The sequence below is a fragment of the Oryctolagus cuniculus genome, chromosome 10, assembly GCF_051225735.1.
Source record: "Oryctolagus cuniculus isolate XC-2025 breed Fujian yellow rabbit chromosome 10, ASM5122573v1, whole genome shotgun sequence".
NCBI lineage: Eukaryota > Metazoa > Chordata > Mammalia > Lagomorpha > Leporidae > Oryctolagus > Oryctolagus cuniculus.
Window position 1 is genome coordinate 21,943,977 of NC_142876.1, and position 115,726 is coordinate 22,059,702.

At 41.6% G+C, this 115,726-nt stretch overlaps 1 protein-coding gene across 9 annotated transcripts; it reads left to right on the forward strand.

The window, feature by feature from the left end:
- Positions 1-22,920: 22,920 nt before the first annotated feature.
- Positions 22,921-76,749, forward strand: LOC149123708 (uncharacterized). 9 transcript variants are annotated; one of them, XR_016213982.1, is made up of 6 exons: positions 22,938-23,180; positions 23,464-23,644; positions 24,068-25,659; positions 25,892-25,979; positions 60,126-60,225; positions 76,525-76,749. XR_016213982.1 is itself a non-coding variant. In XM_089305097.1 (5 exons), the coding sequence occupies exons 2-5, from the start codon at positions 23,496-23,498 to the stop codon at positions 76,566-76,568; spliced, it is 381 nt and encodes a 126-aa protein (XP_089161223.1). In that variant the 5' UTR covers positions 22,937-23,180; positions 23,446-23,495; the 3' UTR covers positions 76,569-76,749. The 9 variants fall into 9 exon arrangements, 3 of the variants coding, with proteins under 3 accessions (XP_089161224.1, XP_089161223.1, XP_089161222.1); XR_016213978.1 differs by having other exon boundaries at positions 22,941-23,180; positions 24,035-25,659; XR_016213980.1 differs by having other exon boundaries at positions 22,941-23,180; positions 24,035-25,536.
- The last annotated feature ends 38,977 nt before the right edge of the window (positions 76,750-115,726 follow it).

A 115,726-nucleotide genomic window follows, 5' to 3' on the forward strand; every position in this document is an offset into this window, starting at 1 on the left:
AAAGAAACCTGTTTGAATGATTACAGCCTTCAAACTTATCTTTTCAAAAGACCTGTATTTCTCTTTGTGCTCATCCTAACTTGGGCTACTGTAACAAGGGACCATTGACTGGGTTGCTTAAACAGCAGAAATTTGTATTCTCACGGTTCTGGAACTAAATGTCCCCAGGGAAAGTGCAGCAGGGTTGGCTGTGGGCGAAGGCCACTCTCCAGGCGGCAACATCAAGTCCTGTGGGATTAAGGCCTTTATGATTTGATTTGTCTAACTGCACCTCCTAAAGCTCTTATCTCTTGATACTGTCACGCTGCAGGATAGGGCTTCAGCATGCGAATTTTGGGGAATTACAACTCAGTCACAAGAGTGTCCTTGTACAGATTAAACATTGTTTGTTTTAATAGGAATTATATTTTGAATTAATCTTTTTTAGAATTTTGAGATAGAGATTTATAAAATGTAGTAAGCAATAATACAGACACAAATTCAACAACATATCCGGTTTCCCACAATGGTAACACCTTGTAAGACTGTGGTTAGAATGTCACAGCCTAGATATTGATATTGAGAGAGTTGAGATACAGAATATTCTAGACACACCCACTCCTTCTACCTGCAGGTTCTCCACAGTTTGTTAAACCACAGCTTGTACCATCCATTGGCTGGACATCTGGCTGTTTCTAGACTTTGGTCATTATTAATACGGCTGGTATACACATTCATGTATGGGTTTTTGTGTGAACCTGTTTTCATGTCTCTGGATAAATGCCTAGGACTATCATTGCTGGGTTGTATAATAGTTTCATGTTTAGTTGTAAAAGAAGCTGCCAGACTGTTTTCCAAAGTTCCAAACTGTTTCCATGTTACATCCCCACCAGCAGCATAAGAGTAATCTGCTTTCTCCACACCCCTTCAGCATTTGATGATGTCACTATTGTGTGTGTGTTTAAGATTTATTCATTTACTTGAAAAGCAGTTACAGAGAGGCATAACAGAGAGAGAGAGAGAGAGAGAGAGAGAGAGAGAGAGAGAGAGAGAGGTCTTCCATTCACTGGTTCACCCCCCAGATGGCTGCAATGGCCAGAGCTGTGCCTATCCAAAGCCAGGAGCCAGGTACTTCTTCTGGGTCTCCCATGCGGGTGCAGGGGCCCAAGGACTTGGGCCACTTTCTACTGTTTTCCCAGACCACAGCAGAGAGCTGGATTGGAAGCAGAGCAGCCAGGACTCACACCAGCACCCATAAGGGATGCCAGCACTGCAGGTGGTGGCTTAACCTGCTATGCCACAGCACCAGCCCCCATTTTGTGTTTTAGACATTCTGATGTGTGTCATGATATTTCATCATAAATTGAGTTTGCGTTTCCCTAATAGCTAATGATTGCAAACAATTTTTCCTGTGCTTATTTGAACATATATAAATACATATTTTAAAATATCTGATTGTATCTGGGGAAAAGGTATTTAATTACTTTATTTAATGTTTATTTCATACAGTTGCTTCCGTGTCTCCAGCCTTGAGCTGCGCGGTTAAGTCGAGGCAGCTCAGCAGAGTCCCAACACACTGGACAAGGAAAAGAAGTAGAGATGTTATTTTTGAGCTGGATGTCATTTCTTGCTAAATGAATAAAAAAAAGCTGTTTTATGTAAGCGTCAGTGTAACACAGTATAACAATAATACAAATCATTGTTTTATATCCCCTCATAGGTCCCGTTCTTTACCTCACATAATGTTAGGAGTTTTTGTAGCCATCTTAAAGACGGTGTTATCTTTGGCAGAAGCATGGTGGCTTGGCGCAGGAAGCAGGCAGTAACAATGATATCAGTTCCTTTTCCTCTATTTTTTCTTCTCCTGGAACACCATGTTACCTAGAATACATGAGAATCTGGCAGCGGTCTGCATTTTCTTCCCCTGTATTCCTTTCACACCATCTGTTTGGGTGTGCTAGAATCCACTGGAATGTCTTTACAAGGTGTCAAAACTCCGGGAACTCCACTCTGTTTGGCAGCAGAGCGAGAAAGGATGAAGTGATCATGGGAGTCGCATGGAAGAGGGAATCCGGGGGAGTGTCTGTCACCATTACCAAAGAGACAATTTACAGCGTGGTGGAGGCCAGGGTGAGCGTTGCCTCTCGCAGAATCTATTTCGGATCGAAGTCTCAGGATCCGACGCGAGGCTCCCTCGCTCCTCCGTGGAGCGCCGCGTGACGCCGCGAGCCGGTTCCGAGCCGCTCCCGCGCGCGGCGCCCCGAGGGAAGAGCGCGCGAGCCGTCCCCAGGGTCGGCGCGAGTTCACTCGTGGGACGGGTTCGAGTTCCAGTTAGTCGCTAGGGCATCATAGCGGCAGAATTTTAACTTTGCTTATTAGAAATAGAGAACAAAAACCAAGTGAAAATCAGTCTTTCTAACTCCCAAGACTTGTTTATAAACTGTATCATGTGGAAATCCAACTTGGAAAGAATTCTAGTTTGACTTTAAACTGTTCACAAGCTCACGAAATAACATGGTTCTTGGATTCATTAACTCTTATTTATAAACTTAAGGCTGTTTTGGAACAGGAAGCATAACATTTACTAAAAAGAACATTGAAATGTATTTGTCTTTTTAATTAAAAAAATACTAAGAAATGAAGTCTGCAAAACACAAAATCTTAATATTGCAGTAGGATTTTCCCTCATTAAAAATATATATCAAACCATTGTCTGATTGAAACTAAACACAGTTAAACATATATAGATATAAATTATATAATTTACATTTATTATACTTAATCCAGGTACACATGCAAACACATTTGTATATATAAATTATGTATGAAATACTCATAGCTAAAATTTATGTGGCTATATTTGAAACTGTGACATCAGAGATAGGCTTAAAACATGTTTAATTACATTACCAGCGTGTATAATCAGAGTTAGAACTACTGATAGATTTTGCTGACAAGAATTATGGAAAGTAGCAGCTAATTCAGGATTGTTCTATTACAGATATTACAGGGGAAGCAAGTCTGGAAAGTAGATTTAGACTCTATCTACTTTTATGCAGGGGAAAAAACATATTTCTTTTTTTCTTTCAAATTTCTTTCTCTTTTTAGTGCAACCTTTATTTTGATGAGCAAACTCCTGATACCAAAGGAAGGTCCGTCAAGGAAGCGGAAACATCGAACTTCACAAGGGGAAAAAGCTAAGCCGTGTCTTTTCTCTTTCCCCTATTAAAAAATAACATTTTCATAGCTAGCTTATATTTTGGCACACAAAGAACTCTCCCAGTTTCTTTCCTTTTTGTTCTGTAAGTTAGTTGACAGGACCTCCAGGTACAAGAAATGTTTTCAATAAAATATATTCCCTCACACAGTGTGGAGCGGGAGGTAGCTGTGCAACAATAAAGAGAAAGCATATTTCTTAGGCAATCTGGGCAAGGAAATTCTAGAATAAGACAGGAGTCATCATTTTTTAATAACTTCCTGTGATTTCTATCTTAAGTTCATGGAACAACTCCATTATAGGTTGAATATAAAAATGTATAATGGGAAATGTACAATATGTTAGTACCAAGTTTACTGTTTCTTGTCTTTGGAGGGTGTTTCATAAAAATATGGTATGATTCCATTGATATGGGAACATGATGAAAAGTGTTTTGAGCAGAGTAATAAAAAGAAACTTGCACTTTAAAATGCTACAGGTTCCTGTGGGCAATGCTTTTAAGACTCTGAAATATCTATGTTCACATTTCCTTTGAGCGGTCCTTTTGAAGGACTGAAGGGTAGCTTTTTAAAACATAGGTGCCTTAAGTGTTCTATTAAAAGGTTTATTTTGCTCATAGCTTGGAAATAGTTCCCAGTGAAAATGGGCGGTTTCAGGCCACCACAGCAAAAGTCATCTTTGAGTTGCAGTCTTTCAGACGCCTCCAAACCACACACCCTTGCTGAAATAAGTTTACCTTTTGGAATGCATGCTCACACTAAAAAGTGAGTAGGCACAGTCTTTGAAATGATTCTTAGGAACCTGACTTCATATCCGCCCACTAATAAAGTCCTGTGTTGGCAGCTTTGAAAAGTGTTCCAAATGACATTGGTAAAGACTTTAAAAAGGTGCTGATTCGCTCAAGGCCATTTGTATCTTCTAAGTTCTTGCCTTAATAGGCTGTTCACACTTTGCTTCTATAACCAGGGTTTCCAGAATAGGAGGAATCCCAAGGCTGAGCACTGACTCGACTCCTTGTGGATCTGCATCTGTCCAGGTTCTCCATCACAGAATTCAGGACCGAGGTTTGTCCTTTTGAAGTTATTAGGTGTTCACCTTGGCCCTGAGACAGTGCCCTGAGTGTTTATGGAACGTCTCTGATCCTGATAGGTTAGCTGGCCAGCCCGACTTGATTAAACAAGCAATTGGGTTTTGGAGTCTAGGTACTCCAAACCTGCATTTCTAGAGTTCAGGCTGGGTTTCGGTTTGCCTTGGGAAACTTCCATTTGGAATCTGATCATGTTTTGGGTTTTTCTCTAGGTTAGCCCTTCAAGAGCAGGGGAAAACTAGTATCAAAAGCCTAGGTAGGTTGATATTTGAGTTCAGAATCAGTGGTGGCAGTGAGACGTGACCCTTTTGAAAGTCGTTGCTGAATTATTTTCCCCTCTTAAAAACCTTGGGGTTTCTTTCTAAATAATTACTCAAAGGTGGATAATGTCATCAAATAATTAACATGTTGTAAACAGAAATATCAGGTGGACAGAATGAAGGAGAACAGATGGCCCGAGACTGCTTCTAAGCATAACTCCAAAGGCTGGGGTCCAGGAGGGGCTCAAGGGAAGAGTCTCAGCTGCCACACGCACAACACAGCTCATTCAGTCATTCTTCATTCATTCATTCAACCTACATTTAAAGAGCTCTTCCTCTTCCACAGGTCCTTGTGTCCGCTCTGGAAACTCAGTAGTGAACAAGAACAATGAGAACTGACAAAAGTCCCTGCCCCATTGACACATTACTTAACAGTCAGAAAGGCGGTTTAAAATAGCAATATATTTTATTTTAGTATTAATATGTGAGAATGTTGCTGAATCTAAAAAGGAAAAAATTTAAAAATAAAGACTAACTCTCTGCTTTCAAAAAGGAATAGACTTTAAAATAGATAAGGACTGCATGTAAGAAATTTTTTTAAAAAAATTGAAAAAGCTACTTCTAAATAACTTAGTGACCAAACTCTCAGGTGGATTGTAAACTCTGTTTAAATAAACAGGGAGGTTAAAATTCTTTTAAATGGTATTGGCAATTTTTGTCTAGTGAGGTTTTTTTTCTTTTTGAGAGTCTCATGAACTGGTCAAAATTAAATGTAGTTATTCCATATTTGAATAAATAGATTGTAAATTGAGCAATGATTTTTAAGTGGAAAATAGAGCAAAGGAAATGAGGAACTAGTTTAGAAATGTCATAGATATGATTTGAACTTTATGATCTCATAATGTTTCTATTTTGTTATTTTAAAATAAAGAGATGAATAGCAGGTTAAACTCTTCATCTTTGATACAAACTAAATATGTAATATAGATAAAGGAGGGAGCTAAAAGAACGTGCAACTCTACGTATGAAATGTGTGTGCCTTATGTAACCTGAGTTCCATGAGGCGCAGATTTTGCTCACTTTGGCTCCCTTTTCCCGATTAACCTCTGGCAATCTCAGCGAGTCTTCCTGCTGTGCAGTTCTGCTTTAAATAATACAGTGCACGGTCTCTGTGAGCTTAGGGTTTCTATCACTGGAGAAGTGCTGAAAATACCAGCTTGTTTTTCATGTGTAGAATACAGAGCAACAATCTCTTTCCTCAATGAAGTTTAGACCATTGCATAGAATAATACATGAATGAGGGAATAAATGAATGATGAGTGATGCTGGACAGAGTCTTGCTTCATGTCCTTGCAAGTGTACCACTCAGGTCCCTTCCATTCCCCACTAATTCAATTGAGCTACTCACAACGATAAGCAGGAGGGAATCCTGCCACATAGGAATCCACAGGCTAAGGTGGGGATCCCAGTTAACCACACCACAGTGAAACAAGTGAGTATTGACTGGGGATTGGTTCCAGAACCCCTCATGGGTAACCAAACCCACAAAGGTTCAAGTCCCTTAATATAATATGCTGTAGCATCTCAAGTAATCGATGCACATCCTTCCATATACTTTAATCAGGTCTAGATTACTTATAATACCCAGTGCAATGTAATATATTGTCATTGTATTGTATTACATTATATATTGTATTGTTTCGGGAATAATGACAAGAAAAAAGTTTGTGCATGTTTAGTATAGAAGCAGATTTTCCCACTTTTTAATTTTTAAGGAATCTGTTAACATATTACATTCTCAGGGCCACAGAATATACAGATACCATTTTTTTCCTGCATATTTTTGACCCGTGATCAATGAATTAGCCAGTGCCGACCTTGCAGATCTGGAGATCCGACTGTGCTACACTTGAGGAATGCAGGGACTGAGGAGCTGAGAATGGCGTCTGAGTGTCTGCTTGGGAATGAGAGGCTGGGAGGTAGGAGATGCTGTGCAGAGAAGCTAACACTGGAGACTTGTGGACACTGTGAGCAGGAGTTTTGCAGGGGAATGAGAAGTCCTGCAGGCAGAGAGAGTATCATCTGCAGAGCCCAAGAGGCAGAAGCGAGCCTTGGGAGGGAACAGCAGGCTCTTCTGACGCTTTCCACTTATTTGCAGGGATCCAGATTTCCATTTGACATCCATTTGGTGTCCTTCTCCTTCTGCCTAAAGGCCTTTCTTTAACTTCCATGAAATGCGGGGATGCTTGTGATGAATTCTCTCAGCTTTAGTTTGTTTTGTCTTTATTTCACCTTATTTTTGAAGCACATATTTTGGGGGTATTGACAGTTTCTTTTTTCTTTCTTCCAGTAATTTAAATATATTATAAAATTGCCTTCTAGCTTGTGTAGATTTTGGTGGGAACCAGTTGTAATTCTCATTTTTACTTCTATGGATGTATTGTGTCTTTTAAATTTTTATTTGGCTGATTTAAACATTTTTTAACCTGCTTTTTTGTTTTTAATTTGTTTTGCTGTTTGTAATTGGGTTTCTTCATGTTTGTTCTATTTGGGGTTTTGTTGGGCTTCTTGGATCTGGGAGTTTATGCTTTTCACCAAGTTTGGAAAAGTTGTGTCCATGATTTCCACAAGTAATTTTTACCCTTCTGCATCCACTTCCCTGGAACTTTAAGAATGTTGGGCTGTCTGAAATTTCCCCATAGGTCAGTGATCCTTAGTTGGTTATTTTTTGATCTCTCTGATCTTCTTCTTGGAGATTTTTCTCTTGCTGTATTTGGCTTACTGATGACTTCTTCAGTGCTTTCTAGCTTAGTATATATATTTTTCAAAATTTCAGATATTGCAGTTTTATTGCATGTCTAAAAGTTTGTTTGACTCCAGCACTCTGGCCTCAGAATCAGCCCTTAAGGCATGCGGATCTGGCTGAAAAGCCCATAAGAGTATTTTAGGCATGGAAAGTCAAGACACTATGGCAAAAAAAACAAAAACAAAAAACAACAAAAAAACCACACACACCTAAATGAAAGATCTCCGAGAGTGAGATCCCAGTGGAAAGAACAGGTCTTCAAAGAAGGAGGTACCTTTCTCTGAAGGGAGGAGAGAACTTCCACTTTGACCATGGCCTTGTCTAAATATGATCAGAGTTGGTGAACTCAAAAGGCTTCCATAGCCTAGGCAACTCATGACAAGAGCCTAGGGTGATTACTGAGGCCATAAACAAGAGTGTCAGTTTGTTAAGTCAACAACAGGAGTCACTGTGCACTTACTCCTCATGTAGGCCTCTGTCCTTAATGTGCTGTACATTGTGATTTAATGCTATAACTAGTACTCAAACAGTATTTTTCACTCTATGTTTCTATGTGGGTGCAAACTGTTGAAATCTTTACTTAATGTATGCTAAACTGATCTTCTGTATATAAAGAGAATTGAAAATGAATCTTGATGTGAATGGAAGGGGAGAGGGAGCGGGAAAGGGGAGGGTTGCAGGTGGAAGGGACGTTATGGGGGGGGGAAGCCATTGTAATCCATAAGCTGTACTTTGGAAATTTATATTCATTAAATAAAAGTTAAAAAAAAGTTTGTTTGACTCTTTTTCTGTGTTGAATTTCTTTTGTATGCATATTTTCTCCACTTTCTTAAACATTGCAGCAGATTTGTGATGGCTGTTTTAATATGCCCATCATCAATACATTATCTCTGTCATTTCTTTCTCTATTTCTGTTGCTTTGTTTTCCTCCTGGATAGGGACCATCTTTTCCCACTTCTTGCATTCCTGGTAATTTTTGATTGAATGATGTCCATTGTAAATTTTACATTGCTGGATTCTGGGTTTTGATGTATTTCTTTAAATGTGTTGGGCTTGATTCTCTTATGTAGTTAAGTTATTAGAATCTATCTGGTCCTTTCAAGGATTGTTTTTGTTAGGTCCAAAACTGCCTTTGGTCTGAGATAAATTAGCTCTATTACTAAGGCCACTCTCTTGTGGGGACCTTATCTTGTGTCCTGTGTTTTTACACAACATTTCTGTTTTGATGGATGCACAAACGGTTTCTACCTTTGATGAGCTTCAGGAGTTCTTCCACCTGTTGCTTTGCAGTGTTTCTGTCACTGGTGTTGTGGGGGATCCTCGCATGCACACGCCACCCAGGCGATGCCTTTGCAGACTTTTGGAGCATGCTGTGTCTCTGTGGCTCTCTTCTCTATGATGCTGCTCTGTAAATTCTATGGGTCTTGGCCTCCCTGAACTCTGATCTTTGTCTCTACCATTTAGTAAAGATGCTGGATCTCTATTGCATTCCCCTTTTCTGTCCAGCAGCCATGGAAACTGTCCCGAGGCAATACGCTGGGACTACTGAAGAGCTCATTTAGTTTGCTTACCTTCATGAATTGCATGTTACTCAATGTCTGAAAACAGTTGTTTTATGTGTTTATATTTTTTGGTTTCTCCTAAGTTTTTCTAAGGCAGGAAGTTAAATCCAATCTCAGATACTCCATGTGGCTTGGAAACACTGTGTTTCTTAAGAGACTGTTGTGGAAAATTTCAAATACACACACCTAGGCAGCATGATACAAAGGATCTACATGTACCCATCCTTGAGGCTCAACAATTACCAACTAATGCCCAATCTTCTTTCACCTACACAACCTCCTGCTTTGCATAAGGAAGATATTTGAATTTATTTGAAGCAAATCTCATATATTTATAACTTCATTTATCAATATTTCTGCATTCATTTCTAAAAAGTAAGGGCTCTTTTGTAAAGCTTAACTGTACCAGCATTATTGTATTTATAAAAGTTCAGAAAAATTCCTTACTACTGTCAGCTACCTAGAAAATGTAAAATTCCGTGCATTTCCGGAGGAGGAGGTGCTTGAGTGACATCCTGGAGAAGGATCATGTGTGAACTTGAATCTCCCTCTCTACTTAGAAAATTCTTCTCAAATCTAGTCTTCTATCAGCAAGTAAATACCCAGTGTCTCCACCAACACACATTTCCCGCTTTGTCCTTCCCAGTCATACTCATGAACCTCTCCCCTTCCAGGCCCCTCGGAGCCCCAGGATTCTAGGCACTTCCTGCAGATCACTACAGATGCTCCTTGACTTACAATAGGATTACCTTCCAATAAACTCATCACACCCTGGAAAGACTGTAAATCAAAACCCAATAAACCTATCACAGGATGGAAAGGTCATAAATCAAAAGTGCACTTCATCCATGTAACTAACTGATCCAGCATCATGGTTTAGCAACAGAGCACCCTGGCGTATCAGTGGTTTCCCCTTGAGCTCCTGGAGCTGACTTCGAGCTGGAGCCCAGTATCAAGAGAGAGGACCAGGCTGTGGATTGCAAGCCTGGTTTCTAATGAATGCACATCACTTTTTGTAAAACTGAAAAATCTTAAGTCAAACCATCACCTGTATCTTTCAGGACAAAAAGAGCATGTGTATCTTTAAGTTTCACCTGTATTTTTAAGGATAAAAAAAGCATCTTAAAGTCCCTTGACGTGATACAAAGAGAGTTACGGGTAAATTTAGATACCAAATGCGATGCTCACTGTATCTCATGATTCAGAGTGGTTTGAAAGCATATAGTGATGTCTCTATGATCTCATGAAGGTTGTGCTATAATTGCTTTGATTCACCTATAATCACGACATTTAATTTACTTTGAAATTTCAAATTGCTCACAGGAAGTCATGAGACATTCATGTGTGTCAAAAACAGCCATGCGTTTAAAAGGTTTGAACAATACTGATGAATATCAAGCAGGATCCTACTTTTCTAACCTAATTAGCATGACTGGCCTTACAGAGATGCTGTCAGGGGACAGAAGGCGGTCCCTGTCTCTGTCTCTGACCCACTCCTAAATTCCCTACCTTTTTTTTTTGTTGTTGCTTGAAACATTCTACATTGGGAGAAAGACCTCAGGTAGAGAGATACCTTACTGATATTTGATTCACCTATCACTTAATCCACTCATTTAAACTGTATAGTTAGTGGCTTTTAGTATATTTTCAGATATGTGTAATCATCACTATGGTAAATTCTGGACCATTTTCATCACCTTGGAAGAAACTCTGCTCCTCTGAACAGTCACTCCCTATTTGTCTTCAGCCCGCCCAACCCTCCCAGCCCTAGGCGAAAGCTAATCTGCTTGCTGTCCCTATAGATTTGCCAGTTCTGTATATTTCATATAAATGGACTCCTACAACATGTGGTCATGTGATGGGCAAGATAAGTGATTTGAAGTGATTTAAATTCTTACTGAGGAGGAAAAACTACCTTATCTCTGTAAGTAGGCTTTCGGTAGGGGGAAGAAGAGACCCTTTTGGTATCAGGGAGCCGATGGGAAGAGGACAAACAGAATGAGCAGAGGGGTGGTCCTCCCTGCACAGGTTGGCTGGGGCAGAGCCTGACTGTCAGCATTAAGTGCCAAAGTGCCAAGATGATAACTCAACTGTTGGCAGAGAGAGAGAAGGACGTAGTCAAACAACGCTATGTATGGATGCAGGTAGGCCCTGCGTACTATCTGTCACATTCATAAATACTGGAAGTGAGCTTATAATTAGAACTCACTTAGCTGACAGCTCACCTTGGTTTCTCACCGCGCTGCTTACAGGACTGAAGTGCCTCTTTGCTCCGCCGCTGCTGTAACGCACAGTGCTAGAACAGTGTGGCCGAGGCTATTTGCCCCATCAGGCCAGGTAACGGGCACCGGGCTGTCATTTTCATCATGAGGAAATAGGTCTTTTGGTGTAATTTTCCTCCAGTAATTAGTCTCTCTGTGATTTTTAGACTTTGTGTCATGTTGTGAATGCAACATGTTCGACAGCCTTCCTGCCGAGGAAATATCTTCTATGATGGGTAAGCAAATATCATCTTTCATTAAAAACATCAGAAAAATTTCACGTGAAACTTCTGAACAGCCAGGGGGAGGAAAACTCCCAATGACAACAAAAAGCCCACTCCTGCCAAAATCCACGCGAGAGCAACTTACAGCGCCGTGTGAGAGGAGCCTCACTAGCGCTTCTTCTAGCCCATTGGCTACGCGTCTGCTCATCTCAGGAGACCATTGCTTTCTACTCACCCAATGGTATGGTTTACCTTAGAAAGGTTAATAGGGTGGACTAAGTGATACGGTTCAAATTAAAACACTTTCCCAGGCTGGGAGTTTTGTAAATCGGGCTTTTACTCCACCAATTTCTTTATTTTTCTACATAGAAGTGTGCCCGTTAGCAAGCTATCTCAATCCTTTGTAGAATGAAGTAGTAAAAACAATCTGCCATTTTTTTTGGTGCATAAACAGAGCCTTCATAAAAGAAGGTTTTCCTTGTGAAGTAAACATGATTTTTTTAAAGATTTACTTTATTTATTTGAAAGGCAAAGTTACAGAGGCAGAGAGAGAGAAAGAGAAAGACAGAATGAGAGAGAGAGAGAGAGAGAGGCTTTCCATCTGCTGCTTCACTCCCCAGATGGCCACAATGGCTGGAGCTGAGCTGATCTGAGGCCAGGAACCAGAAGCTTCTTCTGGGTTTCCCATGTGTGTATAGGCGCCCAAGGATTTGGGCCATCTTCCACTGCTTTCCCAGACCACAGCAGAGAGGTGCATCAGAACTGGAGCAGCTGCGACTCAAACTGGCGCCGATATGGGATGCCAGCACTGCAGGTGGTGGCTTTACCTGCTACGCCACAGTGCCAGCCCCTAGAGATGATATCTGAAAGAAAATTGAATCTGAAATTCTTAGGGCTAGAACTCCTCTAATTGCCGCACCCCCATCTTCCCAGCCAAAAAAAAAAATCTTCTACCATAAATGCAGTTGTTTAATTAAGATTGGGCCATAAAAGGACTGTGGAATGATTTAGAATTGTCAGACATTACTCGTCTGAATATAAAACGGTATGCCTGCTTTGGATGTATTTGGCAGTATCTAATAATGTCAAACATATACCCACCCGGTGACCTAGAAATTCCACTCTTAGAAATATACACAACAGAGGCCGGCGCCGCAGCTCATAGGCTAATCCTCCGTCTGCGGCGCCGGCATCCAGGGTTCTAGTCCCCGTTGGGGCGCCGGTTCTGTCCCGGTTGCTCCTATTCCTGTCCAGCTCTCTAATGCGGCCTGGGAGTACAGTGGAGGATGGCCCAAGTTCTTGGGCCCTGCACCCACATGGCAGACCAGGAGAAACACCTGGCTCCTGGCTTTGGATCAGCGTGGTGCGCCGGCCACAGCGGCCATTGTGGGGTGAACCAACAGCAAAGGAAGACCTTTCTCTCTCTCTCTCTCTCTCACTGTCTAACTCTGCCTATCCAAAAAAAAAAAAAAAGAAATATACACAACAGAAACAAATATATAACAACACAAACCATGCGTAAGAACATTCTTTGCAGCTTTGTTCACAACAGCAAAAAATTGGAAGCAAATCAAATATCTACAAACAGGAGAATGAATGAATAAATTGTAGTATTCACACAACGGAATATTACACAGCACTAAAAAAATTGCTGGCACATACAACAATAGAAATGAATATGACATTATTTTGTGCAAAACAAATCCAGAAATAAATGAGTTCATAATGTATAGTTAAATTTGGATAATCATGAATAGGCAAAAGTTACCAATGATAACAGGATTCAGTATGCTGGTTATCTAACAGGAAATAGAGTGACTAAGTAAGGACACATGGGGGCTGCTGCTGTGGTGCAGTGATGCAGCGGGTTAAAGCCCTGTCCTGAAATGCCACATCCCATATGGGTGCTGGTTCTAATCCCAGCTGCTCCTCTTTCAATTCAGCTACCTGCTATGGTCTGGGAAAGCAGTAGAGGATGGCCCAAGTCCTTGGGCCCCTGCATCCACGTGGGAGATCCCCAGTGGAAGCTCCTGGCTCCTGGCTTTGTATTGGTGCAGCTCCAGCTGTTGCAGCCATCTGGGGAGTGAACCAGCGGATGGAAGACCTCTCTCTGTTACTCTTTCAAATAAATAACATAAATCTTTGAAAAAAAAAAGAAAGGACATGTGACAGCTTCTGGGGGGCTGGAGTCATTCTATATGTTGATTTTCATTTGGTGGTGACTGAAGTGTATTAATATGTGTATTCATTCTAAGTCTGCATCTTTTGATCGATATATATATATATATAAATATATATATATATATACAGCCTCAATAAAAAAGTAGATATTACAAAATAATGGACTCTGAGAGATCTGAGAGCTGTGATGTCTGGCAAGAATGTTCTATTTGGATTAGTTCTTTTGGCTATGCAATTCAGCCAAAGTGAGTTACTGCTAGGTCCCTTTTTGTAGAGTTGAGTAGAGCTCACCCTACAGAGACAGGAAGGAAATAGGGAATTCTTCATCCAACCCACTAGCCGCCAACTGTATTTGTGGTTACACTGGATGGTCACTACATTTAATAGAGCACCTATCTAAAAAAGCAGGTTTGTTCTGTAGGTTGCCCTGAGAGACAAGTTTGCATTGACCTTTGACCCCTCTTTGTGCTTTCACTGTGTTTCTAGGCACAAACATTGGGGGATGAGCTCTGTAAATCTATTGGATGTCTAGGCCAGGGACTTCAGAGTGAATTTCTCCATCTTGGTGAGGTATTGGAAGGAGAGATGCAGATGTCATCTGGGTTGACAGGATAGAAAAATCAGAAGACGATGGTAAGTGAAGAGAGAGGAGGCAGGCAAACACCTTGGTGAAGAGGCAGCTATTGAGAGAATGCAGAGTGTGAAGAGGAGCCAGGAATACCAAAGGTAGAAATCTGCTTTCCCTGGCAGCCATTCTGAGTCCTGGTGCACACCCTTCAAGTCTCTGGTTTTGCATCTCTTTCTGTTTCCTCTGTTCAGAGACCTCAGCTCTGTTGATGTCCATCTTCTGCTGACATCACCCACATCCAAACCTTCCACCCTGTCCTTAATTCCAGACTCCAGTCCTAGGCCTCATTCTCTTGCTTATTCTGCATGCTGTCAGTATGGAAGGTGCTAGAAGGCCCTGAGCTAGATAGGGTCAAGGATGTTGGATTATTGCAGCACAAAAAAGAGCTTTCTTATGGAAAGCCAAAGATTGGAGATGCAATAAAAGAAGAATATCTGAGAAGAATTTGGAGGAGCTTCACTTTGGGAAGGGGGAAGAGAGGAGAAATGGCAAATATGGATACACTTGTACAGATAAGCTGTTTCCATCTATTTTCACCTACCTGAAACAACACGAGCACTTACTTGGCTATTGCTATTTGCCTAGCACTGTGCTGTGTGCATATCAATGCCATCTCATTTAATGCTTGTAACAACCCTACAAGGAAGATGCTGTTATTATCCTCACTTTTCAGATGGTGGAAATTAGAGCATAGAACTGTTAAGTAATTTACTTAAGACCTCACAGCTGAGGACCCAGGGTGTTGATACAGTGTTCTTGGTTACAGATTTCATGCTCTTACTGCTAGCCTGCAGTGCTGCTTTCTGGACACACACGCATCTGTTTGCACAACCTTCCTGAGGACTTCCTTAGCCTCACTGTCTGCCCGGACTGGACCTGTATCTGTGGCCCCAGGATGCTTTATTTCATTCTCAGTGTTTTCAGCTGGGAATACTATTCCACGGAGAGGACCCAACAGGGTCAAACAATTGGAGATGAGAAGATGATTGTGTTTAGTCTGTTCTGATTGCAGTAGGAAGAAATAGGATTGAAGATGAGAAAGGTTAGTCGAGGGCGGAGCTCGGATGTCCCTGAATTCGTGAATGAGGAGTTGAAATGCAATTTAATGGGCAGTACAGAGCTGCAGAAGACTTTTGATGAGAACTGAGCTTCTGGAGATGAACCTGACCACCAGTGTGGTCAGGGTGCAGCAGGAGGCTAGGGAGAGGCTTTGACAACAGTTTGAGTGAAGCAAATTAGCCTGGTAGGATAAGCATGGAGAACAGGCAAGAGAGAATGGGAGCTGGGGGAGAAACTGCTGCTCCCAGAGGCCCAGGTGGAAAAGGGACTTAGTCTTTTTTTTTTTTTTTTAAGATTTACTTATTTATTTGAAAGAGTTACACACAGAGGTAAAGAGAGGGAGGGAGAGAGGGAGGGAAAGAGGGAGGGAAGAGGGAGGGAGAGAGAGGTCTTCCATCCATGGCTCAATTTCCAATTGGCTGCAACAATGGAGCTGCGCTGACCTGAAACCAGGAGCCAGGAGCTTCTTCCAGGTGTACCACACAGGTGCAGGGGCCCAAGGACTTGAGCCATCTTCTACTGCTTTCCCAGGCCATAGCAGAGAGCTGGATCGGAAATGGAACAGCCAGGACTCGAACCAGCACCCATATGGGGTGCCGGCACTGCAGGCAGTGGCTTTACCCACTACACCACAGCGCCAGCCAAAGGACTTGGTCTTTAAGAGGGCTAGTGGCAAAGAATACCTTGTTCAGGTAGCACTTAATCAAATCTAGATTCTCCAGCTGAGCTTTCAAAGGCCCCTGGTAAACGATGCCAACCTCTCTGTTTTCTTCTCCCTGCTTCCCATCTATCACCCTCCTCTATGGGTGGGCCAATCTCACTGGTCCACAAACTTAACTATGATTGAGGTGTCACGGATACTTGCCCTGACTTTTAGGGTGGTCTCCATTTCCTCCATCTATTCCAGATGAATTTTAAGCTTCATCTTTCCACAGACACTGTGCCTGTTATTGTTTTTACTTACTCCCCTCTCTTCTGAAACCCCTTGAGCATTCTAGAGAATTCCACTTCCACATGGTTTAGCTGGCCTCGGTTTTCATGAGCACACGGGAGAACTGTCGGTGACCACCGTAACTCTTGCTCCTTTGCTGTCTCCCACAAGGCCTGGTCTGACCTGAAGCACAGGTACACTTCAGACCTAATGGCTGCAGTGATGTGGTAAAGATTAGATAGACAATCTTAAGTTCATGAGCTGGATGCCCCACCTAGTTCACCTTGTGTTGTCATGTTCATCCACCTGTCAATCAGGGAACCCCGCCCAGGAAGTACCTCCTCCTACCTGGGACATGGGGGTGGTACCATGTAAACACTTCGGTTTTTACTGAGCACATAAAAAGCTAGGAAGTGTGAACGCTCACTGGCTCTCCACGTGGACTCAGGGCGAGCAGAGCAGGGTATGATAATTCCCTTTCTTTGGCCCCATTCTCTCTCTCTCTCTCTCTTTTTTTTTTTTTTGGACAGGCAGAGTGGACAGTGAGGGAGAGAGACAGAGAGAAAGGTCTTCCTTTGCCATTGGTTCACCCTCTAATGGCCGCCACGGCTGGCGCGCTGCAGCTGGCGCACCGTGCTGATCCGATGGCAGGAGCCAGGTGCTTCTCCTGGTCTCCCATGGGGTGCAGGGCCCAAGGACTCCACTGCACTCCTGGGCCACAGCAGAGAGCTGGCCTGGAAGAGGGGCAACCGGGACAGAATCCGGCGCCCTGACCAGGCGGAGGATTAGCCAAGTGAGCTGCGGTGCCAGCCCCATTCTCTCTTAATAAAACCCTGATGGGTCTGTTTATTTTTCTCACGTTGTAAATAAAGTTTATGCCGTGTGTGACAGAATTCATCTCTAAGTGTGTTTAGAATTCTTCTATAAGTAAAAGGCAAGAACCTGGAAAATGCACTTAGGCCTAATACCCAGCCCGTAACATTTGGCGCAGCCAGCCACGAGACAGATTCGTTTGCAAGCACAGCAGTGTGATTTGCTGAGCAGACACGCGGCTTTTTACCACAGCAAATGCGCAGATTCGGTTTTCAGAGTTTCAAGCGGTTGCGGTTTCAATTTCGGTTTTGGTTTCAGAAGTGGCAGAGCACTGGAAGCTCCTGCCTTGGATATGGGCAGTTTCCAAAGCTAAAATGTAAATTTTAATGTCTTTTTTATTCCTAATCTTGGTAGCTTCGGGTGAGCAAATGCTAACACAAAACGCTAATGGAATTGGAGAGAAAAAACATGAAAAGGGTCCACTTTACAAGTGTTTGCTGATATTTAAATTCTTCCAAGTTGTGATGTGGTTTTAAGAATAGTGTATGTAGTTGGAAAAGCTAAAACTTAAGCCTTTAAGTCGTGTGGAAGGATGTCACGGTTATGAACAATGTGTTTGCCTCAGGTTTTGGTTTTAAAGTTAGGAATGCTAGAGCGACTTTTCATTTGCCAGTTTTGGGTGGTGCAAACTGGATAAGACTACTTCCAATGCCTGGTAGACACATGGTCTCAGGAAGTGAGAGACCAAACATGGTGGAGGATCTACTTCCTGTGACGCAGTGTGGGACTTCCACCCCAAGATAGCAGTTCCCAGTAAAACATGTGGTTGCCAAGTGGGCAGACACCAGGAGGACTTCTGTCCTTACCGGAAGATGGGCAACAGAGTCCATCCCCAAGATGGCAGCCCCTGTGACTGGCCACATGGTGCACTCCTGGTTATCAGAGCGACTTTTATTTATTTATTTTTTAAATTTTAGTCTGTTTTTTTCTAGGCTATGTGTGGTGGTAGAATTCATGTAATGGGATTCCTGGTCTTTTTTTCCTTTTTTCTCCATTTCATGGCTTTGCTCTGGTCCCCTTATCCTTTTGGCTTTGTGCCGGCTCCCTTATCCTGTTGGCTTCGTGCCAGAATCTGTGGGTCTCCTGGGGTTCCATTCCCCAGGCATGGCAGTGGCCTCCTGGAGTTCAGTGTCCCAGGCATGGGGGCCTTCTGAGATCTCATCTTGGACCAGACGGTGTTTTCTTTTTACTTCATTTTGTGTACAAATGTAGACTCTAAGGTGTCAAAATTCTAGCTAATACAATATATCAATGTCACATGCTTAAGGTTAATTAAGCTCCAGAAGAGCTGTGTCTGTTTTTATCTTCTCAGGTCCTCCAAAGAAACTAAAGCTGTGTAGTTCTGCACACATTCCTAGAGGCTTACTTCTAAGGGTACAGTTCAAAAACTTGTCATGGGATCCCAAATCCCCATGAGCTGGATGGTAAAAGCAGCATTTTATGTGTTTAGTGATAATATAGATAGGATTAAGTGTTGAGTCATAATATAGACAGGATTGAAGAGGAGAGAATTCTCCCACAGCAGAAGTAGTCCATACAGCAGACTCATAGAATAGCAATGCTGTAGTAACACTCAGTGACCTCAGAATTAGCCCATAAGGCACCCTTGTCTGGCTGAAAAGCCCACAAAAGCATTTTAGGCATGGAAAGCAAGGCCACTGGTACAAAAAGTGTCCCTACATGAAGGACTTCTGTGAGTGAGACCCCAGTGGAAATAAGTGGTCATCACAGAAGGATGTACTCATCTCTGAAGGGAGGAGAGGACTTCCACTTTGTTTGTGACATTGTCTAAATACTTATGGAGTTTGTGGATGCAAAAGTCTTCCATAGCCTAGGAGGCTCATGTCAAGAGCCTCGGTGATCACTGACATCAAACATAAGAGTTTTAATTGTTAAGTTAACAACAGGAGTAACTGTACTAACTTTCCGTGCTGGACCTCTGTCCTCAAAGAGTTGTATTATTAGAATTAATGGTAAACCTTGGTCTCAAAGATTTACTTCATTTTAGTGTGTTCAGTAGAGGATATTCTTATGTCTTATAAGTTTGAGTTATGTCTAAGTTTCAAACTCCATTGCTTATAAGGTTTGTTATTATCCTTAGGTGCTTCTTTAAAGTAAATTAAGTTTCTCAAACATGGACTCTTGGTTCTGTGTCATTCTCTCTATAATACTTGCCTGTTTTAAGGTCAAATGGCAAATACAGAATGGTTAAAGGCCCCAAGGCCATTAAGGCAGCTGTTCTAATGCATCCTATTGTGTGCTAAACCTTTGCCTAAGGGGTACTTTATTCTACATCCCATTAAACCCAGAATCTGGAAAAGTGAGGATACAGTTTCCCCAGTGAAAGCTCTGGTTTCTAAACATGAGGCAGATTACCTGGGATATATGCTAACCCCAGGAAAGTGTGCTCTTTCAGTCAAGAGAAAGGAAGCTATTCTATGTATAGGATCACCGCAGACAAAAAAGCAGCGGATGACATTTCTGGGAAGGCAGGATAATGTAGAGGATGGATTCCAGGATTGGGATTAATAGCCAAGCCTTTGTATAAAGCTTTAAAAGGAGAGCTACAAAAGGCATTCCAAAGGATTAAAGAGCTTTTAACGGAAGCTCCAGCATTAGGAATCCCTAACCTGAGCAAGCCATTCACCTTGTTCATAGCAGACAAGCAGGAGGTTGCTCTAGGAGTACTGACTCAGAAGTTGGTTCCACTTCCACGACCAGTGGCCTATTTTCCTAAACAGCTAGATTCGGTGGCTATAGGTTGGCCTGTATGCCTAGGGACTGTTGCTGCTATAGCACTCTTGGTGGAGGAAGCCACCAAGCTGACTTTAGGCCTGCCACTTGAAGTTCGAACTCCACACTAGGTATAAGGGGTCTTAGAAATTAAAGGACATCAATGGCTAACAGGAGGGTGTCTCACAAAATATCAGGCTCTATTGTTGGACTCTCCTGATATCACTCTTAAAGTGTGCCAAGTCTTCAACCCAGCAACTTTGTTGCCACCTGAGAGTGTTGGAGAGTTATCTTACTCTTGTGTAGAAATGATAGAAAAGGTGTATTCCAGTAGACCTGACCTATGAGATGAGCCTCTGGAGAATCCAGCTGTTGAGTGGTTTACTGATGGCAGTAGTTACATGAAGGAAGGAGTTAGAAAGGCAGGTTATGCCACAGTGGATCTTACTCAGGTAATAGAAGTCAGGTTTTGCCAGGAGATCTCAGAAACGTGGCCTAAACTACTGCCTGTTGCCCTTCTCAGGATGAGAATAGCACCTAAAACTTATGGGATGCTGTATGGAAGGCCCTTCCTCATCTTTGACATCCTCTTTCATTCAGAGGTTCAAGATTAGATAAAGTATATTATCAACTTAAGCCAGGTACAAAAGGCTTTGATAGAGTATGATAATAAAGGCCAGGTCCTCAGACTCATGAGCAGCCAATTTCCCCAGGAGATTGACTCTTACTAAAAACTTGGAACGAAGGATCCCCTTCAGACCAGTTGCAGTAGAAATGGAAGGTACCTTACCAGGTGCTACTGAGCACACCTATCTCAGTGAAACTACCAGGCGTCCCAAGCTGGGTACATTTTCAAGGATTAAACTTCTACCTCTTGAGAGAATGATCCTGCGGGGGAAGCAGGACACACAGCAGACTCATAGAATGGCAAATGCCCAAAACAGCATTCCTGCCTCAGAATCAACCCTTGGGACATTCGGATCTGACTAAGAGGTCCATGAGAGTCTCGCAGGCATGGAAAGCCATGACACGGTGGCAAAAAACAATCTAAATGAAGGATCCTGGTAAACAACACCCCAGCAGAAGAATCAGGCCAAAAAGGAGAGAGGAACCATTCTCTGAAGGGAAGAAGGAACCTCCACTGTGATATGGCCTTGACTAAACAAATTCAGAGTTGGTGAACTCAAGGGGCTTCCATAGCCTAGACAGCTCATAGCAAGAGTCTCGGGTGATTGCTGAAATCATAAATAAGAGTGCCAATTGTTAAATCATCAACAGGAGTCACTGGGTTCATGCTCCCCACGCAGGATCTCTGTCCTTAATATGTTTAACTATGAAACTCAAAAACAACACTACTAGTCGAACAATACCCTATACCGGGTTCGGTTGTGTGAGTGCAGCCTGTTGAAATCCCTGCTTAGTATATACTAAGTTGATCTTCAGTATATGAAGGTAATTGAAAATGAAATGTGATGAAGGGTGGGGTGGGAGAGGGTGTGGGTGAGGGGAGGGCCATGGGAGGGAGGGAGAGAGGGAAGTCGGTGGGGGGGAAGCCACAACAATACAAAAGATGCATTTTATATTCTACTTAAAACTATTGGTTGAACTCTGTAATTAATACACAATTACTCTTAGGTGTTTAATTAATGCTATAACTAGTACTCAAATAGTATTTTACACTTTGTGTTTCTGTGTGGGAGCAAAATGTGGAAATCTTTACTTAACATACGCTAAATTGATCTGTATATAAAGATAATTGAAAATTAATCGTGATGTGAATGGAAGGGGAGAGGGAGTGGGAGAGGGGAGCGTTGTGGGTGGGAGGGAAGTTACGGGGGGGAGGAAGCTATTGTAATCCATAAGCTGTACTTTGGAAATTTATGTTCATTAAAAAAAAAAAATTCTACCTCTTGAGTCTTCACAGGTGTTTATTACTGTGAGCCAATCAAAGATCTTAAATACCTCTTCAAAAATCAAAAAGAAACCAACAACTTCTAAATATAATGATGACCATATTGGGGACCCAGCCATTGGCAGTGACTCAAAATTCTCCAGCTCATGAAACGGAGTCATTATATGAGATAGGAAGGGATTTTTGAACCCAAGACAGGCAGGTAAGTATCTATAGAAGGTGTGATGAGGCTACCTTAAGAATAAGGGTCATAAATCTCTGAGGTGGGGGATGATGTGGTAAAGATTAGATAATTTTAAGTTCATAAGCTAGAAGCTACACCTAGTTCACATTGTTTTGTCATGTTCATCTACCTGTCAATCAGAGGACCCCTCCCCAGGAAGTACCTCCTCTTACCTAGGACATGGGGGTGGTACCACATAAACACTTCCATTTTTTTCTTAGCGCATAAGAAGCTAGGAAGAGTGGACACACTCTCTCTCACCTCCACATGGTCTCAGGATGAGAAAAGTAGGGCATGAGAATTCCTTTCTTTGGCCCCAATCTCCCTTAATAAAGCCCTGATGGACCTGTGTATTTTTCTCACATTGTAAATAAAGTTTATCATACTGTATGGCATATTTGGGCTTGTATTTAGAATTCTTCTCTAAGTAAAAGGTAAGAAGCTGGAAAATGAATTTAGGCCCAATACCCAGCCTATAATAGTAAGAGGTTATAAGTAGAGAAATTCCAAACATGAAGTTTCACTATGCTGAAATTCATTTTGCCTTACAGTTTAGTTTTCAATTAAATGCCTCTGTTTTGAAGGGAGGGGTTATAAAAAGTGAGGCAAGTTGACGGGAGGTGTGGCAGCGTCAAAGGAGAATCACTGTGCGTGTGCCTGCTTTGCCATACTCTGCTCTTCCTTGCTTCTGCAAACTCTTGACCACATTTGCTCTAGAAGATTAAATGCTTTCTTCATTGGCTCTGGAAAGGAAAAATCAGTGAATATTCAGAACCAAAGAGAGGAACAGAATTTTATGCATCCGTCTGACCAAGCCACTGATGCCCATTAAAAAAGGTATGACCTTTACAGGTCGTGGAATATCTAATACCCATAACTGGCACAAACATGTGTGCTCTGTCTTCTATCAGGTCTAACTTCCACAGCACCTGTCTCCCATAAGGCACAGCATAGGTGCTAGTTCAGTGCTTCTAGAATGATAGCACTTGGTGCTTTTTACTTAGCGAGTAGTTACATAGTGCTCATTACACATTAAAAAACACCAGTTCCTTCAATTCTTGCAACAACTCTAGTGAATGCTATTATGATCATCCGCTGTGGTTTAATGTGGGATAGCTGGGACATAGAGACGTAGGTCACATGGCCAGTGGGTAGAGGGGCAGGATTTAAACCCAGACATTCAGCCCCTACAGATTCTTCTCTTAACTTCCTTCCTCTGCTGTTTTAGTCATTATGTGTACCAGGTAAGTTTGTGCTACTTTGGAATAGGGGTAATACTGAGGCCACAAGGTCGCTGGGTGGGGCAGAATCAGAGTTGAGGGGAAGAGAAGGGAAAAGATGGGCAAAGTGGCAGAAAGAGGAGAGTTTGAAAGCCAAGGCTTCTGCCGTTATTTCACACCTTACCCACTTGGGCTTGGCTGCGTGGTGGTGCTAACTTTTAATTGAGAAATCCTCAAAGCCAACCCCAGATATTAAAAAGTAGCAATTAGATGTTATTGTCCTCGGCAGTTCATCATCTGTGCTCAGTGACAGGAAGGAACAGATGCTGCGTGGAGATCATGCTGTCACGGACGTGGCGGAGCAGTTTGGACTTGATGGATGTCACTCCCTTGCTGCTTCTCCAGGCACACAACGTGGGACGCGGCAGGGACGGGGAGATCCCTCGTCGTTTGCCTCTTCAATCTAGACGTCGGGCACTTTCTGGGAGGTTAGCTGTCTTGGATGGAACCCGCTCCTGGGGGATACTCAATCGGGGGGATGCTTTTGGGGTCGATTTTTGGTCAAAATTAGCTCTACAATTTTGGAAGCACAGCAGTATTTCTAATATAATGAAACCATGCAGTCCATTGCTGTTTTTCTGTGAGATGCTTGTTTGATGAAAACACATTGCACACCTGAATCCCTCAGAGCCAAATACAGGCAGTTGCAAAGGAGAAAATAGCCCTAAGTAGCCTTCCTGGGAGGAGGTGGAGGCTGGCGGACTTCACAGAGCTGCTCTGGATTCAGGACGTTGGGTTGGCATAATCGCTGGGAACGAAAATGACTTCCTCTGGTCGAAGGGCGTCTAACGTTCTCTCTGCCCCTCTTCTTTTCCCAGAGAGGCTGACAGTACTTTATGCTCCTCCCATAGGAGCTCTGATGCTTCAGGACCTCACAGCTTCAGGAGTCCCTGCCTTTAGCGTGAAAATCGGCTGGGAGGCCTATGTGTAGCCTACAACAGCTGGCTTGTTGCCACACTGCCATCACTACTACTGAATCCTAACAAGAAATTATGAAAATGGCCCCGTCAAGTTACACTGAAAGGCTGCCTCTGTTATATGCATGAGCAACTCGAGATGTAGCCAGGGCTGTTCTCGGACTCTGGCTATCTGAAGTGATGTGGGAGTTGAAGAACCACAGGCGGAGAATGAGAGCTCCCTGGAGAAGCAAGATGGCTTTTACCTCCGTGCTCCGTGTGGTGACTTACTACGCAGAGAGGGAGGCAGATCTGAGGGAAACGAGGAGAGCACCAGAAAACTCATCTTGCCTGATCTGCTCTGCCCTCAGCAGACTTCCTGTCCATGCCATAGAAAATCTCCATGTGGGAGTGGGGGAGGGGGGGTTGTCTGCAGAGTGTGACTGACCTGGCTTAGGAAGGCTGTAAGTAGCAATCCTGGTGGTCTGCCTGGCTGAAACAGCCTGTTTAACACTGAGAAGAAACTGCCCCATGTTCCTTATGAGATGCCCACGGCTGACTCTGAGCTGAGCTGATAAGTTCTTTGGGCCTCCCCCCTGGCTGTCCCTGTATTTCAAGATGGTCCTGTCCGCCCATCTCCATTCCGTCTCCTAGGTAGATCCCACCTGCAGATCCCCTGCCTGCCCCTGCCCATTCCGGGGGCCAGCTGTGCTCATTGGGAGCAATTGGAATTCATCATGGGGGTGGCTCACCATTCTCCTGGGCTAATTGGTGACTCTTTTATCTAAACTTTAGAATCTGTGCTGGCTGTCACACTTACCCACCACCTCCTTGGGGCAAGATTTCTGTAGCTCTACTATCTAAACCTCTTAAAGCCCACAGAATAAGGGCAGCTCCCTGATTCCTCACTGTGAAGCTCGCCAGTCACCAGCACCTTGTATTGCTTGATCCCTTGTACTCCGCTTGCCTATCTATTACAGTGTTTCTCAGCTGTTCCTCTAACTTTCTAGCGCTGGGCATAGGGATTTACATTTTTAGGGCTTCCTTTTTTTTTTTTTTTAATAGTATTTGAAAGAGTGGGAGGGAGAAAAAGATCCTCCATCTGCTGGTTCACTCTCCAGATGGCCACAAGGAGCCAGGAGCTTTATCTGGGTCTCCTACATGGGTGGCAGGGGCCCACATGCTTAGGCATCTTCCCAGGCCATCAGCAGATGTCAGTGTCACACACGGTGGGTTTACCTGCTATGCTACAATGCTGGTCCATAGTGCTTGTGTTTGAGACCCTGATAAGCAGGCGCAAGAATCACCTGGAGGCCTTATTAAACCACAGGTGTCTGGGGCCCATTGCCAGAATTTCTGATTCAGTGGATCTGGTGTGAGGCCTGCGAATTTGTATATCTACTAAATTCCAAGTGAGGGTGATGGTAGGTTTGGGGACTACACTTTGAGCATTGCCGGTCTAGACCACTACTTCTCAAGTTTTCTTCCCAATGGGAATTGCTCTCCGTAGAGAGCCTCGTCTTTCTAGCCCTGACCCTGCCCAGGAGGTATGACAAGTGCACGCTCATGATCCTTCCAGGCTAGACTCTGACTGTTGTGTGATGAGCTGTATCAGCTCCGAACGTCCCAGTTCTGTGACAGCATCCGGGGCTTCAGAATAAAAACAAGGGATGCTGTGGACCTCAGGAGCTAAAGGGTTATCAAGATGGCCACAAGAGCATGGGCCTTTTTAAATTTAAAAGCTGGTCATCTTGATGTTTCTGGCTTTTATTTCCTCAGGTGGAGGAGGAAGCCAAGAAGCCGGCTTTGTTTGAGGACCTGGTGCTCAACATCAAACCTGACTGCCGGAGGTGACCATGGACACCAGGTCTGTTTCCTCTGCCTGTGGGCCGCTCTCAGTCCCAGTCGGGTCCCTCTGTACAAATAGGTATGTTTCTGGGTGTTGGTGTGATGCTCGATCTAGTGGAAAAAAAAAACTTGTTTATCAAGATGCAGGGATTTAAAAACGATGTTTTAAACTGTGATAAGATGCATATAAACTTTACCATCTTCACCTCATTTTTAAGTGGTATGGCATATTCATACCACCATCTAACTCTCACCCCCATTGCTCTCCAAGAACTTTTTATCATCCTCATCTGAAGCTTTATGCCCAGCTGTTGGCTCTTTCCATCTACTTTCCAGCTTGATTTGACCACTGTAGTTCCTTCCTATAACAGCAGTATTTGTCCCCTGATGGGTTTCTTGCACTTAGGTTAATGTCCTCAAGTTTCCTCCATGTTATAACTTGTGTCAGAATTTCCTTCCATTTTAAGGGAACAATAGTTTTCCACAGTCTCACTGCCCAGATAATTCTTGATAGGAATAAAATGTAAGGCACAGAGCTAGGAAATTCAAGTTGTAGTAAAAGGTCCCTCTCTTCAAAGGTAAACATTTAGAATAACATCCTGTGTATCCTTGCAGAGAAATATGCAAATATGTCTCCCTTGCAGAAAAACATGCAAATGTGTCTGGCTTTGTGTGTGTGTGCCTGTGCATACACTCAGATATTCAGATGTGTGTGTATTTTTTACATTAAAGGGATACATGCTTTTATTTTTGTCTTCAACTAATTTATTTTGTCTTCAACTGATGGTATATATCACATCAGAATAATTACTGTGTTAAAATTTCCACTGTTTTCATTGAATAGAAGAATCATGCTTCTGATATCATTTGCTTTTTAAATGAATTTTAAGATTTTTGAACAGGAAAGGAATGTCTATATCATGAATAGAGAAAAAAAATCCAAGTGGTGGTTGAAGAATGAGAAACAAAAAAATACTGGAAGAGTAGAAATGCCTGAGAAAAGTGAAAAATGTAGAATTAAAGTAGCGAGTATGTCTGAGGGGCACTTTGCTCTCACTTCTGGTTGTAGATATGTTGGGTCCTGTGAGAAAATGAATGCAAAGCTACCAGAGGGGTTGAACCAGGCTCAGAACAGCCAGAGGGGAGACTCTTGCTGGCAGCCTCTGATATTCACCAGGCTTGAGAAGTACAGAGGGAAGAGAGGCCATCGGGGCCACAGTTGAGTTTGGCAGGCAGGGATCAGGACGCCTGGGAGCATCCTGTCGGAGGAAGGGGACAGGGAGGTGGTATGCATCTGGAGGTCATGGATGAGCGTGGCTGCGGAGTTCAGGGGAGGAGAAAGATTTCCTCACCGATGGTAGCTTTAAGGAAAGGAATAAGAAATAAGGTTTATAGCTCAGAAGTGGCAATTTTTTAAAAAAGGATTTCTTTATTTGAGAGGCCAAGTTACAAGGAGAGGTCTTCCATTCACTGGTTCACTCCCCAGAAGGCTGCGATGGCCGGAGCTGGGTCCATCTGAAGCCAGGAGCTAGAAGTTTCTTCAAGGTCTCCCATGTGAGTGCAGGTAGCCAAGTGCGTGGGCCATCTTCTGCTGCTTTCCCAGGCCATAGCAGGGAGCTGGATTGGAAGAGGAACAGCTGAGACATGAACTGGTGCCCTTGTGGGATGCTGGTGCTTCAGGTGGAGGCTTAACCTACTATACCACAGTGCTGGTTCCACAGAGGCAGCAACTTAATTTTGTATTAGTCCATGGTATTTAGGTTAATATTGATACCAGAGTGTGTGGGTATACTCATGTTGGGCGTGACAACATTTTACTTAAAAAATGCAAAGATTGTCACAGAGCCAATTTCGAATTGCCTCTTTCTTCCAACATAATGCTAGGTATCTTACATGGGACACTCTGCTCATCAACTGTCCTGTGAAGTCGTTCTTGCTCTCATTAGAGATGAAGAAACTTAGGCCCTGAGGAGTTATTCCTGGACTAGGCCTTGAACCCAAGCCTGTTTACCTGCAAAACTGAGGTTCCTTCCTTCTACGCTGGAATATTCTGAGATTTTTGAATAGGGGGGCACTTCAAGAAGTTCATGGAAAATGGAATTAAAAGATAAGTATCTTTGGATGCAAAAAAGCTTTGAAATTTTATTTATGAGGAATCTTTAAAAGGTTCATGGAGAATGAGCATTATGACAAAACTGTGCAGGGATTTCAAAGACTTCTTGTTCTCAAGTAAAAATTTTTAAAGACTTACTTATTTGAAAGGCATGGTTAGAGAGAGTGAGATCTTCCATCTATTACTGTACTTCCCTAATGGCCTCCAATGGCCGAGGATGGGGCAGGCTGAAGTCAGGAGCCTGGAACTCCGTCCAGGTCTCCCACACAGGTGGTGGGGCCCAAGCATTTGAACCATCTTTCGCTGCTTTTTCCAGGCACGTTACTAGGGATGGGCTACTTTAACCGGTATTCATACCGAATGCTGGCATTGCAGATGACCGCTTAATCCACTGCACCACACTACCAGCCCCTAAAATTTTATTCCATTATATACAAACTTCTTGAAATACCTTCAAATGGGTGGAATATTATGCAGGGCCAAGGCTGAACATCTACAGGAGTGTAGAGAAAATGGTTTGGTGTGTGTCCAATGAGTATGCACTGAGTGGGCGACTGAGAGGAGAGAGCACACTGAGTTGCTGAGAAGCCAAAGTAGAGCCAGCTTTTGAGTGTGGAGGTTTGCTTTTAGAGAGCTATATCCAGTGTGGTAGGGGTGATGTCAGGAAAATTTATCAGACTGCAGGGGGATGGGGAGGATGCATCTAACAGGATCAGATCTGAAAAACAGAAGGGCAGAGGTTGGCCAAAACATGTGTAGGAAAAGGAAGCTACTATGAGAAAAGGGAAAGGGAAGAGAAGGCTCTCGGGATCTCACAGGGTGTGGAGGCAGGATATTGAGACTCCAGAAATAACACTGTCAAGAAAAGCAAATGTTTAGTCCGTGGGAGAAGAGACCGAGCAGCAGAGGAGAGGTTGCTGGGCATAACCACGCCGTTGGGACAGAACTCGTGACTGTAGGAGAATGAAGTTACGTGGCCAGTGGGGACCCAGCCTGTTTTTTTTATGAACGAGGTTCTGACTCCCCCTGCAACTCTGTCCACACCTCATGGCATGTGGGCAATCTTGAGAGTGATGAAGGAGAGCTAAACTGTTTGAAGTTCAACAAAATCGCTTCCATATGGAAAAGTTAAAGAATTATTTAAATAGAATAAATGACATTAGAAGGGAAATTTTGACACCTGCTTTTAGGTACAAGAAGGCATATGGAATTAAGAGTGCTGACAGGATTGGCTGTCTCCATGAAGGAGACCCTAGAGAGAAAGGGCTATGCTTCACTTGATGGCACAAAAGGGGATTCCTCTCAGGGACCTGTTCATATATGAAAGGAAGTTCCAGAAACTCCTTGCATAGAGAAGGTTACGGCATCAGCTATCCCGACAGGAGATGATTTATGCTCTCTGGATCCTTTAGAGACATCTTTTAAATTCTTAACTTTTTATTTCAGGTTTTGGCCAGGTTGGGAAGGTGAGAGAAACCTATGCAGCTATATTTAGAAAGAAGGATTTGGAGCTAACAAGTTCCGCTCACTAAGAATTGATAATTATCTGATATCTTCAAGGGAAGGCTGTTAGTGCAGGGCCTCTTTGGGGGAGAGTTCGCATGAACATAAATTGTTAATTATTTACTTATTTAATTGAAAAAAATTTCCTGTCCCCCGGTTTACTTCCCAATTGTGATAGCTGAGGCAAAGGCAGGATTGTACCAGGCCAAAGCTAGGAGCTGGAAATTCAATCCAGGTTTTCCTCATAGGTGGCAGGGACCCTAGTACTCGAAGTGTCACCTACTGTCTCCCAGGGTGCATCTTAGCAGGAAGCTGGAATGGAGCCAGGACTCAAACTTGGGTGCTCATTTAGGATGTCTCAAGCGGTGACCTAATTACTGAGTCCAATGGCCACACCTGAGCGTTGGCTTTTCATGTGTGCCAAATAGAACTTATTTTTTAAATACTTATTTGAAAGAGTGAGTTTGAGATCAAGATCAATCTTCCATCTGCTAGTTCATTCCTCAAATGTCTGCAACAGAAAGGTCTGGGCCAGGCCAAACCAGAAGCCAGGAACTCCATAGAAGGGGCCCATGCACATGGACCATCTCCCTCTGGCCTCCTTGTGTGCTTTAGCAGGGGGCTGGAATGAAAGTGGAGCACTGGGAGTCAAGCTGGCACTCCCATCTGAGATGCTGATGTCGCAAGAGGTAGCTTAGCGTGTTATGCCACAACCCCAGGGCAGAGTTTGCTATTCCGAACCAAACCTACAGAGTCCTTGAGGGTCACCTTCAACTCCCCCATAGTATTTCTCATGGTGACCATTTTCTAGAAGATCGATTTTACAAGCAGAAAATAATCATGATTGAGTCAACACTTCAGGGAAAATCACACGTGTGTGTTCAAATGTTTTTTTTTTTAATCTTACATTTTTTATAATTTAAAAAGCAAAGTTTATTTTTCCCATCCATTCTGTGAGTGTTACATATTCCTTAAAATCCAATCCATGGGAGCCAGCACTATGGTGCAGTGGCTTAATCCACCACTTGAATTGATGGGATCCTGTATCAGAGCATCAGTACCAGCGCCAGCTGCTCTGCTTCCAATCCAACTCCCTGCCAATGAACCTGGGAAAGCAGTGGGGGAGGGTTCAAGTGCTTGGGACCCTGCCTCCCACATGGGAGACCTGGATGAAGTTCTAGGCTGCTGGCTTTGGCCTGGCCCAACCTGGGCTTGTGACCATTTGGAGTGAACCAGCAGATGAAAGTTCTGTATGTCTGCCTGTCTCTCTCTCTCTCTCTCTGCCTTTGAAATAACCAGAATGTAGCTTTTAAAAAAATCCATGAGAGATCCCCTGTCTGGCAGCTAGGATAATGATTAACTTTAGGGGATTTTGTTACTGGGAGGGCCTGAAGGGAGGTGTAGTTTCTATCTGAGTAATGAGCACTTGAGTAAAATTCATGTAAATATCCCTTGAGCTGAATACCCAAGAGTTGTGTCCAACATGTAAATTATACCACATGAAAAGTAAGTAACGCTACTTCTCACACACTACTTGAAAAATACAAGATCATTAATAAATTAGAGAAAACTACCCAGCCTGGTTGAACTTTTACTTTTAGTATTGGTTTTTCACCATCTGTCCTTTATAATTTGAGATTATAATCCCACATTGAGATTACATCCCTTCCCCTCAAGTACTTAACCCACACATTTGTCATGTATTATAAACTCCTGGAGGATGTCACCCCCACCCGATACTAGAGCTGATTGAGGATGCTCACAGTACTGGGCATGCCGTGACCAAGATGGTACCCGAATGTTGTACCCAGCACAACCTGGGTCGAGCCTCTGTGTGAGGGCCTAGAGATTTGAGTGAAAGTATGCAAAAGTGATGTTCCTGATGGCTTTATCCCGAGAAGTGGCAGTTCATTTGGGGGTGATAGTGTGTCTAAAAGATCTGATAAGCAAAGCAAAAGGGATCTTTCCAAGAGATGCTTGTGGTGTAGCTAAATCTGGAGTGTATGTAGCAGACACAAACGTGGATCTTTACTCAGAGCTTCCCTACTGATAAATACCCTGACCCACCTATAATCCATTTATTTCCTAGTCCCTCTGGGAGGCTGGGAAAGGCCTGGGTAGCTAGAGCCCCTGGGCCACAGCAGATGCCCCTGTTTGTCCCAATTACCCTTCTCAGAGAATCATAGGGTGAAAGTGGTTGGAAGTTCAGCCCCATGTGGCAAACCATCTTGCTTTCCAAACCTTTGTCTGCAGCCTGAGTTTGAACATACGCTATTTGAGCCCATCCTTTTATTTATTTTTTTTTTTAAGATTTATTTATTTGAAAGTCAGAGTTACATACACACACACACACACACACAGAGAGAGAGAGAGAGAGAGAGAGTGTGTGTGTGTGTGTGTGTGTCAGTCTTCCATCCGCTGGTTCACTCCCCAATTGACTGCAACAGCTGGAGCTGCGCTGATCCAAAGCCAGGAGCCAGGAGCTTCCTCTGGGTCTCCCACACGGGTGCAGGGGCCCAAGGACTTGGGCCATCTTCTACTGCTTTCCCAGGACACAGCAGGGAGCTGGATTGGAAGTGGAGCAGCTGGATCTTGAACCGGTGCCCATATAAGAATGAGATGCCGGCACTGCAGGTGGTTGCTTTACTGTTATGCCACTGCACCAGCCCCTGAGCCCATACTTTAAACAAAAGACATATGCTGTTCCACATTTCTGCTGGAAATTTGTAACAGTTGAGTAATGAAGAATTTCTCTTAGGATATGTATTCTGTGCAGCGTTTAAGACTCTGTGGGAGGTCTGCCTCCCAAATCCGTGTCTGGGCTTGAGTCGCAGCTCCACTGACCACTTGGGCTTCCTGCTAATGCATGTTCTGAGATGTAGCAGTGATGGCTCAAGTACTTAGGTCTCTGCCAACCACAATGGAGACCTGGATTGCATTCCTAGCTTCTGGTTTCGACCTGGCCTAGCACTGGCTATTGCGAGCATTTTGGGAGTGAACCAGCTGATGGGAAATTCTCTCTCTCTCTCTCTCTAAAAGGAAAATAAATAAAATAAATTTTTTTCCATCGCATCTCAATTTGTCCTGGAAAGAACCTATAAGATATATGGTAGTATTTTTTTTTTTTTTGTAACAGAGTTGATAGTTTGCCCAAGGTCATGTAGTTAATAGTAGAGTTGGTTCAAACAGATTTTTTTCTATGTCTGATTTTCCTACTATTTATTTTTTAAACTCCTCTCCTTATTAACAGCTGAAATCCTCCCCCCACTATGTTTTATAGAACTGTAGTTAAGATATTTATAGAACTATAGTAAGGTAAACCTGAAGCACTGTGGTTGAAAAGGGCATAGGGACCCAGAATTCTTCATCACAGCCCTCCTCTTGTTGTCTTTGGCATCTGAGTCACCTCTGTGGAACTTGGAACTCAAGGGGACCCAGCTTGAAAATGCTGTCCTCTACAAAGCTGCTTCGGCAAGGTCAGGTGTGGTCCTCCTTGATTTAAAAGCAGGAATCCAGCTGTTTCCTACCGTGTCTACATCGGTTGGGGCTTCTAAAATGGAATGTTTCAGGCTGGGTAAGGCATAGCAACAGAAATCTGTGCTTCTAGTTGTAGAGGCTGGAAGTCCTAGGCCAAGGCACCGCAGGGTCGGAGTCTGGTGGGGCCTGCTCTTTGCAGAAGCTGCCATTTGTCTGAGTCCCCACATGGTAGGAGGGACAAACCAGCCCCTCCCTTTTATAAGGGAATGAATCCCATTCATGAGGTGGGAACTTCACGATCTAACCACCTGCCAAAGGTCCTTTCACCTTGGATATCAAGTTTCATGTGACTTTTGTAGGAAGACACCAAAATTTCTACCGTAGCAAACCACTAGCTTTCAGTTTTTTGGGTTTTAATTTTTCTTTTTCAACTTGTCAGTGGTAGTATGTATTTTCTTAAGGGAAGATGGTTATATTTATCTGACCTCCTGATGCTGTCTTTAGGTTCTATTGTACTAAACTACAATATAAAATTTTTCTATCAGCAACTGGGTATAAAAAATCATAATCACCAACTTTTACCCTCATAACTCCTTGGATATTGTTTTATTTTTTCCACTTAGTGTTGCAAGTCAGTTAAGTCGCTACAATTTTTGTGCTTTTAGCCATGTTTTCCTGCCTATATCTTGAAAGAATACCTTTATTAAAATAACTACAAGATTAAATATGATAACGTTTTCATGAATTTACTTATGATATGGTGACTTCTAATATTCAAGCTTTTTTTCTTTGTCAAGTTTTCTGTAACTCTATCGTCCTTTATTTCTTTGGTTTCAAGAGCTATAGTCTTTCCTGTGAGGATTTTTAACTATGAAAGACTAAAATATCATACCTATCATTTTTTTCCTCATAATTTTCATCTCTATGCAATTGTACTCTTAATTCCAGGAGAGTACATCAAAATGTGTCCTCCACATTATTCACCTGGTGTTCTGAAGTTTTAAATCTCTTTATTAGTTCCAGCAGGTATTTTCACATTGCTATTGAATTTTAAATTTTTATTGCAATCCTCATTGCCTTACCTAAGTTGATCTTTATCTTATTCTAATTATTTTAATAATTTTAGTACTTTTTATGACTTTTTTTCCTATCCAAGGTCCTATCTTTTAGCATTTTCTTAAGGGCAAAAATCTATGAAGTTTCTCTGACTACAGTGGTTAAATATTCCATTATTGTGCTCTATTTAGACATCAGAACAGCCGGTGGAGTAAGTTGACTAAAATCAGAAACACACAAAAAACAAGTGTTCATCAGACAGCGTTGGTTAAATAGAACAGGGAAATAATATACAGCTACAAGGAAATACTTTATTTTTAAAAGATTTGTTTTATTTATTTGAAAGACAGAGTTAGAGAGGTAGAGACAGAGAGGTCTTCCATTTGCTGGTTTACTCCCCAGATGGCTGCAACGGCCAGAGCTGCGTCGATCTGAAGCCAGGAGCCAGGAACTTCTTCTGGGTCTCCCCTGTAGGCGCAGAGGCCTGAGGACGTGGACCATCTTCTACTGCTCTCTCAGGCCACAGCAGAGAGCTGGATCGGAAGAGGAGCAGCTGGAACTAGAACCAGCACCCATATGGGATGCCGGCGCTTCAGGCCAGGACTTTAACCCACTGCACCACAGCGCTGCCCTTTTGCTATTTAATATATTGAAAACGTTTAGTAAATGGCAGCTATTAATATTTATCTTCACATGACATGTAATCTCATTTAACAGCTTAAGACATGATCATTCCTGGCTTATAAATGAGGTTTGAGAAGTTAAATGATTTTATGTTCATGCCGCTGATATTGGAGTTAAGTCCTCTTTTTTCTTGTCGCCTAAGGAGATCAGCTGAGACCCAGGAGTCATTTGGAGGTGATGTAGTTTTATGTCCTCTTGTTCTAGATGAAGAAACTAGAACAGGAAGAGGCTTGTTAAAGTTTTATAACTAATTAGTGGCAGTGTCTGGGCCAGAACTTGCCCATAGGTAAAGTTTGTTTTCCTATTTGCGGCAGTCTCCTGCAGATAACCCTAGGCTGTTTGACTTCATTCATTCACTCAGACTCCATGCCCCACCACGGGCTGATGTGGGTTTGTGTGCACCTATCCCTTCCTTTGGGAAGCCATCCTGCCCCTAGTCCATGTGTTCGGCAAAGCTGTCAGTCATAGGTGGGCACACCTGGCTGCACATAGGGCTTATATAGGGCAGAGATACCAGAAAGTGTGTTTTCTTTGCTGTGACCTAGGTTAATAGGGGGTAGGACTCGATTAATAGTAACCTGAGCTGTGACAACTGTGTTTAAAGTGAAGCACGTGTTCATTAGACAGTACTGAGAGTGGGGAACTGTAAAACGGCAAAAGCACTTGCTGTTCCTTCTCTGTCTTTCCTTGAGCCCTAAGTTGTTCCCATTTTTGCCAGAAAAGGTGAGGGGAATATTGTAAATACCTAGTGCGTGTGGGCAGAGGCCTCTGTCTTTGAATTAAAGTTGTTTCTAACTGACTCGATTAAAGCTGTGGTAGAAGCCTTCCCGAGGTCAGAACAGGGGAGGATCCTGTCCTGGGAACGGAATGCAGCTGTTAATCTGCTTGCCTGTGAACGCTTCAGCTGTGGTCCCTGCCTGCTTATGTGCAACCTCTTCAGGTGCTGCTTGTTAGTAGTAGTGATGTCAACCCCTTCCAGACAAGTACCGCTCAGTATGTGTGTGGAGAACAATATCACCTATGTACCCACGCGCAGTATGTATCCGTTCCTGTGGCCTCCATGTAACGCTGGATATCCAATCCAGTGTATGCATGTAACCATATAAGGAAGACAAAGAGGCCGAAACCATATATAAGGGCAGATCCTTCTTTGTTCAGGGCTCAGGCTTTTGGATAAATTCCACCTGGGCCTTATGCTTGCAAAATAACTACTTCCTATTAAAAGGCCTTGGTGTCATGTCTTGCTACATGAATCCTACTACATGTACACCTTTGGAATATGAGGGTACTTAAACACTCTGTAGAAAATGGAATTAAAAGATAGGTTTATTTTGGTATAAGTATTTTTGAAATCCATGCAGTGTTTTCAAAATCCACATTTTCTACCAACTGACTTAAAACTACTTTGCACCAAATCAACTGTTCCTCTTACTTCAAATTTTCATAGAAAATGGAAGTAAGTATTCTACCTGATTAAAAGGTTGAGGCTGGAGTTGAGAGTCCTCATAAGAATACTCCTTTTCCCCATGCTTCCATACCCTACTTTATGTTGACATAAGCACCCACATGTTCTGTGAATTATAACATTTATGCCATTTGTTTTCCTGAGTCCTTAAATGTACTTTAAGCTACAAAGTGCAAAAATACTTTAGAAATAGAAGGAAAAAGAAGAATCATCAAATCCAGAAATGTACTCCACACAGACTTAAAATCTAAGATTTTAATGCAGACAAGGAAAGTCCAATTCTACGTGTGAAATAGCTTCTGAAACCGGAGCCACCTTTTGTGGAGCCCTGGCGATCTGGGAAGGAAGCTAGAAGAGGTACACGCAGGTGAGGACTCTACTCCCTCCCAGTCTGAGGAGCTTCTCACTGAGGGAGAGGCAGATGCCTGAAGGGCTTGTCCTTTTGTGTCGTCAAAGTCACGCTGCTGGAGCTGCCGGCAAGTTTAGTCACTTGGACCCCTGGGGGTGAGGGGTCGGAGCACGTGGTGGCTTCTGTGAAATTATTCTGAGATCACCATCAGCAATCATGGCATGAGGGGGAGGCGGTGGAGGAGGCAGAGGGGGAAATTGGTGGCTTTATCGTTCACTGCCCTGCTTCCCGCTGCTGGGAAACGGGGTGCCTGAGGGCCTGGAGACCCAAATAGAGCCTCAGCAGTGACTCAGAGCGCTCCTTGCCCTTGCTGTGACAGCTTAATTTGTCTGCTCAAGGGTTGGTGCCCAGCCCTCTGTGAGTGCGAGTTACACCCCTTAGTAGATGCAGCCAAAGCCCCTCAAAGTCCACTTTACCTTGCCAAGGAATCCATGGTGACTGCCTCTCCCTGGCTGTCCTTCCTCTCTTTTGTTGTGTGTTTTCCAAGCTATAACATACCAGGTATCATAGGCTGAACTGAGTTTTTCCCAAATTCATATTGAAGTCCTAACCTCCAGTGCAGTATGAGTTTGTCTGGAGATGGGGGTTTCAGAGAGGTAACCAAGTTTATAGGGTGAATGCTTGGTGTCCTAACTTAGGAGATCACGTGCAGGTGCAGGGAAAAGACTGCCACCTACCAGCCAAGGGGAGAGGTCTCAGAAACAACTACCTGCTTGACACTTTGATCTTGGGATCTTCCAGCCTTCTGAGCTTTGAGGATCTAAATTTCTGTTATTGAAGCTTCCCAGCCTGTGGGGCTTTGTTATGATGAACTGTTAGTAGACCAGGATTGTGTTTTATGTCCTCCCATCCGTGCTGACCATGGCCTTGGTGGAGTGAATGGCAGACACAGAGGCCTCCCTACCATGTAGCATCCTTTGGCACGGCCGCTCCTCACTTGGAGCCTATAGATTTCCAAGTGCCAGGCGACAACGTTATTATTTTTTTCACATTAAAAACGTCAAGCTGATCAAAGAAACAAACACTTTTAATGAAACATATGTGGGACACTTAGAAGGAGAAGATTTATAATGTGTCTGCTGTGAAACCAGAAGGCTTATGGAAAGTGTGAAGTAGGAGGAGAGAGATAACGGGCTCTTATGCCAGAGGAGACATGGCCTAAAATATTAAACAGAAGGAAAAATAATTCCCTTCCATAAAATCACAATTCATTTCCGTATTTCACATAAATCACTAATACACACATTGGGTGTTTTCATCGAGCCGCACTCGGTTCTTTCCACACCCATCACAATAATGTGCACTTTGATCTGGGGAAGGAAATTAAACTCAGACAGAGAGATATAAAATTGTCAGGATTGCTCTGAAACCAACCTCTAAGAACATGCCCCTATGCCTTACTAGGATTTTGAGGAGTAATAAAAATGTGGGTGTATTTGTCTAGTTCTCAAAACTAGACAGTATCTTTGTGATTTTTAGATCTAAAACGTCCATGAAAAAATGGATGCTAATGTGGGAGATGATGAGTGGTTTCACTTAGGGATGATGGTGCCACCAACACTGCGCTGGAATGATCATACATTTCAAATGGCATGGGAGCTGGCTTTTAATATATATTGTGAGTAGGTATTAAGATTTTTGCAAAAGCATGCAAACCATGGATGGGCTTGTGTATGGTTTTTAGGGAGGATAGTGCATTCATTTGCTATGGTATACAGTATTCCTCTTGTGATATTTACAAGATATCTTCCCTTAAAGTCAGTTTGGCAATATTCACAAGCCTGTTATCTATACTCTTAACAAATCTAGACTTTTGTTTTCCTGTCCTATTGGCCATCCCCAGCTTTGGCTGGACATGCGGTGGTGAAGGCAGGCAAGACTCCCCCGACTGGCTCTCCTGTCTGGTCTCCGGGATCCATTTCATGTGGCTGCCCAGGAAGGGGATCTATGGCCATCTCCATGAAGAGGGTTTCCATTTTCTTCCAGAAGGATTAAGGTCCGCAGGAAGGAGAGCCCTGAGCATTGATTCAGGGATGAAGTGAGTGTGGGTGTATGTAGAGAATGAGATTGGAGCAGGAGGAGGATTTGGGGTGATTTCTCTCTGGGTGCCCAGGTAGAAGGAGCCTGGAGGAGGATACTGGGTCAGCCTGGCTAGCAGCCCTTTGAAGGAATGGCCCCAGAAACGGTGACCTCTGCCTGCACCAGCCAAGTCAACTTCTCTGTCTTCACCTCTTTATTTTTCTGATACTGTCCAAATCGGTTGTTGCCCACATATGGGCTTTTGTGTCTCAGAGTCTTGGAGGCACTTCTAAAAAGCTGCGAGGATGTGAAGGCGCCAAGTGTGGCTCTTAATGGAGATGGCTCTTTTGACCTGGATACAGGTTTGTCCTTAGCAAATATGTGCAGATTATCTGTGGGGTGAAGTTAATACAATTTCTTGCAAAGTATTGCTAAATTCAGGAACACAGTTTTGTTCCTTATCTATTTTCTCAGATCTATAGGCAAAGACACTAAAAACCTTATTTGAAAGTCTGCATGTTTTTTCCTCTTTTTTAAATGTCAAAACAGTTGTTTCCATGGAAGAGTTCAAGGTCCTTCATATGCCCCTCTGTACTCATTAATCATGGTTGTGTGATTATGGCCCCAAACCCAACTAGCCTCTGGTTCCTGTTTAATGAAAGATATACTGCACTGAATAATTAAGGAAGTGGTTTTATTCAGGCTATTGCAAAATGGAGACTGTTCATGAATGGTGACCATTTAAGAAGAGAACAAGAGGGAAGTAAAGAAGGAAGTCATTGTGAGTGATGCTGATGAATCTTCTCCAGAAGAGGAACAAGGTGCTCCTTTGCATTTAGCTCTGTCCAGAAGTAGAACAGTACATGGACGGGGGATTTGTTTTTATTTACTTGAAAGAACTAGAGAGAAAGAGAAAGAGAGAATGAGATCTTCTATCCTCTGGTTCACTACCCTGATGGCCACAATGGCCAGGGCTGAGCTAGGCTGAAACCAGGAGCTTCTTCCAGGTCTCCCACATGGGTGCAGGGGCCCAACCACTTGGCCCATCGTCTACTACTTTTCCCAGGCCATTACCAGGGTGCTGGATCAGAAGTGGAGTAGCTGAGACACAAACCAGTATCTGTATGGGATGCCAATGTTGCAGGTAGTGGCTTTTGCTTCTGTGCCACAATGCCAGCCCCTGGGAGAGGGGATTTCTTAACTATTCCCATTTTCAGTACAAGATTGAAGAAAGTTTAGTGCTGTTACCAGCAATGTGACAAGTTGGGCTTTCTCAACTATTCTGGAAGAATCTGTCTTTGATCCACTTGCTGAGTCTTGATCACAAGATTTGGGTGTACAAGGAATAACTATTTTTTGTAATTGAACTAAGTTCTCAATTCCCCCTACTCACCGATGCTGGAAAACTATTTCCATGTCAACTTAATCACTTTAGGATGTTGGTCACCCAAGTGTTCACACTCCTTCAATTCAGAGCCATGTCTCCCTTTCTTCTTCTCTTCTCCCTGAGTGTTCACCAAAGCACCTGGGGGTTAGGTGCTGTTTTGGCATCAGGGCAAGGAGTTCCTATTGTCTTGGATCTCTCCTCTCTGTATTCATTCCTGAAGGCTCTCAGGGGCCCTTCTCTCTGTCTGGGCAGGTCCCCTTTATCATTGTTCTCTGGCACGCAAGGGGTCTACAGGCCCAAGGACACACTCTCAGCACCTACATGCCTTTTGAGTGCAGCAGGGAAGAACTTGGGTTCTGTGAACAGAGATCCAATGTAACCTTGGGAGCTACCTCTATGAAACAACATACTGTTTTTTTTTTTTTTTTTCTGTGTTGAATATACTATTGAGTATATTTTCTGGTTGAGAAGAACTCCCATTTTTTTCCTTGTTATTTTTAACTTTTATTTAATATACATTCCAAAGTACAGCTTATGGATTACAGTGGCTTCCCCCCCCCCCATAACTTCCCTCCCACCCGCAACCCTCCCATCTCCCACTCCCTCTCCCATTCCATTTGCATCAAGATTCATTTTCAATTATCTTTATATACAGAAGATCAATTGGTATATATTAAGTAAAGATTTCAACAGTTTGCACCCACACAGAACATAAAGTGTTAAATACTGTTTGAGTACTACTTATAGCATTAATTCACATTGTACAACACATTAAGGACAGAGATCCTACATGAGAAGTAAGTGCACAGTGACTCCTGTTGTTGATTTAACAAATTGACATATGTTCTCCCTGATTGGTGACAATTAACCGAGCACCAAAAAGGAAACCTGATGAAGTGAAATGGACACTATGAGAAACAGTGACTTGATCAGCCCTTGTCCAGACTGTTGGTGAACAACTTAATACTTTATCCCTTTTAGTATTTGTTCTGTTCTACTTAATACTATTGTAAGAACTTCCATTTTTAAAATTTTTAGTTTTTTGAAATAGAGGGAGAGACAGATCTTCCATCCACTAGTTCACTCCTCAAATAGCCATGATGGCCAGGGCTGGACCAGGCCTGAACCAGGAAACTCATCTGGGTTTCCCACAGGGGTGGCAGGGGCCCAAACACTTGGGCCATCTTCTACTTTTCTCAGGTCCTTATCAGGGAGCTGGATTGGAAGTGGAGCAGCTGGGATATGAACCAGTGCCCATATGGGATGCTGGTTAGCAGGCAGCAATTTTACCCACAATGCCAGCCCCAAGAACTTCTATTTTGAGTTGGCATCAATGAATGTTCCATACCTTACTTTACACATTCATGCTCATGACTGGCAGAACATTCTACAGGCCAACATCTGGTTCTATATAGTTAAAACCCTTCTCCACTTTCCTTGTTGTTCTGGTTCTTGGTGCTATAGGTTATGTTCATATGATATTGCAATTTGAGGCGGAGAGCTTTATGCTATGACTCTGGGTGATCTGGCACAGTGGATGCTGGGAGGGTTTTTGGTACAACTTTGTGTACTTAAAAGGTTAGTAAGAACAATTATACACTGAAATGACTGGGAACCTTGAAAATACTCATATCAAGCTAAACTCCAATATGAATGTATTTTCAATTTCATTTACCCTTAGCTGTAACCAGAATATACCAAATGGCTACTCCAATACCGTCTGACACAAAAGGGAGTGTGATAGAGGGAAAAGCTCATAGGAAAAGAGATCATACTCTTCACCAGTTGTGTTATTGTAGTGTTATGAACTTTATAAAAATTAGGACCATGTGAACACATGATCAGGATTTTTCCTGGAGCTTCGTTAGGGGACATGCAAATGAGCCTTGACACTTAAACTTTTTGTGTCTGAGGAACTTCTGTTCCTCAGGCTTCACAAGTGGTAGAAAACTTGGGTATCGCCCTAAATCGTCTCTGTAGACACGTCCCACTACCACTCCACCTGGACTTGCAAAGCCTGAGTTCAATCCCAACTTTTCCACTTCTGATCCATTTTATTGTTGATGCACACCTTGGGAGACAGCAGGTGATGGCTTGAATACTTGGATTCCTGCCACTCATGTGGGAGAGCTGGATTGAGCTTTTGACTTAGGTTTGGCCCAGCCCAGGCTGTTGTGGGTATTTGGGTAGCGAACCAGGAATTCTCTTCATTTTAATGAACAAGTCTTATAAAAAAAAATCGGAGCTTCTTGCTTGATGAACATGTTGATGTGCCAGATTAGGAATGTGCTCTGATTTCATGGAGTAAAGGGTACAAAAGTTCTGCATGTGAGACCCTCCCAAATCTTGCCCTATTCGTCTCTACATTTGGCTAATCCTTACTTGCAATCTTTTAATAAAATTAACTGTTGGAGCCTGGGTTAAGCAGTTGCCTGCAATGCCAGCATCTCATATGAATGCCAGTTCAAGTCCTGGCTGTTCCATCTCTGACCCAGATCCCTACTGATGTGTCTGGGAAAGCAGCAGAGGATGGCTCAAGTCCTTGGGCCTTGGGCCCTTGTGTGCAGGCTGGGAGACCTGGATAGAGTTCCAGGCTCTTGACACCAGCATGATCCAGCTCTGGTCATTGCAGTCATTTGGGGAGTGATCTAGCAGATGGAAAATTCATTCTCTCTCTCTCTCTCTCTCTCTCTCTCTCTCTGTGTGTGTGTGTGTGTGTTTGTGTGTTCCTTTCTCTAACTCTGCCTTTAAAACAAATCTTAAAACTATGTTTAGTGCTTCCTGAGTTCCATCACTGTTGCAAATGAATGAACATGAGTGGAGTCCTGGAAACTCCTTAGATTTACAGCCAGGCTTTCTGAAATGCAGGTGGACTGGGCACCCCTGAACTTGTGGCTGCCATAAGAAGTGAGTGTAATCTGGCTGGGGATCGTGCCTTCAAACCTGTGGAGTTTGATGCTAACTCAAGGTGCTTAGCAGCAGAATTGAATTGTGTTAAAATACTTGCAGAAGGATAAGGTGGCAGGCAGATTTGAAACTCCAAAGCAATCATTCCATAAATTGACCCAACCTGGAAAAACTAATGCCTATAAAGTAGTAGTATCCTCATTATTTATTGCTATATAACAAGCTGCATCAAAACTCCTAATTTCAGATTTTGTGAATTGGGAATTGAGAGATGGCCCTTGCCCCTTCCATGATGCCTAGGTCTGGGGTGTCTGGGGTGATTTGAAAGGGTCCAGGTAGCACGGATTCAGGAGACATGGTTGGAGGACCACTTTCAGGATGGCTTCTTTAATCACTTGTCTGGTGTTTGGGCTTGGGTGCTGACCAGCACATCTAAATGTAGCCCTTATAGTTTAGAAGGCCTAGGGAAGTTGAACTTTTTTTTTTTTTTTAAGATTTATTTATTTATTTGAAAGAGTTACATAGAGAAGGAGAGGTAGAGAGAGAGAGGTGTCTTCCATCCACTGGTTACTCTCCAGTTGGCTGCAACAGCCGGAGCTGTGCTGATCTGAAGCCAGGAGCTTCTTCTGGGTCTTCTACGCGGATGCAGGGACCCAAGAACTTGGCCCATCTTCTGCTTTCCCAGGCCACAGCAGAGAGCTGGATCGGAAGTGGAACAGCTGGGACTTGACTGGGAAGTTGAACTTCTTACATACCGGCTTCAGTGTTCCAAGTGTGAAGGTTCCAGTGAACCCAGTGAAAGCTGCCTCCCAGCTCAGAGCATTCCTTCTGTCATAATCTACTGAGTAACATGTGAGCCCACCTGACTCAATGGGGAGGGGCATGGAGCTTACTGCCTCAACGTGGGCATTTCAAATAATTAGATGCTGTGTTTTAAACATGTCCTAGAGAGCTGGGCATTTGCCTTAGCACCTAATCTTCTGATTGTGGTAAAACATCCCATATTGGGGTACCTGGATTTAAGTCCTAGCGCTGCTCACGATTCCAGCTTTCTGCTAATGGAAAAATTATTTGGCAACATATGGTGGCTCAAGTACTTGGGTCTTTGCCACCCTTGCAAGACCCAGATTGAGTTCCTGGCTCCTGGCTTTAGCCTGGCCCAATTCTGGCTGTTGTGGGCATTTGGGGAGTAAATCAGTGGATGTGAGTTCTTTCTGCTTCTGCTTCTTTAATTAATTAATTAATCCACCTTAGACAGTGCCCAGCGGGTTATTGACATGGCAGCATTTGATGCATATCAGTTTAGTCAGACAGCATCATAGCTTCAGATGGCGCAGGCTCAATGGCAGACAACCATACCATTAATGCAAAGGTGCTATATCTGAAAACATCTGAAGTAACCCACTTCGCAATGTAATCAGCTACTGTAGTGCATTGTGACCGCGTTTCTGTAGCTCCTTCATGACTGTAGTTTTTCTCAGAGCAGGACCTGCTTCACTAATACCCATTGTCCTAGAGATGGGCATAGGGTTTGGGACATGCTGGAGTGTTTCACAAAGTTCATGGGGAAAATGGAATTAAAAGGTTTATTTATTCTGGTGCAAAAATTTTGAAATTTTGGAGTTAGCACATGAGGAATCTTCAGAACTTTCACAGAAATACGTATTATGAAAACTTCATGGATTAAATTTTTTTTTAAAACCAAAAAGTTCTTTTACTTTCATTTTCTATGAACTTTTTGAAGTCTTCTTGTGGTGTGTAGAATAGATATCTTGGATTTCACTAAGAGTTATTTGTGGACCAGCATATGATCTGTCCTGGAGAATGTTCCATGTATACTTCTGCTATTGTTGGGTAGAATGTTCTGTGCATATCCATGTCTGTTGGGTGCAGTTGGCCTATAGAGTTTCAAGTCTTCATTGATAATTTGTTTATCCTATCTAAACTTGAAAGTGGGGTTTTGTAGTCCCCTATCATTGCCAAAGGTTGATTTCTGTCTTCAGATCTATCAGTATGTGTTTTGAGCTCCTATGTTTGGTTCATATAGGTTAGCAATTGTTTTATCTTCTTGATGAATAGACCCTTTATCATTATAGAATGTCCTTGTCTGTTTCTTGTAACGGTTTTGGTGTAGCAACTTCTACTTTTGGTTATCATTTCATAGGACATCTTTTTACATTATTTTACTTCGAACCTACAGAAGGCCTTATATCTAAAGTGAGTTCTGGGAGATATTATGTAATAGGATTATCCTGGGCCTTTTTATAATGTCATTTTTAAATATGAGAAAGGAGCCGGCGCCGCGGCTCACTAGGCTAATCCTCTGCCTAGCGGCGCCGGCACACCGGGTTCTAGTCCCGGTCGGGGCGCCGGATTCTGTCCCGGTTGCCCCTCTTCCAGGCCAGCCCTCTGCTGTGGCCCGGGAGTGCAGTGGAGGATGGCCCAGGTGCTTGGGCCCTGGACCCCATGGGAGACCAGGAAAAGCACCTGGCTTCTGGCTCCTGCCATCGGATCAGCGCGGTGTGCCGGCCGCAGCGCGCCGGCCGCGGCGGCCATTGGAGGGTGAACCAACGGCAAAAGGAAGACCTTTCTGTCTGTCTCTCTCTCTCTCACTGTCCACTCTGCCTGTCAAAAAAAAAAAAATAATGTGAGAAAGGAAACCCAGAATATTATGGTAATTTGTCCAAGTAGCAATGAGTGATACAGTAATTTCTTGAAGAAACTTGAAAACTGAATCCTAAAATATAGGTGAAGGGGGATGTTAGGAAGGACATTTCTGGAAGACAGAAAGCAAGAGCAAAGGCCCAGAGGTATGAAAAACGTGTGTGTGTGTGTGTGTGTGTGTGTGTGTGTTAGTGCTGTAGAAGTAGATACTTTGGCATTCTGATGGGTAAAAGGTCAGGTCATGAAACCAGAGGGATGAACAGGGCCCAGATCAGCAAGAGCTTAAATGCTACACTAAGGAGCTTAGATTTTATCCTGTGCTTGATTGGCAGCACTTTTAAGTAAGAGACAAAAGCTCAGATTCACATTTGATAGCTTTATGTATTGCACTATGGAGAATGAAGTCAGGGAGCATAAGATGAGAGGGGCATATGATTAAGAACTCCTATAATAACATGGAGAGAGATGATGAGATCTTGAAATAGGGCTGCTATGGTCTTGCCTCAAGAGTTCCTAATCACGAGGCTGGATTTAGACATTGAAGATCACCCATCTTATGAAACCAAAGATAAAGACATTAGCAAACTATACATATGCTTTTGTTATTTGAAAGGCAGAGTTAGAGAGAGGGAGAGACAGATCTTCCATCTATTGGTTCACTCCCCAAATGGCTGCAAATGCTAGAACTCGGCTGGTCAGTAGACAAGAGCCTCCTCCAGGTCTCCCATGTGGGTGGCATGGTCCCAAGGATTTGAGCCATCTTCCGCTTTCCCAGGCGTGTTATCAGGGAGCTGGATTGGAAGTGGATCAGCTGGGGCACAAACCGATACCCATAGAGGATGCCAGTGTCACAGGTGGTGGCTTTATCTGCTATGCCACAATGCCAGCCCCAATACCAAACTATAAAGCACAAAGCTTTACATGCATGCTGAATTTAAAGCTATCTTTTCAGATTTTGTATTACAAAATCCCAGTTAAATTTTTCTCCTTTTATGCTTGACGGTAATTCAATAGTAGTACTCTTCACAGGAGTGTGCCCTTCACTGCACATCAGCAGTGATCTGGTTGCAGTGACAGGTTAGAGTTAACTTTGTTGGCATCAATGACAATGGGTACAATATTATTACACTCATCCTCCCGATTATGGAGTACATTGCTACGAGGTAGGTCTAAGACACAGATCAAGAATTTGAATCCTGATTGTCTGATTTTATTATTATTTTTTTTATTTAATAAATGTGAATTTACAAAGTACAACTTTTGTATTGTTGTGGCTTCCCCCCTCAACCTCCCTCCCTCCCGAGGTCCTCCCCTCTCCCACTCCCTCTCCCATCCCACCCCTCATCGAGTTTCATTTTCAATTACCTTCATATACAGAAGATCAACTTAGTATACACTAAGCAAAGATTTCAACAGGCTGCACTCACACAACCGCACAAGGTATAGGGTATTGTTCAACTAGTAGTGTTGTTTTTAAGTTTCATAGTAAAACACATTAAGGACAGAGATCCTACGTGGGGAGCCTGTACCCAGTGACTCCCGTTGTAGATTTAACAATTGGCACTCTTATTTATGGCGTCAGCAAACGCCTGAGGCCTTGCCATGAGCTGTCTAGGCTATGGAAGCCCCTTGAGTTCACCAACTTTGAACTTGTTTAGTCAAGGCCATATCACAGTGGAGGTTCCTTCCTCCCTTCAGAGAAAGGCACCTCCCTCCTTGATGGCCTGTTCCTTCTGCTGGGTCTTGTTCACCAGGATCTTTCATTTAGATTGTTTTTGCCACTGTGTCATGGCTTTCCATGCCTATGAGACTCTCATGGGCCTTTTAGCCAGATCCGAAGCCCCAAGGATTGACTCTGAGGCCAGAGTGCTGTTTGGGGCATTTGCCATTCTAAGAGTCTGCTGTGTGTCCTGCTTCCCCCGCAGGATCATTCTCTCCCTTTTAATTCTATCCTTCATTATTTGCTTACACTGGTCTTATTTGTGAAATCTCTTTGACACTTACCCTATCTTTTTGATCGGTTATGTACTTATGCTTATCACTTTACCAAGTGTGCTGGCATTGGTACCTGCCTCCTTGGTAAGACTGAGTCGAAATCCCCTGGCACATTTCTAGTTCCACCATTGGAAGTAAGTCCGAGTGAGCATGTGCCGACCTAAATATCTCCGCTCTCTCTTATTCCCACTCCTATATTTAACAGAGATCACTTTTCTGTTAATTTTAAATGCCTAAGAATGATTGTGTATTGATTACAGAGTTCAACCAGTGGTATTAAGTAGAACAAACAGAGCAACAACAACAACAAAAATACTGAAAGGAATAAAATAGTAAGTTGTTCCTCAACAGTCATAAAAATTATACATATTGTGTACTAAGTGATACATGTATAAATTGTACACTGTCTAATCAGGGTAAGATATACCTATCTCTTCAAACATAACATTCCTATCTTTTAAAATCCTATCTTTTAAACTTTTTAAATGGAGAAATATATAGTATGCTAATATTATCTATAGTCTCCCTCATGTGTAATAGAAACTCATAACTTCTTATTCCTATCTAGCTATTACCTGGTATGCAGTAATTGATCTTTTCTCCATTTCTCCTTCCCCCTATCCTCCCTAGTCTCTGGTTAACCACCTTTCTATTTTTGACTTCTAGAAATCATCTTTTTTTTCTTTTTCAGATTTCATATGTAAGTATGATTGGGTGATACTTGTCTTTCTGTGCTTGGCATAATGACCTCCAGTTACATTAATTATGTTGCAAATGACAAGATTTCATCTTCATTATGGCTGAGTAGAATTCCATTGAATATGCATACCATGTTTTCTTTACCCATTCATCAGTGAATAGAATTTAGGTTGCTGCCTTTTCTTGCCTATTGTGAATAATGTTGCAATAAACATGGGAGTGCAGTTGTCTTTATAAGCTGATTTACCTTCCCTTGGACATTTACCCTGTGGTGGGGTTGCTGGGTCATATGGTAGTTCTATTTTCTGTTTATGAGGAAGCTCCATACTGTTTTCCACAATGTCCTTCCTAATTCATATTCTCACCAGCCGTGTGAGAGGATTTCCTTTTCTCCACACATCCTTACCCACATTTGTTATCTTTTGTCTTTTGATAACTGTCAATCTAACTGGAGTGAAGTATCATCTCATTGTGGCTTTCCTTTTAATTGCCCTGATGATTGGTGACATTGAGCATTTTCCCACATACCTGTGGAACATTTGCATGTCTTTCTTTGAGAAATGTCTGTCTACATCACCCGTTTTCTGACTGGATTATCATTAGTCACTGTTTGAGTTCCTTATATTCTGATTATTAACTCCTTGCTGATGTATAGTTTGCAGATACTTTTGCTCACTCTGTTGGCTTTGTTTTCACTTTGTTGACTGTTTCCTTTGCTTTGTAGAAGCTCTTTAGTTTGATGAATTCCCATATGTCTGTTTTCACTTTGTTTCCTGTGCCTGTAGGATTTGATCCAAAAAATCCTTCCCCATTCCAGTGACCTGGAAGTGTTTCTCTTATATTTTCTGCTAGTGGTTTCGAAGTTTCCAGTCTTACATTTAGATATTTGATCTATTTTAAGTTTGTTTTTTGTTCATGATGAGAGACAAGAGCCTAGTTTCACTTTTCTGCATGTGGATATTCAATTACCTGGTTCCATTTATTTAAAAGGCTCTTTTTTCCAAGGTGTGTTCTTAGCACCATTGTCAAATATTAGTTGACTGTAGATGCATGGGTTTACTTTGAGGATCTGTGTTTATGCCAATACCATGCTGTTTTAGATACTGTAGCTTTATAAAAAATTTTTAAATTTTAACTTTTAATTAGTTTTTAACAGATTCAGTGTGATTCATAGATACACTTCTAAGAAGATAATGATATTCCTCCCTCTTTTTCTCCCACCTTCTTTCTTCCTTTTTTTTTTTTTTAGTTTTTGAGAAAACACATTTAAAATTATATTACAATAACAAGGCTTAATACTTCACCAAATAAGAAGTTTAATAAGTAAAAAACAAAAATACCATAGTTTAGTGGGAATATGACAACAGCTGTAAACAATAATTGAATGGATAAAATGAGCATTTAACCAATATACAGGAAATTTTTTAAACAAATTATTTATTTGAAAGACAGAGTTACAGAGAGAGAGAGAGGTCTTCCATCTGCTGATTCATTTCCCCAGATGGCCGCAATGGCTGGAGCTGCGCTGATCCGAAGCCAGGAGCCAGGAGCTTCTTCTGGGTCTCCCACATGGGTATAAGGGCCCAAGGACTTGGGCCATCTTCTGCTTTCCCAGGCCATAGCAGAGAGATGGATCGGAAGAGGAGCAGCCAGGATTAGAACCGGCAACCATATGGGATGCCGGCGCTTCAGGCCAGGGTGTTAACCCGCTGCACCGTGGCGCCGGCCCCATGTACAGTAAGTTTTAAAGTAATCACAGATCATCAAAACTATAGTAGTATAACATTCTTAACCATTGATTTGACAAAGGTATAAAACAAAGTTTTAAAAAACTGTATTTGCAATAATACTGAAACATACAGACATTTCTTTTTTTGTTTTTTTGAAATTTTAGATCCCATATATAAGGGAGAACATGTGATATTTGTCTTTCTGGGTGTGGCTTTTTCACTCAGCATGATGTCCTCCAGTTGCATCCATTTCGCTGCAAATGATAGAATTTCATTTTTTTATATAGCTGAATAATATTCCATTGTATGTGTGTGTGTGTGTCTTGATGTTTTCTTTCAATGTTTGATAATTTTTATTGTAGAGATCTTTCACTCATTTGGTTAAATTTATTCCTAAATACTTGATTTTTTTTGTGTGTGGCTATCATGAGTGGAGTTTCGTTCTTGTTTTCTTTTTCTGTGAGTTAATCATGAGCATATAAAAAAACTACTGTTTTTTGTATGTTTATTTTTTTAACTTTTATTTAATGAATATAAATTTCCAAAGTACAGCTTATGGATTACAATGGCTTCCCCCCCAATAACGTCCCTCCCACCCGCAACCCTCCCCTTTCCCACTCCCTCGCCCCTTCCATTCACATCAAGATTCATTTTCGATTCTCTTTATATACAGAAGATCAGTTTAGCATACATTAAGTAAAGATTTCAACAGTTTGCTCCCACACAGAAACATAAAGTGAAAAATACTGTTTGAGTACTAGTTATAGCATTAAATCTCAATGTACAGCACACTAAGGACAAAGATCCTATATGAGGAGTAAGTGTACAGTGACTCCTGTTGTTGACTTAACAAATTGACACTCTTGTTTATGGCATCAGTAATCACCCTAGGCTCTTGTCATGAGCTGCCAAGGCTATGGAAGCCCCCTGAGTTCACTGACTCTGATCATATTTAGACAAGGCCATGGTCAAAGTGGAAGTTCTCTCCTTCCTTCAGAGAAAGGTACCTCCTTCTTTGATGGCCCATTCTTTCCACTGGGATCTCACTCGCGGAGATCTTTCATTTAGTTTTTTTTTTTTTTTTCCCCAGAGTGTCTTGGCTTTCCATGTCTGAAATACTCTCATGGGCTTTTCAGCCGGATCCGCATGCCTTAAGGGCTGATTCTGAGGCCAGAGTGCTGTTTAGGACATCTGCCATTCTATGGGTCTGCTGTGTATCTCACTTCCCATGTTGGATCGTTCTCTCCCTTTTTGATTCTATCAGCTAGTATTTGCAGACACTATTCTTGTTTATATGATCCCTTTGGTTCTTAGTCCTATCATTATGATCAATTGTGAACAGAAATTGATCACTGGGACTAGTGAGATGGCATTGGTACATGCCACCAGCAACTTTACTGAATTAGTTTAGCAATTCTAATAGATTTTTGTTGAAGTGTTAAGGTTTTTTCATGTACAATGTTATGGCATCTGCAGACATGGATAATTTGACTTTATCTTTTCCAATTTCAATGCCCTTTATGTCTTCCTCCTCAATTTCTCTCACTAAAATACCATTATATTTAATAAGAGTGGTGAAAGTGGACATCCTTGTCGTGTTCCAGATCTGAGGGGAAACGCTTTTGATTTTCCCCCATTCAGTATGGTATTTATTGGCTCTTGGTTTGTGATATCTCCTTTACAAATTTGAGAGATATTCCTTCTATACCTAACTTATGGAGGGTTTTTTTTTTTTTAATCATGAAGGGGTGTTGAATTTTATCAAATACTTTGCATCTATGGAGATGACCATATGGTTTTTGTTCTTCATTCTATTGATGTGATTTATGACATTTATTGATTTGTGAATGTTGAACCACCCTTGCATCTCTGGGATAAATCCCACTTGATAGTGATGTGTGACCTTTTTGATGTAGATTTGTATTCGATTTGCTGGTATTTTGCTGAGAATCATTGCATCTATGTTCATCAAAGATACAGGTCTGTTTTCTTTTTGTGTCATGTCTTAGTTTGATTTTGGTATCAAAGTAATGCTGGCTTCATAAAAAGTTTAGCAGATTTCTATCCTGTTCAATATTTTAGAACAGTTTCAAGAGTTTTGGAATTACTTTCTCTTTGAATATTTTGTAGAGTTCAGTAATAAAGCCATAAATCAGGTCCCGGACTTTTCCTTGATGGAAGACTTTTGATCACTGCTTCAATCTCATTGCTTGCTATGGGTCTGCTTAGACCAGCTGTATCTTCTTGATTCATTCCTGGTAGGTTATATGAATCCAGGAATTTATACATTTCTTCAAGGTTTTCCAGTTTACTAGCATATAGTTCTTTGTAGTAGTTTCTTATGATCCTTTGTATTTCAGTTGTGTCAGGTATAAATGTTTCCTTTTTCATCTCTAATTTTATTTGTTGAGTTCTTTCTCTTTTTTTCTTCATTAATTCTGGCTAGAGGTTTATTTGGCTTATCTTCTGAGAAAAACAACTTTTTGTTAATCTTTTGTGTGTTGTTTTGTTGTTGTTGTTTCAATTTCATTTATTTCTCGTGCTGATTTTGGGTTTGGTTTGTTCTTGTAACTGTAAGTCTTCAAGACGATGAAAATTACAAAACCTTAAAGAAATAGGATACCAAAAAATGGAAAAATCTTCCATGCTCATGGATTGGAAGAATCAATATCATCAAAATGTCCATTCTCCCAAAAGCAATTTATACATTCAATGCAATACCAATCAAGACACTGAAGACCTTCTTCTCAGATCTGGAAAAAATGATGCTGAAATTCATATGGAGGCAAAAGAGACCTCGAAAAGCTAAAGCAATCTTGTACAACAAAAACAAAGCTGGGGCATCACAATACCAGATTTCAGGACATACTACAGGGCAGTTGTAATCAAAACAGCATGGTACTGGTACAGAAACAGATGGATAGACCAATGGAACAGAACTGAAACACCAGAAATCAATCCAAACATCTACAGCCAACTCATATTTGATCAAGGATCCAAAACCAACCCCTGGACTAAGGACAGTCTATTCAATAAATGGTGCTGGGAAAATTGGATTTCCACATGCAGAATCATGAAGCAAGACCCCTACCTGTCACCTTACACAAAAATTCACTCAACATGGATTAAAGACTTAAATCTATGACCCGACACCATCAAATTATCAGAGAGCATTGGAGAAACCCTGCAAGATATAGGTACTGGCAAAGACTTCTTGGAAAAGACCCGGGAGGCACAGGCAGTCAAAGCCAAAATTAACATTTGGGATTGCATCAAATTGAGAAGTTTCTGTACTGCAAAAGAAACAGGAAAGTGAAGAGGCAACCAACAGAATGGGAAAAAATATTTGCAAACTATGCAACAGATAAAGGGTTGATAACCAGAATCTACAAAGAAATCAAGAAACTCCACAGAAACAAAACAAACAACACTTAAGAGATGGGCCAAGGACCTCAATAGACATTTTTCAAAAGAGGAAATCCAAATGGCCAACAGACACATGAAAAAAGGTTCAAGATCACTAGCAATCAGGGAAATTCAAATCAAAACCACAATGAGGTTTCACCTCACCCCAGTTAGAATGGCTCACATACAGAAATCTACCAACAACAGATGCTGGCGAGGATGTGGGGAAAAAGGGACACTAACCCACTGTTGGTGGGAATGCAAACTGGTTAGCCACTATGGAAGTCAGTCTGGAGATTCCTCAGAAACCTGAATATATCCCTACCATACAACCCAGCTATACCACTCCTTGGAATTTACCCGAAGGAAATTAAATTGGCAAACAAACAAGCTGTCTGCACATTAATGTTTATTGCAGCTCAATTCACAAGAGGTAAGACCTAGAACCAACCCAAATGCCCATCAACAGTAGACTGGATAAAGAAATTATGAGACAGGTACTCTATAGAATACTATAGAGCAGTCAAAAACAATGAAATCCGGTCATTTGCAACAAGATGGAGGAATCTGGAAAACATTATGCTGAGTGAATTAAGCCATTCCCAAAGGGACAAATATCATATGTTCTCCCTGATCGGCGACAACTAACTGAGCACCAAAGGGGAAACCTGTTGAAGTGAAAGGACACTATGAGAAACAGTGTCTTGATCAGCTCTTGTCCTGACTGTTGATGTACAATGTAATACTTTATCCATTTTAGTTTTTTTTTTTTTGTTCTAGTACTATTGGTTGAACTCTGTAATTAACACACAATTATTTTTAGGTGTTTAAGTTTTAACTGAAAAGTGATCCCTGTTAAATATAAGAGTGGGAATAAGAGACGGAGGAGATGTACAATTTGGGATATGCTCAATCGGAATTGCCCCAAATGGTGGAGTTAGAAATGTGCCAGGGGATCCCAATACAATCCCATCAAGGTGGCATGTACCAATGCCATCTCACTAGTCCAAGTGATCAATTTCAGTTCATAATTGATTACACTGATAGGTCTAAGAGTAAAAGGGATCACACAAACAAGACTAGTGGCTGCTAATACTAACTGATAGAATCAAAAAGGGAGAGAATGATCCATCATGGGGAGCGGGATACACAGCAGACTCATAGAATGGCAGATGTCCTAAATAGCACTCTGGCCTCAGAATCAGCCCTTATGGCATTCGGATATGGCTGAAGAGTCCATGAGAGTATTTTAGGCATGGAAAGCCAAGACACTCTGGAGAAAAAAAAAAAGAAGACCTAAATGAAAGATCTCTGTGAGTGAGATCCCAGTGGAAAGAACAGGGCCATCAAAGAAAGAGTACCTTTCTCTGAAGGGAGGAGAGAAGTTCCACATTGACTATGACCCTGTTGGAATAAGATCAAAGTTGACAAACTCAAAAGGCTTCCATAGCCTTGGCAACTCATGACAAGAGCCTAGGGAGATTACTGATGCCATAAACAAGAGTGTCAAATTGTTAAGTCAACAACAGGAGTCACTGTGTACTTACTTCTCATGTAGGATCTGTCCTTAATGTGTTGTCCAATGTGAAGTAATGCTATAACTAGTACTGAAACAGTATTTTATACTTTGTGTTTCTGTGTGGGTGCAAACTGATGAAATCTTTACTTTATGTACAGAAGATCTATTCAGTATATATTAAGATAATTGAAAATGAAAATTGATGTGAATGGAATGGGAGAGGGAGTGGGAGATGGGAGGGGTGCGAGTGGTAGGGAAATTATGGGGTGGAAGCTATTGTAATCTATAAACTGTACTTTGGAAATTTATATTTACTAAATAAAATTTTTTTTTCAAATAATGCATCATTATATCTTTAATTTGAGACTTTTTTTAAATGTAAGAACGTAATGCTATAAACTTCCCTGTTAATACTCCTTTTGCTGTATCCCACAGGTTTTGATATGTTGCGTTTTCATTTTCATTTATTTCACAAAAGTTTTTGATTTTCTCCAGTGACCGATTGATCATTCAGTAGCATGTTTAATTTTCAAGCATTTAGGAGTGTTCTACTGTTCTTTTTGATCTCTAGTTTTATTCTTTTTTGGTCTGAGAAGCTGCATGGTATAATTTCAGTCTTTTTAAATTTGCTGAGACCAGATTTGTGGCCCAATATGTGGTCTACTCTAGAAAATGTTTACTGTGCTGATGAGAATGTGTACCCTGTAGCTGTTGAGTGAAATGTCCTGTAAATGTCTGTTAGGTCCATTTGCTCAATAGTATGTTTCAACTCCTATGTATCTTTATTGATTTTTCTTTTGTATAAACAATCATTCCATTAATGAGAGTGAAATGTTGAAGTCACCCACTATTATTGCATTGGAGTCTATCTCTCCCTTTAAGTCTAACAGTATTTTCTGTATATATCTGGGTGTTCTTGTGTTGAGTATATATATATTTGATATCTTCTTGTTGAATAAAACCTTTTATAAAAATATAATGTTCTTTATCTCTTTTTACAGTTTTTGACTTAAAGCCCATTTTATCTGATTTTGGGATAGCTACACCTGCTTGGTTTTTGTTCCCATTTCCTTGGTGTATCTTTTACCAACCTTGACTTTCAGACTGTGTATCTTTTTGAAGTGAGTTTCTTTTAGGCAGCATATAGTGAGATTATGTATTTTTATGCATTCAGCAAACCTAAGTCTTTTGGAAACCTGTCTTTTGGTTGTTGAATTTAATCCATTTACATTCAAGATTAGTATTGATAGATAAGAACCAAGACCTATCATTTTGTTGATTGGATAATGATTATATCTGCTCTGTTAGTGAATTTTATGGTGTCATGTGTTTTCATGATGTTTACTTCTAATGCAGGATGTTCTTCAGAATTTTTGTAAGGCTTATGTGTTGGTGAATTCTATTTTTGCTTACCTGGAATATACTTTGTTTTTCCTTTACATTTTTGTTGTTAAAGAATTTACTTATTTGAGAGAGAGTTGAAGACAAAGAGAAGTAGAGACAGAAAGAAAGGTCTTCTATCCACTGGTTCACTCCCCAAATGGCTGTAACAGCCAAAGCTGGGCCAATCTGAAGCCAGGACCCTCTTCTAGGTGTCCCACATGGGTGCAGGGTCCAAGCACTTGGGCCATCTTCCACTGCTTTCCCAGTCCATAGCAGGGAGCTGGATCAGAAGAGGAGCAGCCAGGACTTGAACTGGTGCCCAATATGGGATGCTGGCACTGCAAGTGGAGTCTTAGCCCACTACGCCACAGTGCTGGCCCCTATCCTTCACGTTAAAAAAAATTCAAAGCCAGAGTTTCAGAGAGAGGGAGAGAGACAGAGACCTTGACCCATTGATTCACTCCCCAAACAGCTGCAATGGCCAGGGCTGGGCTACACTGATGCTAGGAGCCAGGAACTTCTTCCAGGTCTATCACATGGTGTACTCCACTGCTTTCCTAGGTGCATTAGCAGGGAACTGGATTGGAAGTGGAGCAGCTGGGACTTGAACAGTGCCTAGATGGTATGCCTGCATTGCTATTGGTAGCATTACTCACTTCACGTCAACACTATTCTTTGTCCTTCAATTTTAAAGGGTATTTTGCTGTATATAATATTCTTGTTTGAAAGTTTTGTTTCTTTTACAACCTTGAATATATCATCCCATTCTCTTCTGGCCTGTAGAATTTTTCTGAGAATTCTGATGTTAATCTAATTGGTTTTCTTTTATATGTAACTTGATATTTTTATATGTAAGTAACTTGATATGTAACTGTCTTTAGGATTCTTTCCTTGTCTTAACTTATGACAATCTGATGACAATAAGCCTTAGAGAAGATCTTTTTTTGGTTGAATCGGCTTAGGTTTCTTTGAGCTTCTTCTATCTAGATGTTCATGTCTCCTTAAAGACCTGGAAAATTTTCAACTATTGTTTCATTTAGCAGGTTCTCAATGCCTTTTTCCTTTTCTCCTTTAGGGATGCCTATAACATGAATATTTGTTTTTTTAATGGTATTCCTTATTTCATGTAGACTTTCTTCATTCTTTTAAATTTTCTTTTTATTTTTGTCTGATTTGGTTATTTCAAAATTCTTGTCCCTCAAGGTCAGAAAGTCTGTCCTCTACTTGGTCTATTTTTTTTAATTTTTAATTTTTTATTTTTTTGACAGGCAGAGTGGACAGTGAGAGAGAGAGACAGAGAAAGGTCTTCCTTTTGCTGTTGGTTCACCCTCCAATGGCCGCCACGACTGGCGCGCTGCGGCCGGTGCACCGCGCTGATCGGATGGCAGGAACCAGGTACTTATCCTGGTCTCCCATGGGGTGCAGGGCCCAAGTACTTGGACCATCCTCCACTGCACTCCCTGGCCACAGCAGAGAGCTGGCCTGGAAGAGGGGCAACCGGGACAGAATCCGGCGCCCCGACCGGGACTAGGACCCGGTGTGCCGGCGCCACAAGGCGGAGGATTAACCTAGTGAGCCGTGGTGCCAGCCTACTTGGTCTATTTTGCTATTAAAGCTCTCAACCTTATCTTTTGTTTCACTAATTAATGATCTCATCTTTAAAATTTGTTTTGTTATTCTTAAAGAATGCTGTCTCCTTAGTAATGTTTTCACTCATTGATTTCCTCATGTCTTTATCTGTGTTCTCTAGCATCTCATTGAGTTTCCTTACAATCATTATCTTGGATTCTATATCTGTCATCTCATAGATTTCCTTCAGTTCAGGGTCTAGTTCTGGAGGAATGTTGTGTTTTTTCTTTTTGGAGGCATGATGTTACCTTGCTGCTTCCTGTCTCCTTTGTCCTATGGTGATGTCTGCCCATCTGGTATATTTGCCCCTTCTTTATGGAGCAGGTTTTATTATAAAAGAGTTTATGGTTTAGCTGGAATGCAGGATATCACTTGGTTTCTTGCTTTGGTTTTGATTCTAGGTGAGCCCAGGAGTGTAGTGTCTGATTTGTTTCATCTTAACCGGTGTCATCTGTGTCTATAACACGGTAGACTTGTCTGCTGCAGCTTGTAGGAATAGCAGTGTAGCTTTGAGAAGAATAAGGGTTTTCTTGGGTACGTATCTTGTCCACACAGAGTTCAGAATCAGTCTCCCTGGTGAATGTTCTTAGTGCTGAGGGAGATAAGAGTGGCTGCTCCCTTGCAAGCTTGGGTGATGCCAGGGCTTGTGGCACTAACCGCTGTGGCTCTAGGACTGTGTGAGCCTTTCTCAGGTCCTTCTTGGAGAGTCGAACTGGTACTGTGGCTTATAATACCAGTAACCTTGTCCTAAAACTAGGGGATGTGGCCTGGACCCTATTCCAGTCCTACAGGGTGACTATAAGGTATACAGGTATGCTCTGGAGAGTATGAGTCCAGAGAGATGGAATGCAAGTAGGTTCTTCCCTATGTCCGCCAGGTAGATTTCGCTGGCACTGAGAATTTTAGAATGAATTGTTACAGTCCTGGTTTTGCAGGGTTTAGTGGGGTCATTACTCGGACCTCCAAGTGTGGGAGCAGATATTTTTATGAGCTGCTTCTGGTGTTAGCCCCCAGAAGCTAAGGTGAATCCCCCTTGCTCGCATGGAGTGCCTGAATGTAGCTCTGGAGCTAATGCCCAAAGTCCCATAGTTGCAGGATGCAGGCAGTCTATCCTTTGTCCCACACATTGCCCCAGCTCTGACTATGAGGCCAGTAGGAGAACAGAAGCACAAGGCACAACTTTTCACTGCCATATATGACTCTGTATGCACGTTGGGGAGGTAGGAAAGGAAAGCTATGTGGCTTCCCTGCTCCAAGCCCTGCAGCTGTTCAGACCCCAGTCCGCTCTCTAGGCTGAATTAAAAGTCAGTGTGTGACCGTGGAATTCTCTCTCAGCTAAAACTGAGTGGCGGGGTTCACAGTGATTTCTTCCTACCTTGACACAGTGGTGGCTCACAACTGGCAAGTGGCTGTGCCACATGGCTGGCGCAGTGTCTGTCTTCTTGCCTCTCATCCCACGGAGTCTTCATTTTTATTTATTTTTTTCACTTCTTGGAAAATTTCCATCAGTCAAATTCCTGGTAACGTAGTCCTTCCTTTGTTCTTTACATGTCCCGGAGCAGCTTACGTTAGTGTGATTACACCCTAATCAGCCACCTTGTATCTTCTATAGTACATCTTACAGTTGAGTAGTGTAATGCCTCTTGCTCTTTTTTTTTTCTTCTTCTTGAGATTGCTTGCCTATTTGGTGTCTTCTTTGCTTTCATACAAATTTAAGATCGCTTTTTCTAGTTCCATAAGAATGTCACTTGAATTTTATTATGGGTTATATTGAATCTGAAAATCACTTTTGGAAGTATATATGCTGGCCAAGAAGCTTGGTGGCTCCAGGGTTGGTTCTGTGAAACCAGATTGGCTTTCCTGGGACTTTTCCTCACTGTCCAAGATGACTGTGTGGAAGAATTGTAGGCAGACATATAAGATAAATTGATTAGGTTTGTGAGCTAGAAGCCCATGCCTTCACCATGCCGTCTGTGTGACTTCATGTCCCTACCTGACCACACCTGTGTGCCCACTCGCCAATCAGGCTAATTAACCAACTCCCCTTTGGAAGTTGATTAAAAGCCTTAACTACGCTGGGCCCGGCCCTATTTTAGCCTTTTGCCCTCTTTACCATTGCAGACCCTCGCTATCCTGAGCCTCCGGAGTCATGGCCTTTGGGCCACCTGCCTCATGCTTCCTGGCCTACGTGCTCCTCCACATGGCTGGCTCCTGATACGCGGTATGAACTCAGATTTCCCTTTCTTTCTTTCAGTCCTCACTTCCCTGTGCATTTCTCTCACTGAAAAAAAAAGCTTAAAAACTTATCATGCTGACTTGTTTATTTGTGCTAATATTCAGAATTACTCTCTGAATATGAGCCAAGAGCCCACAGGCTTATTAATATTGCAAATTTATTAATACGCATCCAGTAACAGAAGTGGCCTCCGCTTTGTTGAACTTTTTGTTTGTTTGACAAACTCTAAAAGACTCTAGCACCACAAATCTCAGATTCTATTGGCTAGAACTGGGTTGCATGTTTGTATGTCAGCAGCAAGGAATCCTAGGAAAGTCAACATATGTCATTTGTAGTTTCTATCATGTGGAGGTTGGTTCTGCCCAAAATGGAGGGGAAGGAGCAGTGGCTTTTGAGTAGGCACCAATGGTATGTGTGATACAAAAGTAGTTCAGAGGATTATGAAAATCCAATGGATTTAGTTATCTGTGTAAGTTAATTTTTAGGCTTTTCAGATGTTTATGTAGTGGTTACTATATACCAGGTACCATTTAACATCAACCCGTTTACTCATGACTCCATGAGGGAGGAACTATTATGATCTCTATTCTACAGGTGAGGAAACCAATGCACTGAGAGATTAAAATGACTAAGGACTCACAATGGTGGAGTCAGGTTTCAAACCTGGCTCCAGAGCCCGTGTCTCAGGCCCTATATCACAGGGTCTTCCCTGACGTGTTCTAAAGCCTCGTGCGGTGTAGTTCCCTGGGAATGCTGGTTTCTCCTCTGCCCTCTGACTCTGCCATGGAAGCACATGGACATTGGCAGAAGGGGTGGTAGGAAACCCAGCATACAGCACTTCAAATGCCTCCCTTCTCCTGCCCAATCCATTTTCCTGTGTTCCCTTATCCTGCTCGGGTGGATTATTTTTAGTTTCCTAAAAAACCTGGTGAAATCTACAGAGGGACTTCAAGCAGTTCATGAAAAATGGAATTTAAAATATTTGTTTTGGTACAAAAACATTTTTATATCCAAACATAGTGGTTTTTTTTTTTTTTTTTTTTTTTTTTTTTTTTTTACAATGTGCATTATCCATCAACTTCTTGGGGAAAAAACCCTCATTCTAAAATTTCCTTCTCTATTTATTGATTTCTAGATATATATGAGAGGCAGGCTTTTGGTGTAGTAGTTATCCAAGTGCCTGGGTTCAAGTCCGGGCTGTGCTCTCTACGCCACTTTCCTACTACTGTGCATGCTGAAAGGCAGCAGGTGCTGACTAAAGCAGCTGGCTCCCCACCACCCATATGGGATATGTGGGTTGAGTTTCTGGCTCCTGGCTTTGGCACAGCTCAGCCCTGGCTGTTGTGGCATTAGGGGAGTGAATAAGCATATGGGAGCTGTCTGTCTGCCTTTCAAATAAATACAATTTTAAAAAGATGTATAGAAAAAGGATTTTTTTCCACTCCTAATTTTTGAAAGGCCAGACCAGTGGAGAATATTTTCTGTTTCAAGGATGGATTGAAAGGGGCTTCTGGGGAGACCAACAAGTTGTCACAGAGCCTTCTCTGTTCCTGAAAGGAGGTGACTCAGGGCATAGCAAGAAGTCTAGCATGACATTGCCTTATGCTGAGGCCACTTTCAGGTAGAATATTCTGGGTGTATTGTTACTCAGTCAGACTTGGATGGCACTCAAGCAGGGTGGGCCCTGTAATAATTCCTGCTGCGGAGCTCACACAATGACAGAGGTGGCAGGCGGCATGGCTTTGGAGAATCCCCTTGTCTAAGGACATGGAGGAAGTGAGCCAAGCATTTGTGACACAAACCAGTCACTCAGGGAGAAACAGGAAAGGACTATCACCAGTTTCCTATCTTGGGACATTGAAAACAAAAACAAGGCCATGTGTCCACACAATGGAAGAAAAGGGGCCCCGGACAGGGAGGAAGCAAGGAGCCAATATAGCTCCACCGACGGAGGGCCAGAAAAAACATCCTCATGAGTCTAACAATCAAACACGAGTAACAGATGAGTTCATTGAGCCCCAAATGGGGGCAAACAGAGAAGCATTAGCCAGCTAATTTAAAATTAAGGAGCACATTTCTCATCTTCCTGTGGTGGAATGTTCCAGAACAGAGCCTCATAGAGTAGTGCTGGCCCCCTAAAGCAGGGGTTTCCTGTAGAGACGAAGCAGCTGCACCTTTGATGACTCCTTGGATATTAGCAAAACACTGGCTAAATATAGATAAGCATCAACAAGGCATAAATAAGGGAACAGGAGTGGGAAACACCATTCAAAAGGTGAGTGGGCATGAACAATGACATCTTCTTCTGCCAAGACAATTATCACGTGCGGTATTGAAGCATTAATCACTGAGTCATTTAAAACTCCAACTGCCAAATAAGAATAAAAGTCTCATGCAGGAGACTGTCACATATCGGGGTGCTGGAAGCTGACGACTATACAGTGTCATTTCCAGCGCTCTATTCCATGGAGTGGAAAGAAAACGTGGCATTGGCAGGAACTTTGAGGATGTTTTAGTGGCCAGGTGGCAAAGAGTTGCTCAGGCTGCCAGTCTTGTGTTTTACCTACATCCTTTCTCTCCTTATTAAAGCTTTCTTTGCTGTAAGGGAAGTGGTAAGAATGTTTATTTTGGGGCTGGCATTGTGGCATAGTGGAGTCAGCTGCTACCTATGATGCTGGCATTCCATACAGGTGCCAGTTTGAGTCCTGGCTGCTCTATTTCCCATCCAGCTCCCTGCTAATGTGCCTTGGAAAGCAGTGGAAGATGGCCCAAGTGCTTGGGCTCCTGAACCCATATGGGAGACCTGGATGAAGTTCCTGGCTTTATTCTGCCCTAGCCCTGGTTGCTGTGGCCATTTGGGGAGTGAACCAGTGGATGGAAAATTTCTATCTGTATCTCCCTCTGTCTCTGTAACTCTACCTTTCAAATAAGTAAGTAAAATAAAGCTTTAAAACAACACTTCTTTTCCATCATGGGTGAGAGTTGCTCTCTAGCTCATGGGGATAGATTGGATCACATCAATCTGGACCAAGCTAGGTCAGATAAATGTCATCTCAGAGCAAAGCCAAACATGTGCCCATCAATTTCTGCTCTTCCCTTCTGTCCAGATTAAACTCATTTAAACTTGAAACAGACTGCACTTAAGTTCTGTGCATATTGGTATTAGGCATGGTTCTACCTATCATACATCAAACCAGGTAAGTGTGGCTCCCCTTCTAGTGCTTCTTAGACTAGGAAGCTTGGCTGTGAGCAGGTGGAAAACTGTAGGAATCACTTTCACAAGTTTCAGTAGTTCCTGCTAACCACAGAAAGCATCTCAACTCAGTATTCCAAGCGAAACATTTTGGTGCCCAACATGGCAAATACAACACATAATACCTAAATTGCAACCTATCAGATAGTCCTTAAACACTCAAAGGATGCGTAGAAACAAATTACTCTTTTAAAACCTTACATAAAATACATATTTACATCATTTGGCAAATCCTCAATCTATTGCTGTATGTCATTCACGTTACTGAGTAAGTTAAGCCGGGGTGCTAATCCACAGATAAGGGAAATCCATAAATTTATTTTTTGCTCTATGGGGATTTTGCAAGTCCTGGTGATTCATGAATTAGTAATCATTCATTTAAACTGCTTTATACACATCATATCTTTTGTGCAAGACTCCCTGGCCACAGGTAGATCCTTATGGGGATTTGTGTCTACCAGTGAGCCACCCAATCTCCGGTCAATCCTGGTGTTTGTGGAATGAATTGCACACATTGGAATGTGATGCAAGGCGCCAAGGAGTTGTGGAGGTTTTGCTGTTTGAACTTCACAATTATTCATCATATATAGGTGTGCAGAGATAGCCCCACAGGAGGTAAGATCAGTTCAAAGTTGTGGCTATTGATTTTCTGAGTCTTTAAAGGAAGAGTGTGTAGTAGACTTCTGTTTCATTTTTCCTGCTTTCAGCAATGAAGCACTGTGGTCCTCAGAGCATGTGAGTGAGTGACTGTTGTGATCTCTGGTCTCATTCTCTTTGCTGGCAGAGTGGCAGAGCTTCATGGCATAGGCAAAGGCTCTCACTACCTGTGTGTATGTCTCTTTCCTTCTCTAGATTATTTTTGCTTTGTTTTGATTTGAGTGGCAGAGAAAGAGATACATATACAAAGTGAGTTCCTGTCCTCTGGTTAACTCCCCAAATGCCCACAATGGTCAGGGCTGGGTCAAGCCAAAGCTGGCAGCCAGTTTCTCAATCTAGGTCTTCTACACAGGTGGCACAAACCCAATTACTTGAGCCATTACCTGTTGCCTCCCAAGTGTGCGTTAGCAGGGAGCTGGAATCAGGAGCACAGCCAGGACTTGAACCCAAGCCTGCCAATAGGGAATGCTGTTGCCCTAACTGGTGTCTTAGCTACTATGCCAAATGTCCACCCCTGTATGTCTCTCTTGAATCAATATTTTGAGCTGTGCCTAGTACTTAATAGTTGTGCTTGATGAATTTCTGTCTGAGAGATTGACCGTGTATAAAGCTGCAGGCTGTTTCTAATGGATCCACTTTTCCTCCTCCTTGGGTCCTTTGCTGACTACAAGGGTGGCTGTCAGGTGCAGGCTGTTGCAGTCATTTCTGCTCTCTAGGGAATGCGTGATCTCTCTGTGTTCTGAGACCTTTGCCTTTTTCTCCCCTTTTATTGATGGGGATCTCTGTGGAAACTTGATGTTATATCCCAAAGAAACTAGGGAACCAACTTTAAGTTAACCGTCATTTTGTGTTTTACTAAGAAAGAAAATTCTGTCAAACTCTGTCACACCATAGATTGGAAATGCTTCCTGATTTCGGAGATGTGAAAATAGCTACAGAATGTGCATTTAAGATGTGAAGAAATGCATAGCCATCATTTTCTTGGGACCGCATAAGGAAGTTTGGGGTCTAACAAGCATTGACTACACACACACACACACGTACATACACACACAAGGTAAAGTTGCCTCCCAACTAAAAACTCCATTCAACGAGCCTCTGTGAGGTTTATTTAATTGGGACTTCAGGACATGATTCTTTGGGGACATTTTTCAAATGCCGCCTACCAAGTGGTTATTAAAATGGAAGTGATCAGACCAGCAAGCAAACCATCAGATTTCTGTGTTTTCTCAATCTGTGACATGGCAAAAGATAGAGATCACAACAGCAAGAACAATACAACCACTGTATCAAGGATAAGCACAGGTGCTAGGGGCTTTAGCTACTTTCAGAATGTTGGAGAATAACGGACATTGACTTCCTATGTAAGACAAACTAGAGTAAGATGGGCTAGGGAGAGTGGTGCTGAGTGCTTGATGTGTGAGCTCAAAATCAAAGGTATAAAGTTTGTTTTAAAACTTATCAAATATATAATGACTACATCATCTACATACAACTTCAAGATGAATAATAAAATGACAACAGTTGGAAAAGAACAGAACTGATACTTCTGAAGGCTTATTCATGAGATCCTCAAATTTTATTCCCCCTTTCCCCAAGAGATGTTCACTGTCCTGAATTTGTTAATTGCTTATCTTCTTTGTGAAGATATTCCTAAATAATCTATTACCTAGTTTTACCTGTTTTAGAACTTTCAGTAAATAGTTATAATGTCTGTATTTTTTTCAAGCTTGCCTTTTTATTTCTTCAGTATTATACATTGTAGATTGAGCCATGTTCACATGTAGCCATATTGCAATCCATTGTAAATTATGCCTATATCATAATTCATTCACCTGTTGATGAATGTTGGCTTGTTTTGCTTTGAAAAACAGTGCTGCTGTGAATATTCTTACATATATTGCCTGGCAAGCATATACATAACTTTTTCTTAGGTGTGTGTGTGTGTGTGTGTGTGCGTGCATGCTTCAAAACACTTGCTAAAAATTAATGTTTATTTTGATGCAAAATATTTTGAAATTCATACATATGAGGGGCCATCAGAAATGTCCATCAGCTGATGACTGGATAAAGAAAATATGGTATATATGCACAATGAAATACTACTCTTCCATAAAAAAGAAATTCTGTTTTTTCGTAACAAAATGGATGCAACTGGAGACCATTATGCTTACTGAAATGTCGGTTCCAAAAAGACAAATATAATATGTTCTCTTTGATAAATGATTATTTTTGTATTCTATATTAACTATGCATATGAATGAAAATGATGTGATTTGATTATTTTTAGCCCTTGTCTATACTCCTGTGGGGCAGTGGTCTTTCTACTTTTTACTTATTGAACATTATGGTTAGTGATGTATTAAACCTGTGATTATAAAGTAAATTGAAGTTATGATATTGCATAAATTGAAGGAAAAAGGAAGGAGAGGGGATTGAGGGAGGAGAAAAATGTAGTTATCTTAGAATTGTATCTATCAAATACTTGAAATTTGTTCTCTTTAAAATCTTTTAAAACTGAAGCCGGCGCCGTGGCTCAATAGGCTAATCCTCCACCTTGCGGCGCCGGCACACCGGGTTCTAGTCCCCGTCGGGGCGCCGGATTCTGTCCCGGTTGCCCCTCTTCCAGGCCAGCTCTCTGCTATGGCCAGGGAGTGCAGTGGAGGATGGCCCAGGTGCTTGGGCCCTGCACCCCATGGGAGACCAGGAAAAGCACCTGGATCCTGGCTCCTGCCATCGGATCAGCGCGGTGCGCCGGCTGCAGCGGCGGCCATTGGAGGGTGAACCAACGGCAAAGGAAGACCTTTCTCTCTCTGTCTCTCTCTCTCACTGTCCACTCTGCCTGTCAAAAAAAAAAAAAAAAACTTTTAAAACTGGAAAAAAGGAAAATGTATCTTAGGGAAAACTGTGCATGAGCTACAAAATTTCTTGTACCCAAAATTTTAATTCATTTTCACATTTTTTTGAAGTACCCTTATTATATTTATATGCCAGTTACGACAAGGATACATTCTGAACAAGGTGTTAGGTGATTTCTTGATTGCGTATGTATTTAAACAAATATAGGTGGTACAGGTGAATCACTGGATGTTGCCTTTTTTTTTTTTTGATTGGCAGAGTTAGGCAGTGAGAGAGAGACAGAGAGAGACAGAAAGAAAGGTCTTCCTTCCGTTAGTTCACACCCCAAATGGCCACTATAGCCAGCGTGCTGCGGCGATCCGAAGCCAGGAGCCAGGTGCTTCCTCCTGGTCTCGCATGTGGGTGCAGGGCCCAAGCACTTAGGCCATCCTCCACTGCCTTCCCGGGCCACAGCAGAGAGCTGGACTGGAAGAGGAGCAACTGGGACTAGAACCGGTGCCCATATGGGATGCCGACGCCGCAGGCAGAGGATTAGCCTAGTGAGCTGCGGTGCCAGCGTGGATGTTGCCTTTTAATGCAATCAAAAGATAACATGGGCAAGCACAAGACATATGAGCTTGCTGCTATAACATGTAACAGGTGTAACACAGCATAACATTTTAAAGTAATCTTTTTTCCATGAGTAGGATCACACTCTAAAATAATAGAAAGTATAGTATGGTAAAAGCAGAAGCTGGTATGTAGCATAGTTATTCATTTTCAAGTATTATCTACTATATATAATCTTACATGCCATACCTTTTTAAAACAATTTTTATTAATTTTAAAGGTAGAAAAAGAAAATGAGATCTCTTATCTGTTGCTTCATTTCCCAGATGTCTACAACAGCCAGGGCTGAGCCAGGTCAAATCTAAGGAGCCTGAGACCCAATGTAGCTCTCCCATGTGGTGGCAGGGACCTAGGTACTTGAGCTATTACCTGCTGCTTCCAAGGCACACATTAACAGGAAGCTGGAATTGGGAGTAGAGCTGGGACTCAAACCCAGGCACTTTTTTTTTTTTTTAAGATTTATTTATTTGACTTGAAAGTCAGAGTTACATAGAGAGGCGGAGAGGGAGTGGGAGGGAGATCTTCCATCCACTGGTTCACTCCCCAGTTGGCTGCAACAGCTGGAACTGCGCCGATCCAAAGCCAGGAGCCAGGAGCAGCTTCTGGGTCTCCTACGCGGGTGCAGGGGCCCAAGGAGTTGGGCCATCTTCTACTGCTTTCCCAGGCCATAGCAGAGAGCTGGATCGGAAGTGGAGCAGCTGGATCTTGAACCGGTGCCCATATGGGATGCCAGCACTGCAGGCGAAGGCTTTACCGACCATGCCACAGTGCCAGCCCCACCCAGGCACTTTTGATATGAGATGTGAGTGTCTCAAGTAGCACCTTCATTCCATGGCAAACACCTGCCCCCATGTGCCATACTCTGTATGACTCACAGCACAGTAGGTTTGTTTATATGATCATCACCATAGACGTGAATACTGCATTATGCTATGATGTGACAATCGCTACAATGTCATTAGGTGAGGAAGTATAAAATTTTAGCTCCTTAATAGTTTAATGGTATTCCTCATTGGCTAAAATGTCCTTATGCAGAGTGTAACTGTCTATATCTGGGAGCAGCAGTATATCTGGAAGTGTGTGGGGTGTGCACATGTTCAATTTTACTAGGTTATGCTCAAGGGCACACCAAAGTGGGTGTGACCATCTTGCTCCCACAGCAGTGTAAGGGAGCACCCATTATTTCATGTGCTCACTTGAAGTCTCACTAACACTTGGTATTGTCAGACTTGTATGTGTTTTTCTCACCTCCTAGGATGCACGGTATCTCACAATCGTCTCATTGTGCATTTCCCTGCTCATCAAAGACCATCTCCCGACATGTTTCAGGGACATTCATCCTCTCTCTTCTCTCAAATGTGTTTCCAACGACTTTTGCCCATGGGTTGCCTCCCTCTGGGTTCTTTTTACCCCTACTGTTTTCTGGATATTAACCTTTTGTTAACTATAGGTCTTGCAGATGTCTTTTCCCCTTTTGGGTTTTGTCTCTTTCTGGATGCTCTACTGAATGTAGATTATGTGGTTGAATCTATCCTATTTTTTCTCACTGTTTCTTCTTTTTGTGATTTAAGAATCCTTTTTAATCCTGAGGTCACAAAGAATGTTTTCCTGAAAATTATAAAGTCTGTCTTTCGTACGTCATTGATTCATCTGGAATTGATTTTAGTGAGGAGGGAATCATTTTGTTTTCTCTTTGCTCCTTTGCTTCCGTTCTGTTCTGTTCCTTTCCACTTTCTGCTTGCTGTTAGTCTTGTCTCCAAGAACTACTGTTGAATGGTGAATCTTTCCTTTTCCACATGTTTACAATGTTTTAAAAAAATCCCTAGAAAAATATGCATTCTGAAAAATGATTTTAAATATTTTTTGCACCAAAATAAACTTGTGCTGACTTATAAACTCTTTGAACAGGATCTAGTTTGACCACTAAGAAGGATAACTATCAGATTGAAAAAGGCCCTTCTCAGAGCAACATAAAGTCTTGTCACATTGAAGCTAGAATAAGCATTACATTTATGGTGAAGTTAAGATGGAAGAATAGTAAAATCACTCATACTTTATGAAAAATTTATGGAGACAATGCCCCTAATAAACCAGCCATTTGCAAATGGACAACTTATTTTAAGAGAAAAAATGCTGCTTGCGACATGCATCCAATATGAGTGTGGATTCGTCCTGGCCACTTCATATCCAATCCAGCTCCCTGCTAATGGCCTGGGGAAAGCAGCAGAAGATGGCTCAAGTGTTTGGGGACCCTGCCACCATGATGCTGCTGGCTTTGGCCTGTCCCAGCACTGGTGTTGTGGCCATCTGTGGAATGAGCCAGATGGGAGGTCTCGGTCTCTGTCTTCTTCTGTCTTTCCCTCTCTTTCAGTAACTCTAACTTTTAAAATAAATTTGGGACTGGCGCTGTGGTGCAGTGGGTTAACGCCCTGGCCTGAAGCACCGGCATCCCATATGGATGCTGGTTCTGGTACCAGCTGCTCCTCTTTCTATCCAACTCTCTACTATGGCCTGGGAAAGCAGTGGAGGATGGCCCAAGTCCTTGAGAACCTGCACCTGCGTGAACCATCAGATGGAAGATCTCTCTCTACCTCTCCTCTCTCTGTGTAACTCTGAGTTTCAAATAAATAAATTTTTAAGTAAATAAATTTAAAAACAATTAAAAGAAATGAGATGATACTGTTATGGGTGAAAGGGTGAAACAGTGGTGAGAAAGTTTACCTTGGTCCTTTGTTTCCTTTGTCTCATATGGAAGAAGAATTTCCATGTAAACAAAGCAGGAAGAAAAGCAAGACTTGTTTAAGACAGAAACAACCTGCCAAAAGTGGCCAGGAGTGGGGCTCCAAGAGAGGCAAGATCTACAGGGACTGCTGGTGGTGGGTTTTTAAGCCAATTTTGGGGAAAAAAACCTGACACTCAGCTAACAGTTACAAGGCAGTGACAAAAGCCATCCAAAGACTGGAGATTTGTAATCTTGTTTGCCCTGTCTGGTTTGTTCCTGATAAAAGGGTGGACTCAACACTCTCTTGCTAATTTCATGATAAGACTGGAAGCTCCCAAGGAGTGGGGGCAGGCACTTTTATTTTGTTAAAGGCAGCTTTTGGGGAGAGACAAGCAGTGGTGTTTTGCACTTTGATCTCGCTAAAGATAACTTTTAGGGGAAGTTTCCTTTTCCTCATTTTCTACCAGGACCAACCTGTCTGCCTATTTATTAACCCGTCTGACCCCTCACAATGTTAAAGGTGAAGCCCACAGAGGCAGACCATCCACATCCATCTTTAAAGGAAAATTTGTTCATACCCTAATTGAAGAAGACTGACAGCTGACAGCAGAATCACTCTCACCATAACCACTTCAATTGGTTCAGCTTGCATAGTTCTGAATGAAAAATTAAGGCAGAGCAAGCTTCCTATTAAATGGGGGCAAAATTGCTGCATCCAGATCAGTAGCAGACAAGAGTTGATCTTTGGATGGAAATTGCAAACAAGTGGGATGAAGATGTGGCTATATTCCTCTAAAAAATTATAATAAGAGATGAAGCACAGTTTTACAAGTATGATCCTGAAGCCATGATGCAATCAAACCAATGGCTACTGAGACATGGAAGTGGTTCAAAGCAAATGAAGGCTGGTCTAGGGTAGGCATGACAGTAGTCTTTTGGGATGCTTGAAAGCAGATAATATGTCTTAGGCAGAGGATTTCGAGAAAGTCAGCTAGAGCTTCTGGAGTAAAATGCCCAGGAAATCTTCACCAGGGAGTTTTCCACATGACAGTGCTGATGCTCTCTCCTCTCATCAAACACCAGCAGCTTTGCAAGTGTTCTCAAGGGAAATTCTTAGACATTCACCTACCATACTGCTTTGGCTCCTTATGACTTCTTCTTGCTTCTTAATAATAAAATATCTTTAGAGGGCACCAGCTTTTCTTCAGTTAAAAATGTAAAAAAGACTGCATTGATGTGGCCAAATTTCCAGGACCCTCAATTCTTTAGGGATAAACTCAGTGGCTGCCATCATCACTAAGAAGTGTCTTCAACTTGATGGTGCTTGTGTTGAGAAATAATGTTTACTTTTTAAAATTATCTTTTAATGCCATTTTCCAAAATCTTTTGAAGTCCTCCTATGTGTATGTGTGTATATGTATGTGTGTCTATGTTTGTCTATATATATGTACATATATATATATATAAAATTTTCTCAGGTCTCTTTGATTCTGTTTCCATAGGCTATTTGTCCCTATGCTAATGTCTCTGTCTTATTTAGTATGATTTCATAAATAGTCTTCCATCTGGTAGAGTTCATTATAGTTTTTTCAAGTCTGACCAGGATCTGAATAGGTCAAGACCAGATTGGTCACGGGGAAGATTTTGTTTGAGTGTAAAAAGAAAACAACCCTCAGGAATGCTAAGTCTAGAATGTGCTGACATTGTTGCAGTCTAAGAAAATGAACGAAAAAAACACTTTGCTTCAACAGACCTATTTGAGCCAGCCGTACGTTGTTTCTTTGCAAATACACAACAGTAAGCTAGGATATTCTTTGCTGAAGACTAGTGATGATCTATTTTTATCTTTGCAGAGGTGTGAGATACATTTGGGTTTTCTTCTTACAGAAACTAGAAATGAAGCAGTTGAAATGTAAAGTGTTGATGATGTACACATTTCTACTTTCATAGACTTACTCACAAGGACTTTGATTTCGATTTCCTCTTCCATTTATTCAACTTTCTCATCTAGGCGAGAAAGTTCCGCCTTTAGAGGCAGCTAGCTCTAGCTCACCCAAGTTGATCCCATTTTATTTTAATGAAAAAAAAAATAATGGAACGGAAAAAGAGTTCTTCTTTGGTTCTCCCTAAGATGCCTTCTTTAGAGTTATCTAAAGTTTATCAGCAAAATAACTTTGACTAAGTTAAATGGCGATGTGTCACACACCCAAAACGTGTGAAGCAATTTGAAAAAATATTTTAAATATGCCATGGATTTGTAAATTAATGCAGGGCTCACTGTGCTTGAATTTCCATTTCTAAACTGCTTCATTTGCATGCAAAGAGTGGGCAATTTTTGTGTGTGTGAAAATTTAGCCTTAAGAAATGAAAATCAAAAACTCAGCAACTTGAAAAGAGCTGTTAGGCATAGAAATTGTTTAATCGGTTTCCAGCAGGGCCAATGGTGTTGGCATTTTGAAATACCAGATTGGATTGGCATCCTAGAAAAAAAAAATCCTCAGCTCAGAAAAAGTCGCCTAAAAAAGCCACCATCTACAAAGTGGTGAAAGAAGATAGCCGAGATATGACAAATGCCAATGAAACAAGTTCTGCGATCTAGAGAGAGCCTGAAGTGTGAAATGAACAAATGTTAAATGTGATAAAATTTCTGTCAGTGCTACCCCAATCATCTTCCCTGACAAATACAATGCTTGATCAAAAAATCAGGTGCTTTTGTCAATGATTCTTCTTCGTGATGTTTTTAGAGGTCCCAACACACTATGGGTGCATCTTAAGTGCAAGGTGCTCACTTTAGAATGTACTAAAAAGGGAACTAATAATTCCCACTCTAACAAGGTTGAGATCCCCAACTTAGATTTGCATTGTGGAGTTTTTAAAATGCAAGTTTAAAATAAGATTTCATTTGAACACAGCTTTATATTGTGTGGTACTTTTGTAGTTCAGATTTCGAAAATGAGACCAGAATACTGTATTTTATTAGACACGATACTTCTTTATCTACAATATCCAAAATGAAAAGCACAAGGTTACATTTGCCTATAATGATGGTGAAAATGATAATAACCAATAATAAATCGTATTGATTGATTTATTATACATTTATTGGGTTCTTTGTGTTGAGCACCATCCTAGCTACTAGAAATGCAGAAATTGGTAAGATACAAACTCTTTATCTTTGGGAAGCTTTGGGTTCTTTCTAGAGGGTTTTAGTACACAAATTGCCTCAACAGTTATCCAGTTTTCTCTCCAAAGGCTCACTGAACACAGAAGGCTCAGATAACAAGGCAGTCCATTTGGTCCTTTCTATTTTCTGTTTAGTTCAAGTTCATAGAGGTGTGACTAGTTCAAGGAATGATATTATTGTCTTACCATATTTGTCCTAGAAGCTTTGTTCACACCATTCTATCTCCCCAGAGAAGAGCAGAGAAAATAGGACACTGACAGTTCCGGTCCTTTTCCTGGGATGGGATTGGAATTCTTGAGTAAGAGCAAAAGGATATCATAACTTCTTCATGCTGGGATCACTTCCATTTATGTGGTTATTGAGAATGAACAAACCACATAGCCCAGCCTTTTCACATGTAAGTCCTAAGTTCTCAACCCAACACTGGGCATGCATTACTGTTTGTTGATTGAACAATTGACAGCTCAGGGTTGATAGGCATGTGAGGTAGAGGATCTTAGAAAGGATTTCTGTGTGATAAAATACTTATAGTATAGTTTTAAAATGAGATAGAATCAAATAGCAAGTATTAATGTATGCTTACCATGCATGTTTTCAAAACTAGTAGATCCTAGAATATGCTTATAGGGAGGTATATGAAAAAATTTATAGGCTGAGGAAATACTACAGGGCTGGGACCCCTGGTAGCATCTCAGACAGGGCCTTTGCTCTTCGTCCTCCTGTGGCTGAGCTGCAGACTGAGGTGCAAATGAAGTATATATGGCTCAGGCTGAACTTGAAGGGCCAAGACTTGTGTTCTGATGGGATATTGATGAACTTGCCATTGAATACTGATTAATCTTATAGCTTACTAACCCATTGTGGATATAAGACAGTTCTATATAAGCACATATATTGAATATGTGTCCCTACATTTAAATATCATCCTCAACGAGTAAGATTTATTTCCTCCACCTAGTACTTATTTTACAGAGGAGTGGGGCTGGACACAAGGTTGGGCTGCTACCCTCCAATGACACATCTCCAAACTAACAGCTCCTGTCTGTTATGAAGCCTTCTGGCTTTCAGGAACAGAAAATCTGATTAATGGTGGTGTAGGCAATAGATATTCCTGAAAATAAGAGAAAAATGGAGGTAAATACCTTTACATTGGTGCAATGGTTTAGCAATGTTCTCCAACACCCAAGAGATAGGATTTTCCTGACAGTCTTGCTCCTCCATTCTCAGTATTTTTTGTTTTGTTTTGGACCTTATAGTTGGCACCTCATATTTGTAATATGGTTGCCTCAGCTGCAGACATCACATGCATGTACCAGTATCCTCAACAGAAAGTGAAGGGCCAGTATCTTCCCATACTCTTCTTTTTCTTTTAACTTTTATTTAATAAATATAAATTTCCAAAGTACAGCTTATGGATTACAGTGTTTCCCCCCATAACTTCCCTCCCACCCACAGCCCTCCCATCTCCTCCCTCTCCCATTCTATTCATCGATTCATTTTCAATTATCTTTATATACAGAAGATCAATTTACTATATATTAAGATTTCAACAGTTTGCACCCATAAGAAACACAAAGTGTAAAGTACTGTTTGAGTACTAGTTATAGCATTAATTCACATTGGACAACACATTAAGGACAGAGATCCTACATGGGGAGTAAGTGCACAGTGACTCCTATTGTTGACTTAACAGATTGACACTCTTGTTTATGGCATCAGTAATCACCCTAGGCTCTTGTCATGAGTTGCCAAGGCTATGGAAACCTTCTGAGTTCGCCAACTCCCATCTTATTTAGACAAGGTCATAGTCAAAGTGGAAGTTCTCTCCTCCCTCCAGAGAAAGGTACCTCCTTCTTTGATGGCCCATTCTTTCCACTGGGATTTCACTTGCAGAGATCTTTCATATAGGTTTTTCTTTCTTTTTCTTTTCTTTTTTGCCAGAGTGTCTTGGCTTTCCATGCCTAAAATACTCTCATGGGCTCTTCAGCCAGATCTGAATGCCTTAAGGGCTGATTCTGAGGCCAGAGTGCTATTTAGGACATTTGCCATTCTATGAGTCTGATGTGCCCATACTCTTCTTAAACAGTAAGGAAAGCCTTGAGAACTCTTTTACTTCTCATCAGCTAGAATGGGTCACATACTCTCCCTACCCAGCCACTGGTCTGGGTAATGGGATTAGCATGAACTTTTCAATCATCGTTTGTTATGTATTTCCTGGCACTGGGGAGAAGCCAACCTCCTCTGAAATCCGGGAGTGCCTGCTGGCTACCTGAACTCATCAATTCTGTCATCAGGGAAAACAGCTGCGGGAAGACGGTCTGTCCGGAGCCTTGAGATGTGCTAGCGTTGGCACTAAGGAGCTGAGGGAAGAACTAGGTGGAGGAAGACTAAGGTACTGGGTTAGATCATGGGCTATGAAGACAAGAGATCCCAGTCTGAATTTTAGATTTATTACTTAGCAGCCAGAGAGACTTGGGCAAGTCTCATAGCTCCCTGCTTCATAGAATTATCTGTTATGGCACATACTTCACAGGGTCATTAAGAGTTAAGTGAGATAAGATGGGCAAGACCTTAGCACAGAACTGTGTGTGATAATGGGTTAATAAGCAGGGACTCCTTTATAATTATAGCATTGGAGGAACAAAGTTGGGGGGTACCCTGCTGTCATCTCTAGATGAGGCTTTGGGGCTCATTTTTGGAAAGGGCACTGTTCTAAGAGGAGGCCAGGGATGTGACCCTGGCTGTGCCTTTAGCTGGTGTTTGTGATTAAGTCATTTTCCTTTTTCTGGGCCTCAGTTTCTTGTCTCCAGGACAAGCCACGTCTCCAGACATCCAGCTCTGCCAACTCTGCTTTAACAGTGGATTTCTGGTAATGAACAATTAGTGACATAGATCCTGGGGGGCAGGGTCTTCAGGTGTCAGTGTCACCATAGGCACTGCAAAACTGGTTTCATCCTGTGCTTTCACTAAGGAGCAGTGTTAACTGTTGTCTCTTTGCAGGTGGGCCTAGTGTAGAGCTTTATGCCCTCGGAAAACTCCACTAGAGGAAGTTTGATGCTGCTTCGCTGATAGAATGGCCAGTGACCCCATCTAGAGATGCCCTTGGCGTCGGAAATCCCAGTAATTCTCTGTCCTGCTCCCTGGCAAACTTGACCTTATGTTTGGAGCTCAGTAGGGTATTTGGGAACATCCTGAGTTAACTTTGTACTTAATCATGCATTTGTCTGTTTTTATCAGAACTAATATTTTACCAATAACTAAATTAGAAGTTGAGATTGCTATAAGAATATACACTGTTAGAACAATGAAGAACACAGACTAAAAATAAAGGCAAAACCATAAACATGCTCTTTTCTCTTTGGAAATCAAAAACACACCAATGATCTTATGACAAAGGAAGAATAATGAAAGGACCAAAAATTTTCTTCCCACCTAATAGTGGGAAGGTAGTTATGTGGAACTGGATGGGGAACAGTTGCATCCCAAACAATAAACTTGTCCTAAAAGACTTGATTATTAGTTCCACTTTAAAAAAGCAACATCAACAAGGACAAATGTAAAACTGATGTGAGGAGATTTAAAAAAGCTGCAACCTATGAAAACTAAGTAGGCATTTGCAAAATACTGTTCCCATCAACAGAACTGTTTCCTTCAGAAAAACTGTTGTGTGCATCTCATACTCTGTCCTGGCACAGCCTGGAAGTTGTCTTTCTTCCTGTGGGACACAGAGCTGTTCAAACGCTTTAGGAAATCTGTTATGCCTTAGAAAATTCGGAGTGTCATCGTGGAATAATCAGTCTCAAATTCAGTGTTAGAACTTTTCCAAGGCCGGTTGTGCTCAAGGGGAATTTGGAGCTAGTAGCAAAAGGCTTGCTGGTCCATTCTGAGATAAGGTGGACTTGAAGTGCTGAGAGCACATTAGAAGGCTGAGGCCCATAGCTCCCAGCAGCCCCTGCAGTGGCTCACACTGTTGGAACTCTGGGTGTGCCATGCACTTGGACTTGAGTATGGCCGAGGACAAGGGGAAAATATTAACCTGTGCTGAGTTACTTTAATTTGTCTCACAGTGATTTAACCTGGGGCCTAGATGTCTTAAACTATATGTGCACAGACACAAACAAGTCAGAGTTTTAGGAAGTAAAATGATGTGCATTCTGAAAGATATTCTTCTGTGTTGTATATCTTACAGGAGAAAAGGAATCCAGAAGAGAGAGACTGAAAGTATTTTAACAGCTGGAAGTGTGTGTGTGTGTGTGTGTGTGTGCACACACACCTATACAGCTTGAATTTTTTTCATTGTTTTTTTTTTTTTTTAATTTTATTTAAGGTTTACCAATTTTATATATTTCATGTATACAGATTTAGGAACATAGTGATACTTCCCAGCCTATTCTCCCTCCCACTCATGCTCCCACCCTTCCTCTTCTAGTCCTTCTCAATTTTTACAATGATCTACATTCACTTTACTTTATACTCATACAATTAACTCTATACTAAGTAAAGAGTTCAACAAATGGTAAGAATGAAAAAATACTGCTTAGTGGTATAAACTATCATCGAAGCTCAAAATGTCAATTTCACTCTTATACATTACATTTTTGTACTCTTAGTTACCACAGGTCAGGAAAAACATATGGTATTTATCTTCTTAGGACTGGTTTATTTCACTAAGTATAATGGTTTCCAGTTGCATCCATTTTGTTGCAAAAGACAGGATTTCATTCTTTTTTATTGCTGAGTAGTATTCCATAGTGTATATATATTTATACCATAATTTCTTTATACAGTCAGAGGATGGACATCTGAGTTGATTCCATATCTTAGCTATTGTGAGTTGAGCTGCTATAAACATGGAGGTACAGAGAACTCTTTCATATGCTGATTATGTTTCCCTTGGGTAAATTCCCAGGAGTGGGATTCACAGCCTGGACTTTAACTCCCCTGTATGCTTATTGGCTGAGAGTGATTTTTATGAGCTTGCCCCTTTTCTGTACTCTGTTCTCCCACCTTGCTCTCCGTTGGGCCCTGGCCTTCACTTTGGAATGAACTTTAGAAAATTTTTATGCTAATATCTAAGGAGAGACACTTGGGTTTGCTGGTATGAAATGAATCCTTAGAGCCTGTAGCGAATTAGAGTTGGGAGAAAAAGTAGGAGCAACTTCACATAGGAAAAAAAGTGTTCTCATGGTAATAGACAAATAAATAAACAAGGGACCCAGGAGCAGGCCAAGAGCACTAGGGAAGATAGGCAGGGCACAATCTGGCCACAGCTCCATAAGAGAAAAGGAACTGAGGGGAGAAGAAAGAAAAAGCATTGGAATGGTGGAGGTGTGTGCAGCTGGCTTCTTAGCATTTGGAAGTTGATCACAGAAATTTGGAGCTGGACGGGAGCTTAATGACCACCCGGCCCAAGCTCTTCCTGTGGCAGATGAGGAAACAAGGTTGAGTGCTTTGCCTAAGGTCCCTGATAAGCCACAAGAAGGGCTGAGCTTAGGACTCCCCCACTCTCAGGCTGGGGTCTCCCTACTTAGAGAAGTGACCTGCTGGCTTAGAGACTTGCACTTTCCTGTTAGAAATTGTCCTAGGAAATGATAAGGGAAATATGGGTAACCAGATTTTAAAAGTCACAGAAAAAGTAACAAAGGAATAAAAGCAACGATTTTGACACGAAGCAAGGCTTTCTTAACGCTGGCTGTACTCTGGAAGCTGCCTAGAAAGTTTATGAAGAATGACCTTCCACACTAGAGTCATTTAGCCAGAACTGGGGTGAGTGAATCTCTGACCCCAATAATCCCGCAAGATTTTAATGTGCAATCAGAACTGGCATTCACAACCTGAAACTGAATCTTGCTGTTGCTTACCTTCTCTAAGCCTTGTATTCCTCACTTGTGAAATGGAGGTGATGAAACCTGCCTTCCAAGGTTGCTGTGAGCTTAGATGCGTGGTACAAAGCATGTACTGTCAGTAAATGTTCCCTTTATGAGGACATGTATAGCATTATGATTAGAAAGCTAGTTTTTATAAGTTATTATTGAGTTTTCTTTCACAGCATGTTCCTAGCTTCCTGGACACATTCCTACTTAAAATTCCAGAATCATTCCCAATCTTTAAAATAAAGTGATGGGGGTCTGGTAGTGTGGCATAGTGTGTAAAGCCACCACCTGCAGTGCCAGTATCCCATATGGGCGCCAGTTGAAGCTCCAGCTGCTCCACTTCGTATCTGGCTCACTGGTATGGCCTGGGAAAGCAGTAGAAGATGATTCAAGTCCTTGGACCCCTACACCCATGTGGGAGACCTGGAAGAAGCTCCTGGTTTCTGATTGGCCCAGCTCTGGCCACTGCGGCCATTTGGGGGAGTGAACCAGCAGATGGAAGATGTCTCTCTCTGCATCTGCCTCTCTGTAACTCTGCATTTCCAATAAATAAATAAATCTTTTAAAAAAATAAAGTGATGGGGAAGAACATATAGGCACAGAGAAAGTGATACTCCACTGAGAATGCTGCTGCTTCAGGAATCCTGGTGGATTGCCTGGAGAAGGTGAACTTCTGTCTGCTGTTAGGGGATAGTGCACGGTTTCCTAGCATATGATGACCTGGTGGATGACACATGAATACAGACAGCCCTTGGTATCTGTGTCAGTAAGTCTTTCATCACTCTAAATACCTACCCCACACAGGCTACTCATTAAGGAAGGTTTATTTTAGCCCATGATTTTGCAAGTTCCCCATCCAATATCAGTTGCCTCCATTGGTTTGCTGTCTGGTGGTGGTGGATTTGCTAGTGGAGCCCTGTGGCAGCACAGATGGAGTGTGTGGGTCTCTGTGTGTCTCTTATAAAGCCACCCTGATTTAATCATGACTCTACCCTAACAAACTCATCCAGCTGCTTCCCAAAGGCTCCACCCTCAGATGCCCTTACTGGATAAATTTTCTACCCTCTCAGTACCATTAGATTTTAGGGACCATCCTTTCAGGACCTGGCCTTTAGGGGCCACCCAGCTAATATCCAAACCCTAGTAATGGATGCTTGGGTTACTTATATACATCGTGTATATGTGCATATAATCTACATACGTCCTCCCACATACAATAATTGGTCTTATTGATTAGAAGGGCAGAGAAGCAAGAGATCTGCTGGCTCATTCTTCAGATGCTTCAACAGCTGGGTCTGGCCCAGGTTGAAGCTGAAAGCTGATAACTAGATCTGGGACTTCTATGTGGGTGGCGGGGGCCCCGGTCTTTAAGCCATCACCTGCTGCCTCCCAGGGAGGTATTAGCAGGAAGCTGGAATTGGGAGCCCGCCCACTTTTTGCATGCTTTAAGTCATCTCTGTATGATTTATAATATCTAGTACAATGTCAATACTATGTAAGCAGCTGCACTGTGTTAGGGAAAATAAGAAAAATGTCTGTGCATGTTCAATACAGACATAATCTTTTTTCAGGAATTTTCCATCAGCAGTTGGTTGAGTTTGTGAATGCAGAACCTGTGGCTGTGACACTGAGTCATGGATTGATGTAACAACTGTCCCTCAATTTTCATTCAGTGCTGCTTCTGGTATCATGGGTATTTCATTTCTTAATATCACTACAGATGGTTTGCTAAAGTTCATGGAAAATACGTATTATGAAAAAAAAACCAGAATGGATCTCAAATTTTGTATGAAAACAGGTATCTTTTTTTTTTTTTTTTGACAGGCAGAGTGGACAGTGAGAGAGAGAGAGACAGAGAGAAAGGTCTTCCTTTGCCGTTGGTTCACCCTCCAATGGCCGCTGCGGCCGGCGCACTGCGGCTGGTGCATTGTGCTGATCCAAAGGCAGGAGCCAGGTACTTATCCTGGTCTCCCATGGGGTGCAGGGCCCAAGCACCTGGGCCATCCTCCACTGCCTTCCCTGGCCACAGCAGAGAGCTGGCCTGGGAGAGGGGCAACCGGGACAGAATCCGGCGCCCTAACCGGGACTAGAACCCGGTGTGCCGGTGCCGCAAGGCAGAGGATTAGCCTAGTGAGCCGCAGCGCCTGCCGAAAACAGGTATCTTTCAATTTCACATGCCACAGTTTTTTTGAAGTACCTTAGCATCTAATCAGAAGTGGTGTCAGAGTTGTCTTTAGAATTTAACATTGTTTTGCTTTCATTCTGTTTATGGTTGCCTTTTATTTATGGCCAAGAATACTGGGAAAAAATGTGCTGACTTAAGAAAACTCTGAAGTTGGCAATGTAGGAGTGGTAAAATTGAGAGGGCAAAATTCAGAATAATGGAAGCTCCCTGGGTTTTAGATTCCTGGGTTCCCATCTTGGCTCACTTATGAGAGTTTGAGCTCGGGTAGCAAGATACCCTTTCTGAGCCTGTTTTCTCAACTGTAAATGAAAATATCAGACAGTGCTGAAGACTGATTCAGACTTTTTTTTTTTTGACAGGTAGAGTTATAGGCAGTGAGAGAGACAGAGAGAAAGGTCTTCCTTCCGTTGGTTCACCCCCCAAATGGCCGCTACAGCCGGGGATTACACGGATCCGAAGCCAGGAACCAGGTACTTCTTCCTGGTCTCCCATGCGGGTACAGGGAACCAAGGACTTGGGCCATCCTCCACTGCTCTCCTGGACCACAGCAGAGAGCTGGACTGGAAGAGGAGCAACCGGGACTAGAACTGGTGCCCATTTGTGATGCCGGCACTGCAGGTGGAGGATTACATCTCTTGTGTTCAAACTCATGAGTTTAGCCTTTTATGGATAGTCTCATGCATCAAAGATAGAGACTCCATCAAGCAAATAAATGGTAAAGAAATTGAGATCTTCTTACTAGAATAACTCATAGGTTAGAGGTTCTTAAGTCCTTCGCTGGGCGTCATGTTCTTCCAGGGGAGTTTTCTGTTCTGGCTGATCACTTCCATTCATTAAAGACCATTGTGATTTAGGTGATTGTATACATTCAGGTGTGATGCCCAAGCCAGGTATGTTTTTGTCTTTTTTTTGTGTGTGTGTGAATTTCTCAGATAATTAGATCTGTGGATTATTGCTAGCCCAGCATCTTTCCCTCCTTTAAGCACTCTTGGGAAATCTGGGAATGCAGGATAGATTCTTCCACTGCAGAGTGGTAGTAAAACATTCACTTGTGTAAAACAATACTAATTTGGTGGTTTGGATATAAAGTTGGCAGTGGTGCTCTGCCTGTTGCCAGATTCTTAACCAAGTAAGACTTATCCATGACACAGAGACACTGGTGTGAAGGGGCTGCTGTACCAAGGCAAAAAGGGGAGTAAGGGAGGGTTTCTGTCATTCTCTGAGGTTGGTGGCTGCTAGGAAGGGCAGAGGCTGGGATGAGGCAAGCGAAGCACTCAGGGTATAAATCCAAGGAGAGACAGGCTTTTCCTAGTGCTTCCCCAAGTGCTGGTCCTCTGAAATCTGTTCCTGGACAGCTGAGATTGTTCTCAACACGCTCTGGGAGAAGAGAATGGATTTCTTACATCGAATCACTGTCCTTCTCTCCCTCCACTCCATGTCTTCACCACTAGGTTGCATGGTCCTTTCTGTCTTCAGGCATGGCCTCTCCTACCAATTCCAAGTCTGCTTTTCTAGAGGCCAGTCCTGTAGCACCTCTGTTTTGCTGTGGTTTTCTGTTGCCTGTTCCCTGGGATGAGCACAAACTCTGGAAATTGGGTTATTGAGATTCAAATCGGATGAGCATTGTTTCCGTGCCTCTTGTGTCCCAGGCAGTGTTTTACTTAATCATTTCCAAAATTATTGTACCTACCTCAGCAAAGAGGAAACTGAGGTTCAGAATAAGACCTAGTTTACCCTTAGGTGATTATGGGCTTATGAAAGTAGCATAAACCAAATCTGCTGGAAGTTCTCTGGAGTTTTCCAAAAGGAGAAATATTGGGATTTCCAGGAGGTCAAAGTATTTGAAATGGATTTGTAGCATCTGTTGTTTAGGTTTGGGGAAATTCTGCCTGGTAAGCCCTGTGACTCTTTTAGGTACACATGGTTTGGAAGAAAGTACATGACTGAAGCTTGGATGAGAGTTGATTCTGAGAGAGGGGTTCCATGGGCCATGGCACTGAAGCAGTCCCATAAGGAGAGGATCCTTGGGTCTAGAATTAAAAGTGGATCATGAATCTTGTTCAGTGAGATGTCCTAGGAATGCTGGGTGGCTGTGGGTGTGAGAGTGAATTGTTTGGAAGCATATAGAAGTGTGTTAGCAATTAATTAGTTTTCTCATTTGAAAATATTTAGTGAGCCTATACTCATTGAAAAGTAGGTTACTCTCGGCACTGTGAGTACAGAGGCAACCAGCTGACAAGAGCTTGGCTTTCCTGGAGCTATTGTGGAGATCATCCCAACCTCTCAAGGTTGAGAGAAGGAGGGATGATCAAGGAGACCAGGAAGGAATGACCGGAGAAGTGGCAGGGAAATTAGGAGGGGGATGCTTTGGGGGGAACCCAGAGAAGGGAGTGTTTCCAGGATATGGGATAGAGGCCAATACCCTTGCCTAAGAAGAGGTTCTGTTGAAAAACCTCTGCATACCCCATCAACTCAGTGTCTCCTCTTTACCTTTTCTCCAGAGACTTGAACACCATTCACACCTCTGTCGGGCAACGAATGCACCCAGTAATAAGAACACATACACACATGGATGCATATGCTGGCAATGACACTGAGCCCTTGTGGCCTCCTTCTTAGTGACTTGTGTTCTGCTTTAACATGAAGCACATGGAGATGGATTCATATCCCAGGTTGTGCCAGATCTGAGATGTCACACAAGAACCCGCAGTGCTGTGAATGGAGCAGCAGATTCCTGGATTCATGTATGTGCCCACCAAGATTGACCAGATAGCAGTCTGTCCACCAAGAGAAGCCCAAGTGGCAGCAGCACAGCCAGTGGCAGGGCATTTAGGAAACATGCCTTGGAAACCAAGTCCCCTTTGTGCAGTCATGACAAGACCACAATATCTACCCACTTGCTCCCAAGGATAATTACAAGGAAACTGTATAATCTCAGGAACTTACAAAGGGCTTCTTGTCTTAATGTAATCTTGGTGATTTCGTCTGAGCCTAGGGTGTGGACAGCTCAGATGAAGAGTCCTCAAATCCTTGTCCAGCTTACTGAATCTGTCTCCTTTCTAAAGTGGGGCCATGGAAACTGGCACCTCCATAGTAGGTGCCTGTCTCCTGCCTTAAATGACTTGCATCCCAGCAATCTTAGAAATGAAAAATTAGGACTTTAAATAATGAAATCATGAGAAGCTCTTTTTTGTTTTTCCTTTTATATTTTAGACCTTTTCAGATCTTCTGTTACAGCCATGGGGTACATTTTCAATTAGAAAATTAGATTTAAATTTCCTTAAGTCAGATACAGTGGGTTTCTGAATGTTCCCTGGGTGATAAGATTGGCCATGTAGGGTTTGCTTGACCAATGGGATTGGCTGGCTGCTTTGAGCTTCCTACAGAAGAATCATGGAATATTTGAACAGAGGCCATGGAGAGAACACCTAGTCAACCCCCCTAGCCACCAACCAGTTTGCAATGGGTGAAACTGCGCCAAACAGAAGCCAGGAGCTTCTTCTGGGTCTCCTATGTGGGTACAAGGGCCCAAGCACTTGGGCCATCTTCTACAGCTTTCCCAGGCCATAGCAGAGAGCTGGATTGGAAGTGGAACAGCTGGGACTCGAACTAGCACCCATATGGGATGCTGGTACTGCAGAAGGCAGCTTTACCTGCTATTCCACAGCACCAGCCCCAAGGTAATTATTATTATTACATGGTAGTATTTACACTTGTATTTAGATATCTATAATTTTTTACAGTTATTTCTTGAATGTGGATAGTGAAAAGTAACAGATTAATTAACTTTTTAAAAGTGTTTTCCAGAGTGAAAGAAAGGCTGCTTACTAAGCTTCCAATAATTCTTGTAGGTTGTTAGTTTAGATGTAGTTTTCTAAAGCAACAGCCCTGAGACAGTGTAGCTGCTGTTGCCAGTATTATTGCTGTGCTGTCCTTGAATGGATATATATGGAGAGAGATTGGAGGGGCCCATGAACCAGTTGCCACTGACACTGCTAACTTCTAAAGGAAACATCCTCCTGTAGAAAGTCACTAGGGGCCGGTGCCACGGCTCACTAGGCTAATCCTCTGCCTTGTGGCGCCGGCATACTGGGTTCTAGTACCGGTTGGGGCACCGGATTCTGTCCCGGTTGCCCCTCTTCCAGACCAGCTCTCTGCTGTGGCCAGGGAGTGTAGTGGAGGATGGCCCAAGTGCTTGGGCCCTGCACCCCATGGGAGACCAGGATAAGTACCTGGCTCCTGCCATCGGATCAGCGTGGTGTGCCGGCCACAGCGCGCCGGCTGCGGCGGCCATTGGCGGGTGAACCAACGGCAAAGGAAGACCTTTCTCTCTGTCTCTCTCTCTTACTGTCCACTCTGCCTGTCAAAAAAAAAAAAAAAAGTAGTCACTAGTATTGAATTGGCACTGATGTCAAGTTCCTGGATGTTGATGGACAGTGAGGGTGTAGTTGCAATGAGGCACACAACTGGTGAGTCACATGTAGAGTTTCGCATCTGGTCTGCTGCTGCTTAATTAGTAGAACTTTCTCCAAGATTCTGATAAGAGTGTGACTGTAAATCCCAATTTTCTTATTTCCAGGATGTTTCATCTTCTGGGTCTTCATGGTTCTCTTCTATGTAAAGGTGGTGAGTCTAGACTGGTTATCCAGTTACAATCTTAAGTAGTAAGTCTCCAAGTTCTTTATTTTCAAGTATAAATTGTTATATTTAACTGGTTATATACATGGAGAAATATATATTGTTTGAGGAAATTCTTTGATTATCTGGTGTTTCTACAAGCAGTTCTGCTTTTAGCCAGACTTCACTGGACCTGCACGTTCCCTAAGCCAGGGATGACAGAGCTGCCTTCTTTACTTGGCTATCGTATTGATATTCCCTCATTCTTATCCATATCATAATGGAAATTCCTGTTTTGCATTCTTATGGACCTTTGAAACTACTGATTTGTATTTCCCGTAGCATTCTTCAGTATCAAGCATGGAGATGAATTGCTGTCGGCATTGAGATTCAAATATATTTGAACTCCACTGTATGATACAACATTTCTACTGAAATCATTGCTCTTCAAAAATAAATCTTAGGATGTAGACTATTTCTCCTTGTTTTGAAAAATAATATCTTTTTAGTTGCAATGTTTTTGAGATAACCTCGGTCTGGCTCACTAGATTTCAGATGTGGAACTGCTGTCTTTTCCTACGGACAGTGAATACTTATTTGGTAGTGATGGAATGGTGTTCCACTGGGTTAGGGGCTGTACTGTCCAGCCTGAGTTTTGCTAAAGCTGCATCCAATTACATGCTAATAAATTTAGCACCAACATGGCACTTAATTGTAAAATGTTTCCAGTTCTTTGAAAAACTCTCCTCAGATGTAGATTATTATCATTATCACCCTATTGTTCAGAGTCTAGTGTAATTCCATATGTCCCTTGGGATTTTGGTTTCTTTAGTTAATTTATTTCCATTAATATTTACTAAGGTGACATTTGGTTGCTTATGCTATGACAAATGGTGAGGCTAGAATGCCTTGTTCTGTGGTCAGGACATTGGGATATTGAGACATGGAGAGAATGCCTTTCTTCTGAGCATAATAAACACAAGGAAACAAGCCAATTAGCTTTTCAACTGAGTGTGTAGGATGCCAGGGACATGTGGTTAAGTTACATAACGATGAGAAAGTCAAAAGAGATACTTTCTAAGCCTAGAGAAATGGAGTCAATGCTTGAGGGATTTGGTGTTATCTTCAGGTGCAGTGTCACTCCTGCGAGCTATGAAGCTCTAGATTTTTCAGTTAGCTCTTCCTGATGCTAAATGTTAGATATCAACCTGAGCTAAAAAGACTCAACATGACCAAAATCTTTTCCAGCAATGATATCCTGAAAATTGCCAGTGCGTTCAGCTCACTTGGTTTCTCTTTGCCTAATCTAAGGGTTTAGACCAGCACTACAGTGTGCAGGAGTTACAGGAGTGCCTTTTTGCCAAGTCCATGGGACAAAGCAGAATCCACGCTCTGTTGATGTTAGAACCATGTCCTGAGAATCAAAGGTTTCACTTAACTGGAATCTGTAAGACTTAGGGGAAAGTAAAGTAGGAAAAGGCCCCTATATTTACTTTGAAACTATAGTTACAGATGATGCACTAGGTACTCTACAAACCTTATTTTCCTTAATTGTCTCCACATTCTTGTGCTAGTTTTTATTATCATTCCTCTTTACATGATGAAAAAACTGAGGGTGAAGATGGGTTTAATTTTAAGGTCCCAAGGTATCTATGAGTTTCAATTCAGTCTTAGGATTCCAACGGTTCTCAAACATTAGCATGTATCAGAATTACCCGGAGGTCTCAGGTCAGAGTCGCTGTTTAATTTTTCTTGGGGTAGTGCTTAAGCAGCTGCATTTCTTGTAAGTTCCCAGTGATTCTAATGCTGCTGCTTCGTAGATCACTCTTTGGAATCCTGTTCCATACAATATGGTATCTGCAGAAATGTGAGTCTAATTGGAAAGCTGGGTCCTGTTGCTTGAACTCTTTAACTATAGTCCTAAACGTTAGTCTAAGCCCCATTCAAGTACTTTATCTATTTTTGCAAATGTTCCCTAGGTATCTGTAAAAGCCCTTCCATCGGTTTAGGCCTTTAGTTCTGAAATTAGTCCATTTGGTATTTGCTGTTGCTACTACCAAAGCCTGGAACGTTCAGTGAGTGAGGTCCTGTGTATGGAATGTAGTTGATGTCTAGATTTATTTCCTTGATCTGTCGTTTAATGAGGGCTTTGTCTTGGCAGTCTTGGGCTAGCTAAAGCATAATACCTCCAGAGCTGTTGCAGGAAATTCAGGTGTGAGATCTTGGAGATAAAATTCTTGGATCATACCCAATTCACTACATGATACCAGACAAGTGTGGGGGCTAAGAAAATAACATCCTAGAATATGGAACTTTGGTATGCTAAATACTGTGAACTGAAGGAATGCAGTTCTGAGAAGCAAAATCTCTTCTCTGATCTTCTGTTGGCTTCTTTTCTCTTGCTCTCCTTTCTCTCCTAATGTGGGTCATAGAAGCTAGAATTCCTTTTTGCCAAAGCAGATTAATGAAACTAAAACTCCTCTTTCTCAAAGTCAGCTATAAAACCTATATAGGGCTGGTCATAAAGCAACTCTCTGACCTATCCTATCCTATAAGTCCTAAGATCCTCATACAGAATGGGTTCCAGGAAGAAGGAATGCTATACCAAGAGGTCAAGAAGAATATGGACAGACAGGTGTTCCTGGGTTTCCCCACCTAAGTCTACTAGCATTAGATAATACCTTTTATTTTGAAAGAATTACAGACAGCAAGGAAGAGAGAATTTCTATTTCTGGTTCACTTCCCCAGATGGCCGCAAAGGCCAGCACTGTGCCAGGCTGAAGCCAAGAGCTTCATCTGGGTCTCCCACGTGGGTGCTGGGGGCCCAAATACTTGGGCCATCTTCTGCTGTTTTTCTTATCAGCATGGTGGGGGTGGTATGGTGGAACTGGATTGGAAGTGAAGCAGCTGGGACAAAAACTGGCACCCATAAGGGATTCCAGTATAGAAGGCCTGGGCTTTACTTGCTATGCCACAATGCCAGCCCAAATCATACCCTTTGTATCCAATCATAATTCTATATAGCTTTCCCTTTTCATTGAACTTAACAATAAAAACAGATACTTTCCCATGTAGCTTTGGGCCTTTGTTTCTGAAGTCTTCTGTGTCATGTAAAACTTTGATTAAATACGTCTATTTTTCTTTTGTTAACCTGTATTTTGGTATAGGAGTAATGGTCATGACTCTTACAGGGAATGAGGATATTCTTTTCTGCCCCTACACAAAGAATCTGTTCCATCCTAGTATGGAAGAGCCCTCCATACAATTCAGGTGGATTGACCACATATGAATGTTGGTCATTCTTCCCTTCTATCAAAGGGGAGTGATTGGACTTGGTCAACACTGCTAGATGAACTAGAATGTGACAAAAGGGAAAGAAGCCAATAAAGAGCCATGACCTCAAGCCAAGTGGCTTTGTGTGCAGTGCAGTTTAATATTGTTGGGGAATTCTGGGAGACATCCAGAGGTACCCAAAGTGACAGGCAAAAGAAGGTGGGGATATTTATCCTTTTTCCTGTTCCATTCATCTTTTGTTGAGAGCTATTCTGGGCCATTAACTTTCCCACCCTTCCGGAGAATCCTGCTTCTGTGGACAACACAGAGGTTTCAGGCAGTGCTGGTGAGCAGGCATTGAGGTGTGTAGCTGTGAATGTCATCTAATGGTATTGTTTATCCTTTACAAGAGACAGAGAATAAAGTAAAGAATAGGGAAACACAAAACACGTGCCTAGGGCTTCTTGCCCACTGTTTCCTTCTAGAGCACACACGTTTTTGGCGTTTTCTGTTCAAGCCCGTCCTCCCAGCCCCTCAAGGTGCCTTCATGTTACTTCTCCGTCCTTGAACATGTTTACAGCATCTCTCAATTTAGTCTCATTTGCAAATTTAATTAACAGGCTATTTACCCCTCTTCCGGATCATTAATGAAGATATTAAATAAGACCCGATCAAACATCAATCCCTGAAGCTTTCTTTTCCCTCCCCCCACCCCAACAGACTTACCCCCCGCCCCTTGTGTTTTCATGCCACTCAATGACCATTTGCTGTTACTTTGGTCCATGGAGCCTTCAGCCATTTCTTGGTCCTTGTCACAAGTCATAACCAAGATAATCTGAATGAATTTATCAAAGAACATTAATGAGACACTGTGTTAAATGTGCCACTCTAATCACATACTATTAGCTGCACTTCCTTTGCCCAGCTAATTTTTCAGTTCTCTCAGCAAATAGTTTCCTGAGGCAAACATTCAAACAAATCTTAATAAATCCCAGCATTAGAAGAGTTTTATTGGGGGAGGGGAGTGAAAACTGTAGTATTTATTAAAATGTCATTTACTTGGCAACCACATTTCTTTGAAGGACATTAAAACATTCATGCATATGTGTAACTATTTTGTAGGTGGGGTTAAATGGTTCATCTAAATGCACCTGAACAGGACATTTGGCATCATAAACCAGACCTGACCCTGTCACTGATGGACTTGTGACCTCCACTTGTTTACCAACACCATGAAGACTTTCGAAGCCCATCTGACCATAGAGGGAATGACTTTCCCCTGCATTATCTAATTGTCAGCAAAACCTTGACTTTGCCATACAGTAAAACTAATTTTAATCCATCAAACATTTTATTGGCCGGCACCGCAGCTCACTTGGCTAATTCTCTGCCTGTGGCGCCAGCACCCTGGGTTCTAGTCCCGGTTGGGGTGCTGGATTCTGTCCCTGTTGCTCCTCTTCCAGTCCAGCTCTCTGCTGTGGCCGGGGAAGGCAGTGGAGGATGGCCCAAGTGCTTGGGCCCTGTACCCACATGGGAGACCAGGAGGAAGCACCTGGCTCCTGGCTTCGGATCAGCACGGCACGGTGGCCATAGCGGCCATTTGGGGGTGAACCAACAGAGGGAAGACCTTTTTCTCTGTCTCTCTCTCTCTTTCACTGTCTAACTCTGCCTGTCAAAACATTTTATTTTCCTAATAAATGGAACTAAAAATTGTGAAGATTATTAAGGAACTCTAATGCCTAAAGTTTTATAGGATCAGAGTTTGAAAGAACTTTAGAAGTCACAGCTGCAGACTCTTAGTCTGGGGTCCGTGAACACTTTTTAAATGTTTATTCTTATTTACTTGAAAGGCAGAGTGAGAGAGAAAGGGAGAGAGCGAGAGTGAGCGAGGGCGGGCTTCCATCTGCTGCAAGGGCTTGGCCAGTCTGAAGCCAGGAAGTCCATTTACGTCTTCACATGGATGTCAGGGGCCCAACAACTTGAGCCATCACCTGGAAGCTGAATTGGAATTGGAGTATCCAGGACTTGAACCTGTTCCTTTTTTTTTTTTTTCCCCCACAGGCAGAGTGGAAGTGAGAGAGACAGAGAGAAAGGTCTTCCTTTGCCATTGGTTCACCCTCCAATGGCCGCCGCGGCCCGCGCGCTGCGGCCGGCGCACCGTGCTGATCTTATGGCAGGAGCCAGGTACTTATCCTGGTCTCCCATGGGGTGCACGGCCCAAGGACCTGGGCCATCCTCCACTGCACTCCCTGGCCACAGCAGAGAGCTGGCCTGGAAGAGGGGCAACCGGGACAGAATCAGGCACCCCGACTGGGACTAGAACCTGGTGTAGCGGCGCTGCAAGGCAGAGGATTAGCCTATTGAGCCACGGTGCCAGCCGACTCTGTTGTTCTATATGGATAGCAGGCATCCCAATTGACCTCTTATCCTGCTATACCACAAGGCCTGCCTAACCACCCACCCTTGACTCCCATGGCCATCTTGACATTGTGTTCACAGATTTCTGTGTACCTCTGCATGTGCTCCCATGGATCCCAAGATCTAAGAACCATTTGGAGGTAAAATTGTTCCATGGTGGTACAACCTACCAAATATTCGCAACTATGGTCAACATCTATTTTTCCCTGCAGAAGTGAAAACAGGCAAACCTTGGTCAAATTGATAGGCTTAGAAAGTGAGCCTTTGGCAAACTGACTCCATATTCTCTTTTCTAGGCCGTGGTATCCGAGTCATCCTTTCTATGTCTTTGTGTCTTCCATTACTTATTGAGTGTGTTGATTGTTACTCCCAACAGAAACCTTCCCATTGATGGGCAGAGATTTCTTAGATAATCTTTTTTTAAGGTAGTGCATTAAAAATAGCCTCTGGGATTGCTAAGGAGTCATTTCTTTTCAGTACAACATAATTCTTCTAATACTTGATGGCAGGCTATGTGTTCCTTCCAAAGCTGTTTTGCATGAACCTCTTTCATTCTCACAACAGGTACTAATAGATAAGGCTGCAGCCATTCTGCTAACCTGGCTATGACCCCTCCTGGACCCCCTTCAGCTTTTAACATCCTCTTTCATGAGTCAGTCACTTGGAACTCTTAAATCAGGTGTAGTCTAACCTGTTAATGCACAGCTGATTTTTAAAGCTTTAAAAAATCAAGGTATCAACAAGAGTCTATATCCCTTAAGTATATAATAGAAATACTTAAATATGAAGGAAAAACAAGATCTGGAGAAACTCTGAATGTAGAAATTTAAGGGTTAGGGGCAGAGGCTTTTATGAAATTTTAGTTCTTGAAACCCTCTGAGGAGGGAAAGAGTGGATTTACAAAGTGTGCAGAGACATCCACAAAGTGGCTCTTCAGCCCAGGATGTACTCCTGGTATCTTAGCATAAATCCAGTCAGTGACAGAGTCACTCGGGGAAAATGACTTGTGAGATCATCTGAGCTGTGAGCTGAGCTAGCTGCTTTTTTGATGGAACGCCATTTTTATTTGAAAGAACAACTGGCAGAGACGCTAGTTATTCAGAGTTGTGTATTTGGCAGACATTTTCTCAAAAATGTGAAAAGTGAACCTGTCACTTCAAGGGAAACAACTGACAGTATTTGTTGCCCACAAAAAAAATTGGAGCTTTCAAGTAAAATTAAAATTTTGGAAAAGTTCTCTCTACCACCTTGAACTTGTCAGCCTCACAATACTTAAGGACTTCTGTGATGAGATTGGTGGTGATATTAACAAATATGATTTTTTGATATTGTGTAATTAAGTGTGTCAACATTTGGAAGGTCTGCATAACTCAGGGAGCCAATATTTTTCAAATGATTAGTGCATGACGATATAAAGTCATGTATGGGCAACTGCTCCAATAAATGTGCCAGATAGACCAATTGCTTTTAGTGGAATGCGTTACAAATATTTCACTGATACAGTTTCACATTCCATGTTGTAAATTACCTTTAAGGAACCACTCTTGTTGGGTGCTTGATTATCTGAAGAGATTATGAAAATATTTCTCTTCTTTCCAACTTTAGTTCTCTGTAAGGCCAAATATTCTTAATTTACCTCAACCAACACAACATATCACAGCAAATTGAATGCAGAAGCTGATAATGATAATCCAACTGTCTTTCATTAAACCAGATACTAAAGAGATTTTGAAAAATGTAAAACAATGTGACAGTTCCCACTGTTTTTTGTTTTCTTCTAGAGTATAGTTAGTTTTCACAAAGATATGATATTTATATTAACATATAAAGGCTTATGATTTTTATTTTAAGTTGAATTAATATTTTTAAAGTGTCAGTTTTAATTTCTAATGCAACAAGTACTGATAAATAATCAGGTTGAAAGGTCACTGGCATTCTCAATATTTTTTTATAAGTGTCAAGGGGTTCAAGACCAAAATGTTGGAAAGTTATTGAACTAAAATGAATGGAATATGAATGGATAACTGAAGAGAAGGATGGAAATAAATAGAATGAGGTCAAAATGAGGGAATAGGCATGAAATGTGAGAGGGGTGCAATAGGGAGATTGCTGATTTGTAAGAAGCACTTTAGGGAAAACAGAATTTAGGACAAAGTCAAGAAAGAGATCAAAGGATTAAGAAGCAGAGTCTATCACAAGAATTAGAAAAACTTAAGCAGCACTCTGGCCTCAGAATCAGCCCTTAAGGCACACGGATCTGGCTGAAAAGCCCATGAGAGTATTACAGGCATGGAAAGCCAAAACACTCTGGCAAAAAAAAAAAAAAAAAAAAAAAAAAACCTAAATGAAAGATCTCCGTGAGTGAGATCCCAGTGAAAAGAACAGGTCATCAAAGAAGGAGGTACCTTTCTCTGAAGGGAGGAGAGAGCTTCCACTTTGACTACGACGTTGTCTAAATATGATCAGAGTTGGTGAACTCAAAAGGCTTCCATAGCCTTGGCAACTCATGACAAGAGCCTAGGGGGATTACTGATGCCATAAACAAGGTGTCAGTTTGTTAAGTCAACAACAGGAGTCACTGTGCACTTACTCCTCATGTAGGATCTCTGTCCTTAATGTGCTGTACATTGAGATTTAATGCTATAACTAGTACTCAAACAGTATTTTTCACTTTGTGTTTCTGTGTGGGTGCAAACTCTTGAAATCTTTACTTAATATATGCTAAACTGATCTTCTGTATATAAAGAGAATTGAAAATGAATCTTGATGTGAATGGAAGGGGAGAGGGAGAGGGAAAGGGGAGAGTTGCAGGTGGGAGGGAAGTTATGGTGGGGGAAGCCATTGTAATCCATAAGCTGTACTTTGGAAATTTATATTCATTAAATAAAAGTTAAAAAAAATTAAAAAAAAGAAAAACTTGTATCAGAGCTTCAGAATTAGAAAACAATAATGTAACTTGTTCCCTGCCTATGACTGTTGGTGCTCACAAATGTATGGAATTAAACAGCAAGATGAGCATCAAGTCACAGAGATGGAATAAAAATTTCAGGAAAGATTAATTTTGGACCACTGAGATATTTGTTTATATTAATAAACATTAATTTATTGGTATCATCAATAAGCAAGGTAATATATTAGGTAACTTTTTATTATATAACCTCTTAAAATGAATTTTTTTAAATATATGTGCTGTCAATATAAATGTCAAGAAATTTAATTGGCATTCAGCCGAGATAGAGGAAAATCTAGCATATCCTAGATTTGATCCTAGGCATGATTTCTTTTTTTTTTTTTTAAGGTTTTTATTTAATGAATACAAATTTTCATATATACAACTTTTAGGGATATAGTGGTTCTTCCCCCAATTGCTGCACTCCCACCCTCATTCCCATCCCACCACCCACTCTCTCTCCCATTCCATTTTCCATTGAGATTCATTTTTAATTGACTTTATATACAGAAGACCAACTCTTTAATAGGGAGAAATTTTAACTGTTTGCACCCACACATGCACACAAAGCATAAAATACAGTTTGAAGACAGGTTTTACCATTAATTCTCATAGTACAACTCATTGAGGACAGAGACCCAGCATGGGGAGTAGGTGCACAGTGACTCCCGTTGTTTTAACAACTGACACTCTTATTTGTGATGTAGACATGATTTCAGTTTTAGGCTTCAGAGTGATTTGGACATTTTTCCTAAAGAAATTTTTATTTCATACAATCTTCTTGCTTGTGACATTACTTTTATTTATTATCCCTTTGTTAGCTTAAAAAGCACAGAGACCACAAGAGACAGAGATACAGAGAAAGATCATATATCCACTGGTTCTCTCTTCAAATGCCCACGACGGCTGGGCCAGGCCAAAGCCAGAAGGCAGGAACTCCCTCAGGGTCGCCCATGTGGGTAGCGGGGACCCAACTACTCCTGCTTCTTCCAGGGTGCACATTAGAAAGCTGAGTAACCTGGACTTGAGCCAGAGGTGCTCTGATATGGGATGTGGGTGTCCAAAGAGGTGTCCTGTCCACTGTGCCAAATTCTTACCTAACTTGTGATGTTGCTTTTCAAGTCTCATGGAGAAAATACATTCCATGTAAAGCATTGGCGCCATTTTCTGTGGTGGATTTGCTTAGGTACTGAGTAAATGTCCATTTCAGCTTGTTTCTGATGATTTGTCCCAAGGACTTTTCTGCCTAAGGAGTGTCATTCCTTGACAGTTTTCTGATTCACCTTTATTTGACTATTCTAGACTTGACATTGGCCTGTCTTCAAATTAGTGACATGATTCTTTGCATTTTCTTTTACTAAATCACATAAGAATTTTGTAGACTATAATCTTTGTCTTTATGGATAACAGACTTAGGAACTTCCTAATTTGACCTTTCATCTTCGTTTCTTTGTGTCATCATTTCTTTGTCTCACCCTTGCCAAAATAGTATTATTAAAACAAAGAAATTTTATAAGAATGAAATTTAATAAGATTATTTGAGCAAAGAATTCATGAATCAGGCAGCAGTTTGGACCAAAAATGATTTAAAATGCTCCGCTCCCCCACATGTATGGACTATATTTATAGCCAGAGAAATGGAAGTGACAAATGGAAAAAATCTGAGGGGTGGGTATTTGGTCCAGGGGTTAAGACACCACTTGGGATGCCTGTGGCCCACCTTGGATTGTCTGGATTTGAGAGCCACCTCTGTTCCCAACTCTAGTTTCTGGCTAATGTGCACCTAGGGAGGCAGCAGGTTATGGCTTTAGCATTTGGGTTTCTGCTGCTCATGTGAGAGACCTGGATTGAATCCCTGGCTCCTGGGCATTTGAAAAGAAAACCAGAGGATGTTTTTCTGTGCTTCTCAAATAGAATACAAAAATAAAATAAAAATAAAACCACTTTATTGGTATTTGTTTCACACAGTCATTTTGGAATGATATGGTCATGTTTTGGTAGCTCTCAGGCACTGATTAGAGGTTCAGCAGCTCTGACTATATATGCAAGTGTATATATTTCCAGGTTAGGTTGCAATCTGTTTCCACATCAAGTTAAGTTACAGTTCACTATTTTTTATTTTTTAAAAAGATTTATTTGAAAGTCAGAGTTACACAGAGAAGGAGAGGCAGAGAAAGGTCGTCCATCCACCGATTCACTCCACAATTGGCTGCAGTGGCCGAGCTGCGCTGATCCGAAGCCAGGAGCTTCTTCTGGGTCTTCCCACATGGGTGCAGGGGCCCAAGGACTTGCGTCATCTTCTACTGCTTTCCCAGGCCGTAGCAGAGAGCTAGATTGGAGGTGTAGCAGCCAGGACTTGAACCAACATCCATATGGGATGCCTGCATTGTAGGTGGTGGCTTTACCTGCTACGCCACAGTGCTGGCCCCACAGTTCACTATTCATGGAGACAACTTTAGGCCAAGCTTAACTCAATTTAATGGTATGAATTAATTCATCTTGATGGAAAAATCAACTTCCTTGTCCTCGTAGTCAATCACTGAGAGCAACTCTGCAATCCAAGTGATCAGTGGTCTGGAAGTTAGGGCTGTGCTGGGCCCCTCCAGGGCCCCAAAACCTCCCAGCAGAAATCACCTACCTATACCACTGCCATATTTTTACTACCCAATACTTTATAAGCTCTATTCTTCTAGTGACATTATATAAATTTTTCAGTTGGAGGAACCGACCTGAGGAAAAATTAACTAGTTTTTCCAAAGTTCAAAGAGAATCAGAGATGGAACTGGGATTTGAATCTAGAAATGTGACTCCAAACCTTAACATTCTCCACTTTCTCTAAGGATGCTTTAAATGCAAAATCAAACTTCAACTTCTGGCACCTTCAGGCAATTCTAAATCAATTTAGCCCTAGAAGTTTTGTGCTATGAATTTGACATGACATACAATAAAATAAGGAACTGTCCATTAAAGATGATGGATAAAAATGAACAGAACCACCTACAAGTGTTTCTTTTAGGTCTCCAATTGCTGTCGAACGTTCTATTGAATGTCTGAAACGTGTCAGTCATGGATATGGCCCTGGAGTTCTTAGTTACCTCATCCATAAGAAGAGGAATTTGCAATGGAACAACTTGAATACCTTTTGTTGTTTCAGTCTTCCATTAAATAATTCATTTTTCCTTATGTGACCCAAAGTCTAAAGTTGAATATATCATCTACTAACCATACATCTCTACATAGTGACTTCTAGACTCCAATTGAAATCATGTGTACATGCTTCAATGGAAGGACCACTTCCTTTATTTGTATTTGATGTTAATGGTAATGGCAATTGTATATTCTGCATATTTTAGATGTTAGCTTAGATTGTGAGTACCAAGTAGAAAAGCTTCACTTTTGTAAAACATGTATGTGTGTATGGTAAAGAACTTGCACCAAGTTTAAAAAAAAATGGAGAGAGTACAGTCACTGAAGCCACACATACCCACATTGTCTTCTCTAACACACACATGGAATCTTTTAAATTACATTTGTATCAAATTAACTTGGGTGGTCTGAGCGTCATCAAGCATGCAGAAAGGGTTCCCTTAAAAAGCTAATTTAAGAAAGTCGTTAGGGCATTGACAATAGAAGCAACCTGTTCCCTTGTTGTCAATGTGTTTTCTTTTAGGGAAACTTGCTCTTTCCTGCCCATGCTGAAAATATCTACAGCTCTCCAAGAGCTCAGCCTTAACATCTTCATGGGTGGCTCCAAATGGCTGCCATTTTTACCATGTGTAGAACGATAGCTTTTCTTTATGCTTTTTCAAATCGTGTAATGATTAAAATACTGTTGCCTAGACTCATATGTGTGCGTTTAGCCATGAAACACTCAAAATGTACCAACTTTTTGTAGTCAAATAGCGTTTCAGCAATTCAATTATTCATTGGATAAAGACTAATGGAATAATGACTCTGGGAAATTTTGTTTATCACATTGCTCTCTAAAATATCCAAGGGGTGACATTTTCCTAATAAGCCATAAACAGTAGGGGCAACTTGTGAATGCTGGCCGCTGTTGGGGGAGGGGTGGGAACAGGGTTGATGAAGTGCATGTTTGCATAGGACAAGCACAGCTTAGCAGGGGAGCCAACCATATTGCCTCCAGAAAGTATAACGATGCTGATCTCAGCTAGAATTTATATGAAGGCATATTTAAACAAGACAAAACAAAACTCACAATAGTTTGCCTCTTCTCAGGACAAACTCCAAAGGCCTTGGGAATTGGGTTGATGTGTAGAAGCAAAGGATGGACGCTTGATTCCATCTATTTTATCTTTGAATTATCCATCCAGGTAAAATGTTGGACTCTGCACCATTTCATCATTCAAAGAATATGGACCAAAAACGTACAGAGTAAGTATCTGAACATTGTGCCAGTGGAAATCTCACCCGCTTGTGTTGGTTATTAGCAGTGTGCATCACTTCAAAGATCTCTAATCAGGAAGAGGAACCCTCTGTTTATTAACATCCAACACTCACAGTGCTGGGCACTGCTCTCAGTGCTTTATTTTTACTGTACTTATTTAATCTCACAGTGCTGTGTGGTATAATATCAACTCTATTACCATCCTCATTTTACAAATGAGAATACTAAGGAACAAAGATTGGTCATTTTGTAAGTGATGGGACTGGGGTTTGAACCTATGCAGTTTGTTTTCAGTGTCCACGGTCAAGGGCGAAGCTCCCTCATTACTCATTGCTTGGTTTCAAAGGTTGATGAATAGAACCTCTTTGGCACCCTGATCCCTTGGCTGCTCCTCAGAACCAGAGGTCAGGCCGACATTTCTTCTCCATAGTGCTCTGTAAGGAAGCTCTTGTTTAGATGATTAGGGATTGTGATTAGGGTTGGGGAGGTTGACTGGTCCCAAGCTTGCTCTCTCCTTGGGCAGATGTATTGGAGCTGCTTGAGAGTACTAGTTGAAATGCAAATTCGGTTCCACTCTGATTCTGTCTTCTGGGACAAGTGAGGGAAAACGTGTGTGTGATGAGTGGTCCCTCTGTGGCCACGTGATTGACAGGCCACACTGGAGAAAGGATAACATTTTAAAGAGAATTTCCTAAAGCATGAATATGCTACAAGTACTTTCCAGTAGCGCTTCCTGAGGGACATCTTGGAAATATACAGAGTAGGTTACTTTGTGGATCCAAGAATCCAATTCTTTGTTTTGTGTCATTTACTTAACCTTTCTGAGCCTAAGTGTGTTCACATGCGAAACAATATTTTTGTCTATTTCTATGGAGTATTATGACAGCATTTTGAAAACTCTGACATGCTACACAAATATGACATTAGTATGCACTGTTGTTCCCTCTTATTGTAGGAACTGTCAACTTCACAGATGACCTGTTAATAGCCTGCTTTCAAATTGTGTTGACGTTTTAGGTGGCTCTTTGTGGACTTTCAGTGTTTTCATCCGGGGGTTCTGTACTACTGCCTCTGTCTGGCTCTTGGAGTAATAAGATGCAGGACACAAAAGGACCCAGAGATGAGGGGTTGGCAGCTACTGAACTCTGGCATGGCTCAGGGAGGTGCTTGTGACAGAAGTCAAGACCAAGGTCTGGAGTCAAGGCAGCATTTTGGTCAGTTTCATGAGTTGCCCAGACCAGACACTTGCCAATAGGTGATCCAGACTGGGTGCTGGCATTTGAGGAATGTGTTCCAGTCAAATGTGTGCCTCACTCCGGCAGTATTTGCCATTGGAAACAAGATCCTTGATGTTCCCAACACAAAGACATGATAGACATTTGAGAAGGAAGTGCTGTGATTAGCCTGAATTGATCACTACACATTGTATACATGTACTGAATATTACAGGGTACTCCATAAATATTACAATCATTATATGTCATTTAAAAGACACTAAGATACTTGGGCAACCAAAATGTATACATGTCCAGAGGTGATATTTTGGCCATTGTTGCTAGGACATGTGTTTAGTGGGAGTGAGGAAGAAGGTGGGTGGGAAGAAGGAAAACAGAAAGATCGTTGTAGTTTTGGGCAAGCATTCTCATGGAGACAATACATAAAGCTCATATTCACTCTGCATCATTTATTCAGCTAATCTATTTTTGCATAATTTTGCCTATTTTAAAAACTTTGTGGGACCAATGTTGTAGCATAGTAGGTTAAGCCATCACCTGCAATGCTGTCATCCTGTGTGAGTGCTGGTTTGATTTCTGTCTGCTCTGCTTCTGATCTAGCTCCCTGCTGTTGTACCTGGGAAGGCAGTGAGGCATTGCCCAAGTACTTGGGCCCCTGACACCCATGTCAGAGACCAGGAAGGAGTTCCAGGCTCCTGGCTTTGGCCTGACCCAGCCCTGGCTGTTTCCACCATTTGGAGAGAGAGCTAGCAGTTAGAAGATCTCTCCCTGCCTGTATCATCCTCTCTTTCTGTGACTCTGATTTTCAAACAATTGTTTTTAAAAAGTTTGTATTTATGTATGTGAAAGGCAGGGGTTTGGGGGAAGGAGGGTAGGAAGGAGAGAGATTGAAATTGATCTTCCATCAGCTCATTCACTCTCCAAATACTCACAACAGCTGTGCCTGGGACAGGCCTAAACCAGGAGCCAGGAACTCCATTCAGGTATCCCATGTGGGTGGCAGGGGTTCAAGTACTTGAGCCAGGATCTGTTGTTTCCCAAGTGCATTAGTAGGAAGCTGGATTGTAAGCAGAGGAGCTGGGACTCAAATTGGAACTCCAACATGGGCTACAGGCATCCTAAGAGGCAACTTAACGTGCTGGCCACAAGCCCACCCCATCATTTTGTCCTTTTACTATAGCTGAAATTAGGACTATGAGATATTACTTGATTAATGGTTTTGCATAAGATGCTTTGTCCTTTCAGTGAAATAGCAACTTAAATATTTTAACTGTTCTCAATTGGACCCCCCCATGAATGCATTCCTTTAAAAAAAACTTTTATTTATGTATTATTTGAAAGAGAAATCTTCCATACGCTGACTCATTCCCCAAATGCTGAGACTGCTCCAGGTTGAAACATAGAATCAGGACGCAATCTTTAGGACCAGCGTTGTGGCGTAGCAGGTAAAGGTGCTGCCTGCCGTGCTGGCATCTGTATGGGTGCTGGTTTGAATCCTAGCTGCTCCACTTCGATCCAGCTCTCTGCTATGGCTTGGGAAAGTAGTAGAAGATGGCCCAAGTCTTTGGGCCCCTGCACCTGCTTGGGAGACCCAGAAGAAACTTCTGGTTTCAGATTGGCACAGATCTGGCCTTTGTGGGAATCTGGAAAGTGAACCATCGGATGGAAGACCCCTCTCTCTGCCTCTGCCCATCTGTAACTGCCTTTCAAGTAAATAAATCTTTATTTCCCATGTGGGTAGTACAGATCCTGCTGCCTCTTAGAGTGTGTATTAGCACAAAGATGGGAGCAGGAGTGGAGCTGGGCTTTGAACCAGGCACTCCAATATTGGTCTTGGGCATCCCAAGCAGTATCTTTTTTCTTTTTTTTTTTTTTTTAAAGATTTATTTATTTTACTTGAAAGTTACAGTTACACAGAAAGAGGACAGGGAGAAGGAGAAGGAGAAGGAGAAAGAGAGAGAGGTCTTCCATCTGCTGGTTCACTCCCCAAATGGCCTCAATTGCCAGAGCTGTGCTGATCCGAAGCCAAGAGCTTCTTCCGGGTTTCCCACATGGGAGGGGCCCAAGGACTTGGGCCTTCTTATGCTTTCCCAGGCCATAGCAGAGAGCTGGATTGGAAATGGAGCAGCTGGGTCTTGAACCAGCACCCATATGGGATGCCGGCCCTACAAACGGCGGCTTTACTCACTACGCCACAGTGCCGGCCCCACAAGCAGTATCTTAATCACTGTACCAAACATTCACTTTGATCAATACATTTTTTGTAGAATAAACTGTGTTTAGCATAAGAAGGCTGTAGCTCTTTCTGTAAACTGGGTTACTAGCATAACCCTATGTGTAAAGAAGAGCTTAGCTAATTACATGTTTATTTTGATGACAGGTGGGAGATCAGTATTATTTTGTATGTGTGCATGACCTGTCTTATTTTTAATGACAAGTACCTCTGAGTCCCTAATCTGTTGGAAATACAATCTGTTACAGTACCTAAAACATAATTTTCTATTTATTTCATTATATTTGCTTAGTTGGAACATTGGATGAGATCATTAGTCTTTAGGAATGATTATAGAACAATATGATGACACAATTTATGATTTTAGCTTTTGGTTCTTTCAGATAAAACTAGTTTGTCAAAGTATTCAAGAGTTCCTAGATGGAGCTGTATAGTTAATTCACCGATTCATTCCTTCAGCAGAGAGCACTGATTCAATGGCATGCTTGTGTTGCAGTTTTCCGAGGAAGGAAAGATTTCTACATCCCAGTTCCTCTCACCCAGCATTGAATCAATAGAATCGTTCTTTGTATTCACGTTCAGAATTTTAAGAAAAGTGAATAAAAGTGTGTAATAATTTGTGTAATGCTAATGATTTTCAGGGTCTATAAATTAAAGAAGTGATATAGTTTATATAAACCTTAGAATTATTATTTTGATTTTGTAACAGTTACTAAGTTTTTTACTTCCATAATTTTCCAAGATGTGAGATAGTTTTTGGAATAGAATATTTCTTCACATATTGAAACCTTTCAGTAATTCTCTTCTTTTGAACACTTCCTTTCAGAAGAATATTAAAATGTTAAATGAAAGAAAGGAGTAGAGAAGTTATAGGCCAGAGAATTATAGAGTTAGGGAAAGAGAGAAAGATGCCATTCCAGAATTCAATAGTCTAAAGTTCAGCCAATTAATTTAATATGAAAGTGGAAAGAAGTGAAAACTGGATTGCTTACAAGATTTTCATCTAGTCAAATTCCTTCAAGAATTCCTGTTCCTTGAGTATTTAGGTTTCCTAGACTGAGCCATGAATCCAATTTATACCTTGAGGAAACAAATACCACTGATATCCTGAAACACACAGATTTAAATTCAGTGAAACTCCCTAATATTGAACCCACCTGTACTGAATTCCTCTGTATAGCAATCAAATTGGAAGCCCGGGTCTATTACATGCACATGTAGTATTTCTAGAGTATATCAAATTCCATCCTATATCAAATTTTTTCCTTGGGTTCCTAGAAATTTAATATAAACAAGTTTCACTCTATTTGAAAAGGACATGATGCAATATAATGTGTTTTTCAATGAATAGAATTCTTGGTAATTCAATTTATGTTCCGAGTTCTTAAAGGTAACTTACTTCCTAGAGGCCTCACACTGGAGTTCAGTCCTGAGAACCTCGCTCAAGTAACATTCCCTTTAGCTTTAAGACAATGAAGGAAAATCAAAGAATCTGGATGATTCACACACTTTGATAAAAACAAAGCAAAGCAAAACTGTGCCACATCCCAGTCAGGTAGAGATGGGTGATGAATTTGGGTGGCCAGGCAAGTAAATCCTTGATTCAGATTTATAATGTGTGGCCACCCTCTGAAAAGATGGCTGCTTGTTGGTGGGAACTTGGGCCTCATTTCTGCTCATATTCTCAGCACAGGGCCCACGAAAGTCAATGCTTGGGAAAACTTGGCTGAATTAATCAAATCCACAGGACCAAGGTGATAAGCACATAGTAAAGATTAAAAGCCATCACTTCCTACTCCTCTCAATGGGGGTCAGCTTTTTTTTCCCTATCTTTTACCATCATTTGAAGTTCCCGTCAATAATCCAAAATCGCTATTTTCTATTGCTTTGCATTTTTCTCTCAGTGTTTACTTTTTTTTAGATCACTAGTCTTTCACTTTTATATACATTTGTGCATCACATAACTCTGATTGGATTATTGTTAAATAAAATGCACTGTTAAAGCCTGTGTTCAGCATCCCCTGGATAGTAAACCAGGCCTATTAAAAATGATATGCACTCATTAAAGAAATTCCATTTAAAATCTTGGAAAGTCTACATTAAGAATACTTTCTCGTATTGCTCTGTCAATCTTTCCTGCACCTGTTAGCATGTTTAGAAAATGGCTTTTTATAATTCACCCATCTTATTGCAAGTGAAAAAAGATTCACAAAAGTAATTCTGATTATTCAAATTGTTTTGTAAAACATAAAATTAAGAACACATCCTATAATAAGCGCTAATAAACTTAGCAACTAGATATAAATAAAGTATAGGTTATTCAAGTATTCTAATAGGAAGTGACAGAATTATAGGCTTATATAATTATTCTTGCTGAACATAAACAGTTTCTGAGATAGTTTTAACTATTTTTAGTCCCTGAAATCTTGAAGCAGCCTTGGATGTACCAGTAGCACTGGCATAGTTTCCATCATTATGGCTCTTGTTTTTTAACTCCCCAAAGCGTAATAAACCTATGAACTCCATTAACTGTAATCGATATGCATGCAAGGATGTAAAGGCCTTTCCTTGGCCCTCTCAGTGCCTCAAACAAGAAGCCAAAATGAGTATGACGCCAAGTCCCATGCAAGTAATCAGGTGCGTCATTTTTCATTTGAAAAGAAGTCCTCTCCAATAATAGAAATGCTGAGAGAGGTTATTACAATAACAAATGAGTTGGCAAGGTGATTTATGCTTGAAACAAATGTACCTTCTGATAGAATCCTCTTTAATTCCTTATAAATCCCAGGCTTAGTGGACAGGGTCTGACTCTGGGAATTCGGCAGTTGAATGCCCGCAAGTACTTTGAATTCACTTGGTTCATTTCTTGTGGACCAAACAGCTGTTTCCCATAGTCCTCTCGGCAGGTATCTGTGTGGGGATTAGTGATGCTTCAGATGGTTGTGCCTCACGAGCAGTGTATGTGTAATTACATTAAATATGCTTCATCTCTCTGGACTCGCTCATCCCAAATCACTGATACTGGAGCCATCCAATAATAGGTCTTATAAACTGGTTTACTTTTCAAGAACCCCATTTTATATTAATGCAGTGATTTTAACTCTTCAAAATGCTTCTGAAAATTTCCCCTGTGGGTCTGTGTTTGAGTGTGCTTGAGTGTCTTATCCAAATTTCGCATTCCTGAGAAGATCTTCTAAGTCCACCTCAAAATAGAACTAAGCATGTACATGGCCTGCAACTGCCTCTTTACCAGGTTCACCCCTGAGGCCTTAAATTCAGAAACCCCTAATGTTTCACCATGCTTCGCTGAACGTTTCTCATCCTATGGTTTAACTTGGAGTCTGATCATGCTTTTTAAGTCACTGCTTTGTAGGACATGGTTGAACAGGTGCAGAGGGAACCCACGACAGGGGATGGTGTGTCACACAGCCTGGGCACACTCAGAGGGGGAAAAACAAAACAAAGAAACCAGCACATCAATAGAAGTTGAATACCGGAGCCTTTTCAGAAGTGAGAAGTACTTTAGACACGAAATCTGGAGTTAAAATTCCCCATGATGCTACTTGCCCGATTTCCAGGCCCCTGTAATCAGAACTGGCCTTGCCGGCCCTTTTCTGCTTATTAATTTTCTCCTACCTAATCCTTGAATCTTTTCTCAGACCCTCTCTGAGGAAGAGGCAGTTGTGAGTCATTTCTTCGGCCTCTCTGCTCACCAATAAGGAAGTCTTTCTTTTCTTAAAAGACAGGCATTGCAGAGTGTTCTTGACAGCGGGGGCAGGCAAACCTACCTTGTTGTGTAACAGACATCTCCAAGATCTGAATGAACTTCTCAGGAAAACTTCAGTCCTGGGAATGGCCCATGCAAGACCACAGATTCTTGAGCTTCTGGGAAGCATAGCAGTGGGTCAGATCCTGCAGCTCTCTGAAAAGGCTTAGAAAAACACTCTGCAAGGAGCACCATCATTCTGGCCACTCCATCTTTGTCATGCTTTACCACCACTTGGAATATGTAGTCAGAATCCGATGTACTTGTATCTCATGAAATCTATCCAGTTCTTCCCCAAGAGGACTTCCTCCTAATGTCCTTAGATATACTATAGTGTCTTGAATGTGCCCAACAGCCCTTCTGCAAAGTTGAGTGTCACATCATTTCCAAAGCCTCAAACTATTCAACATTATGATTCAATGAAGGTAAACTTTCAGGAATATCACAGCTATTTCTGGCTATTTCTTTCTATATCCATTCCTAAAAGGACAGGAACTGTGACAATATTATAGTATTATGTCACCCAAAGCATTCATCATGGTGCCTTGCATATAATAGATGCTTAATAAATTTATCTAATGTTTAATTACATTTAATTTAATAAAATATTGCTTAGAATATGATTTGCTAAATCAAACCTAAAGCAATGATCACGGTTAGGATGATTGTTGCATTATAAAATATTATTGGTTTGTTTATGTTATAAATTCATTCAATGAATAGATACTGTATTCCAGGTATCATTCTAGGAACTGATGATATGATAGCAGGCAAATAAGATTCCTGTTCTCATTCTTGTGGGAAACAATGAAATAATCATGGAGGAAAATATATAATTCTATAGAATAATAAATGCTCTGAAGAAAATGAGTTAAGGAAGTTGTGAGAGATTGTGCCTGGTTTACGGAGGGGAGGGGACTTACTTGAGAAGGTGCCATTTAGAGAGAGATCTGAATTATGAGATGAAGCTATAATGTGGCAACAAGTACAATAAGTTTATGGAATATTCAAAGAACAGGAATTTGACAGGAGTCCAGTGAGCTAGGCAGAAAAATGTGGAAGATAAAAGTGGTGTGGTAGAAGCATTTACATGGCATACTGTGGGCAGTGATTCGGCAGACAGGACATGATGAAATGGCATCTTTTTAAAGGCATTGGAGATGGGGTAGTGGGGTCAGGACCACCTTTCTTTTTCCCTGTGATTCCCTCCCCCATCTTTCCCCTTGTCTTTTTCTTGTTCCTTCCTCCCTTCCTCCCATCTTTCCCTCCCTCTGTTTATAAAAAATTAAATTAAAAAAAATGGTGTTCTGATAGTAATGAATCATTAGGCAAAGCAGAACACTGATGCCGTAGAAGGTCATATTTCAAGAGGAATCCACATGATGGTCCACCATCTGTGCCAGCCACAGGGGTGTTGTTACAGGAGTGACGGGACAGGGTGTGGGCACTCGGCAGCTGACTGGTTCTGTTTACTGGTGGAGCAGATGAGGGAGCTCCCTTTGGTTTGCATTTATTTTCCCAGGAGTTTGAAGCATGGCTATTAGCTGAGAGTGGTGTAGAGGAGGAGGAAGGTTTAGAAAGGAAAACATAAAATTCTTTGAGAGGGTGGGAAAGCAAATCTCCCAGAGAGGAATAGTCAGATTTTCTGAAATTTTTGATGGATGGAATTGGTTATTCTATGTGGTTCATTTTGAGGTTCACTATTTTTTTTTTAAGATTTATTTATTTGAAAGTCAAAGTTACACAGAGAGAGGAGGAGAGACAGAGAGAGAGAGGTCTTCCATCCACTGGTTCACTCTCCAATTGGCCTCAATGGCCTTAGCTGCACTGATCAGAAGCCAGGAGCATCTTCCTGGTCTCCCAAATGGGTGCAGGGGCCCAAGGACTTGGGCCATCTTCCAGTGCTTTCGTAGGTCATAGCAGAGAGCTAGATTGGAAGTGGAGCAGCCGGTACTAGAACCAGTGTCCATATGGGATGCCGGCACTGCAAGCTGTGGCTTTACCCACTACGCCACAGCACTGGCCCCTTAGGTTGGCTCATTTTAACAGAGAGGTGAAGAAAATCCTGAAAACAGCTGGATAGAAGAATGATATGGGAAATATTCCATATAAAGAAGAGCTAAAGGACTTTGGCTTAAGGAATGTTTGACTTGAAAAAGAAAATATTTAGAAGTATTGCATAGTGGTTAAGGAAATGGACGGTGGAATCTGACAGATTTGTGTTTGAATCTTGGATCCTTGATTAGCTGTGTGTCTTTGGACTGGTTACCTATCCTCTTTGAGCTTAGTCCTTTCATCTGTGAGTTGGAGTTGCTATAACATGAAATAACTCTCCCTGTGGGGGTGGGCCTCTCACTACTGGCAGTTTTCAGGTCATGGCAGGGTACTTACCTGTGAAGGGTTTCATTGGGACTTTTTCTGCATACGTGGGTGAAGGAATTAAGATGCTACAGTGCTATATAAAAGCATTGATATGTATGAATATGTTCTGTATATTTGCACATGCAAATTCTCATTGTAAGTCGTTCTTATCATGTTACATTTTTGTGTGTGTCAGAACACTTTGGTGCTTGTGAAGCCTGAGAAATCAAGTGTTTTTTTTTTTTTTTTTTTTTTTGCACACATTGTATTACTGGGTCATTTTGAGAACTCTATTTAGTAGCATTATCCTGTTTTATTGATTGGAAATGAAAGTGAGGAGAACTTACATTATTTGGCCATGAACACAAGGGAAAATTCACATAAACATCAAAACTCAGTCCTGTGATTTGTCTGGTAATTCCACTTCCATTGCTTCAGAATAAGCCTCTCAGAGTTCATAGACTGACCAGTCATCATTATTCAAAGTCAATTCTAGGAAACATGAAAAAGGGATGATTTATCTGACAGTATTTGGGGGTTAGTAATTTACATTTTATAATGCCCAGCTATTTAAGCTACTTTATCTCATCATTTCCTCTGTGTTGATCAGTATTAGAATCAATTTGTGGAGTCCTATTGTCATTTTCTAGTATGATAGTATTTCTATAGAAAACTAAGGGACAATGTGTTCTTACATCTAAATTTAATGAAAAACAGGGGAAATGGCTGGAGACATTCATGGGGTGTACTGGGTGCAAACTTTCAAAAAGCATTTCATATTACTAAACAGAGAGGCTTTAGCTAATAGAATCACACAAATCCAAGTGGATTACACTTTTTTTTTTTTGGCACAAAAGACTAATTCCCATAAGACTTCTTCCATAATTGAAGGCTTTTTACCAATTATCCTCAAATATTGTGTGAAAGGAAAAGATTTTTCCATCCCTATTTCTGGTTGTGTGGAGAAAATATTTCCCTTTGGTAAAAACCAGAGTAGCATTCAGGATTTTTCCCCCCATTATTCAACGCAAGCTGGCTAATGCTGCTTTCTAAGTTAGAGAGGAAATATTACAAAGCTGACTTTCTTATTGATGGAAAATCACACTATTCTTTAGGGGAAAAATGAATACGTTGTTAAGGAGATCAACTACTGAGTGTTTTTGGAAATTATATCATCTAAGGAAAATAGCTGAAGCTTCTGCAGCATTTGCTAGAAACTGGAATTCAGTGAAAGATGCCTGCAAGGGGGAAAGTGAGAATAAATGGATGAGAAAGCCATGCAGGAGACACAATTCAGTTCTGGTAGTTTAGGTATGATGGTAACAAGATCCTTTTTTAAAAGATACTAATTTGTTTGAAGGGTGGGAAGAGGAGAGAGAGAGAGAGAGAATGAGCAAGTGAGAGAGAGAATAAGCGAGCGAGAGAGAATGAGAATCAATTGATTCCAAGATGGTGGAATAGGGAGGCAGTTTATTGCTCTAGTCTAGGGTAAGATAATTAAAAAAAAAAAAAAGCGGAGAGAGTGCAATCTCAGAATAGTTAGGGAGGAAAAACCATGCAAATTAGATAGACACTGTGGATCTACATGGAGGGTGTAGATGTTCACAACTCAGGACCCCAGCAGCCTGGAGCCTCAGCACCAGCTTTGGAGAATGAGGTGAGATGGGAATGCAGCAGGCCAAGCCACTGGTGATAAAGCTGTGGGAAGAGCCTGGTGTGAACTTGGTTTGGAGCCCAGTTAGGGACAGTGTACATGCCAACCTAGAGGAAAAAAAAATGAGGGGGGACATGTTTTTCTCTTCCTGACCATCCAGCACTGGAGTTATATAACTAGCTGAGAATGGGCGGATTCCATTTTGGACATATATAACAGGTGCACCAGCTTGTGTCAGTGTACCCAGTAAGCAGCTTAAAGGAGACACCTGAGTGTGGCTGGGAGCATTCACAGACAGCTGGATGTTCATGTCTATAGGAGCTCTGTGTGCTAGGATGGATTGTGACAATACCTTGGGTATGTGAGAGGGCTCAGGGTGTGACTGGGTTTCTGAGCAGTCACTGTGGGTGGCTCCACACACTCAGAGTTCCTGACTGCCTTATGAGAGTCATTGCTGCAGGATCTGTGCTCACCCTGAGGACTGCACAGATCCTTTGTGTCATTCTTGTGTCAGTGCAGATGAATATTGCACCCACTGTGGCTAGCATATGGGAATTGGTCTCCTTAGAAGAGAGTACACCAACAGAGCTGCTCAAACCCTCCCCTCTGATTAAAAATAAATTTACCATGCCCAATTTGGGTGTCACCTTGGACACTCCCCTCACCCTAGAGCACTGAACAGAGCTCCCAGGCTGCTCTCAGCACAAGCCTCTGTGTATTCACTTAAAGAACAGACACTCCACTAACCCACAGAGGCATAGTCCAAAGATAAAAGCCACCACAGGGACCAAAAATAAAACAGAATACAACAGAAAACCCAAGAAGTACCTCCAAAAAATGCCTGAAAATGAATTCAGCAATAGAAGAAATAAGAAATTAGGAATATAACAACATGATGTCCCCAAAGGAACACAACAGCACTTCAATACTAGAATGTGAAGATGAAGAGATTGAAGAAATGTTGGAAATGGAATTCAAAAAATTGCTCATAGGATTACTTAGAAGTGATCAGAAGCAAATCCATGACTAAAAAAATCCATATATGACATAAAAGAAAGTTTTTTCCCATAGAGTTGAGATTTTATAGAGAAATCAAAATGAAATATTAGGAAGAGAGAGTCAATAGATCAGATAAAAATGCAGTAGAAAGGCTTAGCAACAGACTTGGTGAGGCAGAAGAAAGAATATCCAAGTTAGAAGGCAAATCTCTGGAAATTTTACAGTTAGACCAAAAATAGAAGAAATTAGAAAAAAAAAGTAGCTGACTTCTCATCAGAAATCCTATAGGCTACGAAAGAATGATGAGATATATTCTAAGTCGTAAGAGAAGAAAACTGTCAACCCAGAATATGCAAAGCTCTCATTTATGAATGAAGGTGAAATAAAGACTTTCCATAACAGAAGTTAAAAGAATTTGTCACCACCTGTCCATCCTTAAAAATGCTTAAGATTGTGCTAAACACAGAAACATGGTCAGAAGGTAAAGGCAGAAAAACTCCCAGTAAAAGTACAAAGGAAATCTAAAATAAACAATAGGAATATTTTTGGAAAAATGGCAGGGCAAAGTCGTTACTTATCAATAATCACATTGAATGTAAATAGGCTTAACTCTCCAGTTAGACACAGACTGGCTGAATGGATTATCTATTGACTACCTACAAGAAACACACCTTACCAACAAAGACGCATGCAGGCTGAAAGTGAAAAGATGGAAAAAGATATTCCATGCTAACAGAAACCACAAAAGAGCTGGTGTGGCCATCCTAATATCAGACAAAATATTCTTCAACACAAATTGTTAAAAGAGACAAAGGCATTATATAAAGATTAAGGGATCAGTTGAACAGTAAGATGTGACTATAATAAATATATATGTACCTAATTACAGGGCACATGACTATTTAAAAGATATGTTAATGGATCTAAACGGAGACATAGACCTCCAAGACAATAGTCATGTGAGATTTTAATATCTCAATTTCAGCAATGGACAGATCTACCAGACCAAAAATTAGCAAGGAAACAACAGAGTTAATTGACACTATAGACCCAATGGACCTAACCTATATCTACAGAACTTTTCATTCTACAGTTGCAGAATATGCAGTCTTCTCACCAGTGCATGGAACTTTCTCTAGGATAGATCACATGCTAGGCCATAAAGTCTCAGGAAATTCAAAAAAATCAATCATACCATGCATCTTCTCTGACCACAGTGGAATGAAACTGGAAATCAACAACTTGAGAATTTCTAGAACATATACAGATACATGGAAACTGAACAACATGGCCCTGAATGAAGAGTGGGTCATTAAAGAAATCAAAATATAAATAAAAAATTTCTAGAAATGAATGAAGATGACAATATAACATATCAAAACTTATGGGATACAGCAAAAATGGTGTTAAGAGGACAGTTTATAGAAATTGGTGCCTGCATCAAGATATTCAAAAGGCACCAAATAAAATCACTATCAATGCATCTCAATGACCTAGAAACAACAGCAAACCAAACCCAAGTAGGAGAAAATAAATAATTAAAATTAGAGAAGAAATAAAATTGAAACAAAAAATATAAAAGATCAGCAAAATGAAAAGCTGTTTTTTGAAAAAAGTAACAAAATTGACAAACCATTGGCCCATCTAACCAAAAAAGATCCAAATCAATAAAATTAGAGTTGAAAAAGGAAATGTAACAACAGATACCACAGAAATAAAAAGGATCATCAGAAATTACTACAAAGAGCTGTATGCCAATAAATCAGGAAACCTAGAAGAAATGGATGATTCTTGGACACATACAACCTATCTAAATGGATCTTGAAGACATGGAAAATCTAAACAGATCTTGAAGACATGGAAAATCTAAACAGACCAATAAGAATGACAGAAATTGAATTAGTAATAAAGACAATCCCAACAAAGTAAAGCCCAGGACCACATTGCTTCACTGCTAACTTCTACCAGACATTTAAAGAACTGGCTCCAATTCTTCTCAAGTTATTCAAAACAATTGAAAGGGAATCCACCCAGACTGCTTCTATGAAGCCAGCATCATCTTAGTTCCTAAACCTGAAAAAGATACAACAGAGAAGGAGAACTATAGGCCAATTTCCCTGATGAACATAGACACAAAAATTCTCAGCAAAATACTATCAAATCAAACAACACAACACATAAGAAAGATCATTCACCTGCACCAAGTGGGATTTATGCCTGGCTTGTAGGTATTGTTCAACATTCACAAATCAATGTGATACATCACATTAACAAACTGAAGAACAAAACCAATATGATTATCTTGAAAGATGAGTACAAAGCATTTGATAAACTACAACATCATTTCATAATGAAAACTTTAAGCAAATTGGGTAAAGAAGGAACATTCCTCAGCACAATAAAGGCAATTCATGACAAACCCATGGCCAGCATCCTATTGAATGGGGGAAAAGTTGGAGGCTTCCCACTGAGATCCAGAACCAGACATGTCCACTATCACCATTACTATTCAATATAGTCTTGGAAGTTTTAGCCAGAGCATTAGGCAGGAAAAAGTAATCAAAGACATACGGATTGTGAAGGAGGAAGTCAAACTATCCCTATTTGCAGATGACAGGATTCTATATATACAGGATCCAAAAGACTGCACTAAGAGGGAATTGTAACTCATTAAAGAGTTTGGTAAAGTGGCAGGATATAAAATCAACACACAAAAATCAATATTCTTGGTATTCACAGATAATGCCATGGATGAGAAAGAACTTTTAAGATCAATCCCATTCATAATAGCTGCAAAAAATTATCTTAGAATAAATTTAACTAAGAACATTAAAGATCTCTATGATGAGAATTATAAAACATTAATGAAAGAAACAGAAGACGCAAGAAATGGAAAAATCTCAGTTAGTTGCCAGATTTTTCCATTTTTTGTGTCTTCTGTTTCTTTGACAACTGAGCACCAAAAAGGAAACCTGTTAAAGTGAAATGAACACTATGAGAAATGGTGACTTGATCAGCCCTCACCCTGACTGTTGATGAGCAACTTAATATGTTTTCCCCCTTAGTATTTTTTTTGTTTGTTCTACTTAATACTTTTGGTTGAATACTGTAATCAATACACAATTATTCTTAAGTGCTGAAACTTAACTGAAAAGTGATTGCTGTTAAATATAAGAGTGGGAATAAGAGAGGGAAGAGATGTGCAATTCGGGACATGTTCAAGCTGACTTACCTCAAACGGTAGAGTTAGAAACATACCAGGGGATTCCAATTCAATCCCATCAAAATGGCATATACCAATGCCATCTCACTAGTCCCAGTGATCAATTTCTGTTCACAATTGATCATAATGATAGGACTAAGAACCAAAGGGATCATATAAACAAGAATAGTGTCTGCAAATACTAGCTGATAGAATCAAAAAGGGAGAGAACGATCCAACATGGGAAGCGAGATACACAGCACACCCATAGAATGGCAGATGTCCTAAACAGCACTCTGGCCTTAGAATCAGCCCTTAAGGCATGTGGATCCAGCTGAAAAGCCCATGAGAGTATTTCAGGCATGGAAAGCCAAGACACTCTGGGGGAAAAAAAAAAAAAAAACCTAAATGAAAGATCTCCGCGAGTGAGATCCCAGTGGAAAGAACGGGTCATCAAAGAAAGAGGTACCTTTCTCTGAAGGGAGGAGAGAACTTCCACTTTGACCATGGCCTTGTCTAAATATGATCAGAGTCAGTGAACTCAGGGGGCTTCCATAGCCTTGGCAACTCATGACAAGAGCCTAGGATGATTACTGATGCCATAAACAAGAGTGTCAATTTGTTAAGTCAACAACAGGAGTCACTGTGCACTTACTCCTCATGTAGGATCTCTCTCCTTAGTGTGCTGTGCATTGTGATTTAAATGCTATAACTAGTACTCAAACAGTATTTTTCACTTTATGTTTCTGTGTGGGAGCAAACTGTTGAAATCTTTACTTAATGTATGCTAAACTGATCTTCTGTATATAAAGAGAATTGAAAATGAATCTTGATGTGAATGGAAGGGGAGAGGGAGTGGGAAAGGGGAGGGTTGCGGGTGGGAGGGAAGTTATGGGGGGGAAGCTATTGTAATCCATAAGCTGTACTTTGGAAATTTATATGCATTAAATAAAAGTTAAAAAAAATGGAAAAATCTTTCATGTTCATGGGTTTGAAGAATCAGTATCATCAAAATGTGCATACTTCCA

What these genes read in the sequence shown, in the direction of transcription:
- LOC149123708 (XM_089305097.1), top strand. Translation starts at nt 23,496, where the DNA reads ATGCTGTCACGGACGTGGCGGAGCAGTTTGGACTTGATGGATGTCACT. An exon ending in GAGGTGACCATGGACACCAG is followed by an intron (nt 25,980 to 60,125) that starts GTCTGTTTCCTC and finishes TTACCATTGCAG; the next exon opens with ACCCTCGCTATCCTGAGCCT. An exon ending in TGGCTGGCTCCTGATACGCG is followed by an intron (nt 60,226 to 76,524) that starts GTATGAACTCAG and finishes GTCTCTTTGCAG; the next exon opens with GTGGGCCTAGTGTAGAGCTT.